The following is a 144,179-nucleotide window of genomic DNA, read 5'->3' as shown; positions in this document are numbered from 1 at the left end:
AAATAATTAAAATAATACAATGTGTGTGAAGCTATTATACACTCAGATTTATCTGAGCCTGCAAAGATAAACCCCAGCTGAAGCCTATAAAATCTTTAGGACTATACTTTTTCCCCCTTTTCTGATTACCTTCAGCCACACTCCAAAGTTCCCCAAATTGGACACACAGTGGTGTTTGAAAATAACACACCCTCTTTAACAGTGTATAGCCTTATCTACAAAAGGCCTATGCATCGTCATTAATCTTCGCCAGGCTAATTAAATTAATCCATCGCCTCTTGGCACTGGAATATAACGACCACCACTAAATCCGCTGCTGGATAACGAATTTGTTTTTTAAAACAGAAAAGAGTTTCTTGCTTTTAATAGTTTACAACAAAAAAGAACACAGCACAGGCCGAATTCATTATCAGTTCATTTTATTTATTAACGGGTGGTTATCGATAAATAATAATATATGTATATATATATTTTTTTAAATGCACCTTTTTGGGTTTGAGTGTAGATGTTTGAGTGAACACGGGAAGGCTGCTGGAGGGCTGTGATTGACAGTCCGTCCGCGGGATCATGTTTAATCCCTGCCTCTCTCGAGCCTGTTCAGAACTCATTTCTCCACCGCGAGATGGGGGACTCAGATGGTTGCCGGGGCAACGCCGATAGTCCTAAGCCATTTCCATTTCCTGCGAACGAGAGAGAAGGTTGGGTGGTGTGGGGCGCGTTTGCCTCAGAGGTCGTCACAAAGTCATTCACAAGCAGCGGAGGGGACCGTTAACCGGAAGCGGACAGACTACTCATTACTTGCTCCGCAGGAGTGTTTTGCTCATTATGGAGGGACATTTGTTACTTTAGAGGAAATAGTAGGGGCATAAAAGCCTCCGGGAACGAGGTCTTGCAACTTGAAACGCACTGGGGCACTTATTTGGGCACTTATTTTTGAAGCACTGAATAAACTGACTTTCAGTGACTTTCAATTTCAGTATTTAGATTGAAATAAAAACTGCACGTGTGGAAGTACCAGTCAACTTTAAAGAAAAGGAAAAGAAAAACTTAAGAACTTTGCTAACTTTACAAATAAGATTAAATATTTTAAAAAGCTGGAAGTTATCCTTTTACTGTCCTACACCCCATAAATTTCTACATCTACATCAACAGGTTTTTTTTTTTTTACCTTAAACATATTACACACAGTTAAAAGAAAAAAATAAGGAAAATACAGAAACCCCCTAAAAAATGAAAGCATGAGGTTGAGGAAAATGCCCAGATGATTTTATGAGGCGGTTTTGGGGGGAAAGTATAAGTTGGACAAAAAATAATAGGTGACGACTGAAGCTAACATTTTACCATTATATTTATCATGGTGAAATTTTACACCCAAATTTTTGTCATTCAAATGTGTTTGTTATTTTAAAAAAAACCAAAGGGAATGTGTCTCACTATCAAAAAAATTGTGTATCAGCACATCTCTCTCTCTTTGAGGAAAAAAATTAGAAGGGGGAAACCCAAAGAGTGACACACACACACACACACGCTTCCTATTCCACTTTTCCCTGAACCTTTTCCTTCTTCCATTCAGCCTCCTCAGAGAAACGAGCGCTCAGCATCATCAGCATCCGGTGACGACGTCCATGAGGAGATGAAGGTGAGCCAGCCTTTCTGATCAAAGCACCCGTCTATAAAGCTCAAGGCTGGCCTTCCTCGGTGGGTATGTTGCTTTTATTCTGCACACATACACATCGCAGACACACACATACGTTCTTTCCTAACCCACCCCGACGGTGAAAAATGCCTTTCCTTTCAATCAGGTTGCAAAAAAAGAAAAAAAAAAGCCAACCTGCCATCTTACTTTGTGGCATTTTAAATCAAATGTCTGCTTCACCTGGATCTGCAATAGTGCACACTTCTCCCCGGGGGTGCTGCTTGCATACAGCCAGGTTGACAGTGTCAGCGTGCCGACAGGGTGTTAATGCACTGCTTGTTAGTTTTAATTAAGTAGCCTTTAGCCTAGTGATCAGTGAGATCAAGGCAGTTATTTAAATAAGCACACCAGGTCTCCAGTAAACTGCAGGCAAGAGTTGTTGGCTCCAGCTCTGCTCCTTTTCTCCATCACCTGGCCTCATTAATTCAACACATCTTTGCCTTTCGGTTGACATGACACCACATCTGTCAGAACATAGCCCACTCTCTCAGTCAGTCCTGGCATCAGTGGTCTCAATTTTATTTTCACAACCGACCAACTTTCTTTCTAAGCGGAGAGCCACAGGCATCTGCAGAGTGTGTTCGGTCTGTGTCTACACGATAAAGAGGAAAGTTAGGTGAAGGACAACAATCTGGTAGAGGAGACTGATCAGGAGGAATAATGATAAAAAGGCTAATAAGGTATCTCTCTCCAGCACATTGTTAAAGAGTTTGCATGTCGCCTATGAGGCTGCTTATATTAAGCCACATCCAGCAGGTCTATTTTTTTAATATACTGAATATGCAAACATGTTTGAGTAGTGTAATTGCAGATGATGCTTTAGGCCTGTCTTAAAAAAAAAACCTTTCAGAATATTCAAACTGCCCTCTTTTCACATCACACCCCTAACAGCTTTTGAAAAGCTGATGTTCAAAAAAGAATTGATAAAGGAGAGCGAAGATCCACAGGCAGAGGAGATAGAAGAGCTGCTTTCAGGCTAAACACTTTCTGACGCAGTCAACACATCTGATGAAAGGTCAGAATATTGTTTCAGGGATAAGAAGAACAAAAGTGAGAATACAGATTCTGTAAGGAAAACGTGTCTTTAAGGAGTTTAAACTTTGAAGGGGGTCGGCTCTCTTTGACCTTTTGAAACTTAGCAAGAATATCTACACCCCCCACCCCGCCCACTTATTACACGCCTTAAATATGTAAATACAGAAACCAGAAACAGAGCAGCCACGATGTGAATAAATGGACAGAATTTGTGGTACCGGAAGCCTCTTTCCTGTTTTGAGTCTGAGACAGATTGACCAGTGAGGGCTGAGTGGGCTGAAAAAGATTTGTCACTGATGCGCTGGTAAAAAATAGGCTTGAAACTATCTGCAGTTGTCTAGCAAGAAATTTGCTTTTTATTAGAATTTTTAAGGCAGTGCACAGAACAGGAAGTTTGGTCCTGATGTATTATATGTAATACTGGCCGTGGCCTCAGAGGCTGTGTCTGAAATCTCTCAGGTACCTGTTAAGGAAGGGCACTCACTCTGTAGTCATATAAGACTCTAAACTAGACTCTAAAACCAACAAACTTTTTTTTTTTTAATATCAACTAGAAAGATTAAAACGTGTTCATTTCTTTTTTCATCCTTTTCCTTATTCATCCTACTTAATTTAACTTAATTTTAAATGCTGTAGCAAAACAATGTCAAACTTCAGGATAAATAAACACATCTCATCTTAACTATTTTTTTTCTTTGGCAATGCATGATGATACACAATTCCTGCCTAGTAACTGCCTACTCTAGTGAAGTACTATGGGATACTCTGGTTCCACTAAAAAGGGGATACAAAGAGGCAATTTTACCATGTAACTCACTGTAGTGAATGACTTCAGACTCAGATAATGGCTGATGGGGTCCCAGATTGCTCTATAGGCTTAGCAAATTACCAAGGTATGGCAATAGAGTCCATGAATAAGAGTTTTGTGCTTTAAATCTCTTTTTTTTAACTGAAAGGCTGGGAAATAAGAGAACACTTCTGCATGATTCTGCAAAACAGTGTATTCAATCCATCATCGACAGTTTCGTTATATCGTTTAAGTCCAACATTTCTCCAATTTTCAGTGCAGCTACTGTTAGAAAAATAATAAGATTACTGAAAAAAATAGCACTTCATCTTAATCATCCAATGTGGATGTAATTCAAAAGGAAATTAGACCAAAACAAAACACAGGAACAGTACTTATTTTTAATACTATTTTTTATTTAAAATACATAACTAGGTATTAAATGGCTTCCAAAGTACAATTTCCCAATGTTTCTTATGGCGCATTTTCCATCACAAACCCATCAGAAGATTATTCATAATCAAAGATAGTGTTAAAACAATGATACTTGAAAACATGAAGCCAAGTAAAACACATTAAGACATTATTCATAGCCGTCAGGAGCCACTGTGATTATAGAAAATTAATAATAGGATGTAGTTCTTTTCTCTCAAACCTCATGGAAGAGATCCAACACAAAATCACGAAGATGAAGTCGAGACAGACTGCTTCTTCTAACATGTATATCCTGGTAGATGTACTCAGGCCATTGCTCATTAGACACTATAATCTTATCTGCTTCTCTCCCTTCAAAACCAGCGCTAACTGTTATCCATGAAAACAGATGATGTTTTTCTTGGGTCGCTCTGATCTTAAAGGGTTTCCTCCAATGAAAACAACAGGTGGGAGATGAAAAGTGTGAGGTGCCACGGCAGAGAAAGTGGTGTTGTTTCTGTGGCTGAAGTGTACATTAAGAGCTCGATTGAAGTGTTACCTTTTAACCTCATCAGCGAGACTCTGTGGCGTTCGTGTGGTAAAACCTGGTAGATTGTCTGTCTCTCTCTTTCTCACTAACAAGGGATGCCTTTTCAAAACTGTTTGATGATCTGAAAAGAAAAAAGGAAGCACATTTAAGAACTCGAGTGTAAACTGTGTGTGAACCAAACAGTCGTGTGTATCAAACTTATACATCAGCTCACAAATGTATATGTTTAACAGATCTGGCTTATGCCCACACAACAAATCTGAGCATGAGATGAGAGGAAAATACTGCTCCAATCAGTCCTTAAGTCATGTGGAAAACATTCCTTATCGATTGTCCAACATCCATCGCCAAACTGCTACCGTCTGTCTTTTTCGAGGAAGAAAAAGGAGCAGATCCCAAAAATGAAAGGCTGCAATTTTCCTTTGATTGCCCTTATCATAGAGCAGAAATCTCAAACTGTTTGGCCTGTTATTAAGTCTGATCAGAGTGCAGGGATATTACAGGCAAATGTATGAAAAGGTTATGAGAGCTATCAAAAGAAGAAGTGACGTCATGCATTTAATGAATAAAAGATTGGGCAACAGATATATCCAAATAGCCCCAGCAACAATAAGGGAACAACCACTGCCTTTTCTATTTTCAGGGATGTCAACACATCTACTTCTAAGTCGAGGCAGAAGGATGGGAAAAAGAGACCTGAATAACTAGAAGCCCCCGCAGGCATCTGCCACTCATCTGCCACTCAACCGATGCAGATCCAGTGTGATTTTTAACTCCTTAATACTTGATTGTATTATCTCAGGCGTGATAAAATAAGTCAGTGTTTCAGCCGAGAGCAACAAAGTGTCAGTCAGAAACTGCAGTGAAGATATGCTAAAAGGTTTTCTGTGCTTCTGGCGCAGACAAGCAGATACAGAGCAGATTATGCTTTATTAGCTGTTCATGGAGACTTAATTGTGAGATCAAAGTTAACAGTGTTCCATCGGTGCGAGGCAGAGCAGATTTCATTAGGCTGAGTAATATCAGCGCAATAATAGTGTCATCTGCGCACAGCAAGTTCAGAGGATCTTAATAATATTTCTGGACAAACTGGAAGAGGAAATTCATCCGCACGAATGGCAAAATGTCTCCAAGCTTATAGGAAAACAGTAATAAACAAGACATACAGTGGAATTTGGCTTGATGGTTGCACTCTGCAGCTGCCCTGGTCAATCAGAAATATCATACACAAGACTAAAACAAATCCACTCGTGCAGAATCCAGTAACAAATGAATATAATGGACATACATGGGAAAAAAGATGCAAACGATCCACGGTTCACAGACCAGGAGGTGGAGTAGCCTGAAAAATGTGAGGAGATGATCTCAAATCATTATCAAGTGTGTTAAAAAGATAAAAGCGAGCCTAAATTATGGTTAAAAACTTGGGCTGAAGAGAAACACACACAGTTACAGTGTTTATGGTGAGTGCTGCAAGTTAGGTCCAAAGTGTAGAGCATATACCCAGCCCCTTAATGTAGTAGAATATGATATAGTAAAGGCAGTATTAGGGGTGGCGTGCTTCACCTTGTAATTAGTAGTGGAGGGATAATAGCTGTTTCCTGTGCATTGCATCTCTAAGATAAGGAAACTATTATTCAGATGTTGTGATTGTTTGCTGCTACTTCCAGAATTTAATCTAAGTGCTGTCATAAAGTTCCCACCATAAAAAGGAAAAGAAAGAAAAAAGACCTGATTTTAGTTTGGTTAAACTACCTTATCTTTATCCTCGCCCTCTTAGGCAGCTCAAGTGGTGATGCTATTTTTAGATCTTTCCTGAAAGACCCATTTCAACCACTTGCCCTCATGCATTTGCAATGTGTGCTGCATCCTTCAGTGGACAAAACCGTGGCTCTTGGGAGAGGACAAAGTTGCTTTTAGGTTGTTACAGTAGAACTTGGCATTGATAGGCTGACCCTGGGGCATGAATTTATGGTTCAGGATTCTGTGAATGGCAAAAAAAACTAGTGAGCATGCTTCTTGTCATTCTCCTGACCAAATGCACTGCCGTTAGGTTTGGACACATTGGTCGCTTCCACAGAAACCTGGCATTTTGTGATATTGAAGTAATTTGCTGTCTGCACACATGGTATATCAACTTCATGGTGAATGAGGCTTCAGCTGAGTGTTCTAACTATATGGAAGAGCTCCAGAGGTGCACGAGGGGGTGATCTTGAAGGGATATCAGCCAAATTTAAATCAGGTAATATTATTTGATTTTCTTAGTGAGGAGTCAAACAAGTTTGTGATCAGACTACTGAGGTGCAAGAATTCCTAAAAGCCCTTTCCCTCATTAAAAATAACTTTATTCCAACAAAACTAATGCCTTTAGATGAGCATTATTTGTGAGGCTGAGGGGGTTACAGCAGGCCTGGGACTTCTCTGAGAGATCTTGAAAACACATCTTGGAACCTTCCTGCATAACAGATGTTTGCAGTCAAGTCAAATCAAAGCCACACAGTACTCCTGAAAAAGATCAAGAATAGCTGATTGTTACAGGTCCATTATTAAACATCAGCATTAACCGTTATCCAAAAGTTAAATCATTCTTATATACAGACTATAGCAGTCAAAACATGGACCGAATATGTGGCAGACTGCCACTGTTGCTTCAGCGCTGACCCTACATGACCCCTCCTCTCACTGACTGGTCTCAGATGGCTGACTCTTTTTTCTTTTTTTGTCCTTTTTCACAAACACATCTATCAATTTACACACATACATAAGTAGAACTCTCACTTAAACTCAGCTTAGTGCGTTTGGCAGCTCTTTGACCCACTCAGGCACATAAGCACCCATCCTCAGTGGAGAAGTGTGGAGTCTGCCTAGCGTGGTGCTGAGCCACTGACCTCATGAAGCTGTAGGTTAGATGGTGGGGTTAACACCGGGTCTCCCTCAGCTGCTCCCTGTTAATATTGCATCAGTGGAGTGCTGTTTTAAAGTGTCAGGAGAAGAAGCCTGATACCCACTTACCTCACCTTTACCGAGGCAGGAATCTACGCAGGTGACAAATTAAAAGAGAAATCTGAACCACTTCATCTTCTAGAGCGAGTATGCCCCCATTCAATGGGCAGAAGGGTCACTGAATGATTATGAAAATACTCTGACTCATATTATATGGTGTTCACAGTCACTACTCAATTAAAATGAACACCTGCTGGAGAAATGGTATATTTTCTTTTCCAAAGCCTATCCAAGTCGTTTTTGGTGTCTAAATCCAAAGAAGTAGTTTTGAGGTCTAAATTGTAGCCAGCAAGAGAAAGTGAAAGCAAAAGGCAGAGCGAATGAAATTAAAATGCAAAACACAAAAGTCCAAACCTTGTGTCACTTGCTTTACTGCCAGCCCTTCATCCTCCAAGTCTGGACTTGGTCTGTTTGTGAAAGAGGCCTGCTATCTCTTATCATCTAATACTGGTGCAACCAGTGCATCAAGGTATCAACATCACAGGAAACCTTGTGCGTGTCTCTGCAACACCAGTGGTATTTGACAGAACAGCAATATTTGACACTCTGTGCTGAAAATATTTTGACATTCCAGGCTCTGGTTGTGTATGTGACCTTCTTGTATATCATGTGTTGTATTCTTTGATTCCATTTATAGTTGCTTCATTGATTCGCCTCAAAGTTAACATTTGTTTAATCTGGAAGCCAGCCATTTTGCTTTGCCAACAGACATCGCTGCCAGTCTCTTCCTGTGTGTATGCCCCTTCACAGAGGGCCTTCCACTACCATCATTACACCAAATGAAGCAATATCTCTTTGAAGAAGGTGTCACAGTTTGGTAGAAGCAATGCCAAGTGCGTTGAAGCTGTGCTGTCAACATGTGGTGGCCCAACACCTTAGTAAGGCCCTAGTCACACAGGCTTAGAGACCGGTCAGTGATTTCATCATAATCTTTAGTTGCTAGAGTAAAATAGACTTAGACTTAGAGTTTTTTATTGTCATTGTGCAGTTTCTTGCACAGCGAAATTGGGTAGCTGGACCACAAAGGTGCAAAGGTAAGAAGACAAAACAATATACAACAAGGGGAAAACAAATAAATAAATAAATAAAATAAAAAGCATATATGTATACATATATGTGAGTGAAACTATATACATGGAGTATGCGTAAGAAACATTGAAACAGAAACATTGTGGGTCTGTATACAAGAGCAGTTATATAGTATAATAAATAAATAAATAAGGGTGGAGGGGTTATGGTCATTTAGGGTGGAGATGGTAATTCTACTGAGACCAGAATATTGCACAGGACCAAAAAATATTGCACATACCAAAGATATTGAACATGAGCCAATAAAAAAATATTGCACAGAACATGGAAAGACTGAAATATTGCACATAGACGATCAATAGCAGTGTCAGAGTGGATGTGTGTATATATGTATTGTAAATATGCATTCCACAACCAGGTGACTTAGGGTTGCTGGAGGCTGCTGTATTGCAAAGACGTTAATGGTATTCCACTGAAAAGCTTCTTGAGATTACTTTGGTAATCAACAGGTTGCTGCAGCCACCCATTGTTTGCAGGGAAATAACAGTTTGTCTGCGAACACTCACCACCCACTCACTAAGCAATAGTGAAACTATGAAAAGCGCGACCATTCAGAGTAAATGTTGCGCTCTACAACTGCAACCAACATGTTTGAAAAAGCAACACTTTTACTTTGAGGTCTCCATTTCCAGTATTCATTGAACTCTTTCAAGTTTCACTACCAGGAACCAGCGATTAACAAGTGTTTGCATACATGTCAGTATCTTCCATGTAATTATGTTGGACTGCAGCAACTTGTAAGCAACTAAGGCGATGACATTTTTTCAGAGGAACCAGGAACCATCAACTGGACTCCAGGCATGTGTGACGGAGGCCTAAGACACCTTAATTTGTCACCCATGTGTGTATCTTTGGTCAGTCTGGGTTCCTGCTGGCTGATACCAGAAGGGAACTTGGTGTTCTGAGTAGTGAGCTGTTAATTTGTATTGTCAACAAATACCCAACAACTTTACACAATTATGTAGCATTTTACTGATCATATAATGACATTTTTTTTTTTTTTTTTGCAAAACATCAGACCTAAAGGCAAATGGCCTTCTTGGTAACCTGATTATAATACATTTTTAGGATACACTAAGAATTTGAATGAAAAACAAGTCATTACCATTTGAGAAAATGTTTGAAGAAAACAGCAGTGGGCTTGCATGCATCCTTTAAAATATTGCCCTACACCTGCGCAACCATTGATGCACATGCCGCCCCTATTTGACTTCATTTGTTACACATGACGATGCTGCAGCAGGTGTTTCTGTTGTATACGTGCAGCAAGTGTGTGACCGTGAGGCTAAACTCAAACGGCGGCCAGTGGAATCAAAGAGCATAAGAAAGAGGGTGTAGACTGAGGGGATAATAGTGTTGTGTCACTCTGTGGTTTGCAGAAAAAGATGAAATGAGCTTTTAGTAGTCGAGGAAACTGAGGGAATCAAACACTTCCTGGCTTTAAAGTGGAAACAGCGGAGACTTCCTCCCTCATATGCAGGTAGAGGAGGCACCATCAGGGAGCAACAAAGACACAGAGTCTAAACACGAGGCTTTACGCCATCACCACCTCTGACTTGGAGGACACAGAGGAAGCTTGTGTCTGCATGTGTGCAAGGGGGTGTGTGCGCTAGCTTGTTGGCCTCTCCTGGGGTGGTAACACACACCATGGTGGTGCGGGAGGGGGTGACCGGCTCAGCGGTGATTTCTGTGAAGCTCATTCCACAACCGGTCACAGGGTTAAGTGCCATAGTCATACACCCAAATGCAGACACACACACACGAACACTGGAGCCATTGAGTCGAATGTACAGAGTAGACGCCACTGGAGGGGGTTCCTCTCTCCCTCTCTCTTTCTGTCTCACACACGCGCACAAACACGCAGACACTCTTACACACACACGCATGATAAAACGGGAGCTGAAAGGAGAGAGTGACCACACAGGCTGCAGGAGATTTATGACCGACATCCTTTGATTTCTGCGTAATTTGGAGCTATTGTACACACTGCACTGGAGTAATTAGAACAATGGGGAATTCTTCAGTGAGAAGCAGACAGCTTTAAAAGGTTACCTCCCCCAAATGATAAAACAAACATTGTTTTTATTTACGTTTAGCTGTATCTATCCATGCAGAAATCTCAGATGTGTCAAGATCTTATCATATTACACAATGTGTATGGTAAATATCTACTCATGCAGGCAGATGCTACTATCCAAGGAAAAACCAGTAAACAGGTTTCTACTGATTCACGCTGATGTACGTTGTTCATGTACGTGCACACTGACAACACCTGCTACTGTCTCTGACGGCAGTTGACGTGATGTTAAATTATTGACACAGCATCAATGTTTTCCTTTTACACTTTCTTTGCTAGCAATTTCCTGTTTACGCAGTTGTTTTTCCATTTGCTGATTTCTTTTGTTTTCAGTCAGCGTTTGGTTAGGTTTAGGCTGAGTGAAATCAAATCAAATCAAGCGTCAGAGTGGCAGCTGGTTCAATTCTTGATTAAAAGGAAAGGAAAAGTCCTTCATTGCTCCCCTTCTCATGTCCTTTAGCAAACCATACACTGGACTATCCTTTATTAAAGGAAGGAAAAAATCCTTTAAAGTGACACGCCATTAAACTATTCACAAAAAGAAACAGAGCATATAAATTACTGCTACAAATAATGTGTTGTTTTTATTTTAACAGGATTATTACATTCTTGTCCTGCATGAAACATTTTGGATTGTGGGTTTAGAAAAGTGCTCTATAAAAAAAGATTGTATCGTATAAAGATCAAAGTTAACAGTTTAGCGTAGAATAAAGCAGCACAGACATAACTGAAAAAGTTTTGAATGAATTCTGATAAAAGTTTGTCCGAGTGTAAAGTGGGCTCAGGTTAACAGTCCATTAAAATCTCAGTGTAATGATTTATTGGTTCAAAATAGACCAAATGCTGTAGAACCTAAAAAAATATGATTCTTACTGTGGTGTTTATTATCAACATATAGAAAGTACAGTGTAACAATTTAAAATATCATGTCACATTTGACCTCTGACCTCTCCTTTAAGGTCAGTAGATTAACCTTAAAGTCAAAGTCATAATAATGCAATATAGAGATATTTAAAACTATGTTTCTCACTGCCTTTGTTTGTATTGACAACATATAGGCATACAGGTGATGATATATGCGGGTTCCAAATATCACACTATTTTACAAATTGAATACATGGACAATGTCCCTGAATAGGTTTTGTTATTATTTCTGAAAACAAAATGAAATTGTAATCAAAAAATTTTTTTTCACTTGATATTTATTACTAAATATTTAAATAAATGCTACACATTTATTATATCCACTTAAATAAAATATAATAAAAAAAATAATAGAGTGGGCTGCCTCGGCAGAGGTTTGTGTTCTTGGAGTTGTCTCTTGTTTCTTGGTGTTTTGCTGTTTGGTACAATAGTGCTGGTATATACAAAGAAACTGAAATGCTAGTGTAGCTCGTATACTGGTGTAACGCTAATAGTAGTAGTCTTAAATTTGAGCGTATTGTTATATTGCTGGCTTTGAGGATTACTGGTAATTTATTTGTCTGGACTTACCTTTCATTGTCCGTGTATCCAGCCTTACAGTGCATTCTGGTAGCGTGCTGTTGTGTTTCGTGGAATGGGGGAACATGTCACCCACTCCTCATTTGCACACCCTCCTTGGTGTGAAACCTCTAGAAACGTCGAAACTGAAAAACTTCGAAAGCGGCCGTTGTTGAGCCAAAATGAAGATAGATGCGGCACCTGCAGGCCTTATGTCTTGCCTCCCGTTCCCAGAAACATGTCACGCTGGGCTGTTTTCAGAACTTGGAAAAAAGTTTGAAACGAGCAGCCATGTTGGTTTCATTTTGAAATCAGGCAAAAAGATCAGCCCAGTCAGGTACTATTTATGAGGCTGTAGGAGGCTGTAGGGGAGGGAAAGCACCTGTCAATCATTTAACACATATGTAGCGGCTTACACATCCAGTGCTGGAAACAGATATGATTCATTGCCTGCAAAAAGGAAAAAAAAAAGCACATAAACTGTAAGTTGAAATTATAGATAACATCACACCTTTAGGGGCAGGTTACGTAGAAATTCTGTTTAAATTGCGGTACTCTTTGTCTCGCTGACAGACCCACAGACAGTTGGATTGTGGATGTGGTTCTGTGCAGCTCCAGAGGAAGCTAGTATGGTACTGTAGCTTGGCTGGGCTGCAGAGCATCTGTCTTTGTGTCTTTGTGTCTGGGGTAAACCCCTGCTGCTGCCGAGCTTTTGTCTCTTCCTGATCGGCTCTAATGCTGCAGCACTAATTGTTTAACACAGAAACACGTCTTTTCTCCCTTTAATGTTTTTGTTTTTATTGTCGTCGATGCATTTATTACAAAACCTTTGTGGATTTTGAACACGAGCCTCTTTCGCCTCTTCTCCTCCTCCTCCTCCTCCTCTCACCCTCCACCACTCTCCTCTTCTTCTTCCTTTTCCTCTCTCTCTCTCTCTCTCTGATTTTCTCTCTCCAAAATGCCCGCCCTGAGAAAGGCAAGAAAAAAAAGAAAATGTGAACATCAGCAAAAAATGGATGTCTGGCAAGTTGCATCATTTTCAGAAACAAACAGTGTGAAACCGTGTTAGCCAGCCTATTAGCATATATACATAAAGACCGTGTGTGCGTGCCCGTCTCCAAAATAAAAGGAAAACACAAAAAGAGGCAAACGTTACTCTCCGCTACCCGTGACGGAGGTTTCTCAAAGAGATAGAGCTCTGGGTAAACATGTGATCGCCACAGATCCAATCAGCTCAAACAAAGAGGATAAGCAATGGAGCTGGGTGAATTTTATCGTGTGTGTGTGTGCACGTCTGTGTGTTCACTGTAATGTAGGTGTGCATCTGTACTATAGTGTGCCATGTTGCTCATAGTAAAAGTGCATAAGAAAAGGGAGAAGAGGAAGCCAGGCACCACTGTTATCATTTGCATCATAATGGTAAACTGATATGAATAGCGCCGATGCTAAGCTCTTAACGTGCATGAAAATTGCTTACCTTCAAGAAATGTGTCGCCACTTTCGTGTTTATGTGCAGGTATTGTTTTGGGGTTTCATCATACTTTTTCCTCACGACACACACACACACACGCACACACACACACACACACGCGCACACAGAAAAGTCTCACTGAGGTATTACTGCTTTCTGAAATTAGCAGCATGAATATGAATCAGCTCTTCATTCTAGGTTTGTTACTTTCAAGTGTCAAATAAACACTGAAACTTTTAGCACGAAAAACAGACAGAGACAGAGAGATTAACTGATACCGTGAATAGTTTCTTAGGGTTAAAAAAAGCCTACTTTTGTCTTCAGGACTGTTATGTTTGACTCTGAATTTTAAGACACAGGTCCTGCGTCTTTTCAAGGCATAAGACCTTTTATAAAGTTGATTGTAGAGAATTGCACTTGGTTTGCAACAACATTTATGGCTATACAGCTACAAAGAAACCTGTGACGGGCCATCCAACAAACCTCCAGGGAAAATAAAGACTCGAATGTGACCTCCTAGGTCAGTCGTGGTAGGCTAATGCTGCCAAAAGAGAGATCTAGAGAGTTTAAATGTGCATTATAATGCACGAACTAGGCAAGCAACTTCAAGCTGACTTCAAGTTGACTTCAAAGAAGTGTAACAGGAATGACACAATTGGGTCAGACGGAAAGCAAAAGACGACACTGCTCACCCCACATCCGGTTAGCCAGCACCGTTTCTCATATAGCGTGCTAGCAAAGGTCTGTGTATATCCTCTCCCACAATCCGTGGACTCCTGTTGAACATTTAATTCTGGAAAAACTTGGATGTTGTTGTAAAGAATTTAACTTCACAATTTCAGCGGCACTTGAAGCCACCATCGTCAAGAGATAGCTAACAAGTGAGTTCCTGTTCTGTTATATAGCATACAGCACACATTCGAAACTTAGCCTCAGACCCTCGTAACTATAAAACATTCGGTCTGTCTTTAGCCTGCTATTTATCTACCCTTCCGTAGGGAAGGGTAGATAAATAATTTTCATTTTTTACCTCAAAATAGATTCTGGAAGGCACGTGCATGCAAACACACGTTTTATGAGCGAAATGTACTTTATGGTACCTTTCTTTGTCGTATTTTTTTGTAATTCATTTTTCGTGATGGATTCTTTCCTCGCAATATTTTTACACGGGTGGCAACCCGGTGCCCTGACGCCATTGTTAGTATTTATATTTATGTTTGGCACACTCCACAATTCCTCTGCCAAAGCACTAGTCGGTGGAGAGGTTTCTCTCTTTGAGTCAGTCTCTTCCAGTCAACTTGAAACATAACATCATAGCATAGAATAACATCTTAGACCCAACAGTTATCTGTTGTTTTATATTAATAAAATAAGAATAAATAGACCTAGCAAACATTTAAACATCTAGTTTGTTAGTTGTGCACGCTCCTACTCGTATATATGGTCATAAACAAAAGCTTCTGAACTCATTCCTGTCCAAAATTAGATGAAATATTTCAATGTATTTTTCTTCTTTTGATATTTTGTTTAAATTTGGGTGTAAAACATTTTCTAACCACAAAAAGAGTCACTGAAGTTTCTTATCCAATCATTTAAAACTTTAGAGGACACATGCAAAGAAACTGAGTGTTTAACAATGGGATCAACCCCACCCCCTCGCCCTCCCTCTTCTCACCCAACCATCCCATCCTCTTTCTCTACGGTTTCCACCTCTGCCTCCTCCCTCCATCATCTCCCCAGGAGGCTCCAGAGGCCCTGTACATCCCAGATAAGACCTTCTCAGAGGGAGAAAAGAGGAGGTGGTGGAGGGTGGGGTGGGGAGTGGGGTAGAATGGGTGGTGATGGTGGAGAAGGAGAGGGGCTTCAGGGTCACCACAATGGCACGCTCCTGATAGCGCTATCAGCTTATGCTAATCACCAGCTAAGTGTTTCAGGACGAGAGGGAGCGGCAGGGCGCTATCCTAAAACATGCGCCTCCTACTTAACCTGCGCCATATCGTGATGAGCCCCAGCTCATTCAAACAGCCGCCTCTCTTTATTTAACGAGTGACGACAGTGACAAGGCACAGAGAGAGAGAGAAACGGTCCAAATTGATTAATCGTGTCACAAATTGATGTTAAGCGCTGTCGCAGATACGGCCCTTCTCTCTCTTTTTTTGACCAACTTGGCTTTTTGAGGGTATTGTTCTGCCAATAATGGCGAGGATGGGAGGGGTTGTCGGAGCCGCTTCCGATGTCTGGCTCGATGGCGTGAATACAGAGCGAGTGTGTAATTTAATGTAAGGCACCATTGTTACCTGGGCTTACTGTACATGACAGGTGAAAGATAAAGAAGTGTGCAGGCCAAGCTCCCCTCAACCTATATTTCAAGATGAAAAACCTGGCTGATAAATGCGCCTCAGGAACAGAAGATTTAGATAAAAGTCTCTGTGAAACTAATGGGAGACTTCAGTGTCTCAGTGAAGCATTTACGCGCCACCCAAAGAGAAGGATGAGACCTTTTTGCTCAATCACTTAGTGCGTTCATCTTGAATCTTTCCTCTTGCTCTACACAGGCTTTCAGTCTTTTTCTAACTGATTTATATTCATCTCACCCTCCCTCTGATGATTTCAGTAAAACTTATTTCCCGTACAACTTCCTCACTATATCTGCCAGTGCAGCGTGGGATCAGAACTGTGTGAGGGGGGATACAATTAAATCTTCAGTTAAAGAAAAAACAGAAGTTATTTAAGTGATTTACTGACTTTTCCAGAGCAGTGATAGGCTCAGTAATCTGATTTCTGATCAAATAGACATCCAAACTCATGATCTGCTTACTTTTAACCAGTTTGTTGTTTTTAACCAAGCAGCCACCTCTGTGGTCAAAAGTTCCTCAAATGGCCACTTGAAGCCGGCTCAAAAATGAGTCAACCTCCAAAGATTTCAGTGTTAAAATGTCCAGATTTATAGTGTAGTTATAGCCTTGATAAAATCCAATCAAATTACAGCAACTTTCATAACAGCTTTACCCAGCTACTGTCTGCTAGGCCTCATCTACTCTATTTAGAGTCACTGACATCAACCTCTCCACCATGTTTTCACTGTTGGTGCCTTTTGGAGCATTTTTAATGGTCAAACAGTTGCTGTTCTTCTTGTTTGGTGCAAAATATCCAAGAGGTCTGCGTTTCAGTCGTGGTGAGTCAATTTTCTTTCTCGGCCATAAAAGGTTGATGGGGTGTTTTTATCATCTGGCCGGGCAGCAAGGACACTTTGTGAAAATGGTAACTCGAGATGTAGGATTTTCAAATTAAGACCTTAGGTGCAGCTACTAGAAATCTCATACAAGTTTAAATCTCAGTGACCTCGACTTCAAGGTCAAGATCAAAGGCCACCTTTTTAAAAAATGATTGCAAAAACTCAAAAAGGAAGTCAGCTAGGATTTTCACATCTGTAACATAGTTGCATCCACTAGGAGGCTGAGGCGTAGCATGAACAATATTTTTAAAATGTAATTTTTGTAGGACACCTACTTCCTCTTTCAGCTGCTCCCTTTATGGGTCACCACAGTGGCTCATCTGCCTCCACCTCACCCCATCTTTAACGTCCTACTCTGTCGCACCAACCCTAAGCATGTCCTTTGCTACATCCATGAACCTTCTCTGTGGTCTCCTCTTTTCCTCATCTTTGATTCTGAAGGTCCAAGTAGTCATAAATGATGTTTCCCCCCCTCCTCCTTTTTTTTTTTTTTTTTTTTTGCTCTAAATCATAGTGTTAGGGTTACGGTTGGGGGGATGATGACTTAGGCCTCGCAGTATTAATTCTTGTTAGTATCATTTGCTTCCTGTTTGGGCTTTTTTAAGCTTCAAGAAAACCCAACGACTCGTGCATGCGTTTCACATTAAAAGCATTTGGCTCCAAGGACACACTTTACTTAGCGCTGAGTCATTTGATGTGTGAAACAGCTGCAGAGATACCTACTTTTATTGACAGTAGATTGAAAGTCATCAAATATTAGTAATGCGGAAAGATTTCTGCATCAAAGGAATCAGTGTTGCTGAAATGCATCAGATTTGCTGTGTGGGCATCATAGAGGTACATCAGCAACCTGCTTCACTTTGCATTTTATTATTTCTGTGAGAACTATTATTGCTTGTGAGCTTTAATTATCTTGATGTGGCATGAGAACAGTAATCAAAACATTTTGTAGTCTGTGAGCAAATCAGCTGAAGAATAACTGAGATGGACACAACCCCCTGTCCCCGAAGTACGCCCTTGCCATCTCTTGACAACCAGCTCTCTGGTAAACTCTGAAAATGAAGTCTGGTGTGGTGCCATATCTCCTCCTCCCGCCCATGTCCATCTGTGTTTTCTCCTCCTTCGCTCAGTCTCCTGTTTAGATAGAGGAGCTTTGGGGAACCCAGGGGACAGGAGGTGAGGTCCGCAGATAGAGGACCCCATTGTGGTCCAACGGGAAATGCATTGTGGCTGGATTTGTCCAGTTTTATGTAAAAGCAATACTCTTTTCACCTGAACTAATACAAGCTGTGGCGTAAGCCCCTTACTGCCATGTGCTGCATTTTTCCCCTAATCTCTCTGGATTCAGCAGCGTCCCCACATACCTCAGGGCACTCACTGATAAAGCTTTAACTCTATACTACTCTCCCTCTTTTTCTCTCACTCCCTCACTACTCACCCAGCCTCGTTTGCAGTCTCTCGCCCCTTGGCTTTTTTTCTCTTCCTCCTCTTTTCTCTTTCCCAGGACACCGATGAAGCAGCCTAGCAAAAAATTAAAGTGATCAAGAGATTTAGAAGGACGAGAAGAAAATCACTTTGTGAATTCCATCTACGAGAGGAGATGAGAAATGCTGGGGGAAGAAGGGAGAGCGGCAGAGAAAAGAGAGGCAGTGGGATTTTTGAACTTGGAGTAAATCAACTTCTGCATCATGTACTATTATGGAGCTACACAGGCCATACACAGCTGATTGATTTTAGCGTCGTGTAAATTCACCACTGGCCCTGTGATTCTTTTTTTTCTTTATTTGGACTCTATTTATCTCCTTTTTTGTCTTTTGGTAGATTAAAAGGTCTGAAGAATGAAACATTTAAGTATAAAAGTATCTGCAGTTTGTCTAATGGCCACTTGAGGCTGGTGAGTCAATCCCTGTAGACCTCTGTCAACTTTACAGCATGTAAACAAAGGGTTTTGTCCGCTCTAGCCACTTCACCCCTTCCAGCCCCTGTAAAGGGGTGATTTTATTTTTTAAAATGCCCTTATTTAAATTTTATTAACAATTAAAGCTATGGATAAAAATGCAAATGGTTAGAGTGTCCAAAGTAATACAGTTTTCTAATAAATAATATAACTTACAGTGGATAACTGCCCAGGACTTGAGTATCTTATTTGTTATTAATGAATTAGCAGGTATGCTGTGCAATGTGCCCACACTGTCTGTGCCTCAGTGGATAGCTTAGCCCTCCACCCTCTTGTATGTGAGTATGGCTTGTGGATTCATTTATTAATGTGTTACATCATGTTGGCTCTGTCCATCTGTTTTATACAGTTTTGTGGTTAAGAACAGTTTGCAGAAGAAGGATTTTACTGACGAACAGCTCAAGTGCGCGAGATGTAAAAATAACAAGGACAGTCTGCATTTTTATTAAATGCATAATCTTATTTTTAAGCTGCTCTGATATCTGAGAACATGCCTCGCCTCGTTCTCCTTAGATGCCTTCAGATTTGTTAAAGTTCTGCTGAGGTGTTTCCATCAGGCATGTTTAGCTATGCGCAGGTAGGAAGGCTCCTTTCTCTCATCAGCCATGATTTGTCAAAGCAATTTGGAGTCTTGCAGGAGCTACTGTAGGTCCTCCTCTTAAGCAACCGAAAGCACACAGCACTGACAGGATCTTTATTTAAATAAAGATCCTGTCAAGAGAGATTAACTGTTCACAAGCCCACACAGGGACATCATGCCAGAAACTACAGATATACCACTGCCTAGTGCTTCTACATCATTTTACTTCCTCTGAGGTCTTCCTCTCTTTCCTGCTCTTGAGCATGACTTTTTAAAATGTTACTTTCTCTCCTTTTTTTTCTATCTGCTCCTAATCTACCTCAAGCTTGTAGGCTGTCTTCCCAGTGCATGTTTCTTGATCTGGAGTCTGGGATTGGATTGCTCAAGAGAGGAGAATTTCTCCTCTCTGAAGTTAAGCATAAAAATGCGACATTTTCTTTCTCCTTCACCTCGTCCTCACTTTGGTCCCTTCGGTTCCCTCTCACTCCCTGCTCTGCTTTATCTTGTCCTTGTGCTCATCCTCTCCCCTCATCTTCCTCCTTCAACTAAAGAATCGAGTGTCCTTTGAAGCTATTTTGCACTTTTTCTTCTCACTTTGGAGGAGACAAATACATGCAAACTCTATTTTTGTAGATGTATGTTCTATATGTGCGCTATTGTTTACATGATCATTAAACTGATTATCTGCCAGTCTAGTGCTCTTTTGCTGGCTGTTCATTAACCTGTACTCTTCTTACAGTTAGAATTGCATATGCAGTTAGCATGTTTTTATTCAGGGAGTAAAAATTAATCATATTTATAGCTACTTAAGCTTGAAATCTAACAGAGCATTTTATCACACAGAATCAGAATGCAGGTTTTAAGGGAAAGCACTGGAAATTATAAAGTGTTTTTCTAATTATATTTTGAACCTCAGTATGCTGCTAAAAATCCTATTTGACATTATATTTAATATTTATCATTATAATATTTTTTTATTATAATATTGATTATTTTCCTCAAGCTTTTTGCTCTCCTTATCCATTTTTCTCACTTCAAGACAGATAGTTGCTCTTAATTTTCACTGACTGGGTTTCATTGTTGTCATTGGGTTTGAAAGAGTCACACTTGCCACTTGCAACAGGAGTGAGAGGAGTCAGGTGGGTCCTCTTAGGGAGATCAGGGCTCTCCTACAGTCATTGCAAATGTTCTGTTTTTTCCACTTCTGTAGTTAAAGCTTGTCAGCTGTTGTCAAGTGGCTGGCTGGTCACAAGCAGCACCTCTTCTGCTACAGTCATTGAAACAGTAAAAAAAAAAAAGCATAGATATAAAAGTAGAAATATTATTTAAACTTTATTATGTGTATTCCCCCCAAAATACATGCAAAACATTTGGTATAAGATTCAAGCAAAACTGGAACCTGCTCATTAAATTATTGTTTCCTACCCACTGCAAGAGGTCAGATTATCCACAGGTTGACTTTAACTGATTTAAGAAACCAAATCTATGTCCAAAGTTAAACACTATATAAATAAAAATGTGAAGCCATGAAAACCATGCCATGAAGCTCACGAAGCTATAGTTACTGAGTCATACGAGTGTTGCCGACTTTTACCCACTATGCCCCGCTCTGTAACTTCACATGGTCTTCCACTTCATGGCTGAGTTGCTGTGGTTCCTAGAGGCTTCCTATTTGCTGTAATACCACTTAGAGCTGATTGTGTATTGTGGAGGTGATCTAGAAGAGAAGAACTGTGTGAACCTGTGACCATGACTAATTCAAAGATAAAGTGGTGTGACCTGATACTGTTTTCCATGCAGTGCATGCATACAGTCAAGCACACACTAGTCATTCACAGCATTATATCTACCTGTCTGATATATTGTAGGTCATGCTCATGCTGCCAACAGCCTCTGACTTGGACATTATACCTCTGGGAATGTCCTGTGACGTTTGACATTAGGACATTGTTAGTGGATCCTTTGATCCTCCAGGGACTGTTAAGGCACATCCCACAGATGTTGGATCAGATTGAAATTTGGAGTATGGAGGCCAGGTCAACACCATAAGCTCTTTATTGTGCCCTTGAGCCAAAACCACGACAGTTTTTGCAGGGTGGCAGGGCACATTCTCCTGCTGGGGGAGACCACTGCCATTGGGGAGTGCTTTTAGCACAGGATGTGCTTAGTGGGCCATAATGTGAATATGGGTGGTACATGTCAAAATAACATCCACATGAGTGCCAGGAGCTAAGGTTTCCCAGTAGAGCATTGCACCGTAATGAGATAATCAGTGTTATTCACGTCACCTGTCAGTGGGTTCATTGTTGTGACTGATAGTTGTTGATTTTCTTTGCCGTGTTAAAGTTTTGTGGTAGTAACACAAAGAAAGACACTGTGCGTCTCATGGGCGGGTGGCTATGATGGTGGGTGGGCGGCATGGGTGAAGGTGGGAAGCCGTGTATCCACATATCACTGCTCCCCATCAGAAAATTTTCTATCAGCAGATAAAACAAGAAGGAACAACACCGCGGACAAGATACGCCTTCGCTAATCTCCCACACTTATCAGCGTTCCCCCCACTAATATCGCCTCCTCCAGTTTTCCCTATGTTACTCCCCACCTCCACTCCACCGAGTCCCCACCCACACGACCCCTCCCCGAACACACACTTTGACATGCGCGTGCTCACACACGTCGCCCGACTCCTCTCCCACCACGCCATTGTGGGAGCCGGCCGCCCTGGCAATGTGGTCCTGTGTGATACTGAGAGAGGGCAATTCAGCTCCTCATAAAGACCAGGCTATAATCTCCTCCCAAAGACAGGTCCACCTACCCGGTCCACACACACACACCTCCACGAACACACAGCCTCACCGTGTCCTCACCGTGCTACACCTACACACATACACGGTGACGACTTAAAGCTGCACCCAGAATGACACGCACCATTATAAATAGTCTAATCTATATGGTAATAGTGTTGTATTCTACAAGCAGAGAATAGGGATAAGATAACATTGTGACTTCAGGGTTTGTACTGCCTTCTATGGTAATTGTTATCAAAGGTTATTTGGGATGACATCGGCGGCTCCTTGTGATTGGCTGGGCCCTGTTATTTACGATATGAATTATGATAACCATGATGTCTCTCTGTTCCTCTCCCTAGCCGGTGCCTCGCCAGCCGCCAGATACAATAAATTGCTATCGTTAATCACAGCGCTTTGTTCTGCCATGATTACCCCTCCACCGCAATAAGAGTTTTATTTAAAGGAGAATATGGATTTGTCATCCTTCTGGCGGCAAAATGAAACTGACAATATTTTATGTCCTGACATTTAATTTGTAAAAGCGGACGCAGGCTGCATTTGCATTTTATGACACACTCTTCCTCTTTCTCCCTCTCTCGGTCTCTCTCTCTCACGCTGATCTATCTCTCTTCCCTCCTCCTCGATGTCTTCCTCTCCTTTTATACATAGAGTGGAGGTGACATTTGTGGATCAGGTTGGGGCTGGAACGAGAGCAAAGGAAAGGGAAAAGGCGGTGAATGCTGCTGAATGGCGGCCAAAGTTTACTTGTTTTATCAGGATGCTGTTATTTTGCTTTAGCAAGTGTGCCAACCAAGTGAACTAAAAATAGCAACGCTGGTTGATTTATATAACAATGCAGAACAAGGTTTCTCTTATCCTAACGATATCGATATTTTCTTCAAGATTATACTGATAACTAGATATTAGGATGCTAATGACTGCTTGATGTGGTGAGTTTTTAATGTACAAGATAAGAGCTGTAGCTCCAAATGAGCTTATTTTTAGAGCATTGTGTTCAGCAGCTCTATGCTCTATTCACTGAAACTTCAGTAAAGTGAATTCCAAAGACTGTTTCTGTCTCACCGTCAACCTCCTTCCAGTAGAGACAAGACAGGGTGAAGCCATCTCCTCGGCCTTCTTACATCGGGCAGAATGGACGGCCTTCACACCGTGATATTTCCGTACTATGCCGTACTATGTGACAGGATTTAATAGGCGTGCAAAAGAAGTTTCATGTATATAGATGGTAATACTGATAACACCTACTGAAACCACTTATCTGTTCTTCCACAATTTTTTTTTTCTATGCTACATCCTCCTCCACCCTGGTTGGTGCAGTGACGATAACAGGTGAACGTTATAACAATACCAAGGTTTCTGCTGCCATAGCTGGAGCAGACGATCATCTTGGCTGCATATCTGACTTAATTTGCTTTTGTTTTAATGGTTCTAATATTGAAGTGTTTCAAATACTGAATTCCTATTGGTTGGTTTGTAAAAGTGTAGCAGTCACAATTTAAATCTCTTAAAAAAAAGATCCCAGGAATAAATACACTAAACTCCCTGTTTAACAGCAGGCTAGTTAGTGCTAATCCTTAATAAAGGTACCAGCTTTTGTCTATCGCCATCTCCCCAGAGTAACATTTGAACCTTGTTCTTCTTTCTTTTGACACACAGGACTGAAGCCACCCTCACTCTGCCAAAGAGCAGAGAGGGATGGCACAACTAGAATAACAGAAAATATACAACATCCATTATTTTTCCCCAAATCTGCGATAAATTAAGTATTTCTTCTAAAATGAATATTCAGCAAGTATGAAGTTTCTTTCACAGGTAGTCCTGCATTCACACTTTTTTTCACATTGCTTTCGTGTGTTTTAAGTTTGCTGAAAGTGATTTGTTGTTGACATTCATCCATCAGTTCAAAAGTCCTGCATGGACTATTAAAATAAATAGACGCATAAAACAAACCCACAGCAGACATACAATCTAATCCTCTTATTTGGCTGAGCAAAATAAAAATGACTGGTTTGGTTTGCTTGTTGACGGTTATGAAAAACGAACATCTTCAGCAACACGTTTCACTCCCAAAGCGTAATATTTTACACTAGGTGATAAATCGTCAACATATTACGCTTTACTTAAATCGCTTTGGAAAACACGATTAGGTGAGGGTTAGGGCTGGAATACATGCCTGGAACGTGTTTTACCATGGGACCATCATTCTACTGAATTTCAGCCATAACCCGGCACATAGCATAAGAACGCGGAAGGTCGCCTCTCGCGTTCCTCAGGAACGCCACAGGTCGTGAGAAATCGTCAGGATGTTATGCCTTGGGAGAGAGAACAGGCTGTCTTCAGAGGTATGACAGGTCAGCGCTGAACCAAGCAAATGAAAGTTAACAGATCAGGTTTAACACGTTATTGTTTATGTAGATAAACTTTGTTCCACTTGAACGTTGAAGTCAAAATGATTCACTTGTCATGTTTTCTAGTATCTGTTGGTCCCATGTCATCTTAGCTTTTTCTGCACTGTTTTCACTGCATTATTTATGTGATTATGTAAACTGAGCAAACGAGCACTGACACAATATATTTTCTGATCTGCTTGCAAGTTCCTAAACAGACCAACAGGGTTGCTCTGTCTTCAGAGACAGAATGAAATTAAATGCATCTGTCTTTGTGTTTTTCGTTCGCACTTAAACAGAGAGCCGCAGAACATCTTCTCCACGTGTGCTTCCTATTTACCACTGCATGTTTTTTAAAATAATAAGCAACACTTTCAAGACAGTGGTTCAAAAAGTGCTCAAAAACATAAGACTTTGAGGGACTCCTGAAGTGCTTTTTTTTTCTTCTCAGTTCATCAACATAACCTTTGTTTAGCTAGAAAGTCTAACAGGGACATCCAGGCGACGTTCAAGAGGTACCTCGAGCCAAAATCGAGGTCATATCCTTGAACTATTTTCTAACAATGACTAGAGTTCAACAAAAACTGTCAGCCAGTGATGTTTAGGAACAAGTCAAGTTTTCCAGTGTCACATAGGTAAGTGTTGACACCAGAAAGAAAGTGATGAAAATATCAAATAAAATGTGATTTAGTATTTTAAGTCAAGAATAGCTCTTTCAGCAGGAAACAGTCATTAATGAATGGTTGAGAAAGTGTGTTAACCTTAGCTAATACAGGTAATCTGAATAAAACCAGTAGGAGGTGATCCAGTTTAAGACATGGTGTTGTCAAAGGGTTTCATGAGTCCTTCGGACAGGATGGTGCGAGTGCATCAGGTGAAAAGGGTTGAACTACACAGCAGCTAAGCTCTGAATTTCCCTTTAAATTCCCTTTAAATATCATTAACATGGTCTCAATATTAACGAGGAGCCTCAATATAATCAAGTCTTCTACTGTTTACCATTGCAGTGCCACCGGGATCCATTCTTAAACAGGCTATCATGTTCTCCCACACACACACACTCACGCACACTGTGAGGGCTCTTTGGGAGATAACTATGGTGAAGTCAAGCTATTTCCTTTTCCTGTTTGTGTGGTGCCAGGCGAGCCACCCTGCTGCCACCGAGGAATGTTGATAATGTTTGCCCTGAGCCCTAAATGCACACACACACACACACACACACATTTATACACATCAGTACACACAGACAGTAACAGTCAACGCCCATGTTATTCCACCAACGGCAAAAAACTTAATACATGTAAACATGATGGGGAATAAACTCGATGAAGAACAAAAAAAAGCCTCCAGAGAAGACGAGACTTTGAGTGACTTTGACCCTACGTAGCCTCAGCTGACTCCGGCACACACTCACACACACACTCAACAGCGTCCCTCTCTTTCTCTCGACTCCACCTTCCTCTCACTTTCCTGACCTTCCAGTCCAGGGGGGATGGAAAGAGACAGCGAGCCCACTGGAACCTTGGGCTGAGTTATGCAGGAGTGAGCTTTGAATAATTGTCCTGCAATATGAGTGTCTCTGATTAATTGCTTGAGATAAGGTCTGCTTTCCTCCCCACTCCTCTCCATCTGTACTACCCCCGCCCGCCTCCCAACCCTCCCCAACTCCAGCTCCCTGGCCTGCCTGCCTGCCTGAGCTCCCATAATCAGCCCGGACTACTGAGAGAGAGAAACTATTTAACTGACCCTGTCATCTCGGAGCACGATGATGGCTGTCCTAATTACTCAACAATAACAAAGGCCCTCATTTAGCTCTGACGATGGCTGCCTGCAATCAGCAGTTCTATGAATAACTTAACAAATAGGAATGAGGGTGGGAAAGAAAAAAAACGTATTTACAGGCACATTAATTCAAGGCCAAAAGACAATACTTGTCACCTCCAGCTAACTTGGGATTCAGGTGACAATCAGTAGGTAAGCGTGTGTGCGCAGGCTTGTGTAATGTGTGTCTAAGGTCCCGCACATGCACGTAAGTTGAGGTTTGACTAAAGAAAAATCCTAAAACTATTTGTCCATGCATGTTTTTTCATGATGGAACTGGCCATATGTGTAATTTTATGCCTAAATGTCACCATGCACGTCGTTATCCAACAGCAAAAAAAAAAAATGTCAATCACTGCTTTCATTTAAATAAAATGATTAGAAATAAAGGACATAACACATCTATAAATGTAACCAAACTGTATTTAAGAATTTCTAAAAATGATCAAAAACTGTGGCTGTTGCTTTAAGACGATCGTAGTGATGATTTACAGTTTTGCTGCCATGATGGAAGTTCACTTTCTTTAAATTGATGCCAAGCGTAAGTGTTTACTTTAGCAATGCAGGAAAGATTTTCACATACATGATAACTTACTCACAAGTATTAATGCCAATTTTGAAGGTTTATGTCACATGTAAAACAATTTTGCATTCATTATACCACTAAGTAGCGGTTTAAAGCAATATTATCAGGAAACTACATAGTACTAAATGATCCAAAGTTCCTTTTTCTTTAGGAAGTGGCTTTACATTCACATTTTAAGCAAAAATGATAAAGATGGAGCATAGCAAAATTGGATTAAGAGACACTTTTAAATAAACAGGAACATAATACAAACTCCTTTACTACAGTTTTTAAAAGTAAGAGTACTGAACCCTCTGAAGGAGACAAAACCTTTAAGTTTTAAGTGTGTTTTGAAGATTACACCACGACCCAACACGAATCATAAAATCTTCTGGTAAAGTAAAAGTAGTCATTACTGATAGTATACAAAAGTTACAACATATTCTTAATGATGCAAAAATAAAAGCATTTTAAAGATTACAATATCTGTAGCTTTGTACTTGATAACTTGTAAAAATACAAAATTTTAAAAGGTGATGGTATTCCTGTATAAAACAAAATCTTCCTAGTAACTATAAACAAATGTGTAGTTTAGTGAAAAACTGTAGAGGATGTCAAAACTAAAGTTAAGTTCAGCGCTTCAGTGAATACAGTAGTTTATTCATAGGATAACAACAAAAATAAAACTGAGTTTGTTATTATAAAAATCTTAATGTGGATAAGTTACATTTAAAATAGGACAAGACCGAACATGTTTCCTTTCACTGATCCCTACAACCTAAACATGGTGGTTTGGTCAGGGACTGTTTATTTAAGGCGTATCAGTTAGCTTAATATCTCATAGATAACCAGGTATAAGCTATGTGCACTCTTCAGTTTGTATTAGAGAATGGTGATACTGGTCAGATGAGAATCAGATTTTTGATTTTAAAAAACAAATATATGTCAGCCGGACATGCTGGTTGAATCTCGGTCTTTGTGTGCAGTTGTGTTTCTGCATGTTTCAGAAGCCATCGGCTGCCGAAGTATCAGCCTCTGTAACCACAGATAGCACCTGGCCTTTGTTGAAAAGACTATTTACATATCAAACACCCTCCCGCCTGTTGTTGCTCCCTGCATGGAAGACGCAGACAGAAAAGACGGGAATTTCTTCGGGAAAAAAATATAAACTAAACAAGGAAGTGAAAAGAGTTATAATGAAGGCAGGCAAACTGTGTGGAGCTCCGTTTACTGATAAACACACCGGGCCTTTATACTGTTACAATAAAATGGCACACCAGGACACAGGCACACAAACGCACACAAACAGGGCGGTGAAGACAAGTTGTATAAAGTTTGACTAGAATTTCAGAAGGTTTTATTTTCTTTTTTTTTGGTTGGGCGGTGGGGAAGGGGACGATAGAGAGAAAGGGGGGAAGTAGAGGACGTGGGGGAGTCGGGGGAAGCCGAGCGTACACTTGACACTCAGCTAATGGTAAATCCTCAGCTTTATACTGTAATTTACTGCAGAGCCTTCAGGCCAAACAGCCTTTGAAGTGCTTGGAAATGTCAAATCAATTATTACTTAAATGAAAAAAAAGAAAAAAAAGAATTCAATTTACGCGTTTCATGATAATCGGTAACATTTCTAGATAGAAAAAAAAAGCAAAGCAATTTAAGGCGATTTGAGCCCCGGCTCCATTTTTCTCTGCAATTCTCTTTTTATTCGTCCTACACAGATATGCTGATTGGAATATAAAGTTGTTGATGATTGCGTCTTTTCTTCGTCTTCTCCTTTCTTGTGCCATCGTGATCGCAGAGTAAAGAAAATCAATTTGGCAGTATAATACTCTTCATCAATTGGAACTGGGTGATAATGATGTTCTACACCTGCGAGTGTGTGTGTGTGCTCTAAGTGAGAAGTGTTAGGGAGAGTAGCATGGAACAATACGCCTTCTTCATGATTCATTACGTCCTAATGTCGTTACGTGAATAAAGACAGCGCGGGCCCTCTGAATTACACACTCCTCGCGCTAATGGTTCTGAAAATAGGCCGAGCACAGCCCTCCTCGCCTCCATGTGCTCTTTGTTCATGGACAGGTAAAGCAGACGAGCCGCGAAGTGTGACGCTTTTCTCCGAGTATTGCTCATGACATCTGTATCGGCGCATCGCTTCCACTGAAAGTCAGAGGCCTGAACTTTCAGTGAGTCATTCTTCTTTGCTTGGCCTTCAGTGAAGCTGCTGGCTAAAGAGTGAGCACAAGAATGAGATAGTATGTTTTCATGCTAAACTCAGAGGTATTTAGCTGTGTACATAATTTAGAATTCATAGCCCAAGACTTACATATTTAGCAGGTTGTTATGTACTGTTTCAATCATTGTGTCCAATACTCTCTTCTTCTTCTTTTTTTTGTCAGTACGAATTGATATTGGCCCAAACATGTGACACACCACATTAGCCTTTGCTACACAGGACAAATTTAACAACGAGCATATTAGCCAGCTAGCTCGTTGCCCAGCAAGGAGATAAATTTGAGCCAGTATACATCACTAGCTGTGTCCAAATTCATGGGCTGCATCCTCCTGAGGACGGATTTGTAGACCGATTACGTCACAGCGACGCGCCGAAGCCTGTCCAAATTCATAGACTCCTCCAAATGCAGCCGACAAATGCGTCCTCCTTTTCCCCGAATTTGAAGGATGGGTCGGGTGTGTCCTTCGTGGCCCACCATATCCCAGAATTCATAGCGTGGCCCAGCCAAACTGCAGTTTCCAGCAATGGCGGCCGTTACTAAGTTTTAAAATTACTGTTATTAATCCTTCTGGGTCACAAAATAAACTTTTAACATATTTTCAGGCGAGAATGTGGGTGTGTAAACTTGAAATATCTGCTCGGTTTATCAAGATATCGCATATTTGCAAAAGTGCTTCGACGTTTTCGGAGACGTCTGTTACCCACCAGCTCGATAGCTAGCCGATAGCTCGAGGGTCACTGAAGCCGCCGAGAACGGCACAACTCCCGGCACATCATTTTCAGATCACCGCCGACTTTCGCTGCTCGGGTTAAACGTAATATATAAGTCACTTAGACAACCTAAAAATGTTATTGTTTGGCTTTTTTCAGTGTTTTATTTGTTCGTGAGTAAATCAGTTTGGCTGAGATTAAAGTTATTAGATTAGATTAGATAAAATAAAACTTTATTAATCCCCCGGGTGGGTTCCTCCTTGGTTTTTACACCACTGAATAAACGTCAAACAGAAAACTGATTAAACAGAAGTATGAGACGGTCGAGAATTTACGCCAGTGTCTTGTTATATTTTAAATAGCAAGGAGCAGACGGCCGAGTTTATTAAACTCCACCGAGACAGCGGTGACGTTAATCAGAAGGCTAGACCGTCCAATTTCATAGCCGTTTACTTCCGGCTTACCCGACCTTCTGAGGACCCGGCCCACGTAGACCGCGAAGGCCGGGTCCTCAGGAGGATGCAGCCCATGAATTTGGACACAGCTCCTAAGTCGCGCCCAAGACAAAACCAGCCAAATCTGCGTTTGGATTTTGCTTCAGCCCTTGGGAAATTTTCTTCCCTGTGAGGGATCCTTCACCCCAAAAAGTCTGAGAAACTCTGGCTACTCCAGCTAAGGTCACAGTGCATGCATTTATGTTCCTTAGTGCCCACAATGAGACAAGCCTCGGATGACGAACCTAAAAAGGACGCTACTTTAACGACCTCCAACAAAGCATAGTCTTTGTCGTCTTCTTTTTTCAGCAGCTCCACTTAGGGGTCACAACATGAGATCATCTGACTCCATCTCACCCTGTCCCTAGCATCCTCCTCCACGAATCTACATCCATGAATCTCTCAATATTCATCAAACCATCTCAGCTTTGTCTCTCTGTTGTCTCTCTCACTTCCTCTAACTCAACCAAAGCACAGTCCTTTACAAAATAGGCAAGAAAACCACTAAAGTTGCAAACAACAAACTTCTTTAATTTGGGGGCAAAAACACACAGTCGAGCACAACCAGGCTACGCAGGCGGACATACTAACCAAACATAAAATGGCTCATCCAGCATCACCGGACCAATCCGTAGTAACCCTCCTCATGACAGGAAGAGCAAATGTGGATGGATGGTCAGCTGGTACACCCCAGCTAGCAAATATTTTTCAGTTTTATTGTGTGACAACATGTGCAGCTTGAGTAGAGTTTAGTTATTCTTAAACTGTTAAGTATTGAGTAGTTTATTTGAAATGTACAATGAAAGCACTCCTTAGGCTACTTCTGTGCTTGCATGTGTCACCACCAGTGTTGGTCAAGTTACTTGAAAAAAGTAATCAGTTACTAATTACTGATTACTTCCCCCCAAAAGTAATCCCGTTACTTTACTGATTACTTATTTTCAAAAGTAATTAATTACTTAGTTACTTAGTTACTTTTTAAAAACACAATTTACAACCTGAATAGGTGATAAAGTAGAGCTGCTCGATTATGGCAAAAATGATAATCATGATTATTTTCACTGAAATTGAGATCTCGATTATTTGACGATATTTATTTAACAATAACAATGTATTGAATAACAGCTTTAAAGATTGTCAAAAAATAATATAAAATAGTGTGCAAATACTGATTACAGTGCAAATGTTTGCAATATAAAAAATAAATGAAAAATGTAAACATCTATGTTTAGTGAACTTCAAAATACTGCACAATATTTGATCCACGCCTGACTCCATGAACCCATAATGTTTCCACCAATGTTCCCTCAAATATTTCATGTGTCTGAGCGAACACACAAACTCCCTGAGCGGTCCCTTGGACCACTGTGAACGACATCAGACGTGTGCACTGTGGTCACGCCAGCATCGAATCCATCCAAGTTACATGGTTTATTAAAATAATCAAATTACAGCGTTTACATTTATGTTAGACTACTTTTAATTAACTGCTTTAGCCCACTTACAATGAAAATGTGACCTGTGTAGTATGTTAACACTATTGGAAGTAAAAATAACTTGAACTCCAATTTTGAAAACACAACTTTCTTTTTTTTTTTCTTTTTTTTTTTTTCATAAAGCTCTGACTTGTATTATGAGTATGAGTCTGTGGTCTGGGAGAGTCCTGTAACTCTCTGTCTGCCAAATACAGTATATAATGACCAATGCTGGGCAATTAATTATATAGTTACTACTTCAAAAAAGTAACTCAGTTTGGCAAACAACAAAGTTTTTTGCAGCTATTTTTTTTTTAATGCAGCCAAGGCGTTTTTAAATAAACATTTCAAACTATTTACAGAACAATCAGCTGTTCTGCATCAAATCTGATGCCACACGAATTATTTGTGCCACTCCAAAAAATAATTTCTGTCCACTATGAGATAAAGGAGAACAACAGCCTGATACCTGCAGGCCTGACAACAGGAGATGTATCACTCCTGTAACACCTGTAACATTCAGCAGCCGCCTCATTATTCTGACACACACAGCAAAACTACAATACACACTAACTACACAAGATTTGCGCTAAATGTCTCAAATCTCTCACATCTCAAAATCGCCGTCACTCCTAAAACTTCCTCCCGTCTCTTAACAACTAAATGCCATGTTTTGATTGGTTGACATGGTACATTTTTCGACCAATGGGAAAGGGTGGGGGGTGTTTTGGTTTCATCTTTGCTCACAGGCGGAGAGCGCTTTCGAGCGTTTTCCTTATAAAACGCCGTTTTTACCATTTCTTCCCGCAGTAAATATAAACAACGATAGTATTCAGGAAGAAAACCAAACATTGCAAATATTTTTATCATAACTCTGGTTTTACGTGGCCTATCAACACAATTTAAAAACTGGTATAAAGTCCACACTTTTTCCGTCAATTGTTCCGTCTGTCCTGCTCACATCTCCAATGGTTGTACACGTTGTCATTAATGTGGCTTCACTGCACATCAGCCATGCCGCTTTGCTAAAACACCGGTGTCGGCACATAAGGACGCTGTCATAGCCTGTCAACGACGTTGATTGGCTGCGTATATACGAATGTGAATCGCATTATTGGCTGGACTATAGGATAACGTGGCATCGTTCTAATCCCGTACAGGAGCAGCCAGTCACTTACTGACTAACACTGCAAAACAGAATTGTTAAAGTTTTAATTTTAATTTCAATTCAGGTTAGATGTTTTTGTGCGCAACGCAGATTTTCTGTGCGCAGAGACCGTGCCAGCAGTGCGCAATTGCGCACGTGCGCAGCTTAGAGGGAACATTGGTTTCCACACCACTGAAGTCGTTTTACCTCTCTTTTCAACCAACGGCATTCTTTCTTCAGGAGCCATTATCCTCTCCTCTCCAAATAACTTCTGCTTAGCTTTCCGAGCTTTCCGAGCTTCCCTCGGGTCCTCTTAATTGTTGTGACGCGTGTTCGAAACGCAGAGAAATGCGCTCGATTTGCCACACGGAGCAGCGCGAGAGTAAAGCACGAGGGAGGTGCTAATAATCGGCTCAGTCAGTTTTAATGATCGTTGAAAACCCAGATCGTAATCGAGATTAAAATTCGATTAATTGAGCAGCCCTATGATAAAGTGATAGATCTTTCAGCCCAATTCTACTTTTTCTGCATAATCCATCATACAAAATGTAATCAAATGGAAACGTCTCTTTTTAAAACTTTAAATCTTTTAACTTTATGCATCAAGCAAAAACTTAATTATATGCAACATTCTCTGACTGGAAGAAATTTGTTTAACATTTAAACCTATTTTCTGCACATTCCAGCACATAAAATAAAATAATTTTTTGTGTTTACACTCACTCTTTCAAATAGATGAAAGTAAAACACAGCAGAAAATAAATAAAATCAAAGACTCAGCGGTCCTGTTGCTCTATTTTCACCTGTAAAGCAGGAGTGGGGTAGGCGGAGGTTTACCCTGGTGCAGGTGTGCCGCGGTGGTCAGTGGAAGAATCCGCCAGTTTCTCTGTGAGTTTCACATTATGTCGTAGCGCACTCGCTGCTTGCTTGGAAGTTTAGGGGGTTTTTTTCGCTGTAAAAAGAAGTTTTCTTCCCACGCACAATGGACACTAATGTTTTTGTCACTTTTTGTGGAAACAAACTCAAAATAAGGTCAGTACTTCAACGCTTTAAACGCTGCACGCTCATACTCTCTCCGCACTCGATATATTATCCATTGTTGATCTGCACACAGCTGTTGTCACTAACGTTGCACTCGCTTATGTCACTGTCATGAGGCATTCTCTCAAAAAATCACGGTTTTAGTAATGCAGTAACGCAGCGTTCCTACCGGAAAGTAACGGTAATCTAATTACCGTTTTTGCAATAGTAATCCCTTACATTACTCGTTACTTGAAAAAAGTAATCAGATTATTGCTCTGTAATGCTGCTGCAGGTATATTCAGTAGATTCACATATCAGATTAGTTAGTGTGTCATCAGTGACAGTAGCTCACTGGAAAAGGACGATGGAGAATGTCATTCATTTATTTACAGTTATATAAATACTGCTGCCTGCAAGCTGCAAGAATCAATAAAAAGCTGCTCAGTATTTTTATTGTATATCATCACAAACATCTAATAATCTATTCCAAATTTTCTTGAAATATCTCTCTCTATATATATCATTTTGAGGGTATATCGCTCACCTCAAATCCATAATCCTCGTCAGTTTTCAGTTCTCAAATGAGTTAAAACAACAATCAGTTGCCTCTAGATAACTAAATACATAGGTAGAAATATGAAATGTGATATTGAAATCAGTCTTTACGTAGACTTTCAAAGTTCTTTTAATTAGAAGTGTCAAGACTGGCGTGGCACTTTGACCACTCAGGTAAAAAAACCCCAAAAAAACGAGAGCTTTAATGCTTTAGTTTCCACCTTCCCCAAACCCTCTTCTTTTGTTATTTTTGCAAGTATACCAGAAAACAAAAAAACATGTGATTCCAAACATTGTTGATTCCAGCCCTCTGGTGGCTCATGAGTTTGGTTTTGCTGGTACATCATTTTGTTCACAACGAATTACAGAATGTCTGCCAGTAAGGTTTTTCATCTTCATTCACACTTCATTAATCGAGATCTGATGTGTCATTAAGTGTTGTTTTAGTGTTATGCCATTTGATACCATTATTACTTTACTTTCCCAAACTCTGACTTAATTTTTTCTAAAGAAGACTCTTAAGTAGAAAACAGCATTGCAACATTTAAAGAGAAAGGTCACTGACTCATCATGTTGTAAAATGAGAGTTTTTTCAAAGTTTTTTCCTCAAAAGAAAGGAGAATGTAATCGGTTCCATTTGTTTGTCTGTCTATTCGTTAGCAGTCTAGCGTCCACGGTTTTCAAGTTATCATTTTCAAAGCTTTTTTGATGGTGGATACCAATACCGGCTCGAGCTGATTTGTTTTTTGTTTTTTTAAAACTTTTTATTTTGTACTTTTCCAAATTTATAGTTCACGCAGACAAAAATATGAAAAGGAAGAGAAAAAAACAAACAAACGAACAGACAAACAAACAAACAAAAAACAAAACAAAAAAAAACAAAACGAGGAAAGGTCCCTGCCTTATGGAACTGAATGAGTCTTGTAGGCTATCCATTTTGCCCACTGTTTTCGATGTTTGTCAGATTTCAGTCTCAGAGTGTAGGTCATCTTCTCCATTATATATATTTCCTCGATTACATCAGTCCATTCTTCCAATTTTAAAGGGTCACTTTTCAGCCAGTTTTTTGTTATTACCTTTTTGCTTGACAACAACATAATTTTAAACAAATAATGGTCCTCCTTTCTTACATTTCCCCATATTCCAAAATACATTACTCGTGCCTCACACGGCACTTCATACCCCAGCACTCTCTTCATTGTTACTGCAATGCTTTCCCAGTAAGGTTTGATATGTTTACACTTCCAAAACACATGAGAATGATTGGCGTCCCAGTCTCCACATAATCTCCAGCATCGTTGGGATGTTTTCAGCTGCTTGCTTTTAATATAAGGAGTAATAAAGAACCTAATCACATTTTTCCAGCCATATTCTCTCCATCGTCTAGAGCTGGTGGAATTATGCTGTGTGAGACATACGGATCGCCAGTCATCCTCTGACAATTCAAGATGTAATTCAGATTCCCACTTTTGTTTGATATATAATGTTTCATTCCTATTCAAATTTTGCAGACCATTATATAATTTCGATAAAATTCTTGATGGAGGATTTTTATATGCACCTGTTATTATTTCTATTATCTGGCTTCCTTCTCTCAAGGGCTTCTTCCAAATTTCTGTATTGTAAAAGTGTCTTAATTGAAAGTACCTAAATAAATCTGATTTATCCAGTCCAAATTGTCTCTGTAGATTCTTGAAGGATTTGAATGTTTTCCCATCTATTAATGTGCACATTGCTGTATTTCCTTTATTGACCCATCTTAAAAATGTACTGTCCCATTGTCCACTTTGGAATTTTCGAGAAAATACAGGCCAAATCAACAATTTACAGTCTTCTATAATTCTATATTTCTTCACTATAATCCACCAGAATTTAATAGTGAATTCAGTAATAAAATTTGCGTTCATAGACTGTATAGTTTCCTCTCCCAATCTTGCTTGTGGATAACATGATGAGCAATAATTTATCTCCATATGCTTCCATTTTGAGATATAATCCGGGGAACACCAGTAAACAATATATCTCAGCTGGGCTGCATAGAAATATTCCTTGAAATTCGGGAGGGCAAGTCCTCCTCTTTCTTTTCTTAATTGGAGTATTTTAAATCTTATTCTTGGCTTTGCCCCTTTCCAAATAAATCTACTAACTAATTTATCCCATCTAACAAATTGTGCATCTGGTATATGGACTGGCAATGAAGTGAATAGATACAGTAGTCGAGGAAGCACATTCATTTTTATTGCCTCTATTCTTGAACTAAGATCCATGACAAGTGGAGCCCATTTAATCAAATCTTTTTGAATTGTATTACTAATCTTTACATAATTTGCCTCGTATAGTGTACTTATTTCGCTAGTTAGATAGACACCTAAATATTTGATCTTATTTGAGTCCCATTTTAATTTATATTCGTTTTGAATTGAATCTTTGGGGAAATAATTCAGACAAAGTACTTGAGTCTTTAAGATATTTAGTTTATACCCTGAATTTTTGCCAAAATATTTTAATGCTTTAATCAATCGAGGAAAGGTCGTATCAGGATCCTGTAGGTATATAATTATATCATCAGCAAAGAGACCTATTCGATGTTCAATTTTAGAAACTGAAACCCCTTTTAGGTCTGCACTTTGCCGTATATACTGGGCCAAAGGCTCGATATACAGAGCAAAAAGGGCTGGACTCAGGCAGCAACGAGAGCTTTAATGCTTTAGTTTCCACCTTCCCCAAACCCTCTTCTTTTGTTATTTTTGCAAGTATACCAGAAAACAAAAAAACATGTGATTCCAAACATTGTTGATTCCAGCCCTCTGGTGGCTCATGAGTTTGGTTTTGCTGGTACATCATTTTGTTCACAACGAATTACAGAATGTCTGCCAGTAAGGTTTTTCATCTTCATTCATACTTCATTCATCGAGATCTGATGTGTCATTAAGTGTTGTTTTAGTGTTATGCCATTTGATACCATTATTACTTTACTTTCCCAAACTCTGACTTAATTTTTTCTAAAGAAGACTCTTAAGTAGAAAACAGCATTGCAACATTTAAAGAGAAAGGTCACTGACTCATCATGTTGTAAAATGAGAGTTTTTTCAAAGTTTTTTCTTCCCTCAAAAGAAAGGAGAATGTTATCGGTTCCATTTGTTTGTCTGTCTATTCGTTAGCAGTCTAGCGTCCACGGTTTTCAAGTTATCATTTTCAAAGCTTTTTTGATGGTGGATACCAATACCGGCTCGAGCTGATTTGTTTTTGATGAAAATCTGGTCAAGGTCAAGGTCACACTAAATGTGAAAATCAGTAAAAGCTTTATATTTCCGACAGTTTATTTTGGACATGAGCACTTATGTTAGCTAACTATTTGACCACGACCTTCATTCGTGATCAAAGTCAGAGTCCACTTTGAAAAAACAATTAAAGAAACCATATTAAGTAATATGTCATATGAAAAGGCATGGAGAGACAATTTTAATTTTACGTTTTTCAATATGACACCCTACAACGTGACAATGACGCCATGAAGTAAAATTTCATAAAATCTCAGGTTTTTACAGCTTCTAAAAGCCAAAGATTTCAACCAATACTGCTCCAGTCATATGGGTATGAGTATGTAACGCTTCAAGATCGTAGGTCAAAGGTCAGAGTCAAAGTCATAGTCATACAAATTAGGAAAAAGCTGCAGTTCCCATTGGATAATCTCCAAACTTTAAAGGAGTATTAGTCAGTGAGGAACAAAAGTGCTTCCTTTGTTGAGCTCTTTCAACCTTTAACATTTTTTCAATATAACATTATATTCACAATGACACAGTGACACTAGATTTCCACATTACCAATCCTAAAATCAATTTGATTTTGTTAGATATACTGTAGTGTCTGTAGGAAGTGCAGTTTATTGTTGGGTGAATCTGGTGCTTGGCATGCCTAAGATTTATTGAAGTGGTGCATCACACACTGAGGTTTGTGGTCACTTTTCTGAGCTACTAAAACTGCACACGAATGCAGCATTGCAGATTTTTCAATCAAACCAATCAAACAAAACATCAACCACATGCAGTATATTGGTGTGTAACCCATTAATGACTTTAGGTCATGAGAAACAATTTCAAGACGAGTCCTTGGCTACACATTTCTTCGAAATTTACGTGGAAAGAGAAAAGAAGAGGAAGACCAGCACGCGCCATATTCACATGTCCCTCCTGAGTCGCTGTACTTTATTTTTGAGAGTTTCCACCTCGGCAGTTATTTCAATGTCATTCTGGGCACAGAAAATGGAACAAATATTATCACAAACATTTCAATTTGCTATCTGACGGTGAAAACTACTACTACAAAGTCAGCAGGAGAGATGAGGGAGAAGATGCGGGCCGATACCAAACTACTGCATCAACAAGAAAAACTTTACAATGGCAGCTTGGATGGTGAGTGGAGGACGACACTATTAATAATCTCCTCTCGCTAGAGAGAGAAGACAAAACAAGCATTTTATCCAACTATTCTTTTAACCAGGAAGTGAAACTGTTTTGTTAGAGATCCTCGGACCAAGATAGGCAACAGAGAAAACCTGCACTAGCATCGAGAGGCACATTCCTGGAGTTGTGTTACTTTGAGCATAACCCGTGTCTGAATAAAAATAAAACTACTACAAAATAACATTTATTGGCAACCAATTGCACTTCTGAGTAGTCCAAACTGTCCACGGAGAAAAGGCCACAAAGGAGCAGAAAGCTGAGAGCTCAAGAAGCTAAAATCAAAAGAGTAAAGACGGGAAAAAACACTCTAAAGGTCTATTATATATGACTCATGCAACATTACCCAGATGATAGCAAATATTTTAACAAAAGGTTCCTATTGGTCACACAATATTATCTCGCCCCTGGCAGAAGGTCGACCACCCTGCGTGACCACTCAGACGGTCTCAGTGACTCCTGGCCTGAGTCAGCTGCTTGGATGAGGAGGCAGGAAAGAGGGCAGACAGACACACTGCCAGGCACCCACATCTCTTTCTCTTTCTCTCTACTCCCTTTTGTGTACCGTGTGGAATAACATACCTTTTAACCCCCCCCTCGCCATCATTCCCTCCCTCTCTGTAAAGCGATCAGGGCCTCTGATAGTGATGGTGATTACAAAACCGCAGGAGCAGCCTCCCCACCAAAACAAAGTGTTTTTCAGCTTCTGTTTTTTTCAGGACCTGGCGCCACCCGGAGTACCGTAAACAATAAACACGGGCCAACGCGCGGCCGTCCCCCGCGTTTTTCTCTACCTGATTCACTCCAGGGGAACACGCACACATCATCACAGGTACAGTGTGTCATTGTGAACAATTGCATTCAGAGTCAGAGCGTGCAGACTGACTGACAGCTATAAGTTCATGCACTTCCTGTGAACTTGTCATCAACCAAACACATGCACACACGCAGGCGGCCTCCGCTAAGTTGTGCTTTGCCGCCGCTTATCATCTTCACCTGCCCTTTGTCTGCGCGACCTGAGGCCTTTTAACAAGCATGCATATGCTACCTTTTGTTGAATCGAGTGTTAAAAAAGCGTCCTTTCCACTGGCTCGGCCTTCCTATCTTTACATCTTCCATGGCCAGCTCGCAGCCCCAGCCTGCATCGAAGCAGTTCTGTTAAACGGTGGACTCGTAGCAAATTGACTATTACTTCAAAGTGGCCTGTGATTATGTCCCTGAGTGATTAGGGGGCTGTTAAGAGGGAGCCACTTGAGCATTGCCAGTGAACCCGTGAAGGAATGCCGGCTCAGTGCCGAACGACGAGGGAAAGCGCCGCCAGAGACGCACAAATCCCAGAAAGGCAACGGCCGTGCAGGCACTGCACAGACCTGAGGGTGGAGAAGCAGGAAAGGCAAGAAAGACAGAAAAAGAAAGAGTTGGGCAGCTCGTACCTGCATATTGCAAAGTTTAAAAAGAAGCTACACAAAGTTTTAAGACAACCAGGAAGCCAAAGGGATGAAGAGAAAGATTGAGATATAAAATAAAACTTAAAGTAAAAAAAAAAGTCAAATGAAATGAAGGTTTTATGAGGTGGGGTGCACTCAGGGCGGCAAAATCATTAGCTAAGCACATCAGGAGACAAGACCTCCAAACACTTCCATTACATTTCAATTGTTACCAGATTTTCCAACTTTTCAGCACCAAACTGTTCTTGTTTGCCCTTTTTCCCCTTCATCTCCACATCAAACGGACAACAGAGACAAGCTGAAAGAAAAGGAGGAGGAGGGATGAAAGACGGGGAGGGAGAGAGAGAGGGAGTCTGGCGGTGGAGAGACCCGGGGAGCGAGGCCTCGAACGCCCGTTTTAATGGGAATAATAAGCTTCTATCTCAGGCAATTAAGTCTGCATTCGATACTTATCTCAGAGCAGAGGTCCACTGTGCCATCTAAAGAAAATGTTTGCGTTTGAAAAACTCCATCACATAAACAAGATAAGCGGGAGAACACGTATGCGTGCCGCCTATCGCATCCAACCTCAGCTTTGTTCTTGGAGGGATAAGTGACTCTGAAGCAGGTTTTTTTGGACAGCTAATGTCCTTGATTCCTCCGTTACGGATACACCACATGGTGCTGGTCTACAGCCAAGGAAACAGAAAACAACAAGATGACCACAGCAAAAATAATGAATCACAACAGTAACAGGGTATATCAGCCTGTATGTCTTTTCAAAAGCTGACAGCAGGCGTAAAATACCAAGTAAAATCACTGATACTGGGAATTTTATACATACTGCCTTAAATGTAACCACATTCAGAATTATATCATAAAGACACAATGCAGAAATCCACAGTTGTCTTGGCTATTGGGTTAAAACTTAAGTTTATACTTTTGTTAAGACAGAAAAATGCCAGGCAGGTCCTAACTATTAAGATGATGCTCCTATTTTACCCTGCAACTTCTGCATTTTCATGCCAAACACCTGTGTCACATGGGCAAACACGTAGAATCTCTTCTTAGCCAGCAACAAGCTAAGGAGATACTGACAGAGTAAATGTGGCAAGTTTCTTGCCTTTAAGAGCTTCGTGAAGCTACAGGACGGACATCAGGCTCGCCTTTCAAGACCGAGCAAGTGCAACAACACAATACACCGCAAACCAGCCAACACTACCAACTAGTCCAGCAACAAAAAGAAGAGGTAAGCGTATACAGTTCTTACCAGGGATGAAAGCCCAATCCAAAATCTACTCCTGTGTGGTCCATAAAAAGAGTAAAAATTGATATGGCCACTATGATGTCACCCAGTGGATTGTGAAGTCTCGTTAGCCGTTAGCTAAATGTAATTTTCAAAAATTGACTTTTCTATTCAACGTGAGCTACAATTAGCGGCTGAATCCATGAACCCATCAGTAAAGTGTACACTGAGGTCACAGAAAAAGGAAACCCAGGGCTCTTTCTATACAGCCAGAAGTCTTTTCTGTGCTCTCAGATGCAACTTCAGACCCTGATGTTGCCTCCACACCATCTGTGGTGCAGCCCATCAAATGTGCAGAACTGTCATAAAATGATATATACTATGAACTATGAGCTCACTATAACTCATCAGAGGCTGTGAGATTTTACACTAGGTGTTTTTTAAAATTAGATAATTTCTTGTCTACTCTATTGCCTAAAACTATTTTTAAATAAATAAAATCTGATACTTCTTTGATTGTTATTACATTCTGTTGTTAATAAAATTTCACATTAAGTCCTCTTTCATGTGAAAATACTTAAACAACATTTGTCTTTTTATAAATCCTCGAGACACCATTGAGAAACCACAACCCCTACATTAGGAACCAGTGATTCAAATACAGCTTAAACTGTGGGTGTATAATGTCTGCAAATGAATTACATTTGTAATCCACAGGTAACTCAATTTTAATGTTGATACTGAAACAGCCTCTCACCTCCAAATGACTAAATCAGTACCTTACAATGAAGAAGTATTCCCAGAACAAACTCTGGCATATAATTAGCACATAGCAAAGTATTTAGCAACAAATAACGCTCTGTAATTGCTGAATAAGCAGTTCTGTTGTGTGTCAGACAAAGGGAATGATGTGTCAAGATAATGGTTTTCATTATCTGTGCAGACACCAAGGCAGGAACATGCATGCATTTTCATTCCTGTCAGTTTTTCTTCATGCATCACAGGAGCATTATCAGAGGTTCACATCTAGTGCTTTATCTCCATCCAGGTCATGACCTGTACCTGTCCGGTATCACAAGAACATCCTAATTCCTGAAATACAACCGGTCAGACTGCTGGTGTTTACTGTAAAAGCAGATCCCCCCCAACTGTCACAAAAGCCCCATAATGCTTTTTCATAGAGGAATCACTGGGGTTTTGGTGTGTACGGAGTTTCCCTGAATCACCTGTGTTTGAGCTTTAGATATAGTCAATTTCACTTTAACTTCCTGGGTGGACTTATTCCGACAGATACTGTGAGTTAGTTGATAGTGTAGTATAGCCAGCATGCTACATATCTTCACACCATGTATTTCCTCCTAGGATTTCCCGACTTTTTAGCATATTAATCTTTGAAACGATCAGCCAGTTTATCAATAAAGAATAAATCAATCTAAATTTAAAATAAATAAATTATGTCTGTGTTTTTGCTAACATGGTGACTACATTTGTTAATGTTCTCTTCATACATAGATTTATTCAAATGTTTTTATGTACAAACTGACTAAAATGCTCACAAAATGTATCCACAATGTCGTCAAGTGGTAATAAAAACAGTGCATTTTGTGTTTATTAAAAATAGAACTGGAATGTTTTAATATTGCATTAATTTAAAGGTGAAATTTTAGTAGCTAAAGGGACATCTGGCTGAAAAAACCCACATAAAGGTTTCTCTGTCACATTTAGCAATTATGCACACAACTTTGTGTGGATAAACAAATCAAATCAAACCACACATGCATAACGCATCAGCGTCTCAGAACGCACCTCGTTAAACTGGTCGTCATACATATTAGTTCATATTAGTTTTATTAATTTGATTAATATATTTTTTTGGTTTACTGTATTTTTTTTATTGTTGTTTTTTAACTCTCCCTTGTAAGGTGACTTTCAATATTTTGAAAGGTACCTAAAATCAATAATAATAATAAAATTATTATTATTATTAACAATTTTTTTTAAAAGTCTAATTTGAGTCAGGGTGTTTCAGGGTGACATGCTGTAAATAACATTTCTCAGAGCACAACAACAAAACAACAATTAACAAAAAATAAAGCTGTGTAAAAAAAAAAACTTAAAGTTTTCAGTTTTATTTTTTGTTTTGTTTTACAAAATATGATTTTTTTCTTTTTGTACGTGTGTTTTGCACCTCAGGGTAACGTTGCCTAACGTGAACTGGATGATCGTTTCTGCATAGCTGAATTTTTCTGCAGGTCAGGACACGGAGTCCAACCCAATACACTGAGGCTCTTGTGATGCTGAGAGCCAACGCCACGATGGGGGTCACGACCTCAGCCAGAGTGTCTCAGAGGTCAGGGGGTCGGGTCAGTCAGAGGGGAATGTTATCCGAAGCATCAGAGTTTATTTGTTTAATTTTCCGTGTCTGCCTCTGATCAAGATGGCTGCAGATTACCATAAGAAGAGGAGAGAAAGTGAGACAGGGAGAAAATTGAGGAAGAGAGAGCCTACTGCTTCAAATTAGGCTGGAAAAATAATCCTGCGTTACCTCAACCAAACATCATACTTTAAACTTATTGTCCAAAGTCAAATAAGCTTTACAAACCACAAAAACACTCTCGGACCAGGAAGGCTGCGATTCACATGAAGGTCACTCCGAGTGTCGTGAATATTTTCTCCTTTCAAACCACTTTTCTATTTTCTCTCTGTCGTTCCCTCTGCTAAACCACTTACACGCAGAGGAGCAGACAAGTGTCCAATTCATAAACACTGATTTGATCTTATGCTCTCAATGAAAATAAAGCTCACAGGCAGACTAGCTGGGCAGAATATTAAACTTATTTTTGTATTTTTATGTGGGTTTGATGATTTGGACTGCATGAACCCGCAGAGCCCCCGAAGCACATCTTATGGCTCAGTTAAAAATAAGTGCTTTGCTATTTTTGTATTTGATGTGAGGAAAGGTGCTTCAACAATGTCTATGTCACGAAACATTTCACTTAACAGTTAAAAACAGAAGATCTTAGACTTAATACCACAAAACACCTGCTTATAAGCAAAAGCAGAGACAAAGTCTTAAAGGATTAGTAAAGATGTATTACACAATGTGTTCTGTATTTGCCCATGATAAAATGATTGATAGCAGTGTTGTTGACAGTCAATACTGGTCTTGTTGGCTGACAAGTAAGATTATATTTACTTGTGTCAGTGGCTGATCAATTTTTCATTGGCTAAATGTTCAAACGTAAAGTGATGCAGGTCATTCAGTTATTTTCGTAATAGATGATCAAACGTAACAACAGCAACAAAGTATTGGTAACAGTGCCGGCTGTCAGTCAAACCCATCATTTTAATTTCACTTTTTATTTGCCAACAGCACTGTGAGTGCACAGCAGCTAATTTAAAAATATTTTTGTTTAAGCCATAACATAAACCAGACCTTTTGACAATACATTTTCTAATATATTTATGAAATGGGAGCATTTTAAATGTTTTAATGATTTATTTAGTTCCCTAATTGCCAAAACATGGAACAGCAGAAAGCAACCAACCGTGTATGTTGATAGCACAAGATTAGCGATTAGTGTGGATTGATGATCACATAGATGGTTAATAAAGCATTCTGTGAAAGTATTTTTTCATCTAAAAAGAAAAAATAAGTTGTCGCTGCTGCGACAGAATAAAGCAAACACTGATTCAAGAAAATTCTTCTCTTGTTACACTGCAACATTTATTTTATTTTTAATTTGATAGCAAAACTTTAAAGACTCAAGTGATTGGATAACAAAAATGTTATACTTACTCAGTAAAACTCCAGAAAATAAAAGAATGCAAATTAACTGTAAGTAACCATAAAATAATAAAAAAGGAATTAAAAAATAGAGAAATTCAATTGAAAATGATTAAATAAAGAATTTAAAATTAATTGCAAAAATATCAAAGCTTTTCTTAAGAATGTATTTAAAGCTCCTTTCTACCATTAGAGTTTATAATTAAATCATTAAAAAGATCTGTCCTCTCATTTAGACATTTAGATTTAAAAAGTAGTGTTACGATTATATCATAGAACTTACAGAATTTACACAATAACATAAGAAATTTTAGACTGAGATATACTAAAAGGTGTTGCTCACATTTCTAGTGTTACATGTAGGCAAACATTAACTTAGGTATAGAAAGTTAATAATTATATAACAGAGCTGTAACAGAGTTACAATGTAACTCCAGCATCAGTTTAACTACATGGGTGAACTTGTCGAAACCTCCAGCTCTGTACAAAGAGAAAACTCTGAATGACATGAACCCTCATGTGGTGCAAGAACAAAAGCCCAGAGTGACTTTTTAACCCGTCTACGTTGGAGGCAACACAACAATCCACTTAATTTGCTGCGTGAATACCTGCGTACCTGCGGAGGTGTGTGTGTGTCTGTCTGTCTCTCTGTTTTCATGTGTGTATCGAGATACAGCGAGAGCCCAAACAGTGCGGCGCCAGGAGTCTGCCCTTCCCTTGAGAACGTAACGGCTGAGTGCAATTGGAAAGAGAGACCAATGGGAGGAGAGGGTGGGGGTTGCTAAATGTGTGTACCGTGGCAGTCAGGTTTACAGGTGAGGCGGGTGACGCCGTTTTGTCCTCACCAGCAGGGCAGTGAAATATTTGAAAGAGTGTGACTCAGCCTGACTGCCATGTTAAATGCCAGTTAGTCACTGAGCACAGGCAAAGTTTATTCAGTCACAAATAAATTCCCCCGAAAGAGAGACTTCCTGTAAATACCGCTCTCAGACACAAACAAAAATCTTTGATCATCTACAATTAAACAACCAGCACGCTGAAGTAAATTCTCCACGTTTCTACTTTGGAACAAGCCTTCAGTGGCACATGATAATCCTTCAGTGTAATGCCAGTGCAGAAATGCTGTCTAAATTCTCATTTTAATCTGCAGAAGGGGGGAAATGGATGTACGAGAGAATATGAAAATGGGGTGAACTCCAAAGCCCCTGTGCTTACTCCGTCAGAAATACATTTTGCTGTGCTCGGCACAATCCCAATGCCAAAACATTTACCCACAGGCCTGCTGGCCTCCTCCAACCAGGTTCCACTCCACTTCATTCATTTTTAAATCGAAACCTTTGTGTGTCGTGTTTTAAAAACAAAGGAACCATAACTGGCCAAGTTCAATCTGAGCGAGGAGGGAAGGGGGAGATGTGTTGAAGGAGCCAAAAATCACTGAAACTCGATCTGGTTATGGACCACTCTTTGTTTTCATTGACTCACATCTGATTCTTAAACACTTTTTATGCACTAACTAGTTAGACAAATATTAAAATTTTGGAGGGAAAATATTTTTGGCTGATCTTATATGCTTTGCATAAAAGGCCCGCTGGGATGGAAGACCTCTCCAGCTTTCTCCACAGGGGAGGTAAAGTTTCATCCTACTCTTTTCTCTATCAAAACTATCAAACTTAGAGCTAAGCCTGTAAATATCATTCTTTCCAGTTTGATGGAGGAATCCAAGTCAAACCTTGCTGTTTCAAACACACAAGCCTAATAAAAACAAAAGCAGCGCTGTTCAGACGGCTCTAATTCCCTTGACAGCCTTCCAGCCAGTCCCACTTAAGGTTATTATGGGCTATAAATATGCTAGTTTCCAGGGCTAGAATGTCAACGCTGTTTGCCCTCGTTAAGACACATAATTACCTCATTTACATCTCGTTTCCTCCCCAAAATCGGAAGCCATTATGCGCCCCCGCATTCTGCTTCCCCTCCCCTCCAACGACAACGATTAGGGTCATCACCCAATCAGCTTCTGAGCTGCACGTTGCAAACGGGAAAGGCTCCCATGAGTCAAGCTGGGGCAGCTGGACAGTAACGGACAGAGAAAATGCTCGTGGGGTCTGAGATGCTCAGACAGGAAGTTTAAGAAAAGGATATTTCCTGTGGGGCAAGTCTCACTGGAAATCCCAAGGAGGTGTAGAAATGTCTTCCTCTGTATTAACACAACAAGAGCTCAGATTAAAGAGCATCACAAGCCATTTTGATGCCAATCCCACACTGTGGTTTTTGTATGTTATAGATGTGCAATATTACATTTGCTTAATACTGATTAGGTTTCTGTGATGTCACAGTTGATGATGCTCACGCTTACAATTCTGCAAAATTCAGCGGTTCTTGGCTATGCATTACTAAAACCAGCATTAGGTCTACTTTTTACCAGAGCTTCACGAAGCACCACAGACATTGCGTTGCCATTGAAAACACGATCGATTTTCAAAATAAAAGACACCATACAGAAATTCTCCTTATGCCAGAAACAACACTCACCTCAGGATAACACTTATATACTTTTCCACCCATAAAAATACACCTGCAAATAGTACTGAAAGTACTGAAAAGTGTTGAAAGCTGCTAGTTTGTGGACATGGAAATGATCAGATTCAAAGCTAAATTATTTTTAATTAGACAAGCTAACTAAGAAGCTACATTTACCACTAAAAGAAGCAATACCCCAGTAAACCCGTGTCACTCCTTGTAAAGTCAGTTTAATCAAACTGGGGCGGCAGTTGCAATCATTCAAATCAAAGTGCAAGAACTGGATAATGTTTTCATCCGTGCAAATACGAGCAAACGTAGACATATAAGCTTTAATGCTCATATGTGCTGAAATATATATATTGTATATGGTTGGACTGTAGGAGAGCCTTAAAATTAGGCAAGAGTAAGTTGATGCTATGCTAAAAGCACCGTGCTGTAGTGCTGGTTATTAACAAACTTATTTGCAGTAGATTAAATTAAATAGACATAATTGGTCTGGGGGCCCCTGAGGGGGTTAGGTGCAGTTGCCTGCTTTGTTCAGCTAGTAATCCAGCTATACATGACACAGCATCACTAAAGCAGTTGTGGATGTTCATCCATCATTGTTGCAGTTCAAGAATAATTTGATAATTTTGTAATTACCTCATAATTGCTAGATTTCAGCCTCAAAGACAGAAATCACTCGAAAATATCTAACTATCACCATCAAACTTCGTGTATCCGGATAAACATCAGCCATTGTGACCCAGCAGTAACCCTTCGAGTGAGCACTGAGACACAAAGCCATTTAAACCTTCATATTTATACGACACTACAGACAAAACAACACTATGTGGAGCGTGCAGGATGAGATATGTATGTGTCCGAGCACAAACTAATCTGCAGAAATGATCATGAGGACTTCATTCCTCACATCGTTGACGGGTTCCAGCCTCTGTCTGTCTCCACATCAGTCGCCAGCATCAACAACAACGAAAACAACGACGATGACGACGTTAGAGAGAAGCTGCCTCTCTCTTCCTTCTTATCCCTCCCTCCAAGCTTCCCTCCCTTTGCCTTTGCCTCCGTTTTCTTCGTTACTCCTTCATTCTCCCACCTACAAACTATACCGGCTTACCGCTATATGGTGGGAGTCTAGTATATTGTGTGCGTGTGTGTTATAACAGTATTACAGCAGTTGTGTATGAAAACAGCAGATAAGAGAGCAGGATGATGAAATGTGAAGCAACAACACATGACCCAGCTTAAAGATCTCTGATAAAACAAACACGCTATATACTGGATCTACACACACACACACGGGCAGAATCACATACACATCTCAATACATGTGTACACACAGGAGGCATACATACATTTCAACAGATACGTGTGCACAAGCTGTGGAGCAAATGGCACACTTATTCACTGTGGACAGAAAAGCAAATTTACTCCTGTATTTGTGATTTTGTGCATGTAATTCTGCGTGTGGATGTGCCAATATGTGAGCAAACGTGTGTGTCTGTGTGTGTGTAATGAAACATGGTGGCCAGTTCGGCATAGTAAATGAAATAGACCTGATAAGATCGTGGAGACGGACAGAGTGACTTGAGTTTATGTGGTGGGCGGAGGGGAAAAGACATGGAGGTTTGCACTTATTTTTACTGCTGCCAAGGTCCACCACAAAATGTGGTGTATACAGCTTCAATATTGCACAACATATTATACATATTATACAACATATCTCATATTAAAATATCTCTGTTTGCTAATGCACAGAGAAATATTGTGTTTTGATCATTTATTTCTGCATAATATTTGATATTCAAACACTCAGTAATGTGGAAAAGTCTTGAGCCACTGGCCTCTCTTGTACAAGCTTTCTTGTATCTTTTAAGTAGTCTTCAGGAATAGTTCTCTGGACTTCTTGAACATTCAAAGCTCTTCTTTGGATGCTGGCTGCCTTTAGATGATCCAACATTGCTTCAATAATGTTGAGGTCCGGGCTCTGGGGAGGCCAATCCATGACTGATTGTGCTCCCTGTGTGTTTTTCTATTCAGGTATGCTTTTACTGAACTGGCAGTGTGTTTGGGATCATTGTCATGCTGAAAAAAATTAAGCTGTTGCCAGTCAGATGCTTTCCATATGGTATTGCATGGTGCATCAAAATCATCAGATGGTTTTTTTGGGATTTGCATAAATTTTGATAACATCCCCCAAACCACAAGCTGAAATGTAACCCCAAACCATGACTACGGCTCCACCATGTTTTTAAAGAGATGTAAGCACTCACTATTATACCTCTCTCCGGACCTCATCCAGTTCTTGTGTAATTTGGCATACCTCAGCCTACAACTGGTTTCGGGTAAAGCTAATTGTAGCTTTACCCGAAGGTACAACTTTTTTAGCTTCGGGTAAAGAAATGAGAACAAATTGCATGCTTTTGGAACAGGCTGCTAGTGACAAAGCTTCTAAAGACTTTGACTGAAAAATGAGTGAAAAAGCAGGCAATGTGTAAGGAAAAGTTTGGAGAACTCTAGAACTCTCCGTAAAAAGTGACGAAGTTTTGCTCTTTGGAAGCAAAATATGATAAATGAAGGGTGTCTCAAAACCTCTGCATAGTATTATATTTAAGAAACTTTCACACAACACACTTTACACTTTTACTTTACACTTTACACCTTGATACAGCCACAATTTACATTTTTAATGCCCAGATTCAACTGAAAGTCAAACAAAAAAATATCAGCATCTCCTATCAAGACATAAATGTCTTGACATGTTGCTGTTTAGATAATCAGTGTGATACCGAGAAACTCCGAGTAAAACAAACATGGCTAGTTGGAAAAATAATAGCGGAATACTTTGTTTTCAACATTACTGGACCCTAGAGATCTCAATCTCTCCGAAAATAAATAAATATGCTGGAGTAAGCCATAAACACCTTACAGACTTGACTGACATCTAAAAATTACTTTTTTTTTAATGCTGGATATTCTATTTCATATGTTCAATTGAGAAAAAATGGCTGGTTTTAGACTACTAGCTAGCTTTAACATTAGCTGATAGCCCCTAGCAGATAGCCTACCCAGGGAAACCGGTTATAAACCTCCACAGGGATCATAGGTGGTATAATGTTTTCTTTGTTCCTGAGTGCAAAGACTTGGGAGAGTGGTTTTAATTTAAAAAAAAAAAAATTGGTTTGCCTGAGGTTGGAGTTAGGGTTTGGCATTAAGTTGGCTAATTAGTTTGGTTAACACAGAGACTGACAGACGCAGCTTCCACAGTTATGAAAACTGAAGCCAGCATTCAAGTGTCTAAACCTGTATTCAGCTATGTTGATCTGCGACTTCTCCAAATACATTCCTGCTGAATTTATACTCTCAATCTCTTGTTTGTCCTGCTGAGAAAAACTTACAATACAGCAGACTATGCTTACAACAGGTCTACCTTGTAACTAATGACTTACTACCATATGTCTTAGCAATGTTCTTGGTTTTCAGTCATATTCACCTCTGAAAAACAATATGCCATTCATTTTCACAATGAGCAATTTCACAATTGCTATATTTACATATATGTCGGAAGGTCAGCAAAGTGTGTCTTTAATGCACAATAGCATCTGAACAAACCACACCACTCTTGGAACAATGTCATTAGGACAGACGAGACCAAAGTGGAGATGTTTCTCTGCAACTCATAGTGCCATGTTTGGTCAAAACCAGGCACAGCTTATTAGCACAAGCGCCCCATATCAGCTGTCAAGCACGGTGGTGGAGGGGTAATGATTTTGGCTTGTTTCGCAGCCACGGGACCTGGGCACTGTGCAGTCACTGAGTAGACCATGAATTCCTCTGTATTCCACACTTTCTGGAGTCAGATGCGAGGCTGGGTCACACAACAGGACCTTGAGAGAGGTGTGCATGGATTAATTTGTAAAGAAGAGTTAAACAAAACTTCATATACAACGATGTGAAAGTCTGATAAAGTCATTCAGAAATGAGTGCTTCAGATTATTCCTGCTGAGGTGGTCCTACAAGCTTGAAATGTGTTTTTCACGACTTTACTAGAGGAACTGAACAGCCATCAAAAGCAGTTGTGTGTTGACTGCTGTAGATTTCCCACATATACACACTGTTGTATTAATCAGATAAAAATCACACAAAATTAAGTATTTATTGTAGAAAAGCACCACCAACAGCCTGCAATAGATTGCATTAATTATTTAGCAGATAACATATAAATACAACTTTTTATTTCTCATTTTATTTCGGTCTTCTGGTCTCTTGCTACTTTTGACACATTCAATCCACACTACTCTTCTCCCAGAAACTGCCCACAAGTTGCACCATTAGACAGTGTGTGTTTTATCAGTGCATTTATCAAAAGTGTTTCCTTTCAGCTTCCTCTTCTCTTTTTGTCTCTCCTTTTTCTGTCATGTGAAAAAGTTTGTATTCTGTATCAGAGTGAGGAAAACACACACACAAACACACACCAATCAGTGGCCAGTCCTCTATCTGATATGGAGTTGATCATGGTGGCATATAGAGGGTCTCCAATGAATTCACACTCACTCAGCCCTTTGGTCTGATAACAACGGGTTTGGGGGGAAAGGAGGAAGCTGAAGGACAGATATTTTTTTTTCCGGATGGACAGGTATGGTTTTGGCCACGCTCCGCTACTCCGGGACACCTCAGTGATTGGCATGGAGGCTCGGTCGCCTCCTCCACTGACAGATTATTCATATCACCTAGTTAGGTTTCATGAAGCAATTATATGTCTTCACACTCCGCCAACTTTGGAAATGGCAGACTATAGAAACACACACTATATGTTATGGTAGGAAATGCCTGTCACTGAGGAAGAGGAAGCTGGTTTTGTGGGTTCAAGTTCGCACAGTTTCGATCAGGGCATTAAAAGTAACAGGGCGGTGTATTTTTCACTATGAATACATGCTCTTTATCAAAGTTCTCTGCAACATGTTGGAGATTCATACTGAAATAATGTGTTGCTACAGGGCCCTTTACGTGGAAAATCACACATGAAGCTGTGATTTTTCTTTCAGTTTCTCTGGAATATACTGAAAAACATGAGGGTGATGACAGTGAAAAGACAAACTCAAACATCAGGAACAGGAATTCCAATGAACGTGATGGCTCATTCTTTGATATTGTCTGGGAAATGAAGCGCAGAAGCACCACACAGCATGTCACCATAGACTGGCACTGAGTCATGCTTTTGTTTGACGCAAGTATTTTTTAAATCTTACTGAGAAAGTACTTTCATCTTCATTAGGGAGTCATACTTTCCTAATTAAAACTAGAAAGTATTTCCCCTGCTAAAGTAGTTAAATGTACTCTTTAGATTATTTAAATTTTATACCACAGTATCATACAAAAGTAATAAAAGAGTTATGCTTTGACAAAGTTTTCGCCACTCAAGTGCATTTAATAGGTGTTTCCAAACTCTAAGTCACATTTTTATTTAGTTATCTGAAATAGTGACTTCCAAATTAAAGTATACCATGGTTTAAATTCTAAAATCTTTTGCAAGCCATGATGAAGTACTCGTTTTTTGTTTTTTCATTCGCACCTTAATGTCGATCCTCCATTAACAGCTTTCCTTTTGCCACTGCTGCTTCTAACCTTTGCCTCTGCAAATTTAATGTTGGTGTGCATGCAGGTGTACTTGCAGAAAACAAAACTTTTAATTATAAATGTATTTAATATTTAATTATAAAATAAAAAAAATAGCAGGGTTCATTTGCTTTGCAACAGACCCATCAACTTATTTAACCAGCAGTAACTTTGCAGTCCACCATGGATCTGTGACCTCCACTTTGGGATATTCTGGCTATACGGGATAAAAAAAAAACCAAAAAAAAAGAGCAGTTGATAAACGTTGCAAATTGTCTGTTACAGACAAAAATTGTTCTCATTTAAAATGATACTGCATCAGAGTTAGAATCAGAATACTTTATTAATCCTACAGAAAATTATGACAGACCAAGACAGTAAGTAACAGTAATTAACGATATTTTAAGTTGTTAGAATATAAGTTGGATGTACCAGTTTATATTCTGGCAGGTGGATGTACCATTCAACACAAGGCAAAAACCGCCATTTAATTTCATAATGCAGTAAATTCATATTCATTTTGTTAACTCAGCCACAGGAAGCAACAGAAGTAGTCATGTGAAGAATGGAAAAATACTAGTAATTACAGAAGAAAAAAAAGTGATCATTAAAAAGTTAACATTTGTGGTTTCGCTATGAAAATTAGTGCTGCAAAAGAAAATTCACACCTCTTTCATATCTGTACTACAAAAAGCCACTACCAGCAGCCATTTAGCTCAGCTTAGCATAAAGACAAGAGGAAATACCAGCTGGGCTCTGTCGAAATGTCAGAAAAGCCACCTGTCTGCATTTTTACTCATATTTCTGTTTAAATCAAAAAAAACAAAAAAAACAATGGTGTGATAATGTGTGATTGTGCTAGAAGATGATCAGTACACTTCTAAAAATTCACAATAATTGAAAAAATCTACTAGAGTCAGAAAAACATCTCCGGTACGGACTATTTCTTGGCCGGGTGTAATAGGGTTTATATTGTGTGTGATCCAACTTTTCATAATCACCATAACGTGTGTTGTGCTGAAACTGTGGCAGTTCATGAGAGACGTGCCTGAGGTGCAATTACTGTGTGTTAGAATCAGTGTCTCAATCTTATGGAGCCTGTGAGCACTGTAAATTATGTAAATGTTCATGAGCAGAGTTGAAGTAGTTCTAAAGTGGTAAAACATCCACGTGGCATGAGAGATGTACCTGAGTGCAACATTTTGTACACAGCTGAGGGCTGAGGTGTTGTTTCTACCAGCCAGTTAAACCAAAGTGTGGTTGCAGGGGTACAGTAACATTCTGAAGTGTCTCTGAAGGTTGCTTGGAAACGTTGCGCATTAAAAAAACAAATTTAAAGGATTAAAGTTATCAGAGCAAAGTAATTTGGATAATAAAAAGACAAAAGACTCTTGATTACAGGTTTTAATGGGAAAATTGTTGGTAGTTTTAGGTAATGATGAAAATCCTACCATAAATTAACCCTTAATGATAATTTAGTACCTAATAATGCATTTAATTAGGCATTCAGGCTCCAAATCACACTCAGCTGTTTCATTATTGACCTATTTGAAACCAGTCTGTTTGGCAAGTTCAGCGACTTGTCACCACATTTCAGCCTCCTCTTACGCCTACATTTCCTGTAAATTACACTCTAATGCCAACGAAGAGGCTGCTGCTGAACTAAAACAAACAGCCATCACGGCGAGGGCTTAGCAGGTATTGCGACAGAAAAACATAAACTTCCACTCTACCTGTGAATGCCTTATTAACACTGCCATGCAGCTGAAGCTTAAACAGTCATAACTTGCCTTTATGTTGCAGCCTTAGGAGAGAGTGATACAACATTATTGGGCTTTCATTACTCAACCACCATACAGCAGAGAGTCAGCGTAGCCTGACGGCCTCTGAAAACAGACGCGCACACCGCTGACAGACATGATGGTGTCGGCAGGGTCAGCACGTACGCTCGCAGCACAAGGTGAAAAAATAAAACCTGATTAAAAATAAACTAAACACACACACACACACACTCCAGTTGTACTACACATTTAACACCTTGCAAACTGTCAGTGACATCATGGGAAAACTGTCAGGTAGCAGGTTTTGTTTTCTGCAAGCACACCTGCATGCTCACCGACATACAGAAAGGTGATTTCAGCTCATTCTCTCCTTCACACACACACACACACACACACTAAAAGTGTGCACAGCCCTGATTCTCACACCATCAGCTGTGACCTGGTTAGCTTTAAGCCGGTGTTTGAGCCTGGCCCTTAGTTGAGGTTGGCTGCTCAGACAGGGCAATAGTTTGCACTCTCACACACACACAGAATCACACTCACACTGGCCACTGTGGCTAATTGAATGACCAGGGCAGGGGGTCCAGGTCTTTATGCTCATGGAGAGGAGCCATGAATATCTCTGTTTCATTTGGGCTTCACACACGGAGGCGGTGGGAAAAGGTGAATGAGTGTGGGAATCAGCAGCCACGCACTCTGAATATTCACCTCCCCAGAAGCTCTGCGGAGCTAAAATACAGGCTTGTTTTCTTAAAAATGAGACAAAAACAGTGATTTTTGTGTCATTTTGTGTGATGTTTATCTGATTAATACAACAGTGTGCATATGTGGGAGATCTACAGCAGTCAATATACAACTGCTTTTGATTTTATTAGCCTAGATGTTGTGTTTTGAGTATTTCTACATGATTTTGTCTTGTATTTAGTGCATTTTAAGGTTGTTAAAATGGCCAGGCCTCTCTTGTAAACGAGATCTCCCAGGGAAATAAAACTAAACCAAAAAAACTAACTAAAATGAATTAGTAAATAAAATAATAAATTAAAAAGAGTAAAAGTGTTTCGCTTTCATTGAGACCGGGGACACATGACTGTTTCCCACTCTAAAGGTTTTACATCTTGAACCAGATGTATACACCTACAATTTATGAATGGGAAGTAAAACTGAAATTGAATATAAATAAATCATAAAAACTGAAATGAGTAACCTCTCTACAGAAACTACACAGACAGCAAAGTGTCTCCCTGAAGCTGACAAAGAAGATGCGAAAGTCTAATTTTATGGCCATCCTTGACCTGTTCCTGTTACGACACAATGCGACACTGCCACTTTGTTGCAGCTGCGGGCATCCCGGAGAGCACTCGAGGTGCCTTTTGGCATTCGTGACTCTCGCAGCCAAGGCTAATTGTAACCAACCCAACACTGAGTAAAAATGCAAAACTCTAAATTGGTGCACAAACAGAAGACTACTGTTTGAATGTCTGGTGCTTAATTTCCTTCCTGCCTCCTTTGGTAGACTCTTTCACACTTTGAAAAGGTGACATTTGCCCAATATTCTCACACTCAGTTTGACACCACAAAGACCTCCTTGCATGCATCTCTGAGACATCAGATGTTTTGGCAAAAAATAGCAGTATTTGATCCCCAGGAAATGAGAGATGTCTGACATTTCACACAAAACCTCAAATGGTAGACAGTCAAAAGAAGTTGGTTTCATCCGTCAGTGACCACAGGTGTCTGGAAATATTCGGGGCCATCCCTCCATTTAACTGTCTGCGTGGACCAACTAGCCAATGTACGCACATTGTTAGCCTTAGCTCGATGCTACCAGCAAAAAAACTTTGTCTTTTTCCTCCTGTTGCCCCTTTCAAAATAAACTTTTTATTTTTTTCCTATATTTCTCGGGAGGGTAGCCAAACTCCTAAAAGGTACTACTCTTTGCAAATAAATGGAATAAAACTTCTGTATGTTTTTATTCTTCATTTGTGACCACATGAATTCAATCTTTATGGTTATTTTCAAGCTAAAGCACCTATTTAAAGTTAGTTGGTAAAAACACACGGAAAGCATAATCTACACAGCAACTGTGTCTTATCCAAAGCCATTCAAAGGAGCCAGGGATCACAGATCTTCTGTTTCTCAGCATGGAGGTAACATTTCGGAATATTCAGGATTAACCTGAAAAAAGAAAAAACAACAACATTTTGTTAAATCTTAAAACAGTTTTTTTTTTCTTAAAGGGCTTAAAAACACAACATTTTTTAGAAAATTCAAGGCTCTCACCAAGCCGTGACAATATGCAAGGGAAAGTGAAAAATGTCCAATTTAATGGGTTTTCATTTCAGGTCCCGAGGCGATCCATACTTCAGCAGAAAAATACAGCATGTATGTGCTGGTTCAAACCAAGTATCGGTTCATGTACTGTATACATCTCAGCTTTTAATCATTTTCATGCATGCGTGTGTTTTGTGCATGTGCATGTGGGGTCGTCTGTTATCTGTGTAAGAGGTGGGGGGGAGAAAAAAAGGAAAAGAGGGAAACAGGAGAGAAAATGAAGTCTAGGAGAAGGAAATGAAACCTCAGAGCAGGAGTTGAGGGAGAGGTGAGAGGACGGCGGCAGATAGATGGAGTATAAGAGGAGCAGGAAGGAGGAAAGGGAAAATTGAAATGGTGTGATGAGATTCAGAGGAGACGGAGGGGAAAGGCTAGAGTCTGCCTTATTTGATGCCATAATGTGTTTGCTGATGTTCAGCATTCACACAAGTCAAGTCACGTAGTATTATGGAATCAATGGATGAATCACTGCGGTACACACACACTCATGTAAGGGCGTTAAATATCACATATTGGTCACTAATTTTGATGCTTTTCCACCTATTTAACTCTACCACCTTGTCTTGTTTGGGCTTAACTGTAAAGATATCAGCACATTTTCACTCAAAAATTAACATACTGCACATATATTCACCCACACACGCTGCCTACTACCGCGGAAAAAAACAACACTCAACTCTGTCTCGCACTTTGAGAAAATTTCATGAACTCATTGCATTTTGAAGAGGCATGCCGCAGTTTTGAAACCATAAAACCACTCAACAAATGAAGCATTGACCACATGACGCATTATTAGCTCGAAACGAATCTAGGTCAACACATGCAGAAGTATAAATCGAAGATACTTAAAAAATATTTTCCAATACCTTTGCAAACACCATGTAATCGCTCTCATAAGGGGAGGAAGGAGCCACAGCTTCAATTATGGCATAAACAGTGCTGGGAAAACGCACAGAGCAACATTTAAACAAACACACACAAATAAGGGGGAAGTGAGCATCATTAGAGCAGGACTTCGCTGGAGCCAGTGTTACATTTTGTTTCCACTGTTGGTACTTGCTCACTGTGTTACTCAGACTGAGACTGAGGGGTTTCAAAACAGACTTGGTTGAGTCAGAGTCAAACACCTCAGATATTATGTGACAATGCAGTGAAAGATGCCACGTGAAAGACTCATTCTAATATAAATTGTTTTTGCAGCCAGTGCAAGCTTTACATAATGCAGTTTTCATTAAAATTATGTATGTTAATGTTATGCTTTCAATTATACACGTTAGCATGCCGCACGTTATTATCATAGTAATTATTCTCTTTAATGCACGCAATAGTGCTTCAATGGCTGCATTGTTACTATATCCATTAGCATTGTTGCTATTAATATCCGCTTGTTTTAGCATGTTAGCAAAAATATGAGGGTCATGTGTTAGCTCGTGTGGGCTGATTATACTTTTATTTTTTTTGTTTTGAGTGACTAAAGACTAAAGACTAGTGCAAGCTTTGTGGTTTTACTGGTGGGTTTGTGCTGCAGCTGCAGCAGCTAAGATTTAGGTTAAGGGTTAAAATGTAGATTAGATTATGTTGGACCAACTATTTTTCCACAACAACTTATTTTGCTAAGTTTAAGGACGTGTACAACCAAGTGAAGTTTCTTGGCTTAGTGAAAGTGAAAGCATTACATCAAGCGCGTGGGATCCCACAAGTATCTAAAATATGTCTCTGATAACTGCAGCTCATTTGGTATCACTGTGTGAGGGTAAAATACACTGTATTCTTTTTACAATGGATCCATATATTTGTTTTATTTAATTGGTACAAAGGTCCCAAAATTAATCGTGTACAATTTTTATTATATTAGCTCTCACAGACCCAGATCAGCCAATCCAGATGTGTTTAACAACTCTGACCATGAGACTAAAATAATAGTTTAAATGCAAAGCCAGTGTCAGAGGGCGTACGTGCACAGAGGCTGCAGGTTTACATGAACGAGAGGCTAAAAGGAAAGACAACTGGTGCACCAGTTAGAACAGTTACAGTGGTGAGAAAAGGGTTGGAAGGGCTACAATTGTTGCTTTAGCCCCACTGGCTATATTTCTATCCCCTGGGCCTATTTAACATACTTTTCTCTCAGACCCCATAAACAAACAAGGAGCTCAATTAGTGCGTGTGCGTGAGTGTAGTGCACGGAAGCCCACCAAAACAAAAGATTTTTCTGTTTAAAAAAAAAAAATTGTTATGTGAAGGCAACGCACATCCTGGTAAACACACACAAACACGCATACTAAACATAATTTTTCCTAACGCTCTAATATGGTACATTTTCGGCTATAAAAACACACATGAAAAGAGCGTTAACGCTGTCAACAAGCGAGCATGGGATGTGGAACCGTCGTTTTCATTCTCAATATGTCAAGGTTGGGGTGTATTCCAACAGAGAGAGAGGGAGAGAGAGAGAGAGGGTTAGAGGGGGAAGGAGTGTCGTTCTCCATCCTTTGCTCTCCAGAGAATCCCATCATGAAACGCCAAAGCACAAAGAGCTCAGAGCCTGCGACTGAAACCAAGGGACCTTTTATCCAGGAGCGGGAGCAACGCTGGGGCAAGAGCGCCACCCAGCACGCCATGAGGAGTACTGCACCTCCTCTCCCTCTACAGTCTGACCTGCCTGTCTACATTTAAAAAAAAGAAAAGAAAAGAAGGGGACAGTTTTTCACTATTACACATTAATTCAGTGATCAAAATGAAAGACAGTGAAGCAAGTCAACCTTCCCCCCCGAACACACAGACACACACACACCTACACACACTCACATTTAAAGCTATATGAAAGCTAATCAAAGCAACAGTCTAACAATCTAACCCTTAACGGGCTCCACAAACCTCCGAGCCAAGCACAAACGCACACACAAAAATCAAACTAATTACAATTTGTCCTTTCTCTTTTGTCCTTTTCACTGTGCTCCCTTTTAATTCCCACCAAGAACACATAAAAAAGGGAGGGTGGCGAGTGTATCTGAGAAGCATGAGGGGGGGTAGTGGGGTGGGTATAGGCAGGGATTTTCCAAAGTGGCACAGTAAAATAACACACTGGAGTGTATATCGGCTTCCACTTTCCCTCATTTAAATAAGCGCCAACACTGATTTTCTAACAAAAATATGGTACTAGTATAATAACAATGAAATAAGACCCTGTGAAAACTCGCAGCCTGCAGCAAGTATTTAAACTATCATTTAAAAAGGGCTGATCTGTAATTCAGAGCGGATATGGTATCAGACGGCGTGCTTGTCATTCCCAGCTATAATCTCCACTACGCTGAGAAACACACTGTCTGCTGGCAGCACTGGAGAGAGGAAGGAAGAATAGGGAAGAAGAGGAGAGAAGTGGAGGGGGGCAGGATTTGACTACATGTCTTTCCTTCTCCTCTAGGTGCCGTTTGTTTGTGTGGTATCGGCGGAAATCTCTGAACCTATTCTAAGAAAGAAATCAACAACTAGGAAGAGACGTGGCAGCGCAAAAATAGAAGGCAGTAGACCTGGAAGAAGTTATTCTTGTCTTGCGGAATTACTCTAGAAGAAAGAAACTTCTCAATGATTCATAAATATTACAGCTGGGAGTTCATTTTTAAATTTGGAAACTGGAATTTAAATATAAAAAATATCACTACAAAGTTCATTAATCCTTGTTCTGGAGCTTTACACAATCACACAATGTAATTCTGGAATATTAAACCTATATCATTCATTAACTGGTTCTTCATGAGGAAGTGAAAAAGGACAAGGAACAAGAAAGTCACAAAATAATTCCACAACAAATCTGATGATCTGTTAATAACAGAGGTTATCCAGCTGAAATGGTAAATGCTGATTTGCATATAGGTCCAAAAATCTTTGGACATCTTTTTTCTGACTTTGTATATCATTAGCTACAATACATTCAAACTGAATCAGTTGAGATGCACTTCTATTATAGACTTTCAGCTTGAATTCAAGGGTTTAAGTCAAAAATTGAGAAAGTAGCGATGTTTTTATACATAGAGACTGTACAAATGACCATAATCATAACTACAATGCTGCGGAAGCTCACCAAGCTAGGCCTAATGTAACAGTTAACTGTTAATAACTAATAGTAACAAAAATGTTTGCCAAAAGTATCCATTAGCCTTTAAAAATTACCTCACAAGTTAGATAAACAAATTAAATTGTTAAATAAATATACTAGAAAAAAGTTAAGAAGACAACAAGTTGTGCATTATTAGCTGAAAGTTCAGCTAGCGGTTGAAACTGTTAGCTAACCGTGCTAACACGTATGCCAGATAAAAACATAAAGTAGCAAGCTAAAAATAAAACGTATCATACAGGAAGACTGGACGCTCAGTACAAAATCATTCTTATCTTTCAGGAATGGTTCACTGTCGAGCCAAAAATGGTTGAGCAGTTATGGTTATGCGGCACATGGTAACATCTAAGCGATTTTTCTGTCTGCGTTCAGAAAGCAGTACCGTGTAAATGCTTTGTGTTTCTGTATCAACAGTGGTTATAGCTGAGCAATATTACACCAAACTTTATGTAACTGGATAATAAGACATCACAAAATGGGGGTAATAATACAGAAATAAACCAGTGTGTTGATGCAAAACAACTACTAACAGTATGTTTTAGTAACAATATGATAACCTGCTAGCAATAACATGGTAATATGTTCATATACTTACATGTGGAAGCAACCGCCTAACAATAATATAATATTAACATCATAGATATTAGGATACTTACCATGTTTTGCTGGAATTAATCCTACCTTATGCCCCCAACGTTTTTTGTTTGAAGGAAACAGTGTAAATAGTATGTTGTTTCTATCTAATTCCATATGAATAACCTATAAAAGCAAATTCGAAGAAGTGCCATGATTACCTGGAAATGTGTGGTAGTTTATTAAATATGTGATATTATATTTGTAATAACCACGAATCAGGCTTCAACAATGCAAAACTAAATGTTTCTACTATATAAAATAGTATGAATTCCTTTGTTTGTATTTGCTAAATGTAAAGGTTATAATAGTGACTCAAACATGGGTGTTTTTTTTAACTTACATCACTGGGAAGTAAGCCAGTTATACAAAGCTGGAGAGGCAGAGTGATGGTGTAACTTCTAATCATAGTTCACAAAAAAAGCTTAAAACACTGATCAAACGATAACATGATCTGATCAAACCATAAGACCAATGAAAGTAAACAAAACCAACAAATTACCACACATTAACATCCTGACCAGATGGCAATTCTGCTATTAGAGTTTACATTATCAAGAGGGTACACACAGTTGCTCTTATAGCAAAATAATCAGGATATAATCACATGTGAAATGTAGTTTTAACTCACTGAACTTATATATGCTTAATTTCCTGCAAAACACACTTTAACAGCACTGCCTTTCTTCACGAGTACGAGATTAACACAACCACCGAATGCACCATGTGCTTTGCTAGCAGTTTTGCCAGGTTACACACTTACACTTAAAAATACACACAACCTATAAGAAATCTGCGTGATGTCACGGACTATTGTCCACAACACATAAAAAAACATACACAACCCACATAAGGCCACATGTGCCGATGAGACCAAATCTAAGAAGATACTTTTTCACCTTGTTGTCTTTTCTTTTCTTTCAACCTACCACTTTTCCCCCTTTCAAAATAAAAGCAACAGATTTCAGAAAACTTAAATGACACATAAAAAAAGAAGGAAAAAACTATCCAATCACATTGGCCCATATTAAAGATTATTTACATCATGATTACATTGTTAAATATATATTTTTTGCTTTATTGTCTAATAATGTTATTGTCTAATAATGTTAGTGAGCCTCCGGAAACCAGATACCAACCAGTCATGACCATTGATTGTATAACATCCAATATGGGGGACAACTCTATAGGAATCTTCATCAAATGAAATCCAGCTCAGACACTGCAGACAGAATATTTCACTTATTTACCTTCAAATTCTGTTGAGCCACCTTTGCTCCTTTTAGCTGAATCTGAGTATAAAGTATCTGTACACTTAAGAATTCAACTATCATGTCCAAATATTTAACCCAGCTATATTTATTTTTAAATCATCCTCATAAAATAGTCAATGAATGGTTTGAACTGTTGGTTGTACAAAAAAATAGTAATAAATGTGACTTAAGATTTCATTTGGCTCTTAAATTGAAGTTTCTGAAGAGTTAGTTTTGCTTAAGAAAATGTCTTTTTCACACATTCGTCACATATTCGTCACACATTCGTCGCACATTCGTCACATATTCGTCACATGTTCACAGATTAAATATTTATATCATAAGGAAATCCTTTGTAGTTGTGACCCTAAATAAAGAGCTTACTGAACACACTCACACACACAGACTGGTACACACTGAGATACACATAAGGACACATTGGGTTTTGGTTAGACGTGTGGTCTGGACAGGAAAGGGCTGGGGCCGACACGCTCAGCAGGATGTGGACCTCGGGCACTTCACACTACACACACACTGATACAAACACACTGCCAGGGCATCCTTACCCACCTATCCTGTTGCAGTGGGGGGTCGGAACTGGCCAGACACACACGCAGAATCGTAGACATCATCATATTCAAACACACATGCACGCACACACAGTTGGCGGAAACTGGCAGTGACATGCTGTCCGGCAGCTCAGACTGGGGGCTCTGAGGCTGGGCTGAGCCATCTATCATACAGCCAGAAACACAGTAACCCAAGACATGAGTGGCAGACACACACAAGCACACACACGCACAATGTAGAAGACATATGTAAGTGTTCTCACAAACAAAACACTCGCTCAGACAAAGCCGACGACACATAGCTTCACGCTACGCTGGCTGTCTTTGAGAAAACCTCAACATGAACTGAATCTAATGAGATGATATGATCAGTTTCGTGAATAGGTTTTACTGTTAGATATCGGTGTCAGCCTGGCTTTCAAAGGAGAGTTTTGTGTCCTGCGGTGTAAGTGATTATGACAGTTTCTGCTCAAACAAGATAAAAAGAAAAAGTAATCCTTGCAATTATTGGAATTTTTCCAACATTTGCATGAAAACTTTTAACGTTTCTGCAAAATGTTTGAATGAATTAGAGCTAAACCATTTAATCTCTTCATTGTTGTTGTTGTTTTAAAGGCCAGGTCGCCCTTTAATCTAATCTTACAGTTTTAAAGCCAGTATCTTTTTAATGTTAGAACTTTTCTGTCTAGTAAAATTCCACCTACCTACCCTAATAAACTGCAGAATAAAACATTTGTGTACCCATGGTAGGATGTAACGTCCCCTCTTCGTTATAATGTTATGAGCAATAATGTTAGCTTGCTACTCAAGTAGCTAGTTTAGTGAAAGAAAAATAGTGATCAACACCATAGACTTGATATAAAACCCACCATGACATCGCCTTTTTTTGGGTTGCACATTTTGAGCCTCAAAGTTAATATTTCGCTTGCTGCCAAGGTGGCTTCTTTGGAGCCAGAATTAACCATATGTAGACAAAAGGGTGGAAAGCTAAGCTATTGGCTGAAGCTAGTGAAGTTGGTTAGAAAGCTCCATATACACAACTGAAAAAACATATTGAAAACAAATCAGATCTCAACAGGGGGAAAAAATCATGCTGGATATCTATAGTAGTTATAGATATACGAGGAATGTGTTTGGAATAAAAGAATGCTGGAAATAAAAGGTATCATTAAATCTATAGAGGGCTGATTTCAAAGACACCCCAGAAACTAAAGTGAAAGACTTATACGCCAGGCTAGTCCATTTTTACGAAATTTCATTGCAGCAACTCAGAATGCTACTCAACAGTATGTACAGCCCCCACAGGCTTGTATGGGTGATGTTGGACTGTGTTCCTAATGAGACAATGGATGGTTTCCTGGGGGATCTAAACATAACGTCCCAGCAGTGATTTATTAGATTTAGTTCAGGTGAGCCAATCAGTAGTGTCACCCTCCAGACACTGCCTGCATATTTTTTACGTATTCCCGCAAGAGGCCAAGCGATGTCGAGCACCAGGAGGAACCCAGGACCTTCACCAGTGTAGGATCTGATAAGCGGTCTAAGGATTTTATCCCAACGCCTAATTGCAATCAGCCTTTAGCGGTTTGTGCATCCCTCCATGGATATGCCTCCCCAGACCATCACTGACCCAACACTAAACCGGTCATGCTGAATGATATTACAGGAAGCATAACATTCTCCACGACTTCTCCAGACCCTTTCACATCTATCATATGTGCTCAGGGTCAACCTGCTCTCATCTGTGAAAAGCACAGGGCACCAGTGGTGGACCTGCCAATTCTGGTATTCTATGGTAAATGTAAATCAGACTCCACAGCGCAGGTCAGCAGGCACAGGGCTGAAGACTGTTTCTTATTGTTTTGTCAGACATTCACACCAGTAGTCTGCAGATAACCCGCCTTCTGACTCTTATAATGACCAAAATTTACAAAATGGACTCAATATTTTGTTCATTATAAATGTAGCTGATAAACTCATCAGGAAAGTGTTTACTGAGGAGAGGGCAGAGCGAGATTTCCCCAAAGACTGGAAGTCTTTTTGTCAACACAGGTTATTAAAAAGAATGCAGGTTTAAGGCAGCCTTGCATTAGTTTTACTTTTCAGATGCAGAAGCTACATATATCCTTTCTACTGTATATAATTTTAACATGGGAGGGTTATGGGGATTGTTCATGGCACTTCCACTGTGACTCTGTTTCTTTCACTGAGCGCCATTTACTGTAGCTTCAACTTAGTTCCATTATATCTAAGAAAACGCAGACATTTCAACTGCTGATGCCTGGGTAACTCACCATCAAAACAATCAAAATTAATATGTTGCACTAAACCAGAGAAAAAATTGCATCAATGCCAGAAATATATTGACTCCTGAGATATTTAACATTAAAGTCTGAGGTCTAGGGGTGAAACTTTAACATCTTATTTGATTGACATGTGCCAGCTTGGAATTACAGCAATTGACCCCTTGATTAAAACTAAATGTTCAGCGGCATTCCCGAGCACACACTAACTCCTCTGATTATTTGCATCCAGTTTCCCCATCCACACAGGACTAAGTGCCCCATTTCATTTGTAAAACACCCCTGTGAATGATACAGACAGACACTTCCCCTGTCTAAATCTCTTCCTTTCTCTCTCTCTCTCTCAACAGGCCTCACCACTCACGCCCCCTCAGAAACCCGATCCAGTCAGATTGATGGGTGGAAGGCTCTCATTTGGACCTGGAGAAAAGTGGCCAGTTTAACGGCTGCTACTGTATTTTAAATGCCACTGGTGTTAAAGAGACTGATGAGGCTGGGGACGGGAGAAGCAGCAGTGGTGACCCTCCCTCCTGGCTTTTGGTACAGAATCCCATTGGGAGAATGGGGAGAGCAGAGGGAGGAGGAACGGGGAATAAATCTGCGTGGCGGCGGGAATCGATCGCTTCTCCCTCCCTTCCTGCGCTATCTCATCTGCAGGGGCTGAGAGAGGCAGAGCAGTTTAAACGATCCTGACCTTGTCCGACATAAATAGTCAGAAAAGTCCACAGAGCAGATAGCTTTGTGTAAGGCTGGGGGGAGAGAGGGGGGAAAAAGAAGGAGGAAAACGCATTGAGATAAGAAGGGGGGTGAATGAGATAATGCCCTGGCGTTACTACATCAGAGTCTGTCGCTCACACACACACACACACACACACGTCGTGGGAAACAGCCTCGCTTCCTGTCTTCATCTCTCTTATTTTTCCTCTCCGATCATAAGAAGAGAAGTTGAGAGTGAAGAAGAAAGGAGGAGGAGTGGAAAGTCTTTCCTTTTCAAAGCTCTCATCCCTCTTACCTGCGAGAAGGATGGAGGGATGGAGGAAGTCAATTGGCTCCCACAGAACAGCCATTCTGCACTCTTGAAGAAGACATGAGTGTTTTAAACTAAGAAAGGAGCTCTTTTGTGCGGCGCCCCTCTTCTTTTCTTTTGAGTGTAATGCTGCTGTACCTGACAGTGGCACTGCCCCGGGTAAAGGCAGAAATCTCTGCTTCCATTGTCACCTGTTCCTCTAATCATTTTCCGCCCGTCATGCCACAATGGAGGAGGGCGATAACGATAACGAGGTGAAGCTAATACAGAGCCGCGGCAAGGCCCCTGAACACAATGTTCAGATGTCTTCACTCATTTCCACACGCACACCTTTACACACTCCTTAATGCTGAAATACATGCAGGTGCTGACACGCACATTTTCTTTTTTCTTCACTGATGCTTGAGCCTCTTCATTATGGCGCCAGCGTCAAATCAGCCTCCTATTAACTCGCTTTGCCAGTTCCCTCATTAAGCAAAATAATAACTGAAGAATGAAAGTGCAGGAAGTTATTCTGTACTTTGATAGAAGTTCTCCAGCAATGCAGTTAGAGTTTATTAGTGACTGGCAGCATTTTTTGCTTTGTGTTTCAAGATTTGCCGTAGCTTGGGTCCTACTTTTGCAGTTTTGGGCATCACCTTTTCTTCACTTGTGAACTGTAAATATGTCACTGTCACAAAAAAAGAAAGTCATACATATAATATTCAAAAGTTCAGATAAAATGACCTGAGCTAAAAAATAAACACAAAAAATGTGATTCAGTGTTGACTGGGTGTACTTACCACAGCTGCATCCACCTAGTTTTCCTGTGCAATAAATAGACAATGGACATATCCTCCAGATCTAGAAAGAGTAGATTCTTGCCTTCTTTCTGAAGTCCAGCAGGGGGCGACTCATCTGTTTGCAAAAAAAGACAAAAAAAAAAAAGACCAAGCTCATTTCTAGATTTGGCGGATACGTCCATGGTCTACTTATTGCACAGGAAAACACTTGATTCATTTACTTCGGAAATAAATCAAGTGAGAAGTAGGTTCAGGAATCCTGTAGACTTTTAGAATATGCAAACACTACTTTCACATCTTATTTAATACAACACACCATCCATCCATCCATCTATCCATTTTCCTTCTCTTATTCGGCAACTGCCTGAGCAGAAAAGCCCAGACTTCCCTCTTGCCATTCCCATCCAGGGCAAAATCCAGTCATTCCATAGCTGAGAGATAAAATCTTTCTGGGGTCTGCATCCTCCTCCCGGTAGGACATGACTGAAAAACCTTACCTAGGAGGCCTCCAGGAGGTGTCCTAGTCAGATGCCTGAACCTGTACAGGTTGATATGAACAGGTTGATATGAATGAGGAGCAGCTTTAGTCTGAGTCCCCCTCAAATGACCAAGCTCCTCACCCTATCTCTAAGGGAGAGCCCAGCCATGCTCCAAAGGAAACTTATTACTACCTGTTGTATTTGCAACATCATTCTTTCGGTCACTAAACAGAGCTTCAAAGCCAAAAAGCTGAGCTTGAGGATCCAGAACATGACTTCATAAACTAATGTTTAATGGTCATCTTTTATATACATCTCATACAGTCCCAATCCCTTAACTAAATCCCGCCTGGCTCATGTCAAGGAGGGACCGAAAACCGAGGCACTGCTACATTTTCAAGTTAGGAAATTCTGAATTTTTGCTGTCTACTCGTGTTACCTTGTTGCAGCAGTAATGGGAACAAATCAGACACAGATTAGCCAGCTAAGTAGGAGATGACAGACTGAATACAGGGACTGAGCCAACAAGTGGCCACACATGGCTGCTGCCACCACAGCCCGACGCTTGGCCACATTCTCAGAGCTGAAGTAACAGAAGCCTTACAATTGTTATCATCTTATGAAATGAAAAAATGCATAAATGACGATTTGGCAGCCAAGAAAAAAAAAATAAAATCAAAAACAGGAACCGTGTCAGATTTTAATTAAATCATTAGCTTTCTTTTGACAACAATGAGATAGTGAGTGCCAGAAATTAACACACGTATAGACAGCAATTCATAGGTCATTCACACTTATAGTGTGAAAGGAAAAATAACACTTTAAAACATGAGAAAAAAAAAGATTTTTTTTCAGCTTGACATGTCGTCCATATAAGGTAATATATTTAAAGTTAATATTCTTTCACACATTTTCTCCATCATTTGAATTCTCAGCACTGAGACCTTAAAGACATCCTACTTTTTACTTCGACTGAAGCCTTCAAACGACTGATATCATGTCGAATACCTCGCAGTGTTTGGCTTGTATTATGGTAGATGTACTGTCTTCCTTGCAATCATCAAGACAGAAAAGAAAATTATTTCTGCAGAGATAGCTTCTCAGAATTCACACTTTGCTGCCGGAAAGGAAAACAAACCTCAGTGCACTATCTCTGTCAGTAAGCCCTTTATAGTGGACGTCCTATTTCTGCAGTGACTTTTCAACAATGCAAATTTTTTTTATTTTACTTTTTTAAAAGACACACACAGTCCGCTCTGTTTTCACTATCGAGCCATTATCCAAAACTCTCACATTTGCCAGGAAGACTCTTCAAAATGTCTAAATTGACAAAAAAAAAAAAAAAAAACTTCCCAGTGTTCCCTCACACGCCGTCACCCACGTCCATGTAATGTTGGAGTACTGGGCCTCAGCGGTGAGGGGGGAGATGAGAAGGCTGCTGCTCTCTGACTGCGATTATCAGAGTCTGGCATCGCTGTAATTTCAGTGTTCAGATGCAATCGCTCCCTGCTACCCTCAGGAGTAAACAATAACAAGCACAAATACAATAGACAAACAAGGTCTGCAGGACATATAAGCACACACACACACACACACACACACACACACACACACAGATGCAGGCATCCACAGAACCATAAACAATAATAAATGCAAACCACAAGAGTCTTCTGTTTTCTGTCTATATTTGGAAGAAGCTATTGCCCTCTAACTTTAGCCCACATTAACATGAGAAACCAGCAGACCCAGCCTACACAGCTGGACTCACATCACAGTTTAAATCTGAATGCAGTGGATTAATTAAGCAGAACTAACCAGAAGTGTTACATGTCATTTTGCTGTTACACATACAGAAGCACTACTTTAAAATTAAATGCAGGTTGTTGCGTTGGGCTTGAAGACCTCACATTTCTGATCAAAGAGCACAACCTGGTGGTCTCAAAGGGAACAGCAAGCCACCAATTTACACTGTGATTATCCACAGGCTGACGACCATCTAAGCAATAACCTATGCATATGACAAGAAGGTCGGGGACATTTGTGTGTCGTTTATACTTTTGTTAGTTTGTTGAGATTATTTAAATGAGAGTGCCCACCAAACAAAATCACTGTGTGAAATAAGTAGACTTTATTAGTTGGTGCAAAGTCTGCACTATTGACCATGTAAGAAGAAGAAGAAAGAAACTGTGTAATGTGCACTGATCAACTGCAAGATTAAAGGCACTGACAGATTAATTGAATAATGTCACTTTATCTCAGTATCACTGGAGACCAAACACATAACCCTCATAGGATTTGGCACTCCCTGATGGCAACAGCCTCTTCTACCTCTAGAAAAGTGCTTAGCAAGATGATAGTCGTCTCCAAGCTCTCCATATCAGTCCAGTGATGGATCCACGGGATTCCCTTGAGGACACCTTGTCCACAGAAGCTAACACATATGAACCAAAGAATCTGGTAGCAATGTCCTTGTGCATTCAGTGGTCACTGTGACATAAAAACTTCATGTAACTACATCTCTTTCTAATGTTTAATGTCTAATGCACCACAAAAAACCTGGGCTCAAAGTTGGATCCACCGACAGCAGCAGCTTTGAGAGCTGAAATATATTTTTAACATTTACTTTGTTTCATAAAAGCTCAGTTGTAACACCTGTTTAAACGTAGCCTGGTTCCCATAAAGCACCAAACTGTAAAAGGGGGTGTGGAATGAATGAATCCACTCAACACCTCAAACACTTCAGACACTAACTGTCTTCACACACACTTCTGAACATGACTGACATCCCATTCTTAATCGATAGGGTTTAATATGTCTGCTCATGATTTAAAGCTATAACAGCTTCAACTCTTCTGGGAAGGTATTTCAGAAGGTTTAGGAGTGTTTATGGGAATTTCTGACCATTCTTCCAGAAGCACATTTGTGAGGTCAGACGGTGATGTTGGATGAAGAAGTCCTGGGTCACAGTCTCCACTGCAATTCAGCCTAAAGGTGTTCTATCGGGTTAAAGTCTGGACTCTGTGCAGAACAGTCAAGTTCTTCGACACTAAACTCACTCATACATGTCTTTAGGGACCTGCTTTGTGCACTGTTGCAGTTATGTTGGAACAGAAAGGGTCCAACCTGTTCCCACAAAGTTAGGAGCATGAACATATCGAAAATGTCTTGGTATGCTAAAACATTAGAACATGTCTCCACTGCTCAAGTCCAGAGGCAGCATCCAACAGCTTTCATTGTGCTTGGTGATGCAAGGCTTGGATGCAGCTACTCAGTCATTGAAACCCATTCCATGAAGCTCTGTTCTTCTGAGCTAATGTGATTGCCACATGAAGTTTGGAGGGCTTCAGCGATTGCTTCTGCAGAAAGTTAGTGCGCAGAGTTCACCATGCGCCTTGGCATCTACTGACCCTGCTTTATGTGGCCTACCACTTCATGGCCGAGTTGCTTCCACTTTTCACTAACAATAGAGATTGACAGACCACGTGACTTTCGCGCATTGCATGCCGGGAGGTGAAGGCAGGACATTTAAATTACCGCATCAAATGCAAGCATTTGCAGCATCTAAAACGTGACGTTCCAATACCGTGCTTTTTCTTTTCTCTCCAAAAATAATGTACAAAACGAAGGAGAACAATGCCGGTCCGTACAAAGACAGACTTACATCAAAGGCCGAGCACACAGACTGGACAAAAGACATCAGCGTGCTGCCCAACTTTAACCACGCTCAGATTTATAATTACATGGTTCTTGGAGTGAGTGCACACTCATGACGTTTTTAAACTTCAGGTCACTGCAACAGGCCCAGGTGCAGTTCACGGACTGTGGACCTAGAAATGTTTGAGCACAAGACCATCGTGAGTGTAGTGCAAAGAATATATGGTATGCATTACAGAAATGTAGCAGTGATAATAATATTGTATGCTGTAATCGTACTGGGCAATCACTGAGACAAAAATCTGATGAATCCGATAAAACCAAACGCATTTCCGTCGACTTCATGCGGCTGTCGTTCGCCCGGCTTGTGCAGTTAATCTGCTTGTTTCTTTTTATCGCTGTGTGCTTTTTCATTGAAAGCACCCGCTAGTACCTAACCCCCTCAATGACGTCACATTTTCAATCTCTATTGACTGTGGAATGTTTATATGCCTAGCTGCTTGCTTTTATATCATGTAAATGATTTTTGATATGGATGATACCGATAAGGTATAAGAGAAGCATTGAGGTCAAATGCATACTCGTACAGAAATATCTCAAGAATTACAAGCACGCCAAGCTGGAGCCACTGAGCAAATGCATTTCCATCAAAACAGCAAAGCCATTATAAAACCACTTAATAAATCTCACTGGAGTGTCGCGTCGACATTCATCTCATCTATCAGAGTTTATTTGGAGGAAAAACAGATACAGGAAGTGATGAAAGGGTGACGTTCTGTGTAAGAGCTTTATTTTCTCCATATATTTTACAAATACAAGCGCAAATGTTCATTAGACTCTTGACAATAACATGTCTGAAGTACTTTGAAGAGATAATGGAAATGAAGATCCCACCAGTTTATCTGCAAAAAGAAAACGAAAGGTTAGGAACAAGTTTCAAACATTTAAAAAAAATAAATAAATAAATAAAAATAAAAATAAAATCCACACCTCTGAAAGCTACTTGGTCAAATTTCTAGTCTATTTTACTAGAACTTAGGACCCTTCCACAGCTAGTTTTCATTACACTAGTCCAGTGGGGCTCTTTACATTACAGTCTACCACTGTTACCTCCTCTGTTAAGACCAGCCTCAGTTCCTGAGTTCAGCAGAGGTTGAGGAGGAGTAGATTAGGTCGGAGAGGAGAATTAGTCATGAAAGAATCTGACAGCTTTTGGGAATTTAAAGACATGCATAGCTAAGTGGGAATCTTTTGGGAGGAGAGAAAAAAAAAAAAAAGGGTTTCTGAGGTCAGAAAGTTAAGAGCGAAGGGAAGTTAGAGTGAATGAGGATCATAATGAAGGGGTGAGTCACAGGAAAAATTGTAAATGGATGGAGGAAGATAGAAAAGTGGGAGAGAAAATTGAAGACGTGGTTAAAACTTACAAAGCAGCGGCTCCAGAGATGATCTCAATGAGCTCCTTGGTGATGACGGCCTGTCTGGTACGGTTGAAGGTGAGGGTCAGCTTGTCAATCATCTCAGCTGAAGCGAAGGGAGAGAAAAATCAGTCACGGTCAAATTTAAATCTTTATGGTGGAAGAATTAAAAGCATGACTCAGCACAAACTAAATCATAACACGTTACGGTTACAGAAACCCATCTCCTCCTACTCCTCTCAGCTTGTTTTCCATTTGTCATTGTTTGAAGCCTTTAACAGCATTTTAAAGAAGAGACACTGGCAGCCACCACTGCTAAAAACCCAGTCATCATGACTTTGGATTCTGTTACATTTGTCTACAACATGCCCCATTTCAATGTCTACCAAGATCCAAGAGGTGTCCTTCAACTTGCTTGATTTGACAAAAACAACTCCTTTAGTAATGACATGACTCTAAAGACCTAAAAGTGCCCTTGTTAGAAGGCTGAAACTGGAAGAGCAACCAAGGAAGTCCCTCAAACCTGCTTGAGCTTGGATGAACCATTTTTAGTTTCTGTGATTTTTCTGGTAACCTAAAGTTAAACTTGAGCTCTGTACTAGAATTTCCCTTCGAACCTCACCTTACTGCATATGTAATTTGTCATTTTATTTGGGTTCCTTTTTGTTATGCATCTTTAATTACTTGCATCTATAGATAATGCTGGTGTTATACTGTAAATGAAGGCTATTTCCCAATAATTTTAAGTTAATTTGAATTAAACCCATTTGAAATGCTAAACCCAGAAATACTCAGCACTTATGCTATAAGTAACTTTCCATAAACTGCTATGACCACCTTATCGGTCTTTAAACACTTAAGCTTTCTCATGACAGTGTTATGAAACATCTCATATTAGCTGCTATGCTAGCTACTGCTTATATATTTAGATGTTGTTTCCAAAGGCGACATAGCTGTTGGATGATAACTGTTAAAGAAATATTCTAACATCAGTACATCTTTTAAAATGAGAAACAGTATCAGCACCACTCTGACTTCTAGAAGAAAAAAATAAAAGACTGCACATTTGGCAGGAAGGTCAGATTCTTACAGGCGTTGTTGCTGGCGCTGTCCATAGCAGTCATCCTGGCACTCTGCTCGCTGGTGGACGACTCCCTCAGGGCCAGGTAGATGATGTTGACCAGAGAGAACTCCTGGTAGTTCCTTAACACATCAGCATCAATGTCATCATAGATGCCCATGTTCTCTGTTGAGGGAGAAGAGAGATGATCAACATCTCTGATGGCTCTGTGTTAAACTGATTTAACAAAACAACTGGTGCTACCTGAGTTAGCAACTGTGTCTATGGAATAAATGGGCTTCTGGTCCGTCTTGTAGGAGATAACAGACCTGCATGACAGGGAGGGTCAGTTAGCTTTGATCTGGATAATAAAACAGAAGGAAAACAGTGAAACCTCAAAGCCTGTTTGTACCTGAATCTATTGAAGATGACAGAGCCCTGGTCAAACTCGTATCCGGAGTTGAGGAGCTCGGCGGCAATAACTGAAGCGTCACCAAAGGTGGGGGGCTTGCGGCCAACATCCTTGCAGTTCAACATGATGTGTTTTCCATGAGTTCTAAGGCAGAACAATAGTCGTCATGATCAGAGCTCAGTAATCAGTCTTAGACTAGATCCTCAGTCTACAGCTTGAGCTTGCCATCAAAGCTGTCCTACAGTATGGATGGAAGGAGACACGCCTCCAATCCAGAGTTTGAAGGTTTACGTTAACTTTGTGTCATAACTGTGCATGTGACAAGAGTCAAAGTTCAGAGGAAAGAAGCAGCCTTCTTAAAGCCAGATTCCACTGCAAAAAACAGAATTACATTTCACAGAAAACTGGAGCTGCAGTTCTGCTTCTGTGACCTTTGAGTTTTAATGCATGAACTAACACATTAAAATATCAAGGTCACACAATAATACAAATCAACCCAGTAAGGTAACAGCAGACAAACAGCTCCTGTGCGAGATAAAATTATACCCTCAACCCTCCAAAAAAGGAATTAAAAACAAAACATTGAGGTAGCCTAAATATTACTTTAATACACCTTCCCTAGAATAAAATAACCAATATTCACATAACATAAAGGACAGAAAAAAAAGCTAAATATCCCTAAATACCTGCTGAGTGAAGCCAAACACTAGACTACATTCACATCCTTTCACAGTGAGATGATGATCATCACACTGATAAAATGATATAATGACGACAGCCTTGAACACACCTGTGCAGCAGAGCCTTCAGCTTGTCTCCCACATTGATCACCATCACCTCCTTGCCAGCGCCAGTCAGGTTGGCGATCTCACTCTTGATGGTCTTTGCCACACCGGAGTGGATGGCGCCACAGAGCCCACGGTCGGAAGTCACACCAATAATCACGTGCTTGGCGGCTTTCTCCTCCGTGGTTTTGATGTCAGCCTTCTCATACAGGGCTGAAGAAAGGAGTAAAACCTTCAATCAACAGCTCAATTGGAATCAATATTAAGCTTCAGTCAACGTGACAGTGAGATGTACATACCCAGAGCACCGGTGCCATAGACACGTGCTGGTTTCAGCTGCCTCTCAGCACGAGCATACTTGGCAGCAGCGACCATTTTCATGGACTTTGTGATTTTCTGGATGTTTTTGATGGATTTCAACCGAATGGTGACTAGAGGGAGAAAAGAAATGACAACTGAATGCCATTTCACACACTAAGAAACAAAGTATCCATCCCTTTATTACTGACGAACCTGCAAAATCACCTCAATTCTATTATTCACAAAACCAAAATTCAGCAAATTAATTGTAATTCACTTTTGCAGCTCTTAGTCTATTTTTTTTTTATTTCCCCTTTTCTCTTTCATTATTCACTACTTTCTGATGTTCTCATCACAGCACCTATGGCTCAAGGTAGAAAGGTACTATGCAAGTACAAGTTCAAATTAGGTTTAACAGTTGTTAAATGTCTCCATTAGAGACTCACATTCAGTTTGAATTAGAAATTGTGTAATATTCTCATGAACATCAATTAATTAAATTTAACTTGTCTATTCCTTTTTCATTTTGCTATGGAAAGTTAAAAAACACTGATTACACATAACATATACTGCTAATGAATTTAACGCTCGTGTCACAGGTACTTCATATCAGCAGTTAACCAAATGCTAAGATATCAGGGCTGAAATTGATGGACTGAGATAACCCGAGACTGCCTGCTAGCCTTTGCATTAGCTTAATAAAAAAAAAAAAAAAAAAAAAAAAAAAAATTATATCATGCTTTGTTCTGGTATCAAGTGACACCCAGTAAATGTTTGCAGCTTTGTTGAAGAGAATATTAAAGATTTTGTGTGAGACCATTCAGATTTTGTATCCGAGATGTGTTATGTTTCTATCAGAGGAGTAGTATACAAAGTACTTACTGTCCTTCAAGGTAGCCATGTTCCTGACCTGCCCCCTGTGAACAGAAAGGGTGTATGTGAGCTTAACCGACAAGCTTCATCAATATCTAAATACATCCTAAACAGCAAAAACATCAGTTTAGAGCACGGACTCATGTTAAACGTACCTTTGATATAGATTTAGCTGTTTGCTAACCCTGCAGAAGAGCCCTCATCCTTTAGCTTGGTGGCTAACTACACAGAGAAAGCTGTGGCAGTTAACTCTAGCTGTTCCTGTGCTGTGTTAGATAATGCAGTAAAATAAATCGCCCAGGGGCACTGATAATATTTCACTTTTGCCGCTTATATTGAACAATGTCAGCTCAGTTAGCATTAACGGCTAGCCGGCTGAACGTGTCCAATGGCAGCGCTGTCATTCATTAGCCGCGGCCTGCACGGTAGCGCGCCCTTGTATTCAATAACTGCAAACGGTGCAGTCTACACGTCACACACTCAGTCCCGCTGCATATCTACTTAAAGTAAACTTATAAAATACTGCGTTTAAGGCAGCGGAGAAAGTATATGAAAATTATTCACTTTACCATTGTGGGGAGAACACCAAAGCGCTGCTCCTGGCGAACATGGTTAGTCCTATGAAGGTCAGACACGCAGGACTGCGCAGGCGCAAGTCAAAGGCAAAATGGACGAATTGATGCCTTCACGGACACTCGTTAAGATAAAGCTAATCTATTCCATCCTTCGACATTTTTCCAAAAGTTAAATCAATTATTGTACATTATCGCAGTAATTTATCCAGCCTGTGTTTACGCTATTTAACATCTACTTTTTACAATACAGTCTCTTACGGAATGTAAATGTTCCCTTTTACCAGCTGAAAAGACTTCTGCTCTTTTTCCCAAGAAAATTTTTTTTTAAAAATTCTCGGCTTACTTTCAAAATTCTTACCATTAATGGAGTACTCCTGAAGATTCACCTGTTCCAATGTTGCATACGCATACATTTTTTACTTGTGCGTAAATAAAAACTTCTCATGCTAGCAGCCAGACATACATCTTCCTTTTGTAACTTATCTTTTACATGTAGTTTAAATAAAAAATAAATTACTGAAAAATATTGAATTCCACAAAATATTTGCTTGGGCTATAATTAAGATTTTATCATATTAGCTAGCAACATCTTTTTTCTTTTTTCTTTTTTGTTGGTTTGTTTGGAGTTTTTCTTCTTATTTAGCAAAAGAAAAAACTTTTAAATCATCTTTTAATCGTTTTTTTCTTGTAGCACAATTAAATAAAACGCAGAAACATTAGTTAAATGTTAAAACAGTTAAAACATTTTGTGAATGTGTTTTCCGGAACGTTATGTACACGAAATTCCAGAAAACACAAACTTTATGAGGAGCGCAAACGCACAGCAAGAGTATCGCGAGTTTTTTCGTTTATTCGCGAGGGTATGACGTTGAAGCACACGCGGAAACTGTTTATCCTAGCAGCGAGCGCTCGTTTGAGCAGCGTTTCGAGGAAAGAAACATAGATTTATTTATTTTTTATCATTTTATAAAGTGTTTCGTGTTAAAGGTAACTAGTCATAATGGGAAAAGCAGATTTTCTTTCACCCAAAGCGATAAGCAACCGAATAAAAGCCAAAGGTCTACAGAAGTTGAGATGGTATTGCCAGATGTGTCAGAAACAATGCAGGGACGAGGTAAGGTGTTCATTAAATGGGTCTTTTTTTTGGTGTATTCGTTGTACTTCTAAATGATTTTAAACTCTAAACTGTGTTTTTGATGGTGACAGAACGGATTTAAGTGTCACTGCATGTCCGAGTCCCACCAGAGGCAGCTACTGCTGGCCTCGGAGAACCCCACCAAGTTCATGGACTACTTCTCAGAGTGAGTTACGTCATGTTTCTTCTTCCGTCATGTTTGTGATTTAATGAAAAAGATCATAAGCCTTTATTCTTGTTGCTTTTCTCCCAGTGAATTCAGAAGTGACTTCCTGGAGCTGCTCAGAAGACGATTTGGTGAGATGGGGTTTGCTAGTCATCCAGATGTTTCTGCAGCAGCAGCTGTCGATAGTCAGTTATAAGAATGTTTTTTGCTCCTTTCTCATCTAGGGACCAAGCGAGTACACAACAACATCGTCTACAATGAGTACATCAGTCACCGGGAGCACATCCATATGAACTCCACGCAGTGGGAGACTCTGACCGACTTCACCAAGTGGCTGGGCAGAGAGGGTAAGCTGGTGTGAAACACTGCTCTACACGGTGGTCTGAAACCTACGAAAAGAAAAGAATAATTATGGCCTGTGGAAATGCACTCTTGTGTTTTGATCACAGCCTAGATGTTTTTGTGAATAGTTTTAAGCAGGGTGAAATTAGGTGGGCGTTTATATATTGAGCAGCTTCACTTTCAACTACAAACCACATCTAATCAATCATGTATGCAGTGCTTTATTCTATAAGAACATATTTAAATGACCAGTTCACAAAAAAGTGTGTTGGGCTCGTTGATTGGACAACCACAGGCTGCTGATGGTGTTTCTTTTAACTGAAATGCTGGTAACAAGGGGAAGTTGCAGAAGTAGCAAAGATAGACGAGTTGAAAGCCACAGCTACAGACAGAGCACAGGTAAGGTGAAGAAGACATTGTAGGCAGGGTGGAGTGGGTGCAGATGAGTGTCAAAGATGATTTGTGATAGAAGGAACACAGCAAGAGTGAAAGAGAAGGTTTACCAAATGGAGTGAGGCCTGCCAGAGAGCTGGAGGTGGCAGAACTGAAGATGTTAAGATTTTAATTCTGAGTGACCGTGAGGGACAGGATTATAACTGAGTGTATCAGAGGGACGGCTCAGGTTGAGCAGTTTGGGGGCAAAGTTAGAGAGGCAATGCTGGGATGGTTTGGACATGTGCACAGGAGGGGCAGTGGATGTACTAGACCAGGGGTCGGCAACCTGCAGCTCCGGAGCCGCATGCGGCTCTTTAGTCCTTATAGTGCGGCTCCGCGTGGTTTGAGAAAATAAATTAGAAGTATTTAGCTGAAGTGTATTTTATTTATGTTAGTTCTTTTTTAACTCGTAGTTCTAAATTGGAAGATTATTGTGATATTGAAATATAAAAATAAAATTATATTCTATTATTTTTTCATCGCTCAAAATAAGAGTCACACTTGCGGAAGCCGGTATACCCGCCGAAACGCCATGCATTTTTCGAGACTTCCAACCCCAGGTAGGCCAATTATGGGTCTTCGGATCCACATTATGTCAGCAGCCATTCTCCACCGTGAACTATGTTAAAAACAAACACCGTTCACGCCTGACAGATGACAGCTTACAGTCCTGCGTAAAGATAAAAGTGACTTCGTACAGCCCCGATTTGCAGACGCTGTGCGTAGAGGTTCAGGAGTAGAAGTCCCATTGTAAACATACCACGGCAGACCCGACGATGTTTCCATGAGCATGCTTTTCAGCATCTCTTTATTGAGCACTTTTCACACACGGTTGCTGTACGCATACAGCCGGCTGTAGCTTTTCAGCTCACAGCCCGGCATATACCCACAACAGCACAGATAGCGCGGACGTTAAGGCAGCGAGGCGTGATTGCAGGTGCCGCTCAGGTGCGTCCGCCTCCCCTGCAGCGGTGCTGCAGACCACGTCCCGCCACACGCATTAACCAGGTAAAATACATATTTAGGCAGAATTTTGCAAATATCTATTTTTCATTTTTCAGCAGCATAGAGCTTTTTTTCCAATTATTTTTTAAAAGTCAGGTCAAGGCTCCAAAAGCCCAAAGGTGATATAAGAGTGGCGGCTGACAACAGTTTTTGTTTGCTACATGGATCCTTTTAGTTCAGCTGGGTGTCTTTCCTTTTGTTATATTTCTTTAAGAGTTCAAAATGTGTTAATTACATAAATAAAATGTAATTTTCTCTGTAGCACTTCATGGATTTCATAAGCAACACACCTTAGATGTTCACACAAAGCACAAAGGTAAAAAACAATATATACAGTGTTATCTTCATTTTAGATGTCAGAAAGTATTTGTGGCTCCCAATGTTTTCTTTTGCGTGGAAACCGGGTCCAAATGGCTCTTTGGGTCTTAAAGGTTGCTGACCCCTGTACTAGACAAAGGATGTTAGAGATGGAGCTGACAAGCAAGAGGAAAAAATTAATCAAGGAAGACATGCAGAGGAGGATGCTAGGGATAAGGTGAAATGGAGGTAGATGATCTGCTGTGGCAACCCTTAAAGGGAGAGGAAGAAGATTCAGCTGTCGTGAAATCAGTAATGAGTAGTTTTCTCTTAGAGTCTGTATTTTTAAGAATAAGAATAACTTTATTTATCCCGAGGGAAATTCTTTTGTCATGTACATGCTCAAAGCAGCAGGAGAGACAGAGGAACAGATAAATAAGATATACAATAAGAATAGTAGTATACAGTAGTAGGATAGTGCAAGACATAGTATCAAATAACTCTAACGAAGTAATATAAATGAAAAATTTCTCGACAACACAAGAAGTATAAACTAAAAAACTAACTAAGTAGACAAAAAGAAATAAATAAGAGGAAAAGAAAGAAAGGGGAAAGTAATTTTCAGCTGTAGAGAGCATGCTAGACAGGCTGCCATCCGAGACGGCGGCGGAAGTACCTTTCATCAAACCACCTGCTTCCACAGCTTGGGCAATAAAAATTGACAATTTTTAAGGAGTGAAAAATCTGAAAAACTCTTTTCTTTGTATTATTGTAGGGTCTTTACAATATAAAGCGCCTTGAGAAAACTGCTGTTGTGATTTTGTGCTATATAAATACACAATTGAATTGAATTGGAAATTGATGTCCATTATGTATATGTAGCTTGATGAGGCATTAAAAATCACTGACTGGTAAATTGACAGGTCTGTCATCTAGATGTAACCTTTTTGCAGTTAATGCAAAGGAATATAATGGTACTTTAACCTTGTTTGAAATCATCAACAGGTTTTTGCAAAGTTGATGAGACCCCCAAAGGCTGGTACATCCAGTACATCGACCGTGACCCAGAGACTATCCGCCGCCAAGAGGAGCAGGCGAGGAAGAAGAAACAGGAGCTTGACGACGAGGAGAGGAGTGCCAGAATGATCGAGGAGCAGGTCCGCAAAGGCCGCGAAGGCAAGGACACAGATGTGAGTACCAACAGGGCAGACCCAAACCTCGTACTGTATTTGCTGGTTCAGCTCTTTATAATCAACATGGTTTTATTCTACAGGAAGCTCCAGTCTACACAGAGCTCAAACGTGAGAGTGAGGAAGAAAAAGGTTTGTGTTTTTTCTTATTTTCTTAATACATTTGTTTTTTCCCCTCACCCTTACTTATTTCTGTCTTGCAGTTGCTTTCAACTTGGGTGCCTGTTCTTCTGTCGCCGGCCCCTCCAAATCAAGGTACAGAGGTCTCTGTGTAAGATGCATTAATGTAAAATGCTTCAGCCTTTCAGCCTCTAACTGAGTGCTCCTGTCCTCCTTTAGTTCGGTTCTGGGTGCTAGTGCGCTTAAAGCAGCATCATCTTCGTCTTCGACCTCAGTAAAAAGGAAAGACTCCAGCTCAGACTCCAGAGGAGGAGAAAAGAAGAAGAAATCAGCTTTGGAGGAGATCATAGAGGTTGTGATTCTTATTGTGTTTGCATTGTCTTCGGTTAACTGCAGCCGGGTTCATTGATCAGGTATGTGATTCCTTTTTGCACAGATGGAGAAGAAGAAGCAGCAACAGCAGCAGCCAGTCAAAACTGATTACTGGCTGCAGCCCAATATCATAGTAAAAGTAATCACCAAAAGACTGGGGGAGAAATACCACAAGAAGAAGGCTGTCATCATGGTGAAGTATTTTCTTTAGATTTAAGTTTGGGTTGCAGTGTGTAAACTTTAAAGGCCTGTGGTGCTTACATCTGCGGATCCTTTTCATTCATAGGAGGTACGAGACAAATACACTGCAGTGGTAAAAATGATCGACTCTGGAGACAAACTGAAATTGGACCAGAATCACTTAGAGACAGTTATACCTGCCCCAGGTAAACCAAACCAAACCCTTTAAGCTCTATAAATCACATAGAAAAACGTTCTTGAAATGTTTAATTGTTCTGGTAGTAAACCTGTTCTCAAACTTGCTGCAGGTAAACGAGTTTTGATCCTGAACGGTCCTTACAGAGATGTGGAGGCCCTGCTAGATGGCATTGATGAAAAAAATTTCAGCGCTGCACTCACTCTTGACTCTGTAAGTATTTTGACCTTTCAGCTTTTAATTATCTAAAGGAAGTCCCTGTGATGTTAAAACATAGTTTTATTGTCTGCAAAAATTAATGTACTTCTGTAGTCAAAAGTCTTCACATTGCTTTGTTTGTTCAGTCATTAGTACAGATTCCAATGATATTCCATAAACAATGAGTGCTTATGTTTATGAAGCTAAGAAGAGCTTTTGTGCACAACAAATTGCTTAAATAATTTATTTTTTAAATAGCAGAATTCTCTTATTAATAAGCAATAATTTCTGATGGCACTGAATTAAACAGTGTTTAAACCATTAAAAATGGGGTGCCCCAGGGTTCTGTTCTTGGGTTATTGCTATTCATTATAAATAAATATTTTATTAATAATAATAATAATAATAATAATAATAATAATAACAATACATTTTATTTAAAAGTGCTTTTCAATACACCCAAGGACACTTAACAATAGACTAAAACACATAATAGAACAATGACAAAATGAAGAACAATAAAAACAAAAAACACAAGGTAAAATAAGCAAACAATAGGTTCACAGTGAATATGCAGATTTGAACAGATCGATTTTGAGTTGAGATTTAAACTGGGGGAGAGAACCAATCTTTCTTGTATCTGGGGATAGAGAGTCCCACAGCCTGGGAGCAGAGCAGCTGAAAGCTCTGCTTCCCATGGTGGTGAGGTGGAAGGAAGGCACAACAAGTTGGATAGAAGAAGATTGAAGTGAGCGGGCAGAAGAGGTAGTGCTTGCTCCTCCTTACCTTTCTGTCAGAAAGGTAAGGAGGAGCAAGGTTATCAAGGGCCTTGAAGGTGAGCAGAAGAAGCTTGTATATTTTTGGAATTTCACAGGGAGCCATTGAAGTTCCTGAAGAAAAGGGGTGATATGTTGCTAGGAGGGGGTTCTGGTAGAAATGTGGGTTGCAGTGTTTTGAACCAGTTGAAGCTTATGGAGGGAATAATACTAAAATATCAATTTCTTTGCCGAATTTAATACGTCTAAGGCTCCACCTTTGACATGTCTGCCTTTGATAACTTCTAGCTAACACTCTTTTAATTCTAACTTACCTGATATTAAAACTTTTAATCACTCTAATGGTTTTTGTTATTTTATTTATTTCAGTTGGCACATGAAACAACCAGTGCAGTAACCATAAATTAAGTTTTCATATTCTATAAAAAGTTTTGTGCAGTTAGTCTTTGTCTCTGTCCTTTCCTATGTAGACATTCTGTATTGGCATGCTACCCCATCAACACTTAATCAGAACCCTGTATATCAGAGTGCATTATGCTTTATCACTGATGACAAACTTCATTCTCATTACTTTTCTCTGTATCACACAGTTGGATTGACTTTCAGCTGTTGTTCCAAACTACTTCGATCTAGTAACTACAATTCATATGCTCAACCCTAGATATACCCCAGAGATGTTAAAGATTTATCATCTCATGTGATGTATGGCTTTGTTATCAATTCCTTGTTTATTGTCTTCTATCTTTTCTAACAAGAAAGAAATTTGAATTAACTGTAACATTTGTAAGCTTAAAAAAAACAGCTAAATAATTTAAGGCTTCCCAGTGTGTCAAACAGTTTAGAAATAATCTAATTTGACAGTATTCATTATACAGGGAGTGCAGAATTATTAGGCAAGTTGTATTTTTGAGGAATAATTTTATTATTGAACAACAACCATGTTCTCAATGAACCCAAAAAACTCATTAATATCAAAGCTGAATGTTTTTGGAAGTAGTTTTTAGTTTGTTTTTAGTTTTAGCTATTTTAGGGGGATATCTGTGTGTGCAGGTGACTATTACTGTGCATAATTATTAGGCAACGTAACAAAAAACAAATATATACCCATTTCAATTATTTATTTTTACCAGTGAAACCAATATAACATCTCCACATTCACAAATATACATTTCTGACATTCAAAAACAAAACAAAAACAAATCAGCGACCAATATAGCCACCTTTCTTTGCAAGGACACTCAAAAGCCTGCCATCCATGGATTCTGTCAGTGTTTTGATCTGTTCACCATCAACATTGCGTGCAGCAGCAACCACAGCCTCCCAGACACTGTTCAGAGAGGTGTACTGTTTTCCCTCCTTGTAAATCTCACATTTGATGATGGACCACAGGTTCTCAATGGGGTTCAGATCAGGTGAACAAGGAGGCCATGTCATTAGTTTTTCTTCTTTTATACCCTTTCTTGCCAGCCACGCTGTGGAGTACTTGGACGCGTGTGATGGAGCATTGTCCTGCATGAAAATCATGTTTTTCTTGAAGGATGCAGACTTCTTCCTGTACCACTGCTTGAAGAAGGTGTCTTCCAGAAACTGGCAGTAGGACTGGGAGTTGAGCTTGACTCCATCCTCAACCCGAAAAGGCCCCACAAGCTCATCTTTGATGATACCAGCCCAAACCAGTACTCCACCTCCACCTTGCTGGCGCCTGAGTCGGACTGGAGCTCTCTGCCCTTTACCAATCCAGCCACGGGCCCATCCATCTGGCTCATCAAGACTCACTCTCATTTCATCAGTCCATAAAACCTTAGAAAAATCAGTCTTGAGATATTTCTTGACCCAGTCTTGACGTTTCAGCTTGTGTGTCTTGTTCAGTGGTGGTCGTCTTTCAGCCTTTCTTACCTTGGCCATGTCTCTGAGTATTGCACACCTTGTGCTTTTGGGCACTCCAGTGATGTTGCAGCTCTGAAATATGGCCAAACTGGTGGCAAGTGGCATCTTGGCAGCTGCACGCTTGACTTTTCTCAGTTCATGGGCAGTTATTTTGCGCCTTGGTTTTCCACACGCTTCTTGCGACCCTGTTGACTATTTTGAATGAAACGCTTGATTGTTCGATGATCACGCTTCAGAAGCTTTGCAATTTTAAGACTGCTGCATCCCTCTGCAAGATATCTCACTATTTTTGACTTTTCTGAGCCTGTCAAGTCCTTCTTTTGACCCATTTTGCCAAAGGAAAGGAAGTTGCCTAATAATTATGCACACCTGATATAGGGTGTTGATGTCATTAGACCACACCCCTTCTTATTACAGAGATGCACATCACCTAATATGCTTAATTGGTAGTAGGCTTTCGAGCCTATACAGCTTGGAGTAAGACAACATGCATGAAGAGGATGATGTGGACAAAATACTCATTTGCCTAATAATTCTGCACTCCCTGTATATTGAAAGAAAAACATAGTTAGTCAGGCTTATTGCTCCCTATTTTCAGGATTAATATTTTGGGTTTGTTTTAGGTATTGTCCAAGTTCTCTTCTGTTCTGCTATAGCCATTCAAATGTCTTTTCTTCTTCGTCCTCAGGGTCCTCAGAAAGGAAAGAGAGTGGACATTGCCTACGAGGATTTCTCAAAACTGGCCTGAATAAGCATACTTGCTGTTTAAACCTCGGGTAGCTTTTTAGCTGAAGGACTCTACTGTGTCAGAGTTAATTCCCCGGAAATCTCTTGTGTATGTCCCATAATTCACCTGCTTGAACAAATCAGAAGAACTTTGAGCAGTTTGTTTTTGTTTGTTTTTATTTAGTATTCGTGTCAGTTTTGACCTTTCAGATGTATATTTTCTCAAAATAAATTTGACAAAAGTTACTTCTGGTGTCCTGTGGAAAATAAGATTAATAAATTTAGTTGCACAGCAATGGAAAAAAAGATATTCCCCTTCACTCATATGACTCCTTTTTAAATGGTTCTAATTTTCTCTACTGATCCCTGGGGATTAATAGCAGGACAGGGTAATTTAATGTGGATCTGGCTTCTCAGGGCATGTGGAGGAAGCTGCTTAGATTTGGAACAATGTATTGTGAGTAGTGGCCATCAATGAAGCCCTTCCCACTGTTGTGAATGAACCAGCAGTAGACGTTGGAGCCGCGCTTCTTATCACGCCTGTAGTCCTTCTGCCAGCCCCTGACACACACAAAAACAAGAATGTAAAGTTTTAACAAGAAGGTTTCTTATTAATATTTTTTTTTATTATTGTTTTTGTTTTTTTGTGGCTCAAGACATACCTGGTGACAAGCAGCTTGTTGCCCTTCACTTCCATAGTGGCCTCCTTCTTTAGAGGGTCAGCTCCTTTGTGGATGTCGTATAAGCTGACCTCAGGCTCACTGGAAAACTGCCCTGTGGGACCACATTTTTAGCTTAAACTCTATCTTTGATATTTAGTATACTGTAAGCTCAATCATGAGCTGAATTAACACAAAAAGACAATATGAGAGCAAGAAAAGTTCTGCTTCAAATGCATTTGCACTATTGCATCTCGTAAGGCCAAGAGTATTGGCCTTATGTGATTAAGTTTTGCGGTTGGTGCCAGATGGGTTGGTCTAAGTATTTCAGAAACTGCTAATGAGATGGGATTTTCCCAGAGAGCTATTTCTAGGGTTTACAGAGAATGGTCACCCAGTTCTCTGGGAGAAAAATTCATTGAGTTAGAGGAGAATGGCCAGACTGCTTCAAGCTAAAAAGGCAACGATAAATAAAATAACCATTTGTTACAACCAGCGTGTGCAGAGAAGCATCTTGAATCTTGAAGCAGATAGACCACACTAGGAGAAAACCACAATGGGTAAAACTCCTGTCAGCTAAGTACAGGATACTAAAGCTATAATTTATATAAGCTCACCACGATTGAATACTAGAAAAAAAATTGCCTGGTTTGAGTCTAACAACCACAAATAATACTCTGAACAAACAAAAACATGATGTTTTAAAAGTAGTTAAATAACTGGGATGTCACTTTTTCATGAATCATGAAAAGAATCATGACTCTGATTTTTAATTGAGCAGTCTTAATTGTGCTTACTGAACTTCAGTGGTCTTCTTTGTACTTTGTATTGTATGGTAAACACTTCAATATTTATATCAATAATTACATCTTCCTCTGTTCCACTTTTGCATGGGGTTCCTCAAGGCTCGATCATGGGACCATGCTGTTTTTATTATCTTACCTCTGGGCCTCCTTGATTCATATCTTATAACACTGCCATGCTTTACTTCTCTATTAAACGTAACAATTTTGACAACATTAATGTTTGATTACTGTGAGGATACTGTGTGTCACACCACCTAGACTTACCTATGAGTCCGTGGACTAGAGGTGAATACTGGTTCTCATTGGGAATGTAAATCCCAAGAAAGTCAACATTAACAGGGTGTTTCTTCCACACACGGTGAAGCAACACCATCACCTGGGTACTATTATTTATTGTAATGATGACATTAGAATTCTTTACAATGGAAATCCTTATCCTGAAATAGAAACAAAACATCTTTAGCCAAAAAGACCTGACAGCAAGGTAGAAACTGTGATTAAAGGTAAGTCAGCTACCCATCCTGTCTTATTTCAGCTGTAGACCCCCAGGTGAAGGAGTGGTTGTTTCTGCCATCAGTCATGGTGATTCCATCAGTACTGACAATCACACTGATGCCGTCCGGCTGGTAGTAGATGCCGATGGTGCCAAAGTAGGTGCGTTTGTTCACTTTCTTAGAGCCAATTAACTGACCATTCACAGTTACACCTTAAGGACAGGAGAGGGAGGTTAATCTATGAACTATTGTGTCACATAATATTCACTTAAATTTGGAATTTAATAGACTAAAGATTGAATAAATTAAAATTCACTTCAGGTCTGCAACATAAACTGTACATAAAAGATGGAGTGCTTTATTCATTTTTTTTCTAATGACCAGAAGGGGGTGACTTTTCTGGTTACAAAAATTAGTCAGATTGTGAGGAAGCCTCTGACAAAATTACCTTTCCTCTTCCTTTTAATTCCTCAGAAAGCATTTTCCTAATGAGTCTAGGGCTTTATCTTATTTAGCCTATTGCGGTATGCTGTTGTTTGTAAATTATAATGGCTACTAGAGAGTGGTTAGTGTCCTCTTGTTCTCTGGGTCCTCACATGTGTTGTCTAGTTTCAGAAAACCAAGATGGTGACTGCTAAAATGCTACACTTCCAGCATTAAGGTGGAAGTCCAACCAAGCAATATCATTTTGGCTACTTCAATCTTTTCTATACAGCTTATGCTCTGCAAATTACTTAGAGAAGTCGTCATGGTTGTTTGCAGTAGTAAACTGTAGATATAGTCATGAAAAACAAAACACCAAAACATATTTCTTTGAACATTTACTACCTGTTCCACTATCAGAAAGCAGGTTAAGAACATGACCAGGTTTGGAGTCAATGTTGAAGCAGATGTCCATGTTACTTCTGGGCAGATGGATGATGAAGTGAGGGTCATTATCCACTGGAAGAGATGCACTGAGCTGGTTACTCACTGTGTTGTGTTCACAGGGAACACTGCAGCTGGAAAGGTACTCATGATGCTCAGTAAGTGTGTGTACAGCCTGTATTACCTAGGTTAACCTGCTGGGGCACAGTGAACTCCTTTGGACCTTCCAAAACCTCAACCGTTGTGGGTGTTGGGGTGGGTTGGACCCAGGGTGGAGGCTGGTAAACAAATGTCACAAGAGGCGGACCACTTGATCCTCCTGTAAATATGTGAGAGAATAAAGTATTATATTTTGCATGTACAGCATTTCATTCATATATGTATGATCCCATTTTGTGCCCTTTTATTCTACATGTGCTTTAAATGCTTTAGGATCCTTTCCCTTCCTCATCTTCCTCAGCCGTGTAGCACCTGTTTTGTTTAGTGTCATGCTGCCGTTTGCCATGCACCTGAGCAGCAGCCATGTTTAGGGTCCTTTGGAGAGTCAGCCAGCAACCTCTCCGTGGCATCCCCACTTTCCACTAGCAGAGCGGTGAACGGAGTGACAAACTGATGCTCCACAGCCAGAGTCATGATCCGCTGGGTGATCTTCCTCTTTTTGACAGCTGTTGTAGCCAGAGACCTGGAGGGGAGCCACACCTCAGCTGTCAAATACTGACAATTCCACAAATTTGCTGTTGTCTTCAAGGATATTTATATAGAAATCGTGTTTTCTTTCAGGGGTTTGACTCTGCTTGTATTAGAGGGCCATTGACATTACTTGGTGTTATATTCCAAATGATATTTCCATGTTAAGCTTAGATTTGGCAATAATGATCAACCAGATATGTCTCCTACGTATAAAGAAATGAAGCAACTGATCAGCCCTCACCTTTCACCGATCAGCTGTTTAATGGTAAGGTAAGCCCACATCTGGCGGGCAAAGCCAGTGAAGGAGTGCTGCTGCTTGGCCAGCTCTGCGTCCAGCTCTGTGGTGTCGGCGTCTGTCTCCAAAATGATGTCCAGGCGTGCCTGCAGGACGAAATGTACCATGGGATACTGGTAGTAAGGCTTCATTCCTTCATTCCCTACTACTCGGGCTATTTTTTAGAGTTTGAATGAAAACATTTTTAGAGTTTGGATAAAAAATTTTCTTTTAACCACAGAGCCCTATAGATTTATGATTTACTTATTCGTGGATTACTGAATGGGGATATAAGCATGTTAGGTGTATGACTGGGTGTGTTGCACTTACAGCAGACCCCATGGTGAAGCTGGTCAGCGTGTTGCTCTCAGATGGCAGCACCTTCCCAGCCACCACCAGCTCGGAGCCGCTGAAAAATTTATCAAAGTGATTCTGGGTGACTTCTGCAACTGAGTCCTCTTGGAATTGAACAGTGATTTTCCTCAACAGGGGAGAGGAAACCTGGCTATAAAATGCCTGTGGAGAGAGAAGAAAAGGAGGTGATAACCGACAGTTTTGATGGTTAAACGGGTCATCATTTGCTGCATCCAACAAAAAAGGTAGATTTTATCTTACAGGAAAAATCTGTTCTTTATTTGTACTGTGATTGGCACAACTTTCCATTACCAAACTGAGTCCCAGAAAATAGTTTACCAGTGAGTGGGAGTATGATGCCTAAAGATTAGATGCTTGACGTAAAGGAATGCTTTGGACTTTAGGAAATTAGAAATTTGGAGGAAGAATGTAAGTGATGCAGAGTTGGATGGTTTTTGTTGTGTTTCCTTGCTGTACCCGTAGCTGCTCTGCTGCATCATGGTTGGCGTAGATCCTCTGAGCCATGCCCCTGTTCTCCGTTGCAATACGTTGCAGGAAATCATAGTCCACATCGAAGCCGATGCCGAGTGAGAAGAGCGAAAACTCCTCCCTCATCACTCGCTTTACATTCTTCTGGATTGCACTGAGCTTGATCTCACCTGCAGAAAACTTGGATCAGCTGTTTCCATCTAAAACTACTTCTTCTACTCCACATTAAAGGCTTTAGAATCACCAACACCTATAATCCTGGTATTAAAAGACTATACCAGTATTTCTATGACTCCTTCTTAACCACATATCATATATTGGATGAGAAAATGCAAACTTGTCTGCAGTAGGGCTGACTAGTTTATATGCCTTTGGTCACATTAAGGGCTGAAAAATGAAGCCAATGCAGAATTTGCAAAAACTGCAGTTCTTTAAATAGCCATTTGGGGATGGCTCCATTTGTGGCATGACCTCTTTGAGTGACAATTAGGAGTCAAAACAGGCTACTAGCTGCCTGCAAAGCTTCACCTCAACTAACCTGAGCCTTTTAACTGTTATTGTGTTGCTGCTGTGCAGTAGAATGGTTTGTTGTGTGGCGGTACCAACAGATCATCCTAGAAGTCTGTCCTTCAAATTTGGGGTTTGAAAATCTTCTGATGCTTTAAAAATCTTATTAGCACTAATAGCTTGCTAACTCATCTTGCTAGTGTTAGCTGAAAGTGATCCATTCTTTTGTCCAAGTGTGGTCATTTCTGGCTCCAAAAGTTCAAGATGGCTAATGAGAATTAGCTGAATCAGGCAGTCTTACCAACAGTGGGGTCTCCATCAGAGACAAGAATGATCATGGAGACGGAGCGAGGGTCAATGACCTTTTGATTGGACGCTTTCACCAACATCTGAACAGCTCTCAGTAGGGCCTCGTTGATGTTGGTGCCTGCAGTCAGTAAAATCCAAACATTAACATGGGAATGGTCATTCGAGCATTCCTTTTGATAATAGGATAATAATTATTGTGTCATACCCCCACTGGGTTTAATGTTCTCAATGTATCTCTTGGCATCTGCAATCTGAATGGAGGAGCCAGGTACAAGCTCCGCACTCCAGCAGCGCACATTATGGTTAAAGTCTATGATGCTGAAGTTGTCATCGATGGTCAGGTCGTCCAAAATAGCTTTCATGGCCTGCACCGTCTGTGAGAGAAGCTTGGGTTTAAATGTATTCTGAAAAACCGCCACTGGGCTGCAGTGTTTTACAAAAGATGGAAGATTAAGATGGAGCAGGAAGTGCCAAAGTGCACCACATGTTGACCAAAGAGTAAACAACTGTCGCTTACTTGCTTCATTTTGACCCCCCACATGGACCCGCTGACATCAATGACGAACACAATGTTTTTTGGAAGAGGGGAGAGGTTGGACGGAGCAAAGAAGTAAACAAAGTGGCCATCTGAGACCTGCGGGAATATAGAGAGATTGTCATTTCTAAACGACTGTATCAATAAAATCATGTTTTACATGATACTTGTAGGTTCAGTGTGTGATACCTGCAGTTCCCCAGCATTGCTGTCTCTGTTCACATCATATAAAACTGTAATAACACCCTCTACAGTGCTTTCTGTGCAGTTTTCACACTTCTTCTGTTGCTGTACGGTGGGCTTGAACACAATATGAGCCTGAGGACAAGAAGAAAAAAAGGGAAAGTATTTTTTTGTTTTTTTTATTACTTAGTAAGTGAGGCCGGAGGAAGGTCTGTATATATAGTCCTGTAGTGTTTTTTTATTTTTAGTTCTTCATTTGATACAAATGAGAAAAGAAAAACTGTTTTTATTGGCCAGGATCACATTTGTCAGTTAAAATGATATATAAAATATACATTTTTAGGATAACTTTTATAGCTATCTAACAAAAACGGTTCCATGAAAGTTTGCCGTGAGATCAAAAATAAATTAATATATTAAAAGTAAAACAAATGTTTTCAGCTATATGGCACTGTACTCATGGGTTATTTCGATCTCATGGATGTTTATTTAAATTCAAAAAAGAGGAAGAAGTTAAGATACTAAGAAACTGATAATTACAATAGGAACACAAAATAATGTTATAATAACAACCAAACAGCTAATCTGATTATATTGTAAAGGTTTATATTTTACACATAAACGCATATTTCTGGTGTTACCTTGTCTTTGGTGGACGTTACTTTAATTAGATCTGCAAACTGCGCTCCAAAGGTGTTTGATGCCTTTACTGTCGCAATTCCTTTCGGCTCAAAGATGTACACGTCCACCTGAAATGTCACGGCATTAGAAATGATCGCCAGATGAAGTGCACGTCCACATTATTTGTGACCTTCTCACCTGGAGCTGTGGCACCAGCCTCCCTGGCTGCAGGTGCAGCGTATGCTCATAGAGATTCAGCTTCCTGTGCATCATCTCCTGGTAGTGCAGCTCAAATTCAATATTGCTGCCCGAGGGCACATGGACCTCTGTTTTAAAGGTTTCCATGTCCTGGGAATTAGTCCTGTGAAGCAGAAAAAACAGAAGAGTTTAACTGACAAGCTGCACAAAGGAGTTGAAACCGAGAGGCTGTTCTGCTCCTGCACCTGATGATGGCGGCTGCCTTGTTTCTCGCTCTGGCCTGAGCATACAGGTTCCTGGCCACCGTCTTCTCCTTCACTGAGCCCACAAACGTTATCCCATTCACATTCCTGCAGGAAATATAAGGTTCAGTTATATCTGCCCCTTTCACTGGATTGCTTGCACTGAGTGAATCTGGGCTCACATGGTGAAGTTGGTGATGAAAGCTCGTTTTGGGATCTGGACGTTGAAGGCGATGCTCTGGGGATTGGAGCCTGAATTGACCACAGAGCTACTGATGATGGTGTGGGAAAAGCGTGACGTGATGCGGCTTTCCACTTTGTAGCTCCTGACAGTGATGTCATCTCCACGGATGGCCTGTGCAGACAATGAAGGAATATCTGAACGAGATTTTGAAATTTCCCGGACATTTCATAGAGAGGTTTAGCTTTTCTGATCAGGATAAAACTTAATTTTTAACTTTGTTTTCATTTGTTCACAAATTTTTACTACATTCAAGTTTTCATAAGAGGTCTTTCTCTGATATTATATACTTTAAACCACAAACTCATTGCATTCTGTAGCAACATAAATCAAGTACAGTGCCTTTAATAAAGTTCTCTTTATTAATAAAAGGTATTTGGGTAAAATTTGATCCCTAAGTGTCTACTTTAAGACCCAAAGGTATCAGATATTTCCTTAATGTTCATTGGATTTGATCTTAATGCTTTTTGCCTATTTTTAAATAACTTGCTCAAAGGCAGGGGTGTGTCTAAACCATGGGGTGTCTGCTCCCTAAAAACACCGTAAAAACAGTCTTCCATCATATATATATGATAAATAAACAAGCCCCTTTCAACATTACTGTGATTATTGTACAAAGCTACACCATTCATTAATATAATGCATATTATTTTGAAAGTACTGCAGTATTACAGTTTTAATTAACTAAAGGGTCTGAAAACTCTACTAAATACTAGATAATGGCTCGGACGGTGTTAAATTAAGCTAGTTTTTCATGATGTATTGTTTTCTGATGTAATATATTATTTCCCATAGGCACACATGACTAGTTATTGCCCCCCTCCCAAACCCCAGCCCCCATGCCTTCACAAATCCTGGAAACACCCATGTAGAGAGACATTAACATCATTTATTGCCTGTTAAAGTATTTTGCTGCTGTTTATGATATAAAGAGAAAGAAAATCCAGATGAAACAACAATCATCTGTCAGACTTCACAAAATGTTTCTGCTAATTTGGCTTCTAAAGCAGAGAAACAGGGACAGCAAAGGGAAGCAGAGCAGGATTTACACTGAACAAAGTCAATAACTTGTCAGTCATGAGGATCTCTTCAAACAACAGCGTATTGATTATCAGATAAGGTTAAACTCTGTCACAGTAGAGACTGCTTGAACAACAAGCGAAGGGTCATACCTCAAAGTCTTCCTGCTCCTCACTGGTCAATATCGCTCTCTGAAATACACACAGAAGTGATCAGACTATCTTAATGTGCTCTCTGAGGCAAGATTATGCATCAGTAACTGTTATTAAATTTGAGCAGATGTAGAATTTAAAACTGGATGAGAGTGGCTTTGTTTGCTGAGCTTTTGTTTATTTTTGCAGAATCAATATGTGAATTCCATGGATTGCTGAATACAAGCGTTGCAACACCAATGAGAAAAGCAAATCCACGTTTCAAGACTCTTTATTCAGTGTGCAGGTAAAATAAAAGTCCGACTTTCGAAAAGATGCTCTCACCTTATGTCTCTCCCGATGATCCTGCGTCTGTGACTAGCGGAACAAAGAAAATGAAAGTAAATAAAACATCTTTCGACATGTTTTCTAGTCATTTAATGTCATTTAGACTGACTTCAGGGGTCAAAAAACGCTGATTTCCCTCTAATTTTAAGATTTCTTTTAGTTTGTTTTTGTTTTAGCCATAATAAACATAAACATGCAAGAATCTTTCTTGATAGTGTAACAATAAGCACGAATTTCAGGGAATAGCTGCTTGTAATTTGTTGTATTGGGACATGTTGCAGGTCAACCTTCAAGGCAGTCATTTAGAGTTAATCTTACATATTTTATGCAGACTGGCTGTTACATGGAACACACGTGGCTCTCTTGTAACACCCATGAAAACATAAAATTCACTTGAAATTATAGGTGTAAAAAAGTTGTGTCTCCACTATGAGGCCAAGACTACCAACACAGTTTTACTTAAGCTTAAGTTCGAATATATATGTATATATATATATATATATATCTGTTTATTTTACTTTTCCAACTCACCATCTCGTCCTCCCATTCCCCGTCTATCACAAACTCAAAGCAGCAGCCCTGATGGAGGAGCAGGAGCCCCAGAAGCAACACCTGAAGACGCCTCATGTTTCTAGGTCTGTGGGCTCGTGTGCACATATCCTCACACGGAAAACACACAATACAAAACAAAGCAGTGGGAGAGGGAGAGAGAGAGTCCTGCAGGGGAGCACAGCTCAAGACCGAAGGTTAAAATCCACTGAAGTGATCGGCCCCAGTCAATATTTGTTGTGTTTCATGTAACCCACACTGCAGAAGGAAACTTTGAAACTCGGCCTGCAGTATGAGCAGGATAAAAAGGACAGGTCTGAGTCATTCACAGGTTAAAGAGGGCGATCCAGAGCTGAACATCAGGGTGCACAACTGACCAGGAACAATTCTGGTATGTTTCTGTTGGAAAGCCAGCTTTGCAAAATGCCTCTATAAAAGAGCATTTTCAGAACATGAATCAAATAGGGCAAATAGTATCTCGGCTTGGCCACGAGATGGCACCAAAGTAAACCCAACTGCTTACAGCTTCATGATAAACTTTTGACCTCCTTAATACACTCATACTAAGCATTTAGGGAAATACTGTGAGTAAAATCTGCAATTTGTAAAAATGTACTACACTTAACGAATTTATTAAACCACCACCCAATGTAAAGTTCATGCCACACATGCAGCACTGGTAATAACCAAAATCTTTATTTTAATATTTCTGTAATGTAACTCACCAGTATGTGTAAGCGCTTTAGTCACAATGTTTTAAATGCTTACATATAATTAATGTTTTCCATTAATTTTCAAATTTATTTAAAATAAAATAAAAATAGTAAATTACTTGTTTAAATTTTTTTATTAAGATACCAAATTACAGTTTTTACATTTATTTCATTCCTGAATAGAAGAAGTTGTCATTTAAGTCCAGCCAGCTCAATATGAGTATAAATACATGAATTCACTTTGTTATGTTCCTAATAAACAAAAAAAACAATTTTAATTTATAGCAAATTTTTGACAAATTTCTAAAATATTTGTGTTCTCTTGTCTAATAAATGTGTAAGCACTGTAATTTAAAAAAAACAAACAGCCAAAGATTACTGCTGTAATCGTGATAAAATATTTAAAATTACAAGGAATGTGAAGGAATGTCATGGTAAGTGATAAAGCATGTAAAATGCATCCATCACGCTTCACAGATAATTATTCAACATGTCAAGACAGATGTGTTGTTTTGTGTTTTCTACCTTAAATGTTCTATTCACCTAAAACTCCTGTGTTTAAAATAGTTTCAAACCTTAAAAAAAATAAAGTAAACCCATCAACAGAATAAAAAGAGTTATAAAGTGTTGAGTTAAAGAGGTGACTGTAGTTAAACAAAGGATGGGCTGTACTTTTGTGTACACAGTAATTACTATTTAAAGCTGTAGTCGCTGTAAGAACGTTCTTCTGTACTGTGACTGGATGAAAAGTTAATAAACAACACATCTGAAAACACTGCCAAACAACTGTTAGTAAAATTCTGCCACCTAGTGGTGAAGATTATATTTTACATCTTATTAGCTAATTAGAAAAGGTATCTTTAAAACATTCAAATATGAGCGCACACACAGAACCTTTGAACACATTCTCTAAACTTGTTTTCTTTTCAGTTCATTTTCACAGTGGTTTTGGTCACTTCCGGTTAGTTTTAAAAATGTATAGTTTTAGTTGACTTTTTTATTTTTATTTTGGGTATATTACAAGGTTAAACGCGAATGTTAAAATACAATACAACAAAAAAACTGCTGAAGACTTCTAACTCACACTTTTGTACACATCCAATCTCAATGAACATGCCCGATGCACGGAGCGCTCCATATTAGATACACAGTTATATTCTGGATTTTAGCAAAATGTGTGAAAACTAAGGGTGAACATGGGAATACATTTTAAAAATGCCAGCTGCCTTCACGGAAATTACTTCATATCATTATAATAAAATCATGACATCATTGGACTGAATTTGCAGCAGTGATTTAGATTTAGAAGGTGAAGCGCTCCCTCCCGAAAACACTGCGTCTCTCTCCTCCGGTGGGTGGGCGTGTTTTCTTCACACCGTGTCGCTCCTCTGTCCGGTCACTCGGGTCTGGACTGGGACTCGGACTCGGACACGCTCCGCAGTGGGAGATGATGCCTCATTCATCTTTTTAACGAGTTTTGAAGGAGAAGAACTGCAAGATGCTGCTGCCGCTGCTGACGCTGCTGCTGAGCTTCAGCGGGACTGTACTGGGACAACTGGAGGACTCTAAATTTGAAGATGATGTTGATTTGGCGGACTTTGGTTTAGACATTGTAAGATTGTTAAAGGAGAAGTGTTTGAGCTTTCTGTTGTCAATATTTCGTCTTCTGATTATGTTTTTGTCTCCAGGCGCCGCGCAGGGTCCCTCGCCAGGTGAAAACTATAATAACCAAGGTAAAACAGCTGTTTCAGTTCCTGAGATATTGCGTGTTTATGCATTTTTTATCTCTTTATTTGGAGGATTGGAGGGGGTGGGTGGGATGAAGAGCAGCCTCGTGTGGATTTAAATTATAATTTAAATTCTTTATTTAAAATCAAAGATGAGAAGAAAGACTTTATCTTATCTTTCTGTCTTAAATCTGTTCATTTGTCACTTTATCTAAGAGCTGAGGACTTTGTAACAAATATATACTAATACTAATACCTCATAGAATGCATGACCTACTTTTAGTTATTTAGAAGTTGATTTTGTCACTCTCAACCTCTGCACGTTGGGCGGAACGCATAGGAGGACTGCCAAGCGCGCAGACGTGCCAAAGTATCTGTCATGGCCTGGATCTTAGCTCACGAGCACGAATTCCTCTTAGTATTGAGTCAGTGTAAATTTGGAGTTTTAGCTTTCGTTGGGATGAAAACTGAAGTGATGAATAATTATCGGTGCGCACAGCAGCTCTGCGTAAAATCTTGCCAAATTTAGTCAAAGCGCCACTGGTGCATGTTTTAGTATTGTCGTTATTACTTCTTTTCTTTTTTTTAAACTTTTACTTTGTAGGAGACCAAACCTCACATCCAGGAACTCTCCATCAAGACCACGATCATCTCCCGCTACGCTTTCACCGCGGTGTACTGCTCCTTGCTTAACCGCCACCCCGCCGCTAGTGAGGGCGTCTTTCAGTTTCAAATCCCCGCTAATGCCTACATCTCCAACTTCACCATGTAAGAGCCACACAGGTCATCTTAATAGGAACAAAAACTCCCTGATGGTGGACAAAATTATTAATTAATGACTTAAGAGACGGATAAGAGGAATAAAGCTGGTGATTTAGATTTTTAAATCTCGCATCTTTAAACCTATACTTTCTCTTGAAGCCACATAACTCTTTCCCAGCTTATTGTGAGTGATTCTGCGTTCCTGGATTTTTTGACGATTTTAAAAAGACATATTTTTTCTTTTATCCTTTTAATCATCTTGCTGACTTTCACATTGTTCTTTTAGAATGACATTGATCACATGGTTCTATAGATAGAAAACATAGTTGGACTTATGATGGTCTAAATTTGGCACTTAAGGCTCAGTTGGCAGAAGTTTCATGGGCTGTGAGATGTGGTTAAAATGTCTTGACACACTAGGCATTTGACCTACATGAGGTCCACCTGTGGCTGAAATAAAGCAGCCAGAATCAACCTGAGTCAACGTTATCAGTCAAGACCAAATGTGGCAGAAGTGGAAGGCATTTGGACCAAACATTCAGTGTTATCCGCAATCACGTCACTATTTGAATTACTTAATTGATATGGTGAATCAGCTTCCAATAGATATCAGTAATGATCACATGTATAACTGTTAGCAAGTAACAGAATCCAGTTAAAATGAGATTTTTATATGCATTCATTTATTTATTTGACTGAAGCAGTTTTTTTGATGTTTTGGAAGATATTTTATGTTTACAAAAGGATTTAAGGGCTGGAAGGTTTTATGATATTTCAGTTTCTGTACATGTGTTGACAGGAAAGGGTGAGTTTTAATACACACACACACATAAATGCACACGCACACACAGATTAGCTCACTTATGTTCAGCACTGGACTCCGTAAACAGCTGAAAACATGATTTCTGCAAACAAATTCTGTCCTTTGTGCAAGAAAATCCTAGTTAAACTGTAACAATAGGTGCTCGTGAACATGAGAACCACTAATTCTCAACCTTTGACCCCAACACACCAGGATCATTGGGGGGCGTGTCTACCAGAGCGAGGTCAAGCCGAAGGAGAAGAGGGTCAAACAGGAGAGAGGAAAATCCGGGACGAAGGAGCCAGGTGATGCAAGGTAAGAGAGAATAAACAAGTGTGTGTGTGCCAGTTTGAACTTAACTGTGTGGCTGCTTCCTCCAAATTACAGATTGATAGCATCCCATCGAAAAATCCTTCTACGACTACAAGCACAAAAGGCGAACATGTGTTAGTGTGTGCGGGCATAAAGGCTGTAATGATTGCCTCTCCTCAGGCATAAATTGTGACCGAAAAAGTGACACATGGGAGAAGTGACATCACACCTTTTACAACTGTCATGCAAAAAAGTGACATTTCATTAAATGTCATTCCGTGAGTCACAGACTCTACTGTAAATAGATTACGCAGACAAAGAAGGACGGGACTGAAGGAAAAATGTGAGATTTTTTGGAAGCAGTGAGTCCAATTTAATGATATCACCACTTGGACTGTTTGCTTTACTGCTCCACCTCTTTAAAAAAAAATCCTCCACCTTCCCTAAATGCTGTAATGCTCCTTCTCTCATCTATCTAAAGCTGCTCAGTTATTATTTCAATACTTAGGGGCATGGTCAAGAAAACTTAATCTTCCCATTCATTTGAAATGCATGGCAGTTAATGTGCAACATAACATTAAAAAAAAAATAAGCTCAAAGCAAATATAACTGCAGGCAATTTCAATAAAATTTAGACAATTAGACAATTTCTAAATACCAAGTATGCTGTGACCGTTAATACTGTTCAATTCTTTTTGGGAACGCTGACTGTAAAGAGCTTAACGGGGCACAAAGTCTTCCTTCTCTACAAGCAAGAACTCAAAAAATTTGAAAATCTGCAAGATTTCAAAATCTCATAAACTTTAAATTAGCTCCATTTAGCAAATTCATTTCAGAGATTGCAAAGTCCAAATATCATAAATCATTTAGCTTGTGCAAAGCTCCAAACAGAAAACCATAAACAAGTTTGGTTTTTAATTTCCCCCAAAGCACAAAACAGCTTTATCTCTTTTTTTTCATATGCCATGTTTACTTTTGACGTTCTTCCAATAACATGTAACAAACAGCTGTGAATTTACAGTAATGTACTGTTTTTCATGATTACAAGAAACTTTGGTATTATAGCATGATACAGTGTTCTGTGAATGTAAAGGTTTAAGTTGTTGTTATTCTGGGTTTTTAGGTTAATGGTTGTGTATCTCTGATGAATTTCCCATTGTGGAAATTGGTTGGTTGGATTTATGGTCCCCACATTTGTTTCCGGCTACACAGAGAGGGATTGTGCAGAGTTAACTGACGTAGAGGATACAGGGATGCACTCGGATGTCATTCTCCAAAAAGCTGACAGTGCATAGCCCAACAGCGATGTCTTTATTTGATGGTGACTAAGAAGGAAGTGGAACAACAGTGTTCAGCACAAGCAGGAAGACATGTTAAAACAAATGTCAAAGATCAAAAAGCCCACACAAGAGAATCTACCGTCGAGAGTTTTCATTGGTTTTAACACTTTACAAAGAAGCTTGTTGTTTGGCATGAGTAATATCTGCCTTGCATCAGGGGCTAAGCTAAGGGACCAACAACAGCACAAACATAAACAAGACCAGCCCACGTTATTAGTTGTTTCATATGATTTTGACACTGCACCCTCGCACTGCTACACAGCTGCAGACCTGCAAACTCTGCATAGCATCTTCAGATCACTAACTGAGCTCTTCAGGACTTTGCTAGCAATGAGCCACCATGACCGGGAGTAGTATTTATTATTACTATGTAATGGTGGAAGTAGGGGAAATGCATCAAAGCTGATATATTGTCATAGTTCAGGACCATTGACTGTTAATAGAGATTACAATTGAAACCCTATCCATATTATACTGTGAAACTTAGATTCTATGCATCACAGTACTTTATTATTATTATTATTTTTTACATTGAGCTGCTGTTGTAGATTACAGTAAGCAGACTGTAAAATAACTGTTTATTGCTGCAAGTCTAGCTGTCATTACTTTGCTTTAATTTAACAGGTAAGTTACTGTAATTTTGCAGTTCATACCACCTCATCCTCTCACTTTCTTTGACTGCCTCCTCTCCTCTCCAGTCCAGAGCCAGAAGTGGAGGTGTTCAGAATGGCGGCTAAAATACCTGGTCGAAACCGGGCCGTCTTCCTTCTGACATACGAGGAACTTCTGCAGCGCCGGCTGGGACGCTACGAACACATGACCAGCCTCCGGCCCATGCAGCTGGTCAGCCGCCTCAGCCTAGACGTCACCATCGTTGACCATTCCCTGATCACGGACCTGGAGGTGCTGCCACTCCGGAACGGCAAGAGCAACGCTGCCGCCAACACTGCAACTGCTCCTAAGGCACCAAACATACCAGGTTCATAGATATTGAGTACTGTGCAAAATCTTTGGGAAGTTAAAAGTTAAGACTCTGTTAGTTAAGTTCCAACAGAGTATAGACAACAGAAAACAAAAATCAAACTTATAAAGCTTAATGGCATAAAGAGCTCTCGATAAATAGCAGAAAAAATCATGTGCTTTTGTAGTCCATAAAATGTGGAGAGGTCACCAGTTTAAATTCACTGTTATAAAATCTCAGGCTCTCGGTCCCTGTTAAAGCACTTCCTGTCTTTGTGCTCCAGCCAAGCCTGAGCTTCCCATCACCACTGTGATCAAAAACGAAAAGAACGTCTGCAAGATCACCTTCAGCCCCAACATCATCCAACAGGCAAAGATCACCACCAGTGGCATCCTGGGAGACTTCGTGATCCGCTATGATGTTCAAAGAGACATGGGGATCGGAGACATTCAGGTAAAAGAACATCTCAAATGTGCCTAATAAACACAGACAGGGCCAAAAGTTTTCATGAAAAAAACAACTCAGCGATAATAACTGTTATATACTATATGCATGCTTGCAGATTTCCCATCCAGCAACATTTATCCACCCACCTGTTAGTCATTCTTTTCTCTGGCCTCCTGCCACCAGCCTCATGTCACTGCCAAACTCCTGAACTACAACTGCAACCGATCTCACTGGCTGCTGCACGTCTGTCTTTGTTTCTCAGGTTTTGAACGGCCATTTCGTCCACTACTTTGCCCCCAAAGACCTTCCTGCTGTGCCTAAGAACGTGGTGTTTGTGATCGACACCAGCGCCTCCATGTTGGGGACTAAGATAAGACAGGTATTGCAATACACCCAAAAGAAAACTATTGCATCAAACAGCAGAATACTAATGCATTTTTTCCTTAATTTACGGCAGCTGTAAAACTACCATTAAAATGAATCTGCAGCGTGTTCAGTGATTAATGTTAGGATAATCAACAACAGAAGGAAAATAAACTGTGCGGGAACAAAACTGTAATTCAATTTACTTTAAGTCTGTCAAATGTCTTTTGACTGGGTTTCGTCATTTTGTACCAGTGGATGGGTTTCTGAGCAAACGATGCGACACTAACAAAGATCACGATGAAACTGAGATCTTGAGTTGGGAAATGGATGGGAAATGGAGTGGTACTTGTATGGCGCCTTTCTGCCTAATCTGAGCAAATTTCTTTCTGCTCTCATTCATCCAGTCACACAAACACATTTATAAGGTGCTTTTATCTTTACTGAAGCACTTTTATCTAACACTCGTTCATACTTTGGATACTTCAACAGCCAACCCGTTCTACCACCTGAGCCATAGCCGCCCGGGGGTTAAGTTGAGTTACAGTAAGACCAAGTAGTTAAATCTAACAGACTGATTCAATTAAATGTGTCTGAAAAACTAAATACTGGTTAAAAAAAAAAAAAAAAAAAATCTGACAAAACATGCAAACACACTGGTGACTGAGCACTTTGTGAAGGTTATTCATCAATATACAAAATGTTTCATTGGCCCCTTGATTCATCGGCTGTGGCAATACTGGGCGTAAAGACATAAAAGTCCAATTAAAACAAGATTAACATCTCAGTCAGGAATCTCTGGTTTTGGTCTTTGTTTTTAAATTTACTGATTTTCTTTTCTCTCACTTTTACTTTCTCTGGTTCAGATACTACATTTTAGCTTGGTTGAATTTAGATTGGTTAGGTAATGAGAAGGGGATGACAAAATCATAGGAGTGGTTCTTTCCATTTTGATTAGTCACTTCCTGTTGGTGTTTCTAAATGTGCTGAATTTAGTAGGGATGGTAGAAACATGTCAATCAATATCTAGTCGAGTACCAAGTCCTAATTTATTTTGCCTTATTTTCCACACTGCTGCCCATCAATTTCTCTGTATTTGTCAATACATTTGTACATACATGGCTATCGCATTTTGTTACCTAAAGATCGGCAAAGCCACCATGACGTTATCCATGACGAGCGAGGGGCGGCATAAGAAATTCCCCTCTTGCCCCTGCGTGCAGTCGAACCTTCAAGCTCGGGTCCTCTACCAGAGGCTGGGAGCTTGAGGGTCCTGCGCAGTATCTTAGCTGTTCCTAGGACTGCGCTCTTCTGGACAGAGATCTCTGATGTTGTTCCTGGGATCTGCTGGAGCCACTCGCCTAGCTTGGGAGTCACTGCACCTAGTGCCGCAATTAGCACTGGGACCACTGTTACCTTCACCCTCCACATCTTCTCAAGCTCTTCTCTGAGCCCTTGGTATTTCTCAAGTTTCTCATGTTCCTTCTTCCTGATGTTGCTGTCATTCGGAACCGCTACAGCTATCACTACAGCCATCTACTTCTGCTTGTCCACCACCACTATGTCAGGTTGGTTAGCCACCACCTTTTTGTCCGTCTGTATCTGGAAGTCCCACAGGATCTATATGTACATATGTAAAATTCACCCCCATTTTCTACAATGCCCCACCTTCAAGACCTCAATCACCCTTGCAGTGATTGACTGGACCACACAAAAAAGAAAAACACAGCATGCATCTTTTTTGTGTGTGTTTTGGAGTTTAATAAATAAGTAAAGACTGGAGGTCCAGATTGTGTAAGCAGGGAAATTTCTTTTCCTCTGTTAGTGTGTTTACAGCTCAGCACCTGCCTGTTTTCCAACCTGAATGTGCTTCGTTTGTTAACTGAAGGGTTCACCCTTGAATTTTCCTGTTACCAGTGAGCAGGCTTTTCCTGCTACACATTCTGAGTTTGGATTTGGACAGATTACATTTACACTAGACTCAAAGGCTTGGTGTATTTTCACATTAGAGTGTTACCCAAAAGTTCCACCCTGGAGCAGAGGTACCGGACATGAACCCTTCCCCTAAAGGAATTTGAGGAAATCTAAATGTTCTGACCACCTCTCTTCCTTTATGAAGCAATTTCCCTGTTTTAAAGTTGAATTTTAAAAGCTGCACTGGATAGGAAATGTGACACCCCCACCTCCTCACTCCCACACTGGAATATCAATATCAGACCTTTTCCTCCATCTGCTGTAGCACGATAATCCCCTCAGCCAGAGCTGATCTTTGCAGCTGCCATGAAACAGAAAAGAGGAGAGAAAGTGAAAAACAGATTTTCACTGAGAAAGAAAAGTGGAAACTGTGAGGGAGGAAGGTCAGAGTCTATGGGGTAATGGAACTTTCTGGACAACAGTACCCTCGACCCTCTGATCCCTCTCCCCACCAACAGCAGCCCCAAGTGGGCTGCAGGAACAGAACAACGAGTGTGTTTTGATGTGGCTGCACAATAGAGGTTTTTCAGCAAAGGTCAATCTGTGGTTCTGACCCCTGCAGTATACACCCCATATAGACATCTAAGAAGCTCCTCAGCAACAAATCATATATCTCACCCACACTCATTTTTGCAGATCTGAAGATGAGGATTCAACACAGAAAAGCAGGAAGTTTTGTCTCCAAATAACTCTTATTTCTTATTTCCCCTGTACTTAAATATGAAGAAGTAACATGTTCTGTAAAGATTTGAAAGAATATGGTATCAAGTTTTATGGTACATTTCAATTCAAGGGTTCCACATCAACAGCAAGTAGCTAAAGTTTATGTATTCATCAACTTTTATGCTCTGTCGGTCAAGTTTTGAGTAGATAAGACAGAAAATGTTACCACTGCAGGATAAAATGCTAATTACTTAGAAGAAAGAGCTCCAAACATTCTAGTTTAAGACCCAGCAAACAGCACTTTACACATGAGCTACATGTCACCGCTAGAAAATGTTCTGTCTGTAAATCCAGAAATGTCCAAAGTTCTTGTATGAAAACGTGTGTAGTCTTTTTATCCGTAAAGAAACGTACCACAGTGGAAACAATGACAGATTTTTTTGCGAATTAAAGCAAATAAAGAAAGCAGGTAACAAACAAACCTTGTTTTCTTTCAAGGGACGATGAAAAGAAACACTTCACAGTGATTGTTGGGATGGGTTTGGTGCCGATAGATGTTTTGAGTGTTTGCTTCCAACCCTTGCACCCAACTTTACAATACAATGAGCAGGAATGCAGGTTCAACTTAACCTAAGATAACCTAAAGCAAATACTGACACAAGCTTGAAAATAGCACAGAATTACTGTGAACATGACTGTTTCACCACGAGTTTCACCTGCAGGAATACAATCTGAAATTCGTCACTGTAATAAGGATAAAAAATATGTAAAATATTCAGTAGAAAAACACAGAAAAGATGTGGGTTTGAATATGTAACTCAATATTATGCTGGTTCACGATCAGAAAATATAAATTAAAAACTGAAGTTTTATCTAATTTTAAATCCATAAAAAGTGAATGCTGGAAGAAACTGATAATATTTTGATTGCCACTAAATATGAAATGGAAAAGCCAGGAAGGGCAAAGATATCAAGGAAAATCTGCCAAAATTACAAACATTAATACCTAAAGACAGGGAAAGCAAAACGTTTCCATTTTCATTTGAATAGTCCGAGCACTGCACTAAATCATTTATTCTGAGGGTCTTTAGTCGTGAATTCGTGAATCTTTGACAAAACAGAGAAACTCAAACATCGAAGATGTTTACTGTCCTATGATTTTTTATTTCCCTTCATCTGTGGTTGTCTCCCAGACTAAAGATGCCCTCTTCACCATCCTGAGGGACCTGCGGCCCGGCGATAACTTTAACTTTGTCAGCTTCTCCAATAAGATCAAAGTTTGGCAGCCGAATCGTCTCGTGCCAGTGACGCCCCTCAATAGAGATTGACAGACCACGTGACTTTCGCGCATTGCATGCCGGGAGGTGAAGGCAGGACATTTAAATTACCGCATCAAATGCAAGCATTTGCAGCACCGCAAAACGTTTTTCTCACGTTCCAATACCGTCTTGCTTTTTCTTTTCTCACCAAAAATAATGTACAAAACGAAGGAGAACAATGCCGGTCCGTACAAAGACAGACTCGAGGAAAAGGCAAAGAAAAGGTACTTGGAAAAAATCAAAGGAGTGAAAGGGTTAGACCCTTACGAGCACACAGACTGGACAAAAGACATCAGCGTGCTGCCCAACTTTAACCACGCTCAGATTTATAATTACATGGTTCTTGGGTGAGTGCATACACTCATGAAGTTTTTAGTAACTTCAGGTCACTGCAACAGGCCCAGGTGCAGTTCACGGACGGATGGGTACAGGACCTGGAAATGCACCGTGTTGAGCACAAAGACCATCGTGACGCACAACGGTAAGTTTACCTGTCTCACAAATCGTCTTCATAAATACACATTCGTGAACCGTTTATAAATAGGACCTTTTAGCTCACGGTAATTAATTAGTAGTGCAAAGAATATATGGTATGCATTACAGAAATGTAGCAGTGATAATAATATTGTATGCTGTAATCGTACTGGGCAATCACTGAGACAAAATCTGTCATATATCCTGTGAATAAAAGTATATGTTGTTGTCTATGTACCATGGTAATAACAGAAGCGATACGCAATATTCTGCCAGGACAATTTACCATTTATGCAAAGCTACACATTTACTGTACATTCTGTCCTCACAAACATGTTTTTCTGCATTGACTGTTTCAGGTAAATCACTCCATGCGCCTCAGCCAAAAGCCTCTTCAGCCCTGGGTTATTCTGCAATCTAATGGGGACGTTGAAAGTGCACATTGCACATGCATGGCTGGTGTGGCAGAGAAGTGTGTGCATGTAGCGGCTCTCCTTTACAAAGTTGACACTACTGTGCGTCTCTACGAGGTAATATCACGCCGACAGATGTCAAAGCTTACTGGATTATGCCCTCCAACATCAAGAGAGTGCAAGGAGTACCAGGCCACACAATTGACTACACCACCAGTGCAGCAAGAAAAGGGCACTCGACCAATCATGTAGTGCTGGACAAAGTGACTGTTCTCCTAAACCCAAAATCCGGACTCGCACTGGTGGCAGCTCACTACAAGTGCGCACACTGGCCGATTTAAAGTCTCTCACAGATCTCATGCATGAAAACCGGTCAGGCCTATGCGCTGTTATGGAGGACTTCTGCCACCTATATGCTGACCCTGTCCAGCCTCGTGTCCTCCCAAATCACTGCTACGCATCTTTGACCCACAGTTGAAGGGCTGTCAGCTATCTGTCCTTCTGCAGCACTGTGAACGTCTGAAGCACTGTGTCGTTGTCTCAAAGGCTGAGGCAGAGGCACTGGAGGAGAAAACCAGGGAGCAGCACAAATGTGACCTTTGGCACACAGCACGAGCAGGAAGAATCACTGCGTCAAACATACATGCGGTTGTGTCCACCTCCACTGCCAGTCCTGCGTTGTCAACTGTAAAGAAAGTGTGCTACCCACAAAACTGTCACATCAGCTCTCCAACCAAGAACCGCAACAATTCAAGTGGGAAGAGACAATGAAAACACAGCACGCGAGTGGTACACCTCACAGGAAAGGTGCAGCATAGAGAACTTAAAGTTGATAAGTGTGGTTTCATAATCAACCCCGCATTCCCAGAATTAGGTGCCACCCTGATGCGCTCGTAAAATGTGAATGTTGTGGTGAAGGATGTGTGAAATTAAGTGCCCATATAAACACCGCAACAACAACCTCCTGCAGGCCTGTGAAGATGACAGGTTTTGTTTGGGGTTAAAAGATGGAAGGGTTGAGTTGAAAAAGACACACATTTACTACAAGCAGGTACAAACACAGATCTATGTTACAAAGTCACACTTTTGTGACATTGTTGTGTGGACAACAAAAGCTTGTGTTGTTACACGTGATGCCAGATATAGACTTGTGGACTAAAATGTTGCCTGTCGCTCAGGATTTTTTCTACAAAGTTGTGATGCCTGAGCTCTTGGCCAATCACTACAGTGATCCAGAAACCAGTGTTTCACAAGGGCCACATTACATGGATGTCACCGTGACAAAAAAAAAAAAAAAGACAAAAGCTTGCATAGAAAACTAATCAAAGTATTTCAGTTACACATTCTGAGACAACTCTTATATTGAAGGACTTTCTTGTGATTTCATGTTTAGTGTCACATTAAGGTGGACACATCTTCCTGTACTCTGCACTTTATGGTTTGTTATCTGTTGTTCTGTTACGCACAGTGAATTATTATAACGTGTTAAAATTGCAATAAATGTGTCTCACACCACTGCACTCTACAGCTGTGCTGTAAATTATTATCTCTTTATGTCCATACGCAATCTTTCTTTTCAGACTGTACTAATATACAGTGTCAGAACCAATACAAATAAAGTAAGTGTTGCACAAGTCATTCATCAGGACTGTCTTTATTTATAACTGACAAGTTTTACATGTTACTATCGAAGCTTACAGGACAAAGGCAAAATAATATACCGTTGTGCATTATTATTTCATTTTGTTAAAAACATAGCTGCACAACAAAACAAGACCAAATTGGAAAACAGTTATTCATCACTTGCTTGCTTTACAACAACACTTGGGCACATGTTTGTGAGCGCATTATGATACAGCAACTATCTTATCCAGCAAAGTCATGTTCTCACCTTCGCATGGCACCACAAAACCTAGACGGATGGTGTCGTTTAGGATAGTGTACTTGGACCGTAGACAGCCTATAACACGTTCAACATGGATCCTGACATGTGCCAGTTTTCGTGTGTCCTCCACATCTTTTGCTTGTAGCTGACTGCGACCCGTGTAAATGCTGGAATTTTTAAAGTGGCACCCATTAAGGCAACACTTTCCTGATATCAAAACCCGGTCTGCGAGCACTATGTCCCCGGGTGAAAGCTTCTGTAAAAGCCAGAAGTTTCCGCTATTCGCTTTATCACTTGTACGCCCTCCCATCCTTTAGAAATGAAAGAGATGGTCCCCTGTGGTGTGATCCCAATGAGATATTTCATTGTGTGTCTACTTTTGTATGTTGAATATGTCTCCGCCATGGCACGTAAATTTTGTGCCCTCTCTATGAACAGTTCAAAACAGTCAATAATAACTGTCACCCGGTCACCAAACATCTCTACATACTGGTGTGGCATACTGGCCTGTATGCAATGTCTTCCAGGCCAGTGCACCAATGGACTCAGGTGAGCGTACAACACATTTACAGTAATGTTAAACACAGTGGAAGTGGTTGTCCGCTAATATCAAAGAGGTGTGCAATATGTGCAATCGGAAGGTTGAGTCTTAAACGCATGAGAGTTAGCAAGAGCATCTGAAACTGGGAAATTTTCCTGTCAGTGTCTGGCAAGCTCGGGCTGATTTGTTGTAGCACCCCATTAGTAAAGCAAAAGAAGGCAGCCCTGTGTAGAATTTAACTTTAGAGTTCTCGTCTTTCAAGAATTCCATGTCTAATTTCTTTTTGGACAGTTCTTTTTTTAACACTAGGTTTTCTTCTTGAAGGTGTGCTATTTCTTGTAACCTTTGAGAACACATTTTACACTCCTGCAGATCTTCATCCTGGTGCTTTGGATTTATCTGCTGTGGTTGGCTCTCAGCTGTAGTTTCCGTAGTGACTGGTGCTGAAAGACATACATGCACACAGACAAAGACAAGATCATTGAAAGTGCAAAAATAAGACAGTGCTTAATGTGGAAAAAGTGGTATTTATTTATGTACATTGACAATTTTACCTGGATGGATTTCACCTGCATGAGCTGTCTCTGCCCCAGAGGAACGCGGGCCTTTTCGTGGCTGTTTTGATTTCGATCTCTGTTTTAACCGATCAAATCTAGCAGTGGTAGAAGCTTTAACTTCTGTGTGGCCCAGTTTGAGAGAGGGTGCCCAGTCTGGATCGCATTCCAGCATTTCGTAGGCTGGTTTGCCTACAAAATACAGCAAACATTACACAGAGCCACAATAAACAAAGGAGCATAGCGTGATGATTTCTGTTCAGCGCCATATAAGACGTATTAAATACCACAAAACACTTACCGTTGTGGAAATGCTTGGAGCAGACTAACATGTGAGGTGGAGTGTTTTCGAACGTTATATTAGGTCTTCTGATAGCGGCAATCCAGGCCATCCGTCGCCTCTTCGTGACTTCGGAGACATGGCTTGAGAATTTCTCTTCCACGCCGGAATCCGATAAAACCAAACGCATTTCCCGTCGACTTCACGCGGCTGTCGTTCTCCCGGCTTGTGCAGTTAATAATACAACAGGTTCTTGGCATTTTTTGTTTCTTTTTATCGCTGTGTAACTTATTTCAATTGAAAGCCTGCGTGCGCTAGTACCTCTTGCCTTGGGTTCCCACAATCCTTTGCGGTTTTACCCCTCAATGACGTCACATTTTCAATCTCTATATCAGAGACGCCAAGAAGTTTATCTACATGCTGGCGCCCACTGGAGGTGAGACGTTATTCTCTATGGTTCGTCTTTGTCTTGTCTTTTTGAAGACTTGAAGTAAATCATCTTTAATAACAGCAGTGAGCTTCTTTGCTGAAAAAGAGATGTTGTTGTAGACTTAAAGTGGGAAAAGTGAGTGTTTAATAAGGACAGTAAACATATTAAAGTTTAGCTCAGTCACTGTGTTTCCATAACCTGAGATGTAAACCCAGTGATGTCCCTTCACTGTAGGCACCAACATCGACGGCGCCATCCAGACCGGCTCGTCTCTGCTTCGAGACTACCTCCTGGGCCCTGACAGCAGCTCGAACAGCGTCTCGCTCATTATTTTCCTGACAGACGGGCGACCCACTGTTGGAGAGATCCAGTCCGTGGCGATCCTGGGGAACACTCGCTCAGCTGTGCAGGAAAAATTCTGCATCTTCACAATTGGGATCGGTAATGATGTGGACTACCGACTGCTGGAGCGTATGGCTCTGGAAAACTGTGGGATGATGAGACGCATCAACGAGGAGGCTGACGCAAGCGCCATGCTCAAAGGGTATGGCTTTGACATGACATCTTATAGGCTACATTTGATATTTACGGGGCAATGAGCCCCATTTTGCTAATGAAGATGAGCGAATTTAAGGAAGCTTATTTTAATGTGTCTAAAATTCGCTTAAGATTATTTGACACTGGGATCTAAAACCGCTGCAAAAGGACTCTGACATGGCTTAGCGTTAGGGGGGAAGTAACTGGTTGGAAACTGGTTTGAAAATGTAGTCTGGATGAGATCTAAATTAAGTGTGAGGCTAGTCTGAAGTCTGTCTTGTTGTTAAATTGAAACTATACCGCAATTAGCCTGGTCTTCTTTTAGTCTGAAATTGGTCCAAAAGGTTCGACATTAAAATTGGGAAGCAGGTCTAAACTCTGAAGGTCTGGTACTTGGCTTTAGTCTGGTTTTTACTTGACAGTCTGACGGCTGTCAGCCTTACACTGATCTAAAACTGGTCTAAAGCTCAACTAACACTGACTCGTTTTCAAACCAAGGAAACAAAGGAAAACTCATTTTTAACCAGTCTTTGCTGGAATTTAACTGACCTTAAACTGGTTTAAAAAGCAGGTCTGAAGCCTTTTTATGACTGTAATCCATCTATAAGATTAACTGTTGAGAATTAGTCTCTTTCTATCCAAGCTCCTTAGACTACCCTGACCTGAATGACATGGGCGTTTTATCACAAAACAACACAAAAAAATTCAAGACAGACAATGAGATGTACGATGAAGTAATTCTTACTTTCAATAGACGATTACTACCCAGTGCCCTTCGCCTTCATATATTTATAATCTCATTCTTATTAAGCAATTAGCTGTCCTTAATTCCTCCCTTCTCCCACTCTGATATGCCCGTGCATCTCTCATCAACCTGTTAGGGAACCACGACGGCAAATGTCACGGTGCTGACAAAAGACGTCTTTAATCAACTCTCTCTCTCTCTGAGCTCTTTTTCTCCTTTTCTTGACGCACAGTCCTCTTCTCCCTCTCTCTTCCGCACTCAGACACACGAGGTGTTTGTTCAGTTGAGCAGGAATGTGTGTGTGTTGTGAAACCTGCGTCTGAGTATGTACGAGGGGTTAACAGACAGACTCCAAAGATAATAGCCCCTGATCTGCTTGAACAAACATATTCATCAGGAGGTGAGGAGGTTTGGTGTGACGTGACGACAATGACAGGCCACAGGAACTCTGAAGTGGGGTGGCAGCAGCTTAAGGGGTTAGACAAGGGAGTTTATGGCCGGAAGGTGGCTTATTTGAATAAACAAGATGAGGAAGTATACTATTAGACCCTTATTTATCTGACACTGATCACCTCTCTCGTGGTGACACTGAACAAGCAAATGCAGGTTTGGAAACTCTATGCATAATGTGTAAAATTATATAGTGAAAAACATGCTTGATAGAATTTTTAATGTTTAAACTGTGTTAATGTGTTAGTATTACTACTGGACTCTGCTGGGCAAGCAAAGCCCAGCTTTACTGCTTATCAGATCTTCACCAATTAATAATCTATAATATTAAAACTTTTATAATTTATAACTTTTATATAATGTTGAAAGTTGCCAAAAAAATTCTGCACATTTAGTTGTTTGTCCAACTAAATGTCCTGTATTTGTATAGCGCTTTATAGTCCCTATGGACCCCAAAGCGCTTTACACTACCTTCAGTCATCCACCCATTCACACACTGGTGATGGCAAGCTACATTGTAGCCACAGCTGCCCTGAGGAGCACTGACAGAGGCGAGGCTGCCGGACACTGGCGCCACCGGGCCCTCTGACCACCACCAGTAGGCAACAGTAGTCTTACCCAAGGACACAACGACCGAGACTGTCGGAGCCGGGGCTCAAACCGGCAACCTTCCGATTACAAGACGAACTGCCAACTCTTGAGCCACGATCGCCCCACTAATGCCTGACTGATCTAATTTGACTGATGTCCTTTCAGCTTTTCTTTCATTCAACTGAAACTCTTCATATATTGGTGTTCCTTTCTAGGTTCTATAATGAAATTGGAACTCCTCTGCTGTCTGACATAAGAATCAACTACACGGAGAACTCCGTCCAGTACGTCACTCAGAATCTTTTCACCAACTACTTCAACGGCTCTGAGATCGTCGTTGCTGGCAAGCTCACAAACGAAAGCGCAGAATCTCTCCATGTGCAGGTCACTGCCAGTAACAACGATAAGAGCATCATACTCGAGACCGACGTGCCACTGCGACACCGGCAGATAGATACAGAGAAGAATGTGAAGTTAGCCACTGCTGCAATGGCGACGGGCGTCAGAGGCCTGGGAACTGACGTGACACAGAAATTAGGAGTCGCTTTGGGTTCGGTAGCAGAAGACTTTGTGGAACGTGTGTGGGGTTTCCTAAGCATCAAAGAGGGGCTGCGGTCACGGCTGCGCAGCCAAACCAGCAAAGACAGGGAAGGCCACACTCAGCAGGCCACCAACCTGTCCATGACCTATCACTTCCTCACTCCTCTCACTAACATGGTGGTGGAGAAGCCTGAAGTCCTGACTGATGGCACCATGGCCCCGGCGCCCACCATTACGCCAGGAGCCGGTGAGGCTACCTCACCTGCCAATGAGCTGCCAGGTGACACAGATGACAGAGAGCAACAGACACCTGGCAGGAACCTCAACAGCCAGGCTTTATCGCAGAGCAACACAATCGGTAAGGTAGTGGCTCCCAGGTTAGGGGGGTGCAGGGCGTCTGTAAAGTCTGCCTAATGAATTCATGAGTATCTTCTCAGTTAAAAACTGTAACAAACAGAAACTACACACATCATCCTCAACATCAAAACTACTATTAGATGAAGTGAATAATGCTGATCACATCATCACAGGGCAATGTTCTGCTCATGCATCAAGCGGTTTCTCAGGTTCGTTACTGAGACTCAATGTTCTCTTCCTTCTAGGTAAAGTTGTGAGAAGACCAACAAAGAAATCGATCACCTTCTCCAAGACATCGGGTAACTCCAGAGTTTCTGTACTTTTCCCTTTCTTGTTTGGGGGCACTGGAAGCATATATGCAGTGATGACATGGCACCAACTTAAAAGACAGAAGGCGAATGTACAGTAGACTCGCTCTACACTCTGTGTGGGCAGCCTGTAATTTGGATGTCGGCAGTGATTACACAGACAGCGAGAGGTTCACAGATTCCTCTGAACCTGACCTGAAGAGAGGAAAGAACGTACAGGGTCTAATTGAAATGCCAACACAGGCACTACGTAGCATTTTAAACCTTAAGAGCTGTGTGCTAATGGAGTCTGAAAGAGGATGTTTGTGCATGTGTTAGAGTAAAGAGAGGGAGGTTCATCAGAAGCAGTTAGTGAGGGCTAATAGCCCTGTCATTAGTGTTGCTCTGTCATCTCATTGCTCCCCTCTTCATCCTGGTTGGTTCTCAGGAACCTGTTGGTGACTCGGGTTGAACAAATAAACTGTAACCAAGGAGTAATACACAGAGAGACACACGGATATAAACACACATAAGAAAATCATCTATCAGCTTTTATCATTTGCTGTTTATTTTAGCAGGTTTTCTTATCACAGTGTCATTTAAAGCTCATAAATACCGTACTTTACTTTACAGCTTTATTATTTATTTTCATTTTACCGGCAGCAATTATTTAGCTTGTTTTACTTACGCCTCATTACAAAATTTGGTCCTTGAGACACTTGCTGCAGGAAGCACCCTGAAGACAGTTTGGAGTACTTTGGCAGGTGTTTACAGTACATCTGTCTGCATGTCGACAGATGTTGTCAACACAATATCATCACAACTCTGCAACAAGCTGTCAAAAAGCCTTTACAAGTGTGCAGCTGAGATGGGTTAGGTAATAATACAGGATTTACGTTTGAGTACTGACGGTCAAAACTTGCTGCAGCTGTAATATTAACACAACATGACTTATTTTCTCATTTGAGCCAAAGTCCTACCCCCTTCTTATTTCCTAGCTACCCATTGTTGCACTATTTTTTTTTTCTTAAAGCACCTCTTCGATTAAAAACCCATGAAAGGCTGATTGGTTACTGTCGTCATCCCCCTGGAGGGGCGGTTGTTGTCAGCACCCAAGTTTGTGAATGTGATAATTCAAGAATACGACAACACAGAATTTTGAAATTCATACCATAGGTGCATCTACTAAAAATCTCAGACAAGTTCAAATCTTAGTGACGTTGACGTCAAGACCATTCCCCTCTGACCTTTTCACGCAGATCTGCTGGTCACTGGATACCTTTTCTTCTTTTGGACCATTCCCTCACAGACAACAAACTTTTAAACTTTTCTGTACATTTTATCAGTATACCAGTATATCTACAGATTTATAAACCAATAATTCTTACATAAGTGAATTGCATCTAATTGTGTTTTTTTCCCCTTATACCCTTTCACAGCGGATGGCGACCCCCATTTTGTGGTTGAGTTCCCCCTGAGTAAACTGACTGTGTGCTTTAACATCAATGGCGAGCCTGGACACATCCTTGGTCTGGTCTCCGACCACAAATACTCTGGTGAGACTCGTGACTAAACCCTAGAAAGGCACCAAAAATCATTTATGCCTTTAATAAAACATACGTTCTGTTTTCTCAGGTGTGACGGTCAACGGTAAGCTCATCGGCGCCCCAGCACCGCCGGGCAGTCACAAGCAGCAGCGTACTTACTTCAGCACTATCACCATTGTGGTGGATAAACCCCAACGCGCCTACATCGAGGTGACCCCTAAGAAGGTTATTCTGGATGGACGGGACCGCATTGTTCTGCCCTGCCACTCTACTGTCTCTGTGGACAGTGGAGCACTGTCTGTGGCCATTGTGGGAAATTCGAATGTGACCGTGACGGTCGGTGGGAACATCAGCTTCGTAATCCTGCTGCATCGGTACAAGAACCCGGCGCCCTACCAGAGAGACCATCTGGGGTTCTACATTGGAAACAACAAGGGGCTGTCGCACAACTGCCACGGTCTGCTAGGTGGGTGTTGAAGGAGTATTCATCTATAAAATCCTGTTGATCTGAGAACTCTAATCAATAAATACTAAAGCACTGTTCTCAACCTCTGGAGGCTGGAGCACTGACTTAAGTGAATATCTGAATATTTGGTTAAGTAACTATATATGAAGTGACTATTTATTATTCACAAAAACAATACATTTTTACATTAATCAGTCAGCAACAACTTTATAAAATAGCTGTCTAAAATGGAGTAGGTTTTCTTGGGTTGCAAAATACAACTCCAATCTGTTGGAGCATGGACAGGGGATCTCCATCGGTGTCCCTGAGGTCCACCACGGGCTTGTTGTCAGTTTGGATGTTAGAGTTAGTGGGGTGCGGCCTCTGTACAACAGGCGTGTGTTTGACCAAACTCTGGGGATGTGGGGGATTTAGAGGCTGAATCGATGCCTTGGGCTCTTGGCCATGTTCTGAGTTATTCTTAGGGGTTTTTGTAGTAGGGCTACTGTCCAGGGTGTGCTTGGTGCGTGGTGCATGTCAAAGCCTTGTATGAATGCCAAGACCCAAGGCTTCCCAGGAGAACACTGGATTATAATGGACAAGGGGTCACCAAAATCAAGAGGAATTATCCTTTGAGCATGGTCAATATCCAATCAGATCAAGCCAGAAATGTTCTCACTAAAACTGGAAGTGATTTTGCATTAAGAAGCTGCACACTTGGAAGCTACTTGCCCGGTTAGATCACAGCACTTGCACCACTACACAAAGTTGCAAGTAAAAAAGGTCAAATTTTGAGAAAAGGATGAAAGTATGTCTAATTTAAGTATTTAATTGCAAACTAAGCTTTAAATAGTTATACTTTAATCTGGGCTAATCTGGCAGAGTGATTCAAAGATTTGAAAAAAAAACAACCTGGCTTTATCTGAGTTATATGGAGCTACATTGTTGCAAATTGTGAATAAATGCAGATTCTTCAGTGATTCATTCTCCATCCATTCTTTCATCAGCAGGAAATTAACTTACTGGCCTAAAAAAGGCTTAAAATAACCCCCCCCCCTTTTCTTTTTTTTTGAAATTTCCTTTCAGGTCAGTTCCTGTATGAGGAAGTGGGATTGGCAGAGCTTCCTGCACAGGGAGATACAAAGCCCTCACTGGTCCTGAAGGTGAAGAACCGCTCAGTGCCCGTTGTTCAGAAAAGTAGGAGGATCTACAGCGGCACACAGAGTGTGGACTGCTGGTTCGCCAGGAACAACGCAGCCAAGCTGATAGACGGAGAGTACAAGGACTATTTGATGTCACACATGTTTGACACAGGAGACTGGCCACATGGGACAAACCAGGTGTGAGATGAGCGCAAAGAACTATAGCTTCAGCATTTAATTACCTGACTAAACTCCTTTTAAAGATAATTATCACATCCAAAAAGACCTAAAAGCCTCCACACATTAAGTTTTTTCCTACCTTCAGGTCCCTTCTGAATATATTTTTATTATTTCTGATGAAAATGAAATGTTTTATTATACAATTTATTATTTTTTACATCAATTATATAATAAAAAGTGTAAATAAAATGAGGAAAACTAGAAAAATTTTAAGGCTGTTTTCTGATATCACCTTTTGCACACATGTAAACTTAAAGCTGTAAATCACGCCTGTTTACCACTGAGAACAACCCTGCCAACTAACCCTTTGACCTACTGCTGATGAATACATGTAAACCTAACGCACCCTTACATACAGCACCTTGTCATCAGGTGGAGATCACAGGGCTGCAGGCCACACCCACACAGGTGTGCTCTGGCCAGGTCTCACTCAGGTTGTCTGTCATCGTGCCGCAGCGCCCGGGCTGCCACAGGAATTCAACACCGAACACGAGTTCATGTGTCAATCATCTTTATTCATAGCACAGAGTAAATACATTCGTAAGAAGCACTGAGGCAGCTCACGGCCTGTGCATGACACTGCAGATCATGCTGTACCATGCCATCCACAGGATTATAACTTTGTTTATTAAGAAAAAAAAAAAGAGAAAAAAAATACAAAATACAATATTATAGACAGTACATATCAAACTGTAGACCTTTGAAATTATAGATGTAAACCATGTAGGCAGGAATACTTTGAGGATAAAGTAACATAAATCCATCACTTGACCCGTTTACCACCTTTATCTGGTGAAGACTCAAAACTCTCACACCTTTTCACTAACCTTCCTATTCATTGCATTTACCACAGATTGGACCACAATATAGATATACAGAGATTAATAACTGAATAAATAAAATTGTGCCACATTTTGCAAAAGTTTAATACACAGCTGCTGCATCATCCCAGTATAGTGTAACATAAAGGCCTCCTATAGGAGACAAAAAAAGAAGTCTGAAGTGTTACAAGATGTTCTATTGTTATTATTAAAAAGTGCCTAAAAACTACCTGATAATTCAATTTTAAGCTTGACTGATGCTTCCGCATTAAATCTACGACATAGACATTTATTCTACTCCATGTAGTTCCCCGGAAGTGCAACTACATTTTTTGGCCTCGATTGATCTGCTTGTTAGTAACATGACGCATGATGAAGCATAATGCTCATGTGAAATATGAAATATAGGCTGTAATTTTTGTCTGGCTTGCTCACAATGCTAAATCAATAACCACCAATGCACCACACGCGGTTTTCTTATTTCCATAGCTTTAATAATTGCTGCATTTGGCCAAATTTGTACCGTCTGTCTTCTTTGCAAATGTTTGAAGTAAACCAAAAAACAAAACAAAACAGACTGTTTATAAAAGATGGGTGTAGCCTTCAGGTGTGAAAAGTGAAGCCAATGCAGAAGCACTTTGAGCCTGCATTCTTTCTAATGGCCAGCAGGGGGCAACTGTTAAAGTAGTCAAAAGGAGCCATGTTGTATAGAAGTCTATGAGGAAAATGACCAGACTTCTTCAGCCCGAGGGACACCAGCTTAGTACCTGGAGCCTAGCTCGCACACACCGGTTGTCAGGGAAAAATAAGTACTCCCAGATCAGGTACTAATAGTTGCTGGAAGGCTGCCGGCTACGGAAGTATGATTCCTCAATCGGTTGATGAGCAGCTGTCTTGCCGTCACTGAAAAGCTCCTTGTGATGGCTTTGATTACTAGCAGATTGCAGTGGTTGCCTAAAGTTTGTGTGCAAGATATCAACTTGTCTGTAAAGAGTTCTGAAAGTGAACCGGAAACACAGAACATTTACCTTCAAATTAAAAGTTAATCCTTTTCAAACATGTTGGATTCAGTCTTTAGGCACTTTTTTTTTCTGTAAAAGGCTGTGCTTAGCAAGTGTTTGTAGACTAAACGGTGTCTTCCATACAAACTAAAGGCGACTGCAGCAATCTCTTATCAAACAGACTTCCAGTAACCGTTCACCAACCTGTCAGGGAGTGCCCATTAACCAGCCTGTGTGACTTAGGTCTTATTGACCTGTGAACTCTGTAAAGATATTTCTAATGGGTCTCAATTGCTGGTTTAAAGTATGCTTCATTACAGCATGGTATTCATTCTCTTTATATATAAAGACAAAGAGGGGGAAGTTTAAGTGTGTGTATAGTTTTACGAAATCACTTGTGTAGCCTTTAATGTAGTAAAAGATAATCTGAAGAGTATTCATCCAAATAAGGTTAAAACCAAACATGAGGCTTTAAAACAGTGGCTACATCTGTCTTTTATGTAGTTTAGGATTAGGATGCAACAGCTAGCTCTGATGTTAATTCGCTAGTTTAGAGTGGTATACTTTTATTCAATATACATCATGTTCCTTTTTTTAAATGATGGCCTCATTTAGAGTAAAACAGACAACATCTTTTATATACAGTCTATGGAAGGAAAGCAACACAATGACGGCTGGTGTTTCGGTGGTGCAATGTCAGAGCAAGGTTATCCATAGATTGAACGCAGGAGTATAAATCAAGCTTAAGAGGTGCTGGTGGTGTATTTCATCAGCCACGTTATCCACATGTTGAAAGTGCAGCAGCCAAAGTACTGACGTGTGTGGTTCAAAAGAAAAACAAAAAAACCCAAAAAAAATCCCACTGATCGCCCTTTTACCTTAAAGTAAACAGCCGGAGGGAGAACGTGCAGGAATGACTATAATTACACCTTAAATAAAAAGGTGGATTCAAAGTGATTATATTTGAGTACAACCTTAGGGAGCACTTTTATATATATAGTGTATACTTTCTTTCTCCTCTTTGGAATATGACACTCGATAAATGACTCTCTTTAGAGAAACAACATTTCCAAAAGTCCCTGGAGTTGAGAGAAGACAGATTAATTTTAGTCTCTGTCATTACCACCCGTAGATTTTGCCCTGTGGGCACCGCGCTCCTTAATGATCTCTCCCCACACACGTGGCGTGTTCAGCTGTGGTTTCTCTGATGTTCTCTTGCAGCAAACGGAGGCAGCAAGGTGAGAGGATAAAGACTTTCTAATTCCCAAAACGCTACGTGATGCACGGTGCATGCATATACTGAGTCGAGCTCCAGTTCTAAGTGTTCTAACCTTCGATGCAGAAGAAGGCAGCTAAAGGTATTCACATTCACAGGTTATACAACCTTAAATTGTGCCTTTGCTTGCAAAGAAGGTGATATTAAGACTGATGACAGTCTGAGAAGACGTGGATGGAAGTTTGTTTTTCTTATTTATGCTCTTATGTGTTGTGTGTGGGGACAGTCGATAATCGAGGACACGTCACCTGGGTTTACACCGCCACCCAGCTTGGTCTCAGTGGTCCACCTGAATACTGCACATGGGGGACCGGTTCAACCTCGGCCGGCTCCTCCTCCCCCTCTGAAGCCTCCTCTGTGTCTGTCTCAGCTGATAGCAGGACCTGAGAGAGGGGGATTTTGTTAGCGACCAGAGCTTAAAGTAGAGCAGCACTAACTATAAGCTAAAGACAAAGAACAGATGACTCATTTTCAGTTGTAGTGTGTGTTTAGACTTTGCGTCCTAGGCAAAAAGCTGGGAAATCTCTCAGCTCTGGATTCCCAGTCCACAGTGGAAAAATACCCCTGTTTATTTGCAGCTTTGAAGACACTCTCCAGAAGCAGGAGGAATTCAACTCTCTAAGGAGCAAAATTCCACAACTATTAGACATTTAAAGCACTAAAAAGGTTCCATATGTTGCTTTAACATAGGGTTTGACATGTGGAAAATCTGTTAAAAGGGTGAGCTTAGAGATTAGTAAAGAGTGATATCAGAATAAAAGAGTAGGAGCATGCATGTTTGATCCTTTCCAACCCTAACCAGGTAGTTTCAGTGCCTAAATCTATCCAAACAGCAAAAGAAAATGAACATTAAGCGTGAAAGAAAACATTAATTAAGTGTAAAGGTAGCACGAGTCATCACTGTCTGTGAGGGAATGACACTGCAGTATTTGGTGTGAAAAGTTAAAGTAGCCACTGTTCGCCTTTTCCTTTGTCCCCTCTTTAAAAGTCATTTTGTGTACATTGGACAGAATTTAATGGATAAAAACCAATCTTTATTAAAAAAAAAGAAACAAACAAACAAGAACTGTCTTCTGGAAAAGAGGGAAATATCTAAACTACAAACAGATTGAGCTCAGTGAGTATTTCACAAACTGCCCTGAGAATGTGCAAAAGTCAGAGTGGTCCCAAATTCTACACAAGGGCAAACAGCCAAAGTTAGGGATGGGTATTGATAAGATTTTCACGATTCCGATTCCATTTTCGATCCTGTTTAACGATTCGATTTTTTATCGATTCTCTTATCGATTCTTTTTAAAAAAGGAGAACACTAAGGTCGATTAGCTTAGAACTTTGTTTTATATCTTCTCTTTGAACAAGATAGAAATTTAGGAGTAACATGGCCTTACAAACCCAACAGTGAGATCTTAAGAGATCCACAGCCTATGGCTCTTCAATGGGGTGTCACAGGGTCCCCAGGAAAAAAAATTGTAAATGTAAAACAATAAAATAAATATTCTTCTGTAGCAATAACAAAGTATAACATAAATTATTCTGTAGCAGTTACACAAGAATATCCAGTAATGTCCCTGCCTACAATTAAACGCATTCACTTACCGAAAATCGGGGCAAATGGGTGCAAGCCTTTGGCCACAAACTTAGTCACTGCTCGGAGACATTCGTCTATCCTGGCCTGAAAGGAGACGCTACCGGTAGACTGCAGCGAGAACTGCCAGCCAGACTCTGTCTGTCTCTCTCATCATGGTCACCTAAATGCACAGTAATGGCAGGTTTTGTAATAAGGCAGATCGCGCTAACATAATATGCACTGTTAGTTGATTATTTACCTGCCGCATTAACGGGAGAGGACGTGCAAACGTTACCGCTGCTGCTGGGTTGAGATTCACGAGTCCGGAGCGGAATTAAAAACACGACATTCATTTAAGGTTATCGTGTGTTTTGTGAGCAAATGCTTTTGCATATTCGTAGTGTTTCCTCCTTTAAATGAAATATCTACTTTGCAAGTATTGCAAGTTGCCCTGTTGTCATCCGTTCTCGTGAAGTATAACCAAACTTTTTAGCGCTTTGAGCCGCCTCGCCGCCCCTGCCAGGTAAATGACGCCCGCAACGTGGTGACGCTCATTCGGGCGACTGGAATCGATAAGGGAATCGTTTGCAAAAATGGCAAACAATTCCAAGGAATTGAAACAGTGGGAACCGGTTCTCAACAAGAACCGGGTTTCGATACCCATCCCTAGCCAAAGTTAACATCCACTTTTTAAATGTTCATCGGTTTGTGAGTATGAATCAAACAGGTGTTCCCCAAGGGAAAATTTCAAGCCATTAAACCTAAATGGAATGTACAACGCAGCAGGTGTAACTGAATTACTGTCAGTTAAGCATAAGTTAGGACTTTAAGCTTTGCTAAATGTGGGGATTTCATCATTTCAAGGCTTTCACACATGCTATGTGCCTTCTTAGGTGCCTTTAAGGCCTTGTGGACTGATTTATTGCTAATGGTTCACTCACACAAGAGTAAATATAAGACTGTAAACACCCTTGAGACTAGGAGAAATTTGAAGTGAATATTTTTGACTTTTTATGGCCGATTCCACGTACTGATCGTCCAGAGATTGAGTTTGTTGCACATATAATCTCTGTGCACCACTGTAAGACATATTGTCAAAGGTTAACAAACATCTCATTTAAAGACAGATTTCCAACACGTTGTAATCAATCAAGCGCAGCTCATCTGCCCCACGCTCAGGAGAAAAGCACAGACACACAGGATTTGTATCTCTGGATTTGAACCCAGGACCTTCTTGCTGTGTAACAGTACTAAAACTGAGCATCCATGCCGACTTCTGTATTTGTAGCGCTGCAGCTATACTCTCGTTAAACTCATGTTAAACTCTTGTTAATCTTCTTCTAAAACAGTCAGTCTAACTAACCACAACAGCAGCATTGTGGCTCTAACTCCACTAAGAGCTCGTCCAAATCAATGCCCGTCTTTCTGCTGTCCTCCTCCACTCAGCTTTCCATAACATCAGCATTAGGAAACAAATTATAAATGTCACTTTTATTCTCGGTATGAAAGCTTGATTTATGTCTGCTTGGCAGACGACCAGGGAAAAGAAAAGAAGAGGGAGGGATAAACACTCTCATCACATTGCACACAAGGGTCACACACCCCAGCAGTCATTCGCCCTCAAGTCTGTGAGTTCAGCCTTTCCTAAGAGGGAAAGAAGAAATATTAGAAGCTTCTATGCCTGGTATAAATTACTACAAGAAACCTCTTCCAACTTTGTCAGACTAGACAAACCAGCATCCAACCACGCACACAGGAAAAGCCTGCTTGTGTGGGCTTCCTCTTGATCAAGTGGCATCCAATAAGAGGCTTTTTCTGCATGTCATTACTCTTTATCCCTTTCCCTTTGTTTTTTCTCTGTAATACAGACAAAGGGTGAGAAATCCATTTGAATATCAATAATCTTACATCTCCTTTTAAAGGTCTGCTGAGGTTTTAATTCTGTATGCAAAACCACGCGCAAACAGTTTCATTACGGGAGTCTGAAACTTCGACAACCAACTATAATCAAGCTTAAATCGCCTAATTCAAGAGCACTGATGAAAGCTCGAGAGAAAAGTCTGACTCAGTGTTTCTTGGACTAAATTTATGGGTTTGGTTCCTCATTAGATCAAGTGTAGAGAGAAAAACAACAGGTGCAGTTCACACCCAGCGAGACAGTGTTGGTACATTAACGCTCATTTCTACACACGATAAAAGATTTTTCTTCAAAGAGGAAAGGCATTCAGCTTTCACATGGCATGGTTGGATCTGTTTTGGTTAATAGTCCCAGAGGGTGTTTGGTGGGAACAAACTTTTTTCAGGGTTATTTCCTTTTTGGAACAAAACATTAATAAATTTAAAAAAAAAAAAACCCTTAAATGAGTCACTTCCAGAACTCACACGAGTCTGTCAGATTCCTCCAGAGATTTCATTTAACCGATGGCTGAATAAAAATACTGAGATTTTAACCCTGCATGGACTAAAAATTCCAAATTCAAACCCTAATATTTGAAAAATGTTTTCTTATTTATTTTAATTTTGAACAATATCATATTATCTGTGTATTCTTTTTAACTTTTAACTAACTGTTTGGCTTTCATATGAAGACTGAAGAAAACTAATGGCTTCACATTAAAAATTAAAATTACATACAGCAACTGCAATGCCTGCAGACTCTACAACACATTTGCAATGAGGTCTTACTACAAAAAACCCCACAAAAAACAAACAAATTACTGGAAATGATAAAGAAACAAAGCAGTGGGCCCTTGGAGTAAAAGAAAAGAAAAAAAGAGGGGGTTTTTGGAGGGTGGGTTGGGTTCCTTTTTTTAAATAAATATCTGTGACTGGCTGTGGTTTTATCTGTACAAAGATAAAAAAACCCAGCATGGGACTATTTTAATGAAAAGATCCTGGTGGAGTTGGAGACTCCAAATGGACGTATGGTAACCAAATGATACTCTGGTATTTTTTTCCCTTTTAAATCTTGATGCCGTTCATTAGTTGGAGCTAAAACACTGATAATTTACCGTCATTACTACAAACTATAAACCCACGTATATAACTGTGTGGGTAATATAGCACCGGTACGTAAAATTTGTACGTACAACTCACAAAAGGCAAAAAGGCAAAGGCTTTAGTGGAGAAAATACAAAAAAAAGTGCTTCTGCTAATTACAGTTCAATTGAAATACTTTCAATTGTTTTTCCTACAGAAGTTATATCTTATCACAGTATCACAATAATAACAACTGCTACTAAACTGGTAAGTGATATTATTAAAGCACTAGTGTGTCAGCTTGGCAGACAGACACAGAAATTCCGACTTCCTTGTCAAATACGTCCACTCTGCTGGGTCTTCTTCCTCCTACCTGTCTATAAGAAAAGGGGAGCCCCAGGGTTCCATACTAGGCCCACTGCTGTTCTCATGTGTAACTATAAAACAATGTTTGCGAGTGACAACAGGCAAATGCTGCATTCCAATTTCAGCAGACACATATATGAACTGTCTATCTGCTTCAGGAGCATTAGCCTTTAAATTCTTACAGTCGGGTTTTGATGTTGTTTAGTCCAAGCTTGAATTAAATGGGCACAAATCCAGTTGGTTGTAATGTGATGTTTTTACACAGCATCAGTTACTCTCACCCTTGACTCCTCACTGTCCACCCACGGCAGAGAGTCAGGCTTCTTCACCGAGCTGTCAGAGGAGTCGTCCAGGCTCTTCATCGTCTTATACTTCCTCATCATCAAGCTGTCCACCACCCAGAACATGATAGACTACAGGGGGAGACAGAGACACCACAAGGTGGTATGTACAATGCAGACAAAAACTGTCCTGATTAGTTTCACTTTCTCATCATAAAAACAGAACTTACGTTGACTATGAAGGGCACGATAAGCATGACAAGCGCCAGCTCCAGCTGAGGGTTAGCTATGTAGCTCAGCAACACCTCCTGTAACTGGAATAGAAGATGAAAACTGATTAATAATAACAATGGATGGTTGAAGGAGTTTTAAATAAATTGAGACCGTCAAATAACGACATTTGTTGCTATGGCAAAGGCTAATTTTACAACACAAATATTCTCAATGTTACAAAAACAAACTCTCTTTGAAACCAACTCCATGTTTACACTTGGATCAAAGGAGAAGTCATTTTTTTATCGTCTTCCTTGTTTATGTTTCTTGGTCAAAAGTTCTGAAGTGGCACAGTTTGTTTCTCATTAACTTTAGATTTCTGATTATTTATTTATTTATTTATTGCATATTTCTAGGAAACAGTGAAGGAAAAAAATCACAAGGATTTCATACGTTTCAAAAACTTCTTTTGGCCAATAAATACAAGCTTTTATATTCTCTCCCATATTTGCCTCAAAGACAAACCAAACAAAGCCAGACGGATATGAAAATGTCTAGTTTGGTTAACCTGACAAGATCGAAAAGGTATTCATATTCAAACTAAATTGTGATTCTTCTAGGATGAGATCACAGCTGGTCAGTCGTATTGGATTAAGTGCAGTATAAGACTGGCTAAACCTCGCTGAAGTCTTGGCTGGTGCAATGATGAGAAAAGTGGAAATCGTTTCCTCTGCCTAAATGTATTATAATGTCAAAGGATTAGCGCACAATGAGCTGCAAAATCTTCTTACTTTGGACCATCCGGGGACAAGCAGCACCAGGCTGATGACACCTTTCTCTAGCACCATAATGAGCATGTAGACGCCACACTGGCCCAGCCATGCTGCTGCCTGGGGGGGGTCACCTGGAGAAACACGAAGGGGAAAAAAATTAATGAGACTTCATCTGTTAACGTCATAGGCTTAAAGTTCCACGTTTTTATTCTTGAATTCTAATAAATGTCCATCCTGAGTTCCGGCATCCAACTTTCGTGGTATCTGGAAGGCAGCATGTGTGCCTTAGATGACCACTTTATGACATCATCCAGAGCCAAAAGTGGGGGAAAAAAACTGTTAGAAACAGGGTGTTTAGAAAAGTCTGAAACCTAAGCTCTTTGCTCACCACTGATTACATCACTGCTAAAACCTGGCTATGTTCCATATAAGCATCCACCACTGTAACAGCACATATGTGACAGAAAATAAGGGGTGGGTTTTAACATGTCACTATAATCAAGCTTCATTTTACTACCATTGCTTTGAACCAGTTACTATACAGAATTATGGATTTGATTATAATATTGAAGGTGATGAATTTCTTCCCCTGGTCTCAACCTTTCAAAAAAATCTCTGTTACACAGGTGCCTCACCAAGGCAAACAAACGAGGACAGGTCTGTCATTAAGGCAGGAAGGAGGAAGGAAGACTCTAAGCCAGACGCAAGGGGGGCAAACAAACACACTGATCTGGAAATGTCAGCGCTCATGTCAAACAAAAGGGTGAATTAACTACAATTGTGCCCTTGACCAAAGCACAACTGTTGCCCAGAAGTAAATTAAAGATGGATTTAATTGGGCATGTTTAAGTAAAATTTTCCATCACACAAGGACAGACGTAAAGGAAAAAAACAACAAGAGGTAGAGTGAGTGGGTGCAGTAACTGTATTAAGCCAATAGGAATGTTTTCAGCTGCAGCTGGAGATGCTGGCTGTACTCCCCGTGTACCTCTGGTGTGTCTACAGCGCCCTCTGCTGGCAGAAATTAGCAATCCACCTTCTTAGAATAGAATAGAATAGAATAGAATAGAATAGAATAGAATAGCCTTTATTGTCATTGTACAGGGTACAACGAAATTGGAGTGCCACTCCCTTGGTGCAAAAATACAATAATAAATATAAATGTAAAATATAAACGGTACAATAAAACAAACACTAGTAAGTACAATATATACAGGATAGCAGCATTATTTCATCTTCATTAATACGACTGTGTTCATTTTGTGTGTAAATAGATGAGAAGAAAATGAAAAACCATAAAGAGAAGCAAATTATTTGGTTTCACTCACCATATTCTCCAAATATGAGCAGAGTCCACTGCTTGTACTCCACCAACTTGGACACCAACTTGACAGCCAGCCAGATGACCAACATTCCCAGAGTGGCATCCAGCAGGAAGTTCATCAGATAACTTTGGTGAAAAATTAAATTACATTATTGAAGCGACATCCCCGTAGGGCACATCCTAGAATGACTGGTGTGCTTCTAAAGAACTCACAGAGAGCAGGGGTCCTCTTTGGTGAGAGTGGACAGGAAGACATTGGCAAAGTGGATGAAGAGAGCACCTATGGCTTGTTTGGACGTATCGAAAAACCTGGAAAAGGCACGATGGACTCAGTTTTTATTTTCTGGTTCTGACTGACTTGAAAAGTGAGATTTGTTTTAAATGTTATGATTTTTGTGTTCTTTTGAATAATTCGAGAGGAATTATTTTGTAGCTGAAATAGAAAATGTTAGGATATAGGACAGGGCCGGGTAGATATGTCTAAAGAGAAAATGAAAAATGTCTGACCAGATCCGCCACGGTCGTCTGATCCCTACAGGCTCCCGGAACCTCTTCACTGCAAACAAAGAAAATCAATTGATTGATTGTCCTGCAAAACAACAACATAAAGCACAGTTTCTTAGCACTGTTTTCACCAATCTGTGAGCAGGCAGAGGGGAGAAAGGTTGCAGATAAAATACAGATGAATCATCTTAATCTCACACAGCCCAGTGAGCTCAGTAAACAGGCACCAACTCTTCCTATAAATCCACCAGGGTCAGAAAATGGGATAGAAATGGGGATGAAAACAGAATTAAGGTCTCCTTCAAATGGAAATTGCATGTTTCACACAGGGTAATGGAGACACACATTATATATAAACTGTATGCAGACCAACTGGGCCTTTCTCAAAGGTCCATCACATTAAGAAAAAAATATTGGTACATAAGGCACAATGATTGATACTGTTTAGATTCCTCAATCAGCAGCTTAACTCGAAACGGAACATCTCAGTTTCTGACAAGAAGAAACTGAAAGAAGTCACAATAACATGAACAGACCACAAAAACTAATAAAGCTAAAAGCCTGTGGCATTATCTTTACTGAAGACATTTTCAAGGATGATGTTTTTATGTCTTTCAAACAAATGGAGGCCAAGTACCAACTCCCTAAAAGAAACCTTTGGAAAAGGCCCATCAATATCGCAGCAATACAGGAAGTGTTACAGAGTAATCCGATGGCTATGGCTATGTGCTGGCGATGTGATAAGAGTACAGGCATACTTACACACATGCTATAGGAATGCCAAATGACATGGAATTTATGGAAAAATATAATAATGTATATAATAGTGATGTTGCGAAAGTTTGATTAGAGATGGAATGACCCCAGCTTTGTCACTAATCTATACTTGTTAACTTGGGTCAAAACTTCAAGGATCCTGGGCACAAAATAAATAGTAATAAGCATGAAAGTAGGGTGTCGATTTACTTTCATGACAGCAACGGAAAAACAAGGTGGGGCAGACTGACGTACTAAACGTCCAGTCTTTATCTGAGTTCCATGAGTGCAGGCAGAACAGCGAGTCAGTGGAAGGAAACTCCCAAAAATAGCTTTGAGGAAGACAGATGAGTGGAGGGATGTACGGTGCAGGCCCGCCTGCAACTCTGGCCATAGCTTAAAATCTAATAATGCTTCATTGCACACAAATAATTGGTAAATATTAACAAATTCATGTGGCCTGAATGACCAAGAATGACACTCAGAGAACCAAAGCGGGGGGAATAAGAGCGAGAGGAGGGATATTGATTCTTTTGCTAATAAGTAACTAAGTGGAGGTTAGAGCTCATTGATCGCTCCCCCTTAAGGCCTGGCCTGATTCTGCTGAACTTCACTGCTCAGGTTTCAGCATGCTAATTAGCTGATGAAATCACCATGACTGCACTGACCTTTTAAAGTACTGATTATTAGATTATATGCCAGCACTCTAGAGAAATAAGTTCATATTGCGCTGGATCAGCATCCATTTGTACTCTGTTTTTTTGTGTGGCATTTAGGAATACTGACAAAAAACAAAGAAAAAAAAAGGAAACAGTCCTCATGTTTTCCCTGAACACATATGTGCAGACAGTTGTGTAACAATATGCCTGGCAGCTGACTGAAGTCACTATAATCCAGGGAAACAGCTGAGAAAGAATTAAAACCGAAAATTAAATATGATCCAGAAAATCATACAGGTAATCAAGCATTAACACAAACTATATAAGGTTTCTGAGAGGCCCAAGTTTAGCTTTTATTACAGCTACTTGTAACAGTCACACCTTTCAGCTGCCAAAATAATAATAATAAAAAATAAAAAAACAGAGCCAAGGGTGCCAAAAGTGGTTAGATGCTCGACATTCCCCAAGTCAGCTGCCCCAGAATCACAAGTTTCTTAGTAAGTCAACAGCCATTGTTAGGGTTGAGTAAGTAAACACTCCAGTTTACAAGGAGCATCTTGTTGAGCTGTTAAAACTGCATTGTTTTTAATCATGTAAGACTTTCGGTGGAAGTTGGAGGAAGCTGAAAGACTCGACTGTGCTTACAACTGAACAAGTGCTGGACAACTGAACACACAAGAAAACTGAAGGGAACAAAACAAAACAGCTTAATTAACTTCAGATTGCACACTGAGCACACTATACCGAGGCCAAACATTTGCTTTGCTAGTTTTAGAGGTGATTTTAAAGTTTTGGCACGGTCTGAAAACCTTGCTCGTAAGTCCAAAGAGCCGTGCAGACAACTTCTTTAATTTAATGCAGCAACATTTCTTAATTACGTAGAAAAACAAGGAGACACATGGTTGAAACTGCACTTATTTTACTTATATTAAGGGAATAGAGGGATTGGATGTGTAGTTAAACTTCTTTACAGTGACAGAAAAGACAGTTTCACTGGCCCGGCCCACTTAAGATCAAAGTGGGCTTTATGAGTTTGACATCCCTGCTTTAAATAGTCCAATTCCTACTCTTAATTATCATTTCATTGTTTTATTGATTTGAATATTACTTCACTTTATTTCAGTTAATTTCTGTTAAGTGGTTTTATTTAGGTGAGGACCAGACAAAGAGCGATTCAGAAGACCCGTATGAAAAGAACATCGAGGGAACAGTTTACCCTGCCCGGGATAGGGTTACCGGGCCCGCCCTGAGCCAGGCCCGGGAGGGTGCCCGAGGGCGGCGTCGCCTGGTGGCCGGGCCTTAGTCCATGGGGCCCGGCCGGGCACAGCCCGAAGAGGAGACATGGGCCCATCCTCCCGCAGGCCCACCACCCGCAGGAGGCGCCATAGGGGTCGGGTGCAATGTGTGTCGGGCGGCGGCCAGGAGCGGAGGCCCTGGCGGACGATCCCAAGACTGGCAATAGGGACATGGAATGTCACCTCTCTGGTGGGGAAGGAGCCTGAGTTAGTGCGTGAGGTTGAGAAGTACCGGCTAGATATAGTCGGGCTCACCTCACGCATGGCTTGGGCTCTGGAACTAGTCTCCTGGAGAGGGCTGGACTCTGTCTCAGTCTGGAGTTGCCCCTGGTGAGAGGCGGCGGGCTGGGGTGGGTATTCTATATCCCCGGCTTGCTGCCGGATACGCTGGGGTTTTCGGTGGATGAGAGGGTTTGTTCCCTGCGCCTCAGGGTCAGATCGAGCGGGTCCTGACTGTCATCTGCGCTTATGCGCCCGAGTGGCAGTTCAGAGTACCCAGCCTTCTTAGAGTCCCTGGGGGGTGCTGGAAGGTGCCCCACCTGGAGACTCTGTTGTCCTACTGGGAGACTTCAATGCTCACGTGGGTAACGACAGCGAGACCTGGAGGGGCGTGATTGGGAGGAACGGCCTCCTGATCTGAACCCGAGTGGTGTTTTGTTATTGGACTTCTGTGCAAATCACAGTTTGGCCATAACGAACACCTTGTTCAAACATAAGAGTGTCCATAAGTGCACGTGGCACCAGGATGCTCTAGGCAAGGTCGATGATCGATTTTGTAATCGTGTCACCAGACCTGCGACCATATGTTCTGGACACTTTCGGGTAAAGAGAGGGGCTGAGCTGTCAACTGATCACCACCTGGTGGTGAGTTGGATCAGGTGGCGGGGGAGGACGCTGGACAGACCCGGTGCACCTAAGCGCTGTGGTGAGGGTGTGCTGGGAGCGTCTAGCAGAGGCCCCAGTCCGCGAGATCTTCAACGCACACCTCCGGCAGAGCTTCAACAACATTCCGAGGGAGACTGGGGACATTGAGTCCGAATGGACCATGTTCAGCGTCTCCATTGCCGGCTTGCTGCATTGAGCTGCGGCCGCAGGTGGTTGGTGCCTGCCGTGGTGGTAATCCCGAACCAAATGGTGGACACCAGAGGTGAAGGGAGCCACCAGGCTGAAGAAGGAGTCCCATCGGGCTTGGTTAGCCTGTGGGACTCCAGAGGCAGCTGACAGGTATCGACAGGCCAAGCGGAATGCGGCTCAGGCAGTGGCTGAAGCAAAAACTCGGGTGTGGGAGGAGTTCGGAGGCCATGGAAAAAGACTTTCGGACTGCCTCGAAGAGATTCTGGCAAACCGTCAGGCGTCTCAGGAGGGGAAAGCGGTGCTCTACCTGCACTGTGTATAGTGCTGGCGGTGCGCTGCTGACGTCGACTGAGAAAATTGTCAGACGGTGGAAGGAATACCGAGGACCTCCTTAATCCCACTGACACGTCTTCCGAGGAGGAAGCAGAGTCTGGGGATGAGGGAATGACCCGCCAATTTCTGGGGTCGAGGTCACTGAGGCAGTTAAACAACTCCTCGGTGGCAGGGCCCCTGGTGTTGATGAGGTCCGCCCGAGTTCCTGAAGGCTCTGGACGTTGTAGGGCTGTCCTGGTTGACACGCCTCTACAATGTTGCGTGGAGATCAGGGGCAGTACCCTGGACTGGCAGACCGGGTGGTGGTCCCCATCTTTAAGAAGGGAGACCGGAGGGTGTGTTCCAACTATAGGGGATCACACTCTCAGCCTCCCGGAAAGTCTATGCCAGGGTGCTGGAAAGGAGAGTTCGTCCGTTAGTCGAACCTCGGATACAGGAGGAACAATGCGGTTTTAGTCCTGGTCGCGGAACACTGGACCAGCTCTTTATCCTCTCGAGGATACTTGAGGGTGCATGGGAGTTTGCCCAACCAGTCTACATGTGTTTTGTGGACTTGGAGAAGGCATTCACCGTGTCCCTCGGGTGTCCTGTGGGAGGTGTTGCGGGAGTATGGGGTGTCTGGCCCACTGTTACGGGCCATTCGATCCCTATACAACCGTTGCGAGAGTTTGGTTCGCATTGCCGGCAATAAGTCGGACTTGTTTCCGGTGGGTGATGGGCTCCGCCAGGGCTGCCCTTTGTCACCGATTCTGTTCATAATTTTTATGGACAGGATTTCTAGGCGCAGCCAAGTGGCGGAGGGCTTTCACTTGAGGTGGCCTCAGAATCTCATCTCTGCTTTTTGCGGATGATGTGGTTCTGATGGCTTCATCGGTGGGGGCCTCCAGCTCGCACTGGAACGGTTCGCAGCCGAGTGTGAAGCAGCGGGAATGAGGATCAGCACCTCCAAATCTGAGGCCATGGTTCTCAGCCGGAAAAGGGTGGAGTGCCCACTCCGGGTCGGGGATGAGTTCCTGCCCCAAGTGGAGGAGTTCAAGTATCTCGGGGTCTTGTTCGCGAGTGATGGGAGAAGGGAGCCGGAGATCGACAGACGGATTGGTGCTGCGGCTGCAGTGATGCGGACGCTGCACCGGTCCGTCGTGGTGAAGAGGGAGCTGAGTGTAAAAGCGAAGCTCTCAATTTACCGGTCGATCTACGTCCCGACCCTCACCTATGGCCACGAGCTGTGGGTAGTGACCGAAAGAACGAGATCAGCGGGTACAAGCGGCAGAAATGAGCTTCCTCCGAAGGGTGGCTGGCCTCTCCCTTAGAGATAGGGTGAGAAGTTCGGCCATCCGGGAGGGGCTCAGAGTAGAGCCGCTGCTCCTCCACATCGAAAGGAGCCAGTTGAGGTGGTTCGGGCATCTGACAAGGATGCCCCTGGGCGCCTCCTGGGTGAGGTGTTCGGGCATGTCCCACCGGGAGGAGGCCCAGGGCAGACCCAGGACGCGCTGGAGAGATTATATCTCGGCTGGCCTGGGAACGCCTTGGTGTTCCCCGATGAGCTGGAGGAGGTGGCTGGGGAGAGGGAGGTCTGGGCTTCTCTGCTTAGGCTGCTGCCCCCGCGACCCGACTTCGGATAAAGCGGATGAGGATGGATGGATGGATGGTGGTTTTATTTACAATTGTTTTCCATTTTTGCTGCTCTAGTTTTGGTTTAAATTATGGTTTTATTCATTTTTATTGAATTTATGGATGTAACTTGAGGGTTTTGTCATTTCATACTCTATCCCAGCTGTCACAGGACAAGAGGCCACAGATGGAGAGGTCACAGATATGCTGCAGGGCTAACACAGAGAGACAGACAATTTAGAATCACCATTTAACCTAATCCGAACTTATTCTTGTTACCAGTCGTCTTTGGACAGTGGGAGGAAACTACAGTACGTGGAAGATATGTGAAGAACATTTAAACTCCAGCCAGCCGGGACATCCTTGCTGTGAGGCCAAAGTGCCAGCCACTGCACCACCAACTTTTTTTTTATTAAAGTTAAAAATAATAAAAACAATGCAGAATACGCGGAAATCCTGCATACATCTTAAATTTCACTGGATGCACAAAGGTTTTAAGTAACTATTCTGATGGAAGTCAATTTGGATTTTTAAGAGAAACAAAATGAGGTCCTGGATCTAAAATCTGCTATTATGTGACACTGGCTCTGCTTAAGAGCACCTCAGTTATGCTGCTTTGCCAATGGGCACATATATAAGTGCGGTATAACAAGCCCTAAATATTTAATTCAGTGTATATACCGTGAACAACTCATTTGATTAATTACATTCTGAAAATAATGGTTCGCCCAACTCTCCCTCGGTAAAAGAGCTAAAGTTCCGTTCAAACCTGCTATGTTTACAACATCTGATATACGCCGAAAGGAAAAGCAAAGTGCTATTAGTCAGATACTGTTTTCAGAAGCTTGCTGTCTGCTTTAGATTCTTGCCGAAACCCGTGGGAAAAACAAATTAGCATATTTATCAATACAGTTTGGTGCGGAGCTACTGGGGCTCTTGGAAAACAAACGTCAACAAACAAAACGCCACGTGGACTGGTGCAGCTTTCTAAAAAACACTTCGTGCATTTTGCTTTTCCTCAATTCTCCAACTGAATTAGCACAAAAAGAAAACAAGTTATCAGGGATGTGTCTCCCGATGGTAAAGGAATCGATACTCACACATTAGAGTGCTGAAAGCCACGATAGCCAGCAGTCCCTGGATCAGGACGCCGAACCTGTCCGTCAGAGCTCCGTTGTCGCAGCCGTGGGGATTCGCCTTACTAATGTCGGACATGTTTGTCACTTCAAACGGGGTATTATCCAAGAATCTTTTCACTAGCACGACCCCGCTGTACCCGTACATGTCCATGGTGACACGGAAAAAAACTAAACGGCACAGCCGTAGGAGACAATAGGAGCGCTTCCTCGGTGGGAAAAAGAAGTCTTTAACCCTTTTTTCTCTTACTCGGTAAGAACAAACGACCGGATTTTTAACTTCCGGCGAACGACTCTCGGTGAAGTTTCCCTTCACCGTCTCCAGCGGCTGATGCTACCTGTCATGATGCTAACGCAAAGATATGGAAAACGATTATCTGAGTCGCGTCCATGTTTTGACAACGAAAACACGCACCGTGAAGCGGGCCAACGCAGGGAGCCCTGCTTCCGGTAGTTCCGTTACAAAGTAATAGCCTTCCACTGCTCTTCAGAACAACCTTAGAACAAGATGGATCGATGGAGGGGCTAAATAAATCTGAGGGATAATGAGCTCTGCTGCCTCTGTGATAATTACTCAAAAATAATTTAAACAGAAAAAAGAACTCAATGCGTAAAAAATATAATACAATAAATTAGCTCTAAAAATGAAACTAACTCAATAAATTCCTTAAATCAAACAAGGTAGACTAAAATGGTTTGATAAATGTATATTTAAAAAATATTGTAGTAGGAAGTGCAATCAAATGACTTAGTCTGCACAGAGTGTAGATTGTGTAAGATAAAAAGTATTTGTGAAATAGGCGATTAGAAGTTCATGAAAGTTATCAAGGACTAAAATATAATTCAATTCATATGTTTTGAAATTACACTGAACATTATAGTTGTATGAGTTCACTATCCTATTTAAAATCCCACTAGTTTTGCATTAAAATATGTTACCCAGTTACATAAACAGGCATCAGCATAACATTTGCTTCTCTTCTTTTGGCTGCTCCCTTCAGGGCTCACCGCCATGGATCATCTACCTCCACTCTATCTCTCCTCCACATGCTCCTTTCTCTCACTACACACCACAGTTTCATCACCATACATTATCCATGGAAGCTCATGCCTGACCTCATCTTGAATCCATGGAATTCAGTCTGTACAGCCACAGTGGCAGAGCACAAAATATAAATAATAATATCACCTTTTTGTGCTTTAAAACTACATATATATGTGTGTGTGTGTGTGTGTGTGTGTGTGTGTGTGTGTGTGTGAGAGAGAGAGAGAGAGAGAGAGAGAGAGAGAGAGAGAGAGAGAGAGATAGGTATATATATGTATAAGATACAAAATAATATAGCTTTTCTGAAACCACTATCAACTGTACCCTTCCAATGATCCTATATAGAAAGCTATTTAGAAGTAATAGTGTTTTTTATCTTATTAATGCGAATGGGATTATTTATTTATTTATTTATTTGGGTTTGTTTGATTTGCATTTAACTGGCTTTTGTTCCGTCTGTTTTTTTCCAGCATGTTTATTTCTCTTGAGACGATTCTTGGCCTTTTATTTTGAAGTGAAATTCGTTTAACTTCCTGTTATTCTTGGGTGGAATTGACGCAGCTTTCTCACAGCAGAAATTCCTTAATGTGATCCTATGTGTGTGTGTGTGTGTGTGTGTGTGTGTGTGTGTGTGTGTGTGTGTGTGTGTGTGTCAGAACGGTACTCTGTGATGCGCACGGGCCCCACGAGGCAAATTGCTGGCTCACGTGATGTAACAAAGGCTGGCTTCCAATAAAACAAAAAACTTAAGTATATTATATGTTATATAATATTTTTTATTACATCACACACACACACACACACACACACACACACACACACACAGATAGATAGATAGATAGATAGATAGATAGATAGATAGATAGATAGATAGATAGATAGATAGATAGATAGATAGATAGATAGAGAGATAGATTAACAGAGTATTAACTCAGGGAAAAACAGAGGGGAAAAGATATATATATATATAAAATGTACAAATATACAAGCCGTTTTTTTAAAAAAAAAGTAATATGTAATAAATAGTGTTGTGTATATACAGTTGGGTATTGCACAGTGGTGGTCCATAGATAGATAGATAGATAGATACATAGATAGACTTTCTATGCTTTGTTGCTTTTACTCCACTGATACAAAAAATATTGTCAATACTGTATGATTTTGCAGACTTTCAAATACAGAAAACGATCCAGTAAGAATACAGATAAAGTCATCTATATAATTCCGACAAGATCCATTCTACATGTTATTTACATTAAGTGTATTTTGATGACAAGCACAGTCTGAACAGTAACATAAGTTCAGAACTGCACGTTTTACTTGAGCAAAGGGTGTGGGTCCTGTGGGTTCCCCTACTTGTATTTGGTTAGCCCCTGTGACAACCCGTTAAAAAACATCCTGGTAACAGCCCTTGTCTATTCTTAGAAGACACATAGATTATTGTACAAACAGGACAGAGTGGATAAATGCAGTCACATTTCAGCCCACGAGTTCCGTATAAACTGTAATGTTTCCACAGGGATGAAAATCACACATTAAAACAGAGAAGAATAAAAGTGACCTTAGCCTTTAGCAGAAGTTCTGTATTAAATTAAATTTAGACTCAGCTATTTCGCTTTGCTGTAATACAATAACTTCCTTCAGATTTTCTTTCAATCACAGACTTTTTATTCTATCCATCAGGTTGTAGCTAATTGGAAGCAACTACAACCTAGCTCGTCCACCCCCCATTCAACTACAATAGAGCACTGCTATTGTGGCAATGATAGATGAGAGCACAGATAGGACCAGATGGAAAGTAACTTACTACAGTTACTCTGGTAGTTTACTCTTTTTCCTTCTTTTTTTTTCTTTTTGTTTTTGCAGTATGCTACTTTCTACTTTGTATCTATTTTGGATGCAAATATTGTACTTTGTACTCCATACTATTAATTTTAAAATATGAGTTACTTATGATTTTGCTGATAGGCTACTTTCACTGCTCCCGTATTCAGAAGGGCTTACAGTGTATAGCTCCATATATTTGCTTTGACAGATTTTTACCTCAGCTGCCTTTCCTGACCCACCCCCCTAAATCAAGCGGCCCAGCAATGTGAGTGAATTGAATGCAGACTTGCAGACAGGGAGATGTAAGGAAAACCTTTATTTAGACCATTTTCTGAATCCAGAATCCCAAAGTCCATGAAAAATAGAAGCAAACTGAATCCACGACCCTGATAAGGATAAGCAGAAGAGGATGGATGGATGAATGGATATTTATAAGCAGGCAGATAACACATGAGCATAACATCAGGAAAGAAAGGCAATCAAACAACAACTACGATGAAGACTGGACTTTTATACACACGAGGGTAATCAAGGAATTGGGCACAGGAGGATAAAAAAAAAGACCCAGGTGTAGATAATAATGACAGACAGGAGAAAATCAAAATAAACACAAAACACCAGAGACATGTGATCACCAAAGCAAAGCAGAAAATAAATAATAGCTGAAACAGTGAAACCAGAACTATCATGACAGAGGGAAACTCTGGGTGGACTCACAGAGTTTAATTCCAAACAGTAGAACAATAATACAACCAGGACTGAGACACAAGACCTAAACTCAAGTACCAAACGCCACAGAACTAAATAGAACTCAAATATTACATTATAATGAGTGTGGAATTTTTTTCTTTACACGCTTTAAATATAATTTAATTATGAAACCTGTGTACTATTAGGATAATAAGGTAGGATTAGAAGGTTTACTTGCATAAATGTTGCTTTTTAAATATATTTCCCACTTTACAAAACAGTTATCTAGCACAAATAATCTATGTTTAAATGTGTGTGCAGCACTTCTTTACATGTAATAAATCTGTGACAGGATGCAGAGAAACGCATGAGGCCGAGTGTGTTTAGATTTGCGATAAACACTCTGGTTTCCTGTGCGCCTTTTTCTCGGTCCCACCTGTGCCACCCCATTTAAAAGTCCTGGAAACGCCCCTGCGGCGAGCAGAAAAACCGCGTGTATGTGATGCAGCAGTAGCATGTGCCATCCGTGTGTGTATGTGTTTGTGTGTACGTGTAAATGGAGCCATAATCCTTTCTCCGGCGCGTTTGGAAAAGCTTCTTCTCTGGCAGATTAATGGCGCACGGCGCACGCTTCAACCATCTGTTCCACGAGTGGCATCCCACCAGCACGAGCGCCTCTTCTCCTGTCTTTTACAGGACTCCTTTGTGCTTCCATGAGGCAGATCTACCGTAAACACAACACCGAACTTCCCATTACACATTTCAAAATAAAACCCTTAACGCAATCTACGTAGCGAGCGCGTTTTCGCATGTACAGTGAGACATTCATCTGATTTTCCTGGAGGTTGCAGTCGGTTTTTACAGATTTCTCCTTGAAATGAGGCAGCTCCACGTTTCGACGATCATAGCTGAATGAGACAATATTTGATTCCTAAATATAAATGTGTGAAACTGCGCATATTTTACAAACTTTCAATTCATTAGGCCTACCCCATATCGGTTTGATCAGAAATACCCTGATTAACAGGTTTTAACTGTCGTGTCACAGATTTCCAGCTTTTCCGGGAGCACACAGAAGGTTTTGGTTTCTCTTGTGCATATCAAACGACATCTACACAACTGTGTAAACACAGGTTATACTTGCAACACACGGATGAATTTTTGCAGACATGATTGCACAACAGAGTTTTAGGTTACTCACATATGCATCACATGAACTTTTCCAGAAGTCATGCACTTCCCATTTTAAAGATAGCTATACTTTGTCAACAGTCTCGGTGTTTTTATTAACTCTGTTAGTCTCCGTTGTGAAATGTTAGATTGTTTCATCCTTCAAATAATTTCCATGTTTAGTCAGGCCAAATCAAGGCAAACATGTCACCGTGCGTTAAAGCTTTTTATTTATTCATTCTAAGAATGAATACATTACCTATTTATATTTGCTCATGGAAAAACTTTATTGCGTTTTCTTTTTATGAGTATGATCAGTTCAACGAGAGACAATAAATGTTGGGCAAAGAGTTTGGTTTGGTGAGGCATTGCGCGTTACTAAAGCTGAGCGATAGCTTAAACACACACACACACACACACACACACACACACACACACACACACACACACACACACGCAATATGCAGGTAAAGATTTGGCATCGATCATATCAAAGTAAAAATGGACTTTATTCAATTTAAAAGCAATTTTCTAAACATAACGGAAGCTCGTTTGTTTTTATGTAGCTGCCATCTGAGTAAAAAAGCGACTGCTTACGTTTCTGTCTTTTTTATGCGTAATATCTTTGCTTATATTGGTAAATAGGCTGTAGTGGACAGGATGTGCAAGAGAGACGGTTACATAGAAAATTAAAGAAATGACCAGTATTGCATGCATTATTGTTCCCACTCTGTGTTCTGTTACAATCAATCCAGTTTCTTTGGCCACATGTAAAATATCTTTATAGAACTGCTTTGTTATATTTGTGGCAATATCTGCAGCCCGCTTCGAAAGATCTCCTCTTGGAAGAGACATTTTAATGTTTGTGAGACGTTTTACTCCAATAAATAAAAGACACACAAGGGACTTGTCAAAAACTGATTGGATATTCTACCTTGTGACAAGGTGACTTGATATCATTAATGAAGGACGTGTTTGAGATGTGTTTGAAACACTGAAGGCCAACAAACCATTTACAACACTTTAAATGCGATCGATCACTTTTTGCATCCACGGAACTACGGACATCTTTTTGTGGCTGACATGCATAAACACCAGCGTCAATTGTCTCGTGGGATCGGGGGGAGGACAAATGATAAAAATAAAAAAAAAGTGGAACACACAGTCACCCTATTATTCATAATGTGATTGGAGTAAGTCCCCAAAATATCATCAAAGAGTCAGAAATCTGGAACAAGGTCAGGAGTGATATTTCAGGTTCAAAGAGGAACATGCTTTAATTTCACTGAAACCTCTTTTAGAAATTGCCCACCTTAAAAAAGAGAAGAAGAAGATGAAAAAAAAACGTCATATGGGCGGTATAGAGCTGCGTAGCTCTCACTTTCCGGGCAAAAAGCCAGGCTGAAAGTTCAGTTTATTTCCACCTCATAAAACTTTCACCATGCGCTGCCTTCCACTGGGATTAACTTACCATCACAGTTTGTTAATATCTGACTCTTTCTAGATCTTTCTGAAAATACATGCCAACCTTTGAGCTCTACGCATGACCGCCTCGCCTCGCCAACTGATGCAATACGCTCCTACCGCTAGAGGATAGTGTTGACTTTGATAAGATTTAGCCCTGGATTATTAAAATAAATACTAATATATATATAAAAAAATCTCAAGGCTATTTCTCAAGAACTTGTTTGGAGAGGGAGGGGTGGTGCTTAGACATCTCCAAAACAAAGAAGAAGAAGAAAAAGGTCTGAACTGAGAAAAGTAGCTAACAACGACTAGATGGTGCCAAGAAGCCATAAATTAGTGACTTTTCACTCTTTTTTTCACGCACATATGCAGCTGCTTATGATGAGACATGCTCTGCTGCTGCTGCTGCTACAGTTAACTATTCTTCCATATACTTCCTTAAAAGGATCACCACGTTTATTGTAGTTTACGTGTGATTATACGGGGTCATAGTTTATCTTCCTGTTAATAATAAAACTGTAACTATACAGATAAAGAAAAATGGGTCCTGGGGGTGGGTGAAATGGCTGTTTTTACACACAAAAAATAGTTTCATTTTATTTTATATGCCAGAAAAGGGGGTATAAATTAGG

At 40.4% G+C, this 144,179-nt stretch overlaps 6 protein-coding genes across 8 annotated transcripts; 2 read left to right on the top strand and 4 right to left on the bottom strand.

The window, feature by feature from the left end:
• Positions 1-73,344: 73,344 nt before the first annotated feature.
• On the bottom strand, positions 73,345-78,101 carry atp5f1c (ATP synthase F1 subunit gamma). Of its 2 annotated transcripts, XM_031746382.2 has the most exons (9): positions 77,991-78,101; positions 77,431-77,465; positions 76,548-76,679; positions 76,254-76,461; positions 75,464-75,607; positions 75,316-75,380; positions 75,082-75,237; positions 74,001-74,097; positions 73,345-73,478 (listed from the first exon to the last, which is right to left on the bottom strand). In XM_031746382.2, the coding sequence occupies exons 1-9, from the start codon at positions 78,029-78,031 to the stop codon at positions 73,475-73,477; spliced, it is 882 nt and encodes a 293-aa protein (XP_031602242.1). In that variant the 5' UTR covers positions 78,032-78,101; the 3' UTR covers positions 73,345-73,474. The 2 variants fall into 2 exon arrangements, with proteins under 2 accessions (XP_031602242.1, XP_031602241.1); XM_031746381.2 differs by lacking the exon at positions 73,345-73,478 and having other exon boundaries at positions 73,997-74,097.
• A 740-nt stretch (positions 78,102-78,841) lies between these two features.
• Positions 78,842-87,267, top strand: kin (Kin17 DNA and RNA binding protein). Of its 2 annotated transcripts, XR_004199865.2 has the most exons (13): positions 78,842-79,110; positions 79,203-79,297; positions 79,385-79,428; positions 79,522-79,644; positions 82,382-82,566; positions 82,650-82,698; positions 82,770-82,821; positions 82,906-83,038; positions 83,123-83,251; positions 83,345-83,444; positions 83,547-83,647; positions 84,999-85,110; positions 86,984-87,267. XR_004199865.2 is itself a non-coding variant. In XM_031746326.2 (12 exons), the coding sequence occupies exons 1-12, from the start codon at positions 78,997-78,999 to the stop codon at positions 87,041-87,043; spliced, it is 1,185 nt and encodes a 394-aa protein (XP_031602186.1). In that variant the 5' UTR covers positions 78,843-78,996; the 3' UTR covers positions 87,044-87,267. The 2 variants fall into 2 exon arrangements, 1 of the variants encoding a protein (XP_031602186.1); XM_031746326.2 differs by lacking the exon at positions 84,999-85,110 and having other exon boundaries at positions 78,843-79,110.
• On the bottom strand, positions 87,181-96,687 carry itih2 (inter-alpha-trypsin inhibitor heavy chain 2). Its single transcript, XM_031746325.2, has 21 exons — positions 96,521-96,687; positions 95,987-96,019; positions 95,663-95,701; positions 94,432-94,604; positions 94,253-94,357; positions 94,008-94,170; positions 93,830-93,937; positions 93,195-93,323; positions 92,988-93,104; positions 92,676-92,844; positions 92,463-92,588; positions 91,643-91,824; positions 91,142-91,327; positions 90,779-90,918; positions 90,357-90,529; positions 90,032-90,166; positions 89,809-89,922; positions 89,003-89,192; positions 88,751-88,923; positions 87,684-87,795; positions 87,181-87,582 (listed from the first exon to the last, which is right to left on the bottom strand). Exons 1-21 carry the CDS (start codon positions 96,644-96,646, stop codon positions 87,435-87,437), a joined length of 2,841 nt encoding a protein of 946 aa, XP_031602185.1. The 5' UTR covers positions 96,647-96,687; the 3' UTR covers positions 87,181-87,434.
• Positions 96,688-98,363: 1,676 nt separating this feature from the next.
• On the top strand, positions 98,364-119,567 carry itih5 (inter-alpha-trypsin inhibitor heavy chain 5). Its single transcript, XM_039601304.1, has 15 exons — positions 98,364-98,863; positions 98,940-98,984; positions 99,583-99,746; positions 100,756-100,857; positions 102,893-103,173; positions 103,439-103,608; positions 103,865-103,981; positions 107,796-107,919; positions 112,457-112,504; positions 112,733-113,042; positions 115,037-115,719; positions 115,964-116,017; positions 117,445-117,561; positions 117,641-118,018; positions 119,084-119,567. The coding sequence occupies exons 1-15, from the start codon at positions 98,750-98,752 to the stop codon at positions 119,341-119,343; spliced, it is 2,967 nt and encodes a 988-aa protein (XP_039457238.1). The 5' UTR covers positions 98,364-98,749; the 3' UTR covers positions 119,344-119,567.
• Positions 111,302-112,209, bottom strand: LOC120433980. Its single transcript, XM_039601305.1, has 3 exons — positions 112,090-112,209; positions 111,789-111,980; positions 111,302-111,677 (listed from the first exon to the last, which is right to left on the bottom strand). The coding sequence occupies exons 1-3, from the start codon at positions 112,178-112,180 to the stop codon at positions 111,358-111,360; spliced, it is 603 nt and encodes a 200-aa protein (XP_039457239.1). The 5' UTR covers positions 112,181-112,209; the 3' UTR covers positions 111,302-111,357.
• Positions 119,568-119,873: 306 nt separating the features above from the next.
• On the bottom strand, positions 119,874-137,786 carry tmem110l (transmembrane protein 110, like). Its single transcript, XM_031746346.2, has 8 exons — positions 137,313-137,786; positions 130,488-130,536; positions 130,194-130,289; positions 129,985-130,106; positions 128,675-128,787; positions 127,901-127,984; positions 127,671-127,802; positions 119,874-122,860 (listed from the first exon to the last, which is right to left on the bottom strand). Exons 1-8 carry the CDS (start codon positions 137,500-137,502, stop codon positions 122,732-122,734), a joined length of 915 nt encoding a protein of 304 aa, XP_031602206.1. The 5' UTR covers positions 137,503-137,786; the 3' UTR covers positions 119,874-122,731.
• Positions 137,787-144,179: the final 6,393 nt, after the last annotated feature.

The sequence above is a fragment of the Oreochromis aureus genome, linkage group 17 (genome assembly GCF_013358895.1).
Source record: "Oreochromis aureus strain Israel breed Guangdong linkage group 17, ZZ_aureus, whole genome shotgun sequence".
Classification (NCBI taxonomy): domain Eukaryota; kingdom Metazoa; phylum Chordata; class Actinopteri; order Cichliformes; family Cichlidae; genus Oreochromis; species Oreochromis aureus.
This window is presented reverse-complemented; position numbering and strand designations above follow the sequence as displayed.

Coding starts and splice junctions, on each gene's coding strand:
- atp5f1c (XM_031746382.2), bottom strand. CDS start 78,031: ATGTTCGCCAGGAGCAGCGCTTTGGTGTTCTCCCCACAATG. Junction 77,466..77,990: donor TTGGTGTTCTCCCCACAATG/GTAAAGTGAATA, acceptor TTCTGTTCACAG/GGGGCAGGTCAGGAACATGG. Junction 75,238..75,315: donor AGACACAGTTGCTAACTCAG/GTAGCACCAGTT, acceptor CTCCCTCAACAG/AGAACATGGGCATCTATGAT.
- kin (XM_031746326.2), top strand. CDS start 78,997: ATGGGAAAAGCAGATTTTCTTTCACCCAAAGCGATAAGCAACCGAATA. Junction 83,252..83,344: donor AGAAGAAGGCTGTCATCATG/GTGAAGTATTTT, acceptor TTTCATTCATAG/GAGGTACGAGACAAATACAC. Junction 83,648..86,983: donor CTGCACTCACTCTTGACTCT/GTAAGTATTTTG, acceptor CTTCGTCCTCAG/GGTCCTCAGAAAGGAAAGAG.
- itih2 (XM_031746325.2), bottom strand. CDS start 96,646: ATGTGCACACGAGCCCACAGACCTAGAAACATGAGGCGTCTTCAGGTG. Junction 94,605..95,662: donor AGGAGCAGGAAGACTTTGAG/GTATGACCCTTC, acceptor TTGTCTGCACAG/GCCATCCGTGGAGATGACAT. Junction 91,825..92,462: donor TGATGGAGACCCCACTGTTG/GTAAGACTGCCT, acceptor AGTTTTCTGCAG/GTGAGATCAAGCTCAGTGCA.
- itih5 (XM_039601304.1), top strand. CDS start 98,750: ATGCTGCTGCCGCTGCTGACGCTGCTGCTGAGCTTCAGCGGGACTGTA. Junction 107,920..112,456: donor CGTGCCAGTGACGCCCCTCA/ATAGAGATTGAC, acceptor TTTTCAATCTCT/ATATCAGAGACGCCAAGAAG. Junction 117,562..117,640: donor CTCCGACCACAAATACTCTG/GTGAGACTCGTG, acceptor CTGTTTTCTCAG/GTGTGACGGTCAACGGTAAG.
- LOC120433980 (XM_039601305.1), bottom strand. CDS start 112,180: ATGGCCTGGATTGCCGCTATCAGAAGACCTAATATAACGTTCGAAAAC. Junction 111,981..112,089: donor CTCCAAGCATTTCCACAACG/GTAAGTGTTTTG, acceptor TGTATTTTGTAG/GCAAACCAGCCTACGAAATG. Junction 111,678..111,788: donor TGCAGGTGAAATCCATCCAG/GTAAAATTGTCA, acceptor TATGTCTTTCAG/CACCAGTCACTACGGAAACT.
- tmem110l (XM_031746346.2), bottom strand. CDS start 137,502: ATGGACATGTACGGGTACAGCGGGGTCGTGCTAGTGAAAAGATTCTTG. Junction 127,985..128,674: donor TTGTCCCCGGATGGTCCAAA/GTAAGAAGATTT, acceptor CTTCTATTCCAG/TTACAGGAGGTGTTGCTGAG. Junction 122,861..127,670: donor TGGACAGTGAGGAGTCAAGG/GTGAGAGTAACT, acceptor CCCCTCTCTCAG/GTCCTGCTATCAGCTGAGAC.